The following is a 143,621-nucleotide window of genomic DNA, read 5'->3' as shown; positions in this document are numbered from 1 at the left end:
TAGGTAACAGTATCCTTAGTTTACTCCCTAGAGCTGTCTTTCTTTTAACATAACTGTGTATTTCCTTCCCTTATAGTTACTGTTCTTTTTTAAAAAATATTTTTTTGGTTAGCTTCCGGTACGCGTACCGGGTAGCGCTCCGGGAGCGAACTAAGAGAAATACAGGTTGGCAGAGTTCCAAATATTCTACCAATTTTTTTATAATGGGGAGTTAGTTCTGAAAAGAACTTTTTTTTTTATGTTTTTGTTGTTTTATATTTTTTTTAGTATTTTTTGAACATTTTTTTACTTTTTTTGTATTTTCTGAACGTTTTTAAAAATTTTTTGGTTTTTTTGGGGGGGGGGAAACAAAAACGATCCATTATAAAGGGCTCAACAGGAGCAAAAAAAAAAAAAGAATTTATTTTTTGGTGCGTCTTGTGCAAACATTAATATGATTTTGAATTGCTCGCAAAATCAAAGTGATGCTACTTTCTCTGTAGCAGATGAAAGCGCCACATTCCACGCACACTTGTTTTACGTGCCCAAACAACATTTGGATGTTTGCAATCACCTCCCTCGCCTCTGGTCCCGACACCTCTGGAACCACCGATCTTCTTGCCATTTGGAGGGGATTTTGTTGTTGGTCACGTAGCTGGGCAGCACTATAATTATTTGGGTGCCACCTACTCATATGCCGATGCATAGTATGATTGCCATAACTATATTTTTTATCAGTGCCCCTTGACAATCTGTCACCGCATATGCGGCAAAACACGTAACGAGCATTCACTTTCTTTTGCCCCTCAGGAATTCTGTAGAATTGCCAGATATAATTCTCCTGTCGATTGTACCTCCTGGGCTCCTCTGGCAAAAACTCATGCTCTTCCTCCTCTTCCTCCTCTTCCTGTTCTTCCTCTTCTTGCAGAATTACTTCTGCAGGTGGTCCTCTCTTTCTTGGATTTGGTGGAGGTGGTGGGCTAGCACCAGCTGAAGCTACTAATGAAGCCATCACAAAGTCTCAATAAAGGGTCTTTCTCTCACCAAGATGAAAGTCAGAGTGATGAAAGAAGGAGGGGTTTTCATCATTTGGGAAAAACAAAAGTTCTAAACCAATGAAAAGTGTCCATTTTAGATCACATGACCTTGTATTACATCATTAGGAAACCAAAAGTGAAATGAACCAATGAAAAGTGTTATTATCGAGTCACATGACCTGCTATGTTTACATTACGCGGTCGGCGCCGCGCCGCGGATCGCTTCCGGTTCGCGTACCGCTGCGCTTCCGGGTACGCGAACGTAGCACGTAATATGACGTATTACGCGAGAACGCGAAACGTCATGCTGACGCGAAGCGTCGCGATGTTGTTTTGTAACGCGAGAGGTGCGCTAAAGGAACGTTTACCAGTTCGCGTACCGGGTCGCGCCTCCGGATTGAGCTAACGGGAAGCTAACCGGTACGCGTACTGGGAGCGAAACAAAAAAAATACAAAAAAAATTGTATAAAAAACATGTAAAAAATATTTTTCTTTTTAAAGAATAATACATTGTAAAGGTTTTGATATTAGCTATTAAAAAACCAATGAAATTCACTGAAAAAACCATAGGTTATAGACCATATATAGTTAGGAATTAGCATTTACAAAACCTTAAAAATTCACTGAAAAAACCATAGGTTATAGACCATATATAGTTAGGGATTAGCATTTAAAAAACCTTATTTTACTCACACAAAACCATTGAAATTCCATATATAGTTAGTTGTACTAACTATATATCACGCACCCGCAATCCACTGCTGATGATGTCACATATTACATCATTCATGACATGGTCAGTGACATCACTGATGACATCACTGATGACATCTCAAATGACATCACTGATGACATCACTGATGACATCTCAAATGACATCACTGATGACATCACTGATGACATCTCAAATGACATTACTGATGACATCACTGTTGTGATAATACGATGAACCTCTTCAGACTCTAATATAACCTTAGATACACTCAGTGTAAACACAGACTCACAGATTGTCACTCATCCATGAAGTTACACACACACCTAGACAGTCATGCAAACAATCAATCACACCTCCATTTCCTTAACTATACAGTTAAACACACCTTACTTACTTATTCAAACAAATACTAAAACATATTTACTCACTTATACAATCCTGGATACAAGTTCACAATGATCCATACAGCCACTCACACATTCACTGGCTCTTATGCACAGTTATTTATATATGTCAACTCTCACATGTACTGTATTTTACATATGTACTTAATTTGACATGTAGCACTGAGATATCTATTCACTCACCAATACAGTCATGCACACAGTCAACCGCCCATACAGCTGTTTCCAACATGCACTTTTGAACCCATACATCTATGCACAGAGTCATACACTTCCCAGCCACTCACACACACACTCAGTCTCCCATACAAATGCTTGGGCAACCAATCAATAACCTATATAGTTACTCATATAGCTACTGATCAACACATGCAGCAGTTTACAGAACAACAGACATAATGATGCACAAATTAAGACAGTTTAGTCACTAACCCATGCACTCAGTGAGACACATTTAATCACTCACTCATACAGTCAGTCACGCACCTACTAAATCCTTCATCCAGACACTTCTACATCTACTCATTCTTCAATATGTAAAACATATTTAAACTTTACAGAAACACACAGTCACTGGATGATGTCATCAGTGATGTCATCAGTGATGTCATTTGAGATGTCATCAGTGATGTCATCAGTGATGTCACTGACCATGTCATGAATGATGTAATATGTGACATCATCAGCAGTGGATTGCGGGTGCGCGATATATAGTTAGTGCAACTAACTATATATGGAATTTCAATGGTTTTGTGTGAGTAAAATAAGGTTTTTTAAATGCTAATCCCTAACTATATATGGTCTATAACCTATGGTTTTTTCAGTGAATTTTTAAGGTTTTGTAAATGCTAATTCCTAACTATATATGGTCTATAACCTATGGTTTTTTCTGTGAATATATATATATTCACTGAAAAAACCATAGGTTATAGACCATATATAGTTAGGAATTAGCATTTACAAAACCTTAAAAATTCACTGAAAAAACCATAGGTTATAGACCATATATAGTTAGGGATTAGCATTTAAAAAACCTTATTTTACTCACACAAAACCATTGAAATTCCATATATAGTTAGTTGCACTAACTATATATCGCGCACCCGCAATCCACTGCTGATGATGTCACATATTACATCATTCATGACATGGTCAGTGACATCACTGATGACATCACTGATGACATCTCAAATGACATCACTGATGACATCACTGATGACATCTCATTTGACATTACTGATCACATCACTGATGACATCATTCATGTGATGATACAATGAACCTCTTCAGACTCTAATATAACCTTAGATACACTCAGTGTAAACAGACACTCACAGACTGTCACTCATCCATGGAGTTACTCACACACCTAGTCAGTCTTGCTAAGAATCAATCACACCTCGATTTCCTCAACTATATAGTTATACACACCTTACTTATTGGAACATATAATAACACATATTTACTCTGTTATACAATCCCTGATACAAGTTCACAATAATCCATACAGCCACTCACACATTCACTGGCTCTTATGCACAGTTATTTATATATGTCAACTATCACATGTACTGTGTTTTACATATGTACTTACTTTGACATGTAGCACTGAGATATCCATTCACTCACCAATACACTCATGCACACAGTCAACCGCCCATACAGATGTTTCCACATGCACTTTTGAACCCATACATCTAGTGAATCAACTGCTCACACATCTATGCACAGAGTCATACACCTCCCAGACACCCACACACACACTCAGTCTCCCATACAAATACTTGGGCAACTAATCAATAACCCATATAGTTAGTCATATAGCTAATGATCAACACATGCATCAGATTACAAAACAACAGACACAATGATGCACAATTTAAAACAGTTTAGTCACTAACCCATGCACTCAGTGAGACACATTTAATCACTCACTTATACAGTCAGTCATGCACCTACTAAATCCTTCATCCAGACACTTATACATCCACTCATTCTTCAATATGTAAGACATATTTTAACTTTACAGAAGCATACAGTCACTGGATGTTGTCATCAGTGATGTCATCAGTGATGTCATTTGAGATGTCATCAGTGATGTCATCAGTGATGTCACTGACCATGTCATGAATGATGTAATATGTGACATCATCAGCAGTGGATTGCAGGTGCGCGATATATAGTTAGTGCAACTAACTATATATGGAATTTCAATGGTTTTGTGTGAGTAAAATAAGGTTTTCTAAATGCTAATTCCTAACTATATATGGTCTATAACCTATGGTTTTTTCAGTGAATTTTCAAGGTTTTGTAAATGCTAATTCCTAACTATATATGGTCTATAACCTATGTTTTTTTCTGTGAATTTCATTGGTTTTTTAACAGCTAATATCTGTAGCTGTAAAATGTATTCTTCTTTAAATCCAAAAATATATTTTATATGTTTATGAATAATTTTTTTTTAAAATATTTTTTTTTCTTCGTTCCCGCTTCGCGAATCGGGAAGCTTCCCGTTAGCTGACCTTGATGCCGCGAAATAGACCGCGAGCCGGTAAACGTTTCTTTACCGCAAGTGCCGCGATAGAAAACAACATCGTGACGCCTCCCGTCCGCATGACGTTCCACGTTGTCGCGTGATACGTCATATGACGTGCTACGTTAGCGAACTGGTACGCGAAGCGAGTGCCAAAGCGCAGGTTTCTGGAAGCAAACCGGGAGGCCCTGCAAAGCGCTTAACGTAAACACAGCAAGTCATGTGACTTGGTAATAACACTTTTCATTGGTTCATTTCACTTTTGGTTTCCTAATGATGTAAGACTAGGTCATATAATCTAAAATGAACACTTTTGATTGGTTGAGAACTCTTGTTTTTCCCAAATGATGAAAATCCCTCCTTCTTTCCTCACTCTGACTTTCATCATTGTGAGAGAAAGACCCTTTGTGATCACTGAGCAATGGCTTCTTTAGTAGCTTCAGCTGGTGCTTCCCCACCACCTCCACCACATCCAAGGAAGAGTGGACCACCTGCTCAAGTTGTAATTCAACAAGAAGAAGAAGAAGAGGAACAGGAGGACGAGCACGAAGAGAGGCAGTTTTTGCCTGAGCAGCCCAAGACGTCTCACCGGAAAGAAAACTTCATTTGGCAATTTTTTAAAATTCCCAAAGGTCAGAAAAAAGTAAATGCAAGATACGTAACTTGCCTTATATGTCAAGATAGACTGTCCAGAGGGACCGACAAAAAATACAGTTTCGGAAACTACACAATGCATCGCCATATGACTAGGTGGCATCCTAACAACTACAGTGCTGCACAGTTTCGGAACGACCTAGATAATCTCCCTATTATGGCCAGAAGATCTGTTGTACCGGAAGTAACGGGACCAGAGGGCAGGGAGATGGTGCCAAATATACAAATGAGATTTTGTGAAGTAAAACACACCTGCGTATTTTGCGATGGATTCATTTCCTACGGAGAAAGAAGCATCACTCTGATCAACAGAGCTATTGACTATCATATGCAAGTTTGTCCGAAACGCCCAAAATAATAAATACTTCTTTTTTTTGTTTTGTTGCTCCTGTTGAGCCCTTTACAATGAATCGTTTTCATTGCCCCCTCCAAGAAAAACCCAAAAAAATATAAAACTGTTCCGAAAAATTCAAAAACAGTAAAAAAATGTTCAGAAAAATAAAAAAAAAAGTTCTTTTCAGAACTACCTCCCCGTTATTAAAAAATTGGTACAATATTTGGAACTGTGCCAACCTCTATTTCTCTTAGTTCGCTTCCTAGTTCGCTCGCTGGTACGCGAACTGGAAGCGAACCAAAAACAGTAAGTATAAGGGAAGGAAACACACACTTATGTTAAAAGAAAGACAGCTATAGGGGAGTAAACTAGAGATACTATTACCCATAATCCACTACTGATGATGTCACATATTACATCATTCATGACATGCTCAGTGACATCATCAGCAGAGGATTGCGGGTTTTTTGGCAACATGCCTTATCCACGGTTTAATAACGCTGCCTTTTGCTTTATATAAGTTTTCAAATTGTATGAAATATATACCAATAGGTCTTTATGAACCTTTAGGTAGTGCTTTTGTTCATGAGGTCTGGTCGCTTCCATACACATACAGATGTTTCAAAGATGATCAAGAAGTTTATCTGAATGGAGAGGAATGCACTGAGACGCCAGATCATTCACTAATGTGTAGGCACATACAGTTACACGATTCATGCAACAAACACCGACCAAATATGGCTTGCGTGTTGCAAGGCACGCCAGTTCCTGCTATCATCCCCACGTTCAAGTTGTTGGAAAATGGTAGTTATTTGATGCTCAATAATGAAGATTGTTCTGAGTTAATTAAAAGTATTCCTTTTATCGTAACAGTAAGTGAACGGGTTATTTGCTGCAGAAATGTTCTATTTCCTCCCACACATGAACATAGGGAGTTTTCAATCTGGCCACAAATACCAACCTTGGGACACGTTTCAACGGCATGACAAGAATAAGAGCTCTTTTGTCTCAGAGAGAGGTGGCCTTGAGTTCGGCCCGTGAAACTTTCGTACTTCACATAGCGAACACCCGTACACAGGTTTGCCTTTCAATTTCAGCAACATGTTTCCGACTATCTTTAACGCATCCTCCACAAAATCCCTGGCACACTTTTTTAAAGTTGTTACCAGTGGTCTCGTGACTTCATTTGAGAAAATCTTTGGAGTCATCCCTGCTCCCTTTCATTGTATTTTCTGCACTCTGGTTCGTGGATTGGCATTTTTACTTGCATTACCAGCGGACGCTCTTGTGCTTTTTTACATTTTTAAATATGGATGTCCCTCCTATGCAACCTCCGACCCTGCAGCTGCTGACACTGTTCCGCAATCGCATGCTAGAATATTATGGCACAATGCCGTTGGCGATATTAAGCACGGCATATGGATTATCTTTTCGGTTCTCCTACTTCACCTGTGTCCAGCCTGTATTTCACTGCCTGACCTGTGATTTCGATTGGGCCATTGATTTGTGTCTCTGCGGACCGGTTTCTCCTGACGTCGACTTTAATCAGCTGATGACTCCTATCATTACTCACGAGTTGATTTGTCCTGGCGAAAGGATTATGGCTGTGGCATTGATGCATGGACTACTTGGTCCCTGGAATTTACTGGCGGCAGCACAGTCTTTCTTGGAACACAGCTTTCTTGAAAACCCACCGAGCTGTCCTCTGATGGTGATAGAGGATCCGGTGCTGGGAGAGCACGTATGTTCTTTTCCGCTTTTAAATTGGATGGCTGAACTGTTTTCGGATGAAGACGGTGACTTCCTATTGGAGGCTGTTGCAGCTTATTTTGCATACACAGTTATGTCATAGACCTTTTTCATGTTTGATATGCTGAGTACTAGCATTTCATTGACAATTCATTGACTTATTTGTCAAGTTTTTATTATTTACCTTGCCTATTGGCTTAAGACTCGATAAAGTACTTGGCTGTTTTATTTTTCTTTAGCATTGAATTTTCCTAGTTTTTAATGCTTTACCTTGCGGACCGTCCACATATAAACTTGCAATCTGCTCTCATGAGATGGCACTTCTATTATCTTATTCAGTTCGTTTCCGGATCATGAGGAGGTGTCATCTAGGTCCTGGATATCTTTACACCGTGTTAAGTTAGCATGGGCTCATTACCGGTTTAAACGCCATTTTTCCTTTTTTGCAACTTCTGCACACGACACTTAGTTGTTGCTTTAGCTTTCCACCTAGTAGTTCATCGTGGTTTACATGAGAATAATATGTTATTGGTCTACTATCTGCTTTACTTGTTAAACTATATCTGTACAGCGAGTGCTAAAGTTTCAAGAACAACACGATACAGAATTGTTATGAGGTCTGATCTCCACGACTTCATACTCATAACATAAGTGCAACTTCTGCCAATTCTGGGCATGAGGCGGGTTTTATATTGCTTTGCCGAACACACATACACAACAGTTGATGCGGTTCACATGAAGAGAGAGCTGGTGTATGCTGATGTGATTCCTTCAAATCTAAGACACTAAAGTATGGACACGCCCTAAACCAACACAAAGAGACCTTCTTAGCAAATAATATAATATGTGTATTAGGGAGGGTGAGATATAAGCAGCCGCGGGCCGTGGAGGGAGTTACGATGGGGCAGGGAGGCGGGGAGGGGGAGAAGCAGGGTGGAGCCCTCTCTACCTTGCCCCTCCCCCTCCCCGCCTCCCTGCCCCACCGTAACTCCCTCCACGGCCCGCGGCTGCTTATAAGTGTTGCTAACTCTTATTCATTTACAGCATGTTAACATACTGTCACCATTCGCTTTTTATGTACTAGTAACTATGCTGGTAATTTTGCTACTGATAATATGTGTACTTGTATTCTCCACCCTGCTTCTCCCCCTCCCCGCCTCCCTGCCTCACCGTAACTCCCTCCACGGCCCGCGGCTGCTTATAAGTGTTGCTAACTCTTATTCATTTACAGCATGTTAACATACTATCACCATTCACTTTTTATGTACTAGTAACTATGCTGGTAATTTTGCTACTGATAATATGTGTACTTTTATTATCTAAGGTACTACGCCTGAGAAGACGGCATTAGTAAATAAACATTTCAAATACACATGTGTTCTTCTTAACTCCATGTTCTGGTTTCTAAGAAATATATAACGACCGACTGTTCATGAGTTCCACGTATCCTGAGGTACTATAAGTTCATATTCTGGATTGTCTAAACATTGAGAGTTTGTTATATCCAATGTGACACTGTACCTAGCTTGCTAAATAGTTTTTGATTACTAACGTGAGTTTTGGGACACCCTAATTCGCCGAGGTTCCAATCCTCTGTCCACAGTTCTGTGTGAGAACAGAAACCCTGCGACAGGGGCACCCCCGACCCTTGCTGGAGCTTCATCACACTTGCGATACAACTCCAGCAATGCGCCACCTTTACGGCACAGATACATCACGCATCTGTGCTGTTTTTGCCCCATGATGCGCCGCATTGTAAATGCAGCACACCATAGGTGACGCAACAGCGGCACAGAATGACTAACACATCCCTGGTGATGCGCCAGTCATCATAAATCTATCCCTATGCTTCTTATCTTGTTAGAGATGAACCGCCATATGTATCATCAAAGTTATTTGCATTTCCTAAATAGCGAACTTTAAGGAATAAATAGCGATTCTTTACCATTCCTAGTTTGCGATGAGCTATTTGCTAATTAGCCGAATGTAGCCCAATGAAGCCCAATGTAGCCCAATGTAGCCCAAAGATGGCCGCCAGACACACAAAAAAACAAATGTAGCCCAAATATCAGCCAGATGTAGCCCAACTATAGCCCAGTGACAGAATGACCAATCAGCTTCGCAAACCTCCGTTACGCGAAGCGGAGCGCTGTTACAGATATATATCTTTTTTTGAACGTTAATTTCTCAAAATCCACTGGAGCACATATATTGAGACCTAGCAAAGGCACATCGGGCTACCAGTCCCTAATATTTTGCCAAGTTTCGTGCAAATCCATTCAGCCGTTCAATTATTATTTTTATTATTTTTTTTTGCCCCGCGGGGCCCTTTTAAAACCTCCACATCAAACCTAGGGGGTCAGCGAGGATCTACTATGCCCCCTTATAGTTATTTCCCCCTTTGTTTTGACCTCCTCTTGTCTCTCGATCCTACCGAGAGACAAGATGGCGGCCGCTACGGACTGTTTGGAATGTTGACAGACGCCGGAGAACCAATCAGCTTCGCTTCACAAAGCTCCGTTGCGCGAAAAGTCCGCGAACCAGAGCGCTAACCGGTCCGCTGTTACAGATATATATCTTTTTTTAAACGTTAATTTCTCAAAATCCACTGGAGCACATATATTGAGACCTACAAAAGGCACATCGGGCTACCAGTCCCTACAATTTTGCCAAGTTTCGTGCAAATCCATTCAGCCGTTCGGGCTAAAAGTGAGGCCAACCGCCCTATGGAAAACTCAATGTTAAAAACACGTTTTGGGACCCCCCTTTTTTCTCGGCCCCCACTGGACGAACCCCCCCCAAATTTTCAAGGGCTGCTCAGAAACAAAATGTGCCATTTTCCTGAAAATTTCAGCCAATTCCGTCCACAAACGCCAAAGTTATTAGACATAGAATTTTCAAAAAACCCATAGAGAAAAAATCCTAGCTATATATACCTACTGGCGACCGCCAGTAGGTAATATATAAACATATTATTAAATAAACATATATAACATTTTAGAAAATGTTTAAAATTTATTGTTACAACTATAGTGAGTTCAACATTAGCAAAAGTGTTGGATAGCGTAGAGGTAAAATTTACTACTCCCACTCCAGTGGGTGCAACAGTAGGGAAAGCGCTGGATAGCGTAGAGGTTAAAATTACTATTCCCACTCCAGGGATGTATGACGTTACAACGCATACTTTTACAACGCCTACCATTACAACAAAACTTTTACAACGCAAAAACTTTTACAACGCATACATTTACAATGCAAGATTTTACAACGCATATACCTTTACAACGCATACCATTACAACGTAAGTATTGGTAAGTATATAATAATTTTTTGAATATAAATTAATAAAAAATATTATAATATAATTTAATATAATTTTATTTTATTAAATAAATTTAATTTAAATATAATTTTACTTTATTTTTACAAAGTACCCCTGTACCCCAAAAACCCAAAACTGACCCTGAACCCTAAAAATACCCCTTTACCCATAAACTGAAAACTGACCCTGAACCCTAAAAATACCCCTTTACCCGAAAACTGACCCTGAACCCTAAAAATACCCCTTTACCCCAAAAACTGAAAACTGACCCTGAACCCTAAAAATACCCCTTTACCCAGAAACTGAAAACTGACCCTGAACCCTAAAAATACCCCTTTACCCCAAAAACTGAAAACTGACCCTGAACCCTAAAAATACCCCTTTACCCCAAAAACTGAAAACTGACCCTGAACCCTAAAAATACCCCTTTACCCCAAAAACTGAAAACTGACCCTGAACCCTAAAAATACCCCTTTACCCAAAAACTGAAAACTGACCCTGAACCCTAAAAATACCCCTTTACCCCAAAAACTGAAAACTGACCCTGAACCCTAAAAATACCCCTTTACCCAAAAACTGAAAACTGACCCTGAACCCTAAAAATACCCCTTTACCCAGAAACTGAAAACTGACCCTGAACCCTAAAAATACCCCTTTACCCAAAAACTGAAAACTGACCCTGAACCCTAAAAATACCCCTTTACCTAAAAACTGAAAACTGACCCTGATCCCTAAAAATACCCCTTTACCCCAAAAACTGAAAACTGACCCTGAACCCTAAAAATACCCCTTTACCCAAAAACTGAAAACTGACCCTAAACCCTAAAATTAAAATATTTATCAATTAATCAATTATAATTAATTACCAATTATATTTTAATTAATTACCAATTAATAATTAATTAACAATTAATTCTAAATAAATATCAATAAATAAATTAACATATTTAATTAATTATAATTAAATTACTTCCCACCCTATTCCCCTATAAACCCACAACCCGCTACAGAAAATAAATTACTAAAATTAAAATATTTATCAATTAATCAATTATAATTAATTACCAATTATATTTTAATTAATTACCAATTAATAATTAATTAACAATTAATTCTAAATAAATATCAATAAATAAATTAACATATTTAATTAATTATAATTAAATTACTTCCCACCCTATTCCCCTATAAACCCACAACCCGCTACAGAAAATAAATTACTAAAATTAAAATATTTATCAATTAATCAATTATAATTAATTACCAATTATATTTTAATTAATTACCAATTAATAATTAATTAACAACTAATTCTAAATAAATATCAATAAATAAATTAACATATTTAATTAATTATAATTAAATTACTTCCCACCCTATTCCCCTATAAACCCACAACCCGCTACAGACTTATATTACACAAAAAATAAAAATTATTATTAACTTACCTTAAATTCGATATTTTTGTTGTCTATATTATGTCTAGTCGATATTATGTCCATTCTATATTTTTGATTCGATATTATGTCCATTCTATTCGATATTAATTTTCTCTAGTCGATATTTTTGTTGTCTATATTATGTCTAGTCGATATTATGTCCATTCTATATTTTTTACTCGATATTCTGTCCAGTCGAAATAAAAGACTCGATATTATGACTGTACACCCTCGCCTACATGTCCTGCTGCCCCCTGGACCTGGATGGTGGATGATGCAATAAATAAAAGTAGAGATGAATATTTAAAAGAGTAAGTGAAAGATAGCACCTAGAATCAAAATAGTACTTTGGGGTTGCTTTAGGTCACACTGGACAGGAACAAAGTCAAGAGTTCAGGCCACCGGTAACTGAGTGCAGGCCGGCTACAGTACCCACACAGGGCCCCCTAAGAAAAGTACCTTAATCCTTGTAGAACGAAATGCAGTAATGGCGAGACGTCAGTTCCGTGAAGAAGGGTTGAGTCCAGTCGCAAGGACAATGAGCCACGTTAATCCACCCTGGAGACGATGTGTTGATCTTTTCCACATTCTGGCGGAGATACGTTGATCACTGAAGCGGTGATTGCGTTGATGCTGCAGCGGTGCTGAGTGCGATATTGCTGGTGCAGACATTGCAGCTTCAGTGATGCGTTGATCACATTGTCGCAGCAGGCAATACGTTGGTGTCCAATGTACACAGACATGTTAAAGCTCAGGTTCTGGCAGATGCAGCACTTTAAACACACTTTCATGGTGTCCAGGGCTGGATTGGCACCAATTGGCAGAGCAGGGCTTACGGCAAGTAAATTCCAGGTGCTGGGATAAAGATGAAGCCTTTGATATACCTGAGACTTCAGCAACAGCAGGCAAGCCAACAAGCCCTTGGAGAAACTTCAGTCCTTGAGATGTACAGAGCAGGTCTAGGCCTTCTCACTTTCAGGCAAGAAGCAGCAGGCCAACAGAGCTGACCTGGTAGCAAAGTGGCAGTCGCTCCCACAGCACCGCAATCAGCAGGCAGCAGGGGTTGTATGACATTACCATACGTCCTTTTACCACACACATCTTTTCAACACATATTTAATCACACACACCATTACCATCGCATGTAAATCCATTAACATTAAAAGTACACTTACCAAGCAAACTACAAGCACGCACACTTTCACCACGCATACCATTTCTCTTTATATGCTGTAACAAACGTAAATTAAACTTACTTGTATGCAGCATTCTCTGCTCCGATCGTCCGTCCTGTTCTGGTGCTCTATTTTCTGTAGAAAGACGTTCAAGCCCCAACGTCCTGGAATTTTTGTTGCCATTGAAAAATGACTATTGAAATGACACAATGTATTCCACTCTGGCTTGACAGCATTCAGGACCATTAATGACTTTGCTGATTTCAACATTAGGCGACTGGCTTCGTGAGCGCTTTAATGAGTTACTGCTGCCATTGCAAGTTCTGTCTTTTTTGACCATGTAAATGCATCACATATTCTCCAGGGTAAGCGTATCTTTTGTGATGGTTCATCAGATGGTATTTGGCACAAATGCAATACCTTCTAGTGACACCTGTCCTCAGCACTGCCATCATTAAATATTACCCAGTTTTGTTTGTATTCTTTCAAACAACCCCAAAAATCACCTTGCATCTAGTCATAATCCTTAAAAACTTGCAGCAGAAAGAGAAACACTGCCACCTACTGATCAATTGCAATATCAAGTCTTGAAAGGTAACAGTTTTTCTGATATAAAAATTGTGTGTGAAATGTAATCCAAGGTAAAAACTTAAGAGTTAAGGTTTTTTCCTGCAGCAGGCCAATACAGCAAAGCAGCGAGCAAAGTGACTGTCCCTGCCACAGCACCTCTTCTTCCTGGCAGAATGTCCTTATTTCCAGCAGTGTTCTGTGTTGGTGGGGTCCGAGCCCAGGACGTATACCCATTTTAGCCTTTTAAGTAGGAAGACTTCAAAGAAGGTTCTTTGTAGTGCACAAGACCCTGCCCTTCCCTGGCTCCAGACTCACTTCAAGAGGGTATGCAGTCATTTATGTGGGGACAGAACACTGTCCTTTGAGGTGCAGAGTATCCGCTCCTCCCTCCCCATCTGCCCAGGTAGCCCCATCAACATTCAGATGATTAGGCAGTCACACCTACCCTTCCTTTGTGTGGGACTGTCTAGAGGGAATACAGGAAACCAGCGGTCACCCAGCCCAGATGTGTACTCCTGTAAGACAGAAAGCACCAAATGGTTTAACAGCCTTGTGAAAAAAATAATAACAAGAATTTTCAAACAGGTGCTGAGCCTTCCAAAAACCTAATTCTCCGCTCAAATACGACTTGAGTTTTGTTTCCAAGATCCCCGGGCGGTAGGGGCTGGTTCATCAGGTTGTGTAACAAGTAACTTTCTTCCAGAGAAGAAAGCTTGGAGGCCATTTTGTGGCAGGAAATCTCAGGCGGTCAGCTTGGTAGATCGTACCGGTGTTATTTACAAGAGTCTTTAAAACTCCTGGATGCAGAAGAAATCTGGAGCTCCAATCCATCGCAACAGGCACTTAAAATCTACAGCAAAAGAAATGTCCGCTTCTGGTCTTTCCATTCTGAGTCCAACTGGTACAATGTAAGCACTCCTGGTCAATCGTATCAGGCTTTAAGCCAGGGATTGTGGGGCCTCATGTGTCATGCACCTACTCAGTGATGTGGAAAAAAGATTTTTGGCCCTCAGAATGGGTGAATGGTCATTCCTGTATCACTTGCCTAGTTGGCGCCGCACAAGTACCAACATATAACATGCAGTGGTGTGTGGGAGCAGCAAGGAAACAATTGAGCACATGGTATGTCTTTGCCCTGAACTCCTTAATGATCGAAAGATTTTGCTAAAGGGCGAGTGGAACAAACTTGGCATCCGCACTTGTCGACAAGCTACCCTTGCATCTATGAATCAGGGCAATCCACGGCTTAATATCCGGTTCACCAAGTTTGTCACAAGAGCAGTAAAAAGACTTATAAACTGCGAGAGCCAGCAAGCTAACAACTGTTAATCTATAACGGGGAGAACTAAGCCCGATGTTGTTTTGTCGCTCTACTCACTTCACCTTACTACTTAACAGTAGTGGAATATGACTCTTTGCACATTGTTTACTTGCTGTCTTGTGCGACCTTGGAACTTTTAAATTATTGCATGTAGGGGTTTTACTTTACAAATAGAATTGCACTATTAGCGGTTTAGCTATCAGTTTTTTAAGAATGACTAATATCTTGCCCTGTGGCCTTAGTTGATGCCAAATTAGAACAGAACACCACAGCTCTCAATTGCTTTTTAACTGTTTCTTAAAAAGGCCCAATTGTCTAGATGAAGTTTACATTTTAACATCACGAATAACTAGATTGTTAGGTTTTTTAACTATTTCTTGTTCAATTTCACACATTTTTCTATTTTCTTGCGACGGTATTAATGCATTAAATTGAAACATTTAGGCGGATTTTAAAAAAGCAAGAGGAAATAATCTAAGCAAAAACTCAGGATTTAGTTAACACTTGTTTACTACTTTATGTGTAAATATTTTAGCAATTGTTTGACATACGTCTTTTTTTATCATTGATGCACGCCCACTATTGTAATGATTTTTATTAATCAAACAATACAGTATTCTTCTTCTTTTTCTTGTTTTTTTAAATTGATTGCAGAGGCACTACATTTAGTTTTCCTATCTTTCCCCAATAGGAAACTGAACTTATAAAATGTTATAAATCAGTCCCAATGCTATCCCATGAGAGAGATAGGCCTTGCAGTAGTGAAAAACTAATTTTGGAGTATTTTACTACCAAGACATGTAAAACTTAAAAGCACATTTCCTACCTTTTAAATACAATGCAACCTGCCCACGGACTGTCATGGGCTTACCTTAGCGGTGACCTATATGTAATAAAAAGGAAGGCTTGGCTCTGGCAAGTAGGTCAACTTTATTAATAAACAATATGGGAGAGAAAGGGTCTTTCACCGTCAAGGTAGGGTGGGAACTCCTGGTCCCCTTGTATCAATGATTAACAACAAAATGGAGGAGTGGCCACTAGAGGAAGAATACTGCCTCTTTTTAAATAAACAACGAGGTGCGTTTCTCGCAACCCAAAATAGGACAACCTTTGTCCTTAGATGACCCCTCACTCACCAACCTACAGCACTAGCATATCAATATACTGAGAGGTCTCCAAGAGGAGTTCCTCCTTTTTTTACCGCGATGAGAAACTGGTCCCTTACTCCACTCTTGAAACAGGATTATGAATGTCCCAATCGCGGTTCAAACAGACCACGCATTTAAGGATGCGCGTCTATCATTGACTTGATGACATTGTGAGACTGTGTTTGAGTGTGACTGAGCCTACGAACTATTGCCCTATCAGTTAACCTACACATGTCATAGAAAGTCCCTTCCCTACACAATCGTGCCGATATAAAACACTACTCGTTATGGCCATGATTTTATCTGTATTTACTCAACTCACCTTTTATTTCCTCTACACGCATGCCAGACGGCGCATGCATGTTTACTTTTTAATGTTTTGCAATAACTGTACCGTGGATATTATGCCCAGTTAGTGTTACCGTCTATTTCTTTTATTTTTTTCTTGTCAATACTGTTCAAAATCTTTACTAACTTCACCTTTGATGCATGCCTGGTCTTCGCGCTGCCTTTCGCGAAGGGGCCGAGCTGGTTTCCAAGACTACCAAGCCCGCCCATGACGCGCGATGCGTAACCCCGCCCCAACCCGGAAATGGGCTACTCCTTATTACTGTACTGACTGAGCCCGTGAACCACACCAACGGGGCTCCCGCACGGCGACCAGCATAGGCCAATCTGCCATTTGAATCTCTCCACAAGTAAGGTCTTTTGATGCCCGATCCCGTAGACTCGTGTCACGGACCTTTGATTTTCCTCGTTACCAACAACGTTTTGACGATCCCACTTCTTCACTTAGATTGTGGCAGGGATCAATAACGCAGGTCCAGGGACGCCCATTAAGCCAGTAATCACAGTGCTTCCAGTAAGAGGGGTCTCTTTCCCCAACCCAACGCGTCTTTTTTCATATATATTTATTACTTTTTTTCACTCATTTTCACCATGACCTCTTCCACGAGAGTTAGACACTGATTAACACACTGGTTTCTGGAATGCTATTACCTCCATGTGTGTTGATACAAGAGCGTTTTTGTTTATTACCTAACGCGGAAAAGCGCACAATCCGCTTTCACGCTTTCCCCGACCTCGAGGCCCGGCACCTACCTCTAAAAACTGTATATTGTGACCGCCGCTCGTGAGTTATGGTTATATGTGTGTATATAAGCTCACATCGAGTACAATGTTGAGTGGGTTGCACTAATATTTGAAACAGATGCAGTCTGTTATTCAACAGCACGTGTGTCTGTGGTTTCTATGATTCATAGAGTATGCAGGATATCCTTCCACGAGATGGTACCTACCGATGTCCTGGTTATACACTAGGTGCATTATCCACGATATCATCAATGTGTGTATATGTTTATAAGTACATTTGTTTGTTGTCCAAAACCCTCTCCCCTATTTCTTCCACAGTTTTTTTTCTGGCAAACAAGGAGAAGATTTTATAAATAAATAAATAAGAACACTATTTTGACAACAGATCACAATTTTTGTGATTCCAACTCCATTGCAGACGAGGGCAGGGTGCGCCTTAGTGTGCGTATACCACCCAGTCGGCAACACATTGGTCCTGACGAAAACCTTATATTGACACATAGGTTGAAACATGTAAACCTTTTTTTAGAAACATAACACAACTTGTTTAGACACCAATAGCCCACCTAATTGGGTAAAGGTGTCCCATATTACTTTCAACCATTGTCCAAGACGCTCCAGAATAAACTCTACGAGTGGGTAGTATTGGACATTTTTAAACACACTTTTACTTCTTCCGCACATACAATAATCTAAAACCAGCTCCACTGTAGTCAGGTGTCGCAGCACACCTGGATGGCACTTGGCTGTCCAGGTGGGACCCCGATGATGAAGCATGTCACCAACTAGGTTGGTGAGTGAGGGGTCTTCTAAGGACAATAGATGTCCTATTTTGTTATGTTATGTTATATGGGACTTTTATAGCGCAACGGCTACTCCAAAGGAGTGTCCCGGCGCTTTGTGCTCCAGACCTTGAAAGAGACTGGAAAACATAACAGTGAAAACAGAAACCTAAAAGAGGGAAACACACTAACCAGAGAACAGCCAAGTCTTTAGACCCTTCCTAAAGGCAAGTAAGTTAGATGTAGCCCGCAGAGACAGTGGCAAGGAGTTCCAAAGTTGAGGGGCAAGGAATCTAAAGGACCGACCGCCCAGTCGGGCCCTCTTTATACGTGGCACCACCGTCAGAGCCAATGATTCCGATCTTAAGGATCGTGCAGGCCGGTAAAAATCCAGCCTCTTCTGGAGGTATTTTGCACCATTGGCATGCAGGGCTTTGTGGGCTAGGGTCATAGCCTTAAACATTATCCTCTTCCGTATAGGAAGCCAATGGAGGGATATAAGTAGATTTGAGGCACTAGTACGGCGATGCAGGCCAAAAATCGCTCGTGCTGCAGCGTTCTGGGTCACCTGAATGCGCTGTAAGAGATATTCTGGCAGACACAGATACAGAACATTTGCATAATCCAATCTGGATCCTATCAGTGCCTGTACAGTTATCCTCCGATGTTCCTCGGAGAGTAGGGGAAAAAACTTTCGAAGCATCCTGAGGATCCCGAAACACGTTCCTGTGAGAGTAGCCACCTGGGATTTGAGTGAAAGCTCATTGTCGATTTTAACTCCCAAGTTCTTGGCAAGTTTGGGTTGCGAGAAACTCAAAGTAGGTCAACTTGCCATTCCGGCAAGGCAGTTTGAAACTGCACACACAGGCTCCGCAGTGGTGAGACATATTTAAAGGGTTACTTAGGTGGGTGGCACACGCAGTGCTGCAGGCACACTAGTAGCATTTAATTTACAGGCCCATGGCATATGTAGTGCACTTTACTAGGGACTTATAAGAAAATTAAATATACCAGTTATGGGTAATCCAATGTTACCATGTTTTAATTAAAGAGCACTCGCACTTTAGCACTACTTACAGTGGTGAAAGGCTCAGAGTCATACAAACCAGCAAAAAGGAAGTCAGCAAGCAGTCAAAAACAGGAGGTAAGAAGGCAAAATGTTAGGTGAAACTACGCCAAGTGTGCCAGGTGTAGGAGAGTAGGATCTGCTTCCTATGGTTACCCCCTCTTTTTGCTGATGTTTCACTGTTTTTCGACTTTAGTCTGGCTGGGGCCCTGCTATTCAGGCTGCTTTCTCTCTAAATTGATTGCATGTTCTATAGGTACACTCCAGTTTGGTTACTGGGGTACCCTTGTGAGTCCCTAGTATATGGTACCTTAGGTACCAAGGGCATAGGTAACCCAGAGGCCTACCTGGGGCTGAAGCATGTATTATGCCACCCCTGGGAAGCTTCCCAAAGTGACACCGCAGGACTGCTACTGCAGCCTGGGTAAGGTGGTGCATGCACCCCTTACTAAGATATAGGTTATCTGTATCTACCTTAAATCACTGCACTTAGAAACCTATCAGTCACCTCTATGGCAGGCCTTATCAATCCTGAAGGCAGGGTGTTTGGTTTCGTGTGAGAGGGTGCCCATGCATGAGCAGGGCCCCTCTGCAGCCTTCGGAACCTATTCTCTGGGGCTGTTCTGTGATGCAGCCTGACCATATACTCTTAAGTGCATTATAACCTTGTGGTAAATGCTAAGTTTGGGATGGCTGCTCGGAAACCTGTTGTGTTTGGTGTCAAACACTTTGGAATCCTACCCCCCCGCCAGTTCTGGCGGCGGGGGCAGAATTCCACCCTTCTAGAGAGAGAGAAATGTACACACCGGTCTACCCGATAACAGTTTTAAAGAGCCCTGGCATCAAAAAATGGATGCTGCAGCCACAGACATGAGTCTGGCCCCCTGCTGCTGACTGAAACTCTGGCAGGGAAGGCCTGGACAATAGGTTTCATTTCACAGGGAGGTGTAACCACCTCCCAGACAGGCCTTAGTGTATTGGGACTGGGTGAGTGCACTCCAAGAGTGCTTTGAAGTCTGCGCTGGAGCGAAACTGGACAAAGGAAATGGGTGTAGCCACCCCTCTTTACAAACCCTCCCATAGGTGGGTCCCCAGAGTTAGTCCAACCCCTTTCTGAGGTATAAGTAAGGAACCCCTGGCAACAGGACTTGAAATATCAAATATCCCTGGATGACACTGCAACAGAATCCTGGAACTTCAACACTCTACTCAAGAATAGAGGACTGAAGTAATCTCCCTTGGGGTCAAGGACTGACTCCCCTGCTCGGCAGGCACCAACAAAGCAATTGCCGGTCTGCATCTCCGTAGCTCCTGACGGACTCCGAAGTATACACAGCCCAGGAAGAGGATTTCCAGACTTCTCAAAGGCCGACCCGAGATCCCAGCAAAGCTGAGACCCGCAGCCCTCACGAGTGACGTGGAACCGGAACTCCTGGACACCGTGCACATTTGCAAGTGCATTGACTTTTGGACGTCTATTGAAGTTGTGCTTTGGGTTACTTGTAGCCCAAGCCCCGAGCACCATCTGCACCGGAGATTGAGGGCCTACACTCCACGAGTGTTCCTTGAGCCCGCTTCTTGCATGTCCACTCGAGGCCCCTTCGCGATCCCTGGTTCGTAGACTGGTGGGTCCCTACGAAGGCAACTCTGATTTCCTTGGGCTTCCCTGGTTGCTCCAGACGTGCCCAGACTCCCCACCACATGGTGAATCCCTCGGACCTTGCTGGTCCACACCAAAGCATCTTTCTCCTTTCTGCATGGGTTGCTGTTGCCAAGGCTTGTTGGGTCCAATCCAGGCACCAACACTGCAGCACTCGGCAGACTCTGTGGCACAGCTCGATTCCCGATCCTGGTCATCGTCGACACCTCCTGGTCCTCGTGGCTGAAGAGTCAAGCTTCACCTCCTTCACCTGAAATCACCCTACATTGGTGGGCATTTGACTATCGTGCCCCTGGTCACTGGCAAGTGACCCAGACTCTGTCCTCTCTGCTTTCAGGTTCTTCTCATCTTCGATCCAAGCTTGGATCACACAGGACACTTTTCACTTTGACGGCAGCAGCACTTTGCAGCAGATCGTCATTAAAATAAACGACGTTTCCCGACACTAAAAGACACCGATGAACACGGCTTCCCTGGGTGAGGTAACTCGAGTACTCCGGTGCTCCCGTGGATGTTGACTCTAGAACCCCTTAAGTCTAAAGGGGTTTGCTCAAAGTCCTCTCCAAAGTGTCCCTTTTCTTTAAATTCCCAACTGCGGCTTTCCCCATTGAAATTAACGGCGGTTCGCGGCTGTGTTCAGACAATGCATGCGTCCCCCGTGGGTCCCCTGCGTCACTACCTTGGGTGGTTCCTTGTGGCCCCAGAACTTCTACAGGCTCTAGGCTTGTGTCTAGTCAAGTCGTGGTTCTTATACCATTTTCTTAATATATGGTTTGGTACGCCCCTAGGGCTCAACATATATTGTGCTAATTTTCTGTGTGTTATTAAGTGTAACTTATGTGTTTTGGCCTCTAGCCTCATAACGATACTAGTACAGTGTGTTTAGAATAAATACATATATTTTATATACATACCTGGTGTGGCTCTCCTTTCATTTGGTCATTCACGAGATTATAGACTGGTAAAACAAACTGCTTTACATTCCTTCAAGACTTAGGCTGAAGGCTGCTCCCCATAGCTACTACTAGGATACCTTTCAAATTTGTCTTTAACCTATCACCTCTAAGGGGTTGTTTGGACTCGTTCAAGGTATTTCTACTCACTGTGAAGCCAGCAAATGGGGTGAGGGATAGAATTTCTATACAAACAAAAAGGCCTGGTTCTTAGCGAATATCACAAAAGAGTCCCCATGGTATATGTCCTTGCATAAGTACAGACATCATCAACACCTCCTTCGACACCGCCACCTTCCCGGAGAGCTGGAAGCACGCCGAACTCAGCCCTCTACTAAAGAAACCAACAGCGGACCCCACCGAACTCAAAAATTACCGCCCCATCTCGCTCCTCCCGTTTCCAGCCAAAGTCATCGAGAAGACCGTCAACAAACAGCTGGCCGCCTTCCTCGAGACGAATGGATCCCTCGACCCCTCACAGTCTGGCTTCCGAGCCAACCACAGCACCGAGACCGCCCTCATCGCTGCCACCGATGACATCCGAGCCCTGATGGACAACGGAGAAACAGCGGCCCTCATCCTCCTAGACCTCTCCGCGGCATTCGACACTGTCTGCCACCGCACCCTAGTGCAGCGCCTCAGCAACGTCGGAATTCAGGAGAAGGCACTGGAATGGATCATCTCCTTCCTCGACGGAAGAACACAGAGAGTCCGTCTACCACCGTACAAGTCAGAGGCCACCGAAGTCATCTGCGGCGTCCCTCAAGGATCCTCGCTGAGCCCCACCCTCTTCAACGTCTACATGAGCCCCCTCGCGCCCATCGCACGCCAACACAACCTGAACATCATCTCCTACGCCGATGACACCCAGCTGATCCTCTCCCTGACCAACAACCCCGCCGCTGCCAGAGCCAACCTTCACGAAGGGATGAAAGATGTAGCCGAGTGGATGACGACCAGCCGCCTGAAACTGAACTCAGACAAGACGGAAGTCCTCATCCTGGGCTCCTCGCCCTCCGCCTGGGACGACTCCTGGTGGCCCCCCGCCCTGGGCACCGCACCCACACCGACAGACCACGCACGCAACCTGGGCTTCATCCTGGACTCCTCCCTCTCCATGACCAGACAAGTCAATGCCGTCTCCTCGTCATGCTTCAACATCCTGCGCATGCTACGGAAGATCTTCCGGTGGATCCCCATCGAGACCAGGAAGACGGTCACCCAGGCCCTCGTCACCAGCCGACTGGACTACGGCAACGCCCTCTACGCCGGAACCACCGCCAAGCTCCAGAAGAGACTCCAGCGGATCCAGAACGCCTCAGCCAGACTCATCCTCGACATCCCCCGACGCAGCCACATCTCCGGACATCTGAGAGACCTGCACTGGCTCCCCGTCAACAAAAGGATCACCTTCCGTCTCCTCACCCACGCACACAAAGCCCTACACGATCAAGGCCCGAGCTACCTCAACAACCGCATCAACTTCTACGCTCCCAAACGCCACCTCCGATCAGCCAGCCACGCCCTCGCCGCCGTCCCCCGCATCCGAAGAACGACAACAGGAGAAAGGTCCTTCTCCCACCTGGCCGCCAAGACCTGGAACTCCCTCCCGACCGACCTGCGCCTGACCCAAGACCACCTCTCCTTCAGGGAGAAGCTCAAGACCTGGCTGTTCGAGCAGTAGCAGCCCCCCCCCCCCCCCCAAGCGCCTTGAGACCCTCCGGGTAGGTAGTGCGCTCTATAAATGTCCTTGATTGATTGATTGATTGACTTGCACTTTCATGAATTCCCAAGTATTTATAGAAGTAGGCCAGGAAAAAGTACTCCTAGAAAATGTCTGTAAACTTCATTTTAGCACAGGCACATATGTATGTGTAGATTGGGTCACACTAAAATCTGCTGAGTCTTTACCAGTTCATTTTACCTTCGACCACTTTTTTACCCCCACAGGAATAAGTTTTACTTCTGCCCTTGTCAGGGGTACATTTCCAAACGTTCTCAGTATGGGAAAAGATTGGAGAAGAGTTGGCAAAAGCACTAAAACATGCAAGTTAGTAGGTTTGCACGGACCCAAAAGAGCATTTCAACCCATGAACTATTACTTAGCTCCAGCCCCAGTATGTAGATCTGCGGAAAGGTGGCAAAATAAGGAAATTGCTGGAATTCAAACCTTACTTAGAGTATGGGCTCTGGTATAATCAGAGAGGCTAATCTCAGATCTCTTATTTAATGAGATTTCTACCATGATGTGTCACTGCACTACATGGCAGCAAAGGGACAAATAAGTTTTATTAAAGGACAAGTAGATTTATGAAGCAATCTCTCCCATGGGCGAGCAGATATTTTATTAAATTCCTTGGTCTCTCCACTGTGCGTAAGAGTGAGTGAGGCACGAGCATGGGGAGAATGCCCAGAACATAGGCGAACATCTTGTAGGAAAGTGTGGCTTTTGACATGGTTAGCCCTCAGGTTTTGCCTGATGCATTAAGTGATTTCGAATTGACAGTACGCTGGGTCCCTAACCAGGCTCCCAGTGCCAGATCTCTTTCCTAAAACTGTACCACAAATAGCACAACTTCAGCAAACGGCACCAACCGGCTATTTGGAAAAAGATGTCCGAGGCATGTGGGCTGCTGAATTCATATCTGCATAGATCGCCGCCTAGTGTTGGGTCCGGATGATTGCACCTTGTTGTCCTGGAAGAGTCTTCGAAGTATCACGAGATAGGTGACTCCTCCCCTGGACTACAGTGCGCATGGGAATCTTCTCCATCCTCAGATTGTTTTTTTCCGCCATTGGGTTCGGATGTTATTCCTCTACTCCAACTTCTGAACCGAAACTAAACTACTTTCTAAGGCCAAAAGGCCTTCTACCTCGACGGTATTGTTCTCGTTCGGTACTCCTTGACTCGATCAAACTTTCCATCTTGATCCGGTCGTCGACGCGGGCCGTTGGGCCTTTTCAACGCCACGTGGGACTGCTGTCGATGGAAAGGAGCCCGTTCAAAAGGTGCCCACAATGCCACTCCAAAATACTGACTAACATACAGTATGCAACAGGTGCTTATCACCAGAGCACAACGAACAAAATTGCCCAGCATGTGCCCAATTCCGTTCGAAGAAGACCATCCGGAATCGACGGGCCGCTAGGCAAGAGATGCAGCGGCATGCACCGGAGCCGGAGAACATCTTTGATGATGAACACGACCTCCCTGAAGCAGCTGACTCGGATCTAGAAATCGTCATCGTTGAGGACCAGTCGGACTCCGATGACCAGGTCACGCGGGGGCAAAAAGTGAGTACTCAGCCCCCAAGGCCGCTTATCCCAAAAGACAAGGCTCCGGTCGAAGCATCGAATAAAGGCCTTAGCCAAGATCGACAAGCTCCTTCAGAAGCCCCGCCTTCCGGCTCGGCTCCGAAGCCCAAAACCAAGCCTTCTGATAGACCTGGACCAAGCAGCACTCTCCCCAAAAAGGTTGTCGAACCGAAGGTCGTCGAACCGAGGAAAGTTGTCGAACCAAAGGTCGTCGAACTGAAGAAGGTTCTCGAACCAAAGAAGGTCGGCCAACCCAAAAAGGTTATCGAGCCGGAAGCTATCGAGCCAAAGAAGAGCTCCGAACCAAAGAGAATACTCGACCCAAAGAAAGCCATCGAGCCTAAAAAGAGTGTCGATCAACAAAAACAAGATCGCACTACAAAGCCTGTCGACACGAAAAAAGCCGTAGACTCGATCAGAAATATCGAGCCGAAAAAGGTCGTCGAGCATAAAAAACAACCCCAAACACCCAAACGTATCGAACCAAAGACTCTGGTCGATCCGAAACAGGTCGACGATTCAAAGAAGGTCGCCGAACCAAAAAAGACTGTAAAAGCAACAAAGGACGTCGACAAAGACAAAGACGTCAAACCGAAAAAGGTCTCCGACCCTAAAGCAGCAGTTGAACCGAAAAAAGCTCCCCGACCAAAGGCCCCCGAGCCAAAAAGTCACAGACAAGTCACTAAGCCAAAACTATCAGCGCCAAGGCCAGGGACAGTTGAGGAAGAACTCTTCCATCCTGATCCTGTGAGTGAGGAACAATCTAAACTGTATATAGACCCTGAAACAGGACACATTACAGTTTACCACCGGAAAAAGAGACCATTGAACACAGACACTCCTTCCCCTGTTCCTCCAAAGAGAAAAGCCTTTGGGACATCTCCCTCAAGGCCTTTCACTCCTCCTCCTTTCTTTCCTAGTATGCCTTTTGTGCCTTACTCTCCTACACATTCACATTATGATGAGGAAGATATAACATGGAGGAAGATCCTCAGGGTAATTTTGATGAGCCACAGGATCCTGATGCTCAGATGACCCATGGGATGACCAGAATGATCCATATGATCCACAGCCCATCCCAGGCACCTCCACATACCCTACAAAGCCGTCGCCTACTGACGACACCATTCTTTTTAACCAATTGCTGGATAGGGCAGCAAAATACCACAATGTAGACATGCACACTGACCCAATAGAAGAAGATTTTCTATTTGACACTTTTCCTACTTCTGAGAAAAATGTCAGGACACTTCCTATGTTAAAAGGGGTACTAAAACACGCGCCGGACATATTCAAAGACCCAGCCAGAGTGCGTGTACTCAATCCCAGAATTGAGAAGAAATATAAGGCAGCCCCTTCAGACCCTACCTATATTAAATCCCAGTTGCCTTTAGACTCACTAGTAGTATCAAGCGCTCGAAAGAGAGCCAACTCACAAACAGGAGATGCTCCCCCTCCTGACAAGGAGTCTAAGATATTAGAAGCCTCAGGCAAAAGAGTAGCCTCACAGGCTGCAAATTCATGGAGGATTGCGAACATGTTGGACTTTGGCCCTTAAGGCAGGTTCACCCCTAGACTTTTTGCTTGAAATGGTGACCTGGCAATGGTGATTTTTGGGATTCTGCGCACTTTCACTGTGTCCCAGTGGAAAGTGCGTGCGCACTCTGAGTGCATGTGCTGAGCTAGGCCTGCCCGCCCATAGGAATGCATGGGGAATGTATGTGTCCCTGGTAGTTCCTGATGCGTGGGGTGTACAGGCTTGAGTCTGGTATGTGTGAACTCGTGAGAGTGAATGCTGCGAGATGGTGTATGCAGCATGTATGTGTCTAGTAGGGAAGCGCCATTTCTAGACATGGCTGTACGTGTGCAGTGAGGGTGCTGGAGTGTGATTGGCTGGAGCTGGCTGGCATGCCAGGCTCCAGGAAGTCTGGATGGGTCTGCCCGGTGGTGAGTGGGAGATTAGCATGAGTGATGTGTGGGAGGAGTGTACCTGTGTCCTGGATGGGCTGAGTTTTCCCCACACAATGCTGGCTCCGCCCCCCTGTGGTGTGTCTAATGACCCAAGCCCTGCCAGTGAATAGAGAGGGTGGTTGAGGTAAACAGAGTACTCAAGAACCAGCTGCGACTGGTTCTGCCCCCACCCTGCACCTTCAGACAAAGGAATGTACTGTATAAAAATGGGGCTGTGTCCCCACAGAAGTTGTTCTCTTCCAGGATCCTGAGGGGGCTGTTGCTGCTGTCGCTGGGCCAGAGGACCGCCACTTGGACTGTCTCCCTGCCTGGAGACCCAGTGTGCTGGCTCTGGGCCCAGCCTTGCCCCCCTGCCTGCCTACAAGGACTTTGCTGGATCCTTTCCTGATTTATAGCGCTAGGAGCGCTTGTCTTTTCCCTCCTAGCGCTAAGAGCGCTTTATTTTGCATTTAGCGCAGGGAGCGCTGCATTTTTGCCCTGTAGCGCTTGGGAGCGCTGTGGTCACCCCTCTAGCGCTGGGAGCGCTTTGTCTGCAGAGGCCGGTGCCCACCCGGCATTGTCCGCCCCAAGCGAGTGCCACCTCGCTTATTTTTGGATTAATTTGCCCCCTGGCAGGTGCCCACCCTGCCAGGGACCGTGCCGCTATATTTGTAGTTTACCTCGAGGGAGCCCACTCCTCGGTAAACTCACCCCCCCCCGCCTGGAAGTGCCAAAAACGGGCCGCCGCGCTGCCCGCGACGACCCGGAAGTTCAAGGGCCCGTCGGCCAATCGGAGCGCGGCCCCGACCCACGAACCGGAAGTCCCGCCCTGTTGCTGCAGAGCGAGAGAGAGAGCCGGCGCCTGGTCTTTCCCTCCGGGGCTCCCAAGAGCGAGGGAGAGCCCCGGAGAGAAGGGGAGAAGTGTGGGAAGGGAGCCCCCGAGGAGCAGGAGCTCCCGCGAAGAGCCGCCGGGCAGAGAAGAGCTGCAGCACCAGAGACCGGTGAGTGCCCGCCCCTCCCCTCCAGAAGCGAGTCACTTGTGCTGAGAGGCCCGTGGGGCCTCATGTGATTCCCGAGTCCCCAGGAGGGGGACTCCAACGACGGGCCAGTGTTCTCGAGTCCCCCAGAGGGGGGGACTCCCACCAAAAGCACCACCGTTGTTCAGGAGCCCAGAGAGGCTCAAGGGGGCATTTCTGCTTCACGAGCCCAGAGAGGCTCAAGGGGGCATTTCTGCTTCACGAGCCCAGAGAGGCTCAAGGGGGCATTTATTGATTTCGAGTCCCCAGAGGGGGGACTCCAACGTTGGTGCAAGTCATTTGTCCAGAGCCCCGAGAGGCTCGGTGCCCCATGTGTTGAGGAGCCCTGAGAGGCTCCAGGCGGTGCTGCCTTGGCCACAGGTCCCCACCGATCTCTGGGAGCCCCGAGGGGCCCAAGAAGGCGCCATCTGTATTGAGAGCCCAGAGAGGTTCTTGAGGGCCACATCAATTTGGTTAGAGCCCAGAGAGGCTCACAGCCCCCATTGTTGTGGCAGAGCCCAGCGAGGCTCCAACGTGTGGCCCCATTGTCTGCACCAGTTGCCCAGCACTTCGTGGGCAGCTGCTCCGTTTAGGCCCCTGACATTGGACACAGGGCGTCCTAGCCCCAGAGAGGCCAGTTGGCCTAGGGACAGTCACAGGTGGTGACTTGTGAGTTTGGCGCCATTGTGATTGTTTTACACCGCTGAATGTATTGTTAATGCATCATGTGTTTTCCTCCATACACCTCTGAATGAATGTTATGCATTGCATCATGTGTTATGTGCTTACACCCCTACAGGTATTGTAATACATAGGTGGTTGTTTTCTCCCTAGTACAGGTGGTGCTAGTGAGGTCCTGGTTACCAGTGATTACTGGTTGTGTGATATGTTGTGCTAAAGTCATTTTACATTCTAAGTGCTATTTCTGAAAGTGCTATTTCTGAAAGTGCTACTTCTGATTCCTGACAGTGGTCCAGGTGGCCCTGTCTTGTAAACATCCCCTGTAAATTCTGCCCGTGCCTCTGGCACATTGTAAAAAGTGTGTGTTTTATCTAAGGTGTTTTGGTGTAATACAAAGGCTATTTTTATATAACCTTGTGTGGAGTTTCCTTTGTGGTGGGTCCTGGGTGTTGTTGCTGGGGTGCGTGCGCAAATACTTAACTTACATCGCCTCCAAGTTTAGCCTTGCTGCTCGCGCCACGTTACCTAGAGGGTGAGCAGGGGTTATCTTGGCGTGTAACTCCCTTGCCCTGACTTGGGAGTGGTGGTCTCTGACTGACTTTGGCGAAAGCCCTGGCCAGCCAGGGATCCCATTTCCAACATTGTCGGCAAGCGGTGAGGATAAGGATTTGTGTTTGCCTTGTACCTTAGTAGCAGCTGGCTGCACCACAAAACTCTGCATTTTAGATGACCACATTTTAGGGGATTGTTTTTTTTGAAGTTTCATATTTTCTTCTCCTGAAGGTATCATTGTGCAATTGTGTCCAGTGCATTTGTCCCCCACCCTGCGCCCAGAGTCGGTACCTGTGTCACGTGTGGTCAGGTTGAGGAATCAGGGGTGGTAGAAACTGCCTTACCAGTCCGAGGGGAGGGTTGTGTGTGGGTGAATGGTGTGTGGCACTAGGCAAGTGAGTGTGAGTTCTCTGGGGTAGAGAGCCTGCTGATACCTTGTGAATTGTGTACTCCTGTGTTAGCTCAGACCCCTAGGTTCCCTGTGTGATCTTTTCTCGAGAACGTCCTGCCAAGATGGAGCTTGTCTTTGATTTCAGTAATCTAGCCACATACGGTATGTGGGAGCTGAGAAAGTTCTGTGAAGAGAGAGGCATAGGGGCGGATCAGTCAGGCTGGTATGCACTTAGGAGATGCATGGTCAAATGGCAAGAGGATCAATGGGATCTTGAGCGCAGTGAGGAAAGGGCCCGGGCCACACACCAGGAGGGTGGTGGGTCTGTGGGGAGCCCTGAAGATTCAGAAGAGGAGGAATAAGATGACAGCACCTGGACGCCAGTAGAGAGTAGAGACCCCATAGATAGGGAGTCCCTTGCTGGGTCCAGCGTAGGAGGCAGCGCCTCATCCCTTTCCCTGTCCCCAGAGGAGCTGGAAGATAGGAGGAGAGAAAGGGAGCACCAGCTGGCTTTAGAAAAGCTCAGGTTGGAGCATGCCCAGGCTGTGGCGCAGCTGGAGCTTAGGAAGCAACAGCTAGAGGCCGAGAGGGTCTTAGCACAGGAAAGGATGGAGGAGGCTGAGAGGGCCTCCACCAGAGGCAAAGTAGCTCTAGAGGGTAGACTATCCCCTGCGCGCAGTTTTAATTTTCTGGGCTCCCCAGGGAGGGTTGAGTCCAGTGGTGGCAGCTATTTAAATCTCAGTGTAGAAAGTCCCAGTTCCCCGAGTATGGTTCCTGTTTCCCCAGAGGAGGAGAATAGGTTGAGGTTTAGGAACCTTAGGAAACCGTCTCATCAGTCTTGGGAAGATTTTGTGGATGACTGTTGTGGAGCCCTGTGTGATTGGGTACGGGAGCCCACGAAATGTGATTGGGACATATTGTTCGATATGGTTCTCAGAGAGCAGTTGCTCAGTGTTGTTTATCCAGGATTGCGCCAACACCTAGTAGGGTGTGGATTGTCTGAACCATATGAACTGGCAGAGGAAGCAGACCGCTGGGAAGGTACCAGGGGTTCTGTAGAGTCATTAGGGAGTGACTCCAAAAGTAGTGGTTCAGGTATCTTCCAGCCCAGCGTGGTGGAAGAGGCTCAGTGTAGCCCAGCTAGGTCCCAGGATAGCGAGGAGGGTGTAGGGGCTCACTGCCTGGCTCAGTGGAGCAGGAGTCACGGGGAGACCGAGGTTCCCCAGACGCCCGAAGCCCTGCCTCAGGACTTGGATGGTTTCTGTAGGGAACACCAGGTTGGGGACCTAGGCTGTCCTGTTAGTCCATTTGAGGAGGATCTCATAGTGAGTAGAGGACCTGAAGCGTCTGTAACCAGAGCTCCTGTGGTTCTAGAGGCTGGCAGTACCGCTCCGGTAGGGAGGGTACAGGAGTCCAGCGTGAGGAGTGATTGGGGGATGAGTTTCCCAGTGGATGCACCAGTGGACCAGGGTCTAGCCAGTTGGGCTAGATCTTCTTGGGGGGACCCGGGTGGCGCCACTTCTGGTCTGGGGGATCGTCACGCACTGTCAGGTGGACAGGGGACGGGAGATCTGCGCCAGACAGACAGTCACACAACATATGTCTCATTTGTTAGCCTCAGGGGGATGGAGTGTAAGTCCCCAGAAGTCCTGGAGTGCCAGGCGATTGTTCCACCGAAGGTTTTAGACCAGAGGTTGGAAGGCCAGGTTCAGGATCAGCCTGACCTGAAGGGTAGGATGACTGTAACCAGTGTCCTGACCGGTTCTTCTTCCAGAGGAACTTCTCCAGGTGGGACAGGGCAGACCTCTGGAAGGGGGTGCAGAGGGTGGGAGAGCCCACCTCTGACCCCGGTGCAACCTGAGTGGATAAGCCCTGGGTTGGAATGGCGTTCTAGGTGTACCCCTCGTCGGAGGTGGAGGAACCCTAGAAGAAGAGGTAGGGGGAGGAGAGCCTTCCCCGAGACTCCTGGTCCGCCTGAGGTTGTAGGCCCTAGGCTGGAGAACCAGTGGCAGTCTAGTCCTGTCTTGCAGACAGGAAGAGTGGAGAATGGCTCCTATGTGCCAGGGGTTACTACCCCCCGCTCTGCGAATAGGCATGGACCAGTGGCACCTGGGTGGCCCAGGGCCTGGTCCTGGCTGCAGACAACTTGGGAGTACCAGTGGGGTAGCCCAGTTGGTCCAGACAGTGTGTTTAGAAGGAATCCCATGGGTTCACCGTGGCGTAGAACAGGAGGGTGTCCCTGCAGTTGCGGGTCCGTGTTCTATCGCCCCAAGCAGGGAAGTCCATCACGGTGGTGATTGTTCTACCCTGCGTTTTGGCTGGAAGGGGGTTGTGTTGGACTTTGGCCCTTAGGGCAGGTTCACCCCTAGACTTTTTGCTTGAAATGGTGACCTGGCAATGGTGATTTTTGGGATTCTGCGCACTTTCACTGTGTCCCAGTGGAAAGTGCGTGCGCACTCTGAGTGCATGTGCTGAGCTAGGCCTGCCCGCCCATAGGAATGCACGGGGAATGTATGTGTCCCTGGTAGTTCCTGATGCGTGGGGTGTACAGGCTTGAGTCTGGTATGTGTGAACTCGTGAGAGTGAATGCTGCGAGATGGTGTATGCAGCATGTATGTGTCTAGTAGGGAAGCGCCATTTCTAGACATGGCTGTACGTGTGCAGTGAGGGTGCTGGAGTGTGATTGGCTGGAGCTGGCTGGCATGCCAGGCTCCAGGAAGTCTGGATGGGTCTGCCCGGTGGTGAGTGGGAGATTAGCATGAGTGATGTGTGGGAGGAGTGTACCTGTGTCCTGGATGGGCTGGGTTTTCCCCACACAATGCTGGCTCCGCCCCCCTGTGGTGTGTCTAATGACCCAAGCCCTGCCAGTGAATAGAGAGGGTGGTTGAGGTAAACCCTGCACCTTCAGACAAAGGAATGTACTGTATAAAAATGGGTCTGTGTCCCCACAGAAGTTGTTCTCTTCCAGGATCCTGAGGGGGCTGTTGCTGCTGTCGCTGGGCCAGAGGACCGCCACTTGGACTGTCTCCCTGCCTGGAGACCCATTGTGCTGGCTCTGGGCCCAGCCTTGCCCCCCTGCCTGCCTACAAGGACTTTGCTGGATCCTTTCCTGATTTATAGCGCTAGGAGCGCTTGGCTTTTCCCTCCTAGCGCCAAGAGCGCTTTATTTTGCATTTAGCGCAGGGAGCGCTGCATTTTTGCCCTGTAGCGCTTGGGAGCGCTGTGGTCACCCCTCTAGCGCTGGGAGCGCTTTGTCTGCAGAGGCCGGTGCCCACCCGGCATTGTCCGCCCCAAGCGAGTGCCACCTCGCTTATTTTTGGATTAATTTGCCCCCTGGCAGGTGCCCACCCTGCCAGGGACCGTGCCGCTATATTTGTAGTTTACCTCGAGGGAGCCCACTCCTCGGTAAACTCACCCCCCCGCCTGGAAGTGCCAAAAACGGGCCGCCGCGCTGCCCGCGACGACCCGGAAGTTCAAGGGCCCGTCGGGCAATCGGAGCGCGGCCCGACCCACGAACCGGAAGTCCCGCCCTGCTGCTGCAGAGCGAGAGAGAGAGCCGGCGCCTGGTCTTCCCCTCCGGGGCTCCCAAGAGCGAGGGAGAGCCCCGGAGAGAGGGGGAGAAGTGTGGGAAGGGAGCCCCCGAGGAGCGGGAGCTCCCGTGAAGAGCCGCCGGGCAGAGAAGAGCTGCAGCACCAGAGACCGGTGAGTGCCCGCCCCTCCCCTCCAGAAGCGAGTCACTTGTGCTGAGAGGCCCGTGGGGCCTCAAGTGATTCCCGAGTCCCCAGGAGGGGGACTCCAACGACGGGCCAGTGTTCTCGAGTCCCCCAGAGGGGGGGACTCCCACCAAAAGCACCACCGTTGTTCAGGAGCCCAGAGAGGCTCAAGGGGGCATTTCTGCTTCACGAGCCCAGAGAGGCTCAAGGGGGCATTTATTTATTTCGAGTCCCCAGAGGGGGGACTCCAACGTTGGTGCAAGTCATTCGTCCAGAGCCCCGAGAGGCTCGGTGCCCCATGTGTTGAAGAGCCCTGAGAGGCTCCAGGCGGTGCTGCCTTGGCCACAGGTCCCCACCGATCTCTGGGAGCCCCGAGGGGCCCACGAAGGCGCCATCTGTATTGAGAGCCCAGAGAGGTTCTTGAGGGCCACATCAATTTGGTTAGAGCCCAGAGAGGCTCACAGCCCCCATTGTTGTGGCAGAGCCCAGCGAGGCTCCAACGTGTGGCCTCATTGTCTGCACCAGTTGCCCAGCACTTCGTGGGCAGCTGCTCCGTTTAGGCCCCTGACATTGGACACAGGGCGTCCTAGCCCCAGAGAGGCCAGTTGGCCTAGGGACAGTCACAGGTGGTGACTTGTGAGTTTGGCGCCATTGTGATTGTTTTACACCGCTGAATGTATTGTTAATGCATCATGTGTTTTCCTCCATACACCTCTGAATGAATGTTATGCATTGCATCATGTGTTATGTGCTTACACCCCTACAGGTATTGTAATACATAGGTGGTTGTTTTCTCCCTAATACAGGTGGTGCTAGTGAGGTCCTGGTTACCAGTGATTACTGGTTGTGTGATATTTTGTGCTAAAAGACATTTTACATTCTAAGTGCTATTTCTGAAAGTGCTATTTCTGAAAGTGCTACTTCTGATTCCTGACAGTGGTCCAGGTGGCCCTGTCTTGTAAACATCCCCTGTAAATTCTGCCCGTGCCTCTGGCACATTGTAAAAAGTGTGTGTTTTATCTAAGGTGTTTTGGTGTAATACAAAGGCTATTTTTATATAACCTTGTGTGGAGTTTCCTTTGTGGTGGGTCCTGGGTGTTGTTGCTGGGGTGCGTGCGCAAATACTTAACTTACATCGCCTCCAAGTTTAGCCTTGCTGCTCGCGCCACGTTACCTAGAGGGTGAGCAGGGGTTATCTTGGCGTGTAACTCCCTTGCCCTGACTTGGGAGTGGTGGTCTCTGACTGACTTTGGCGAAAGCCCTGGCCAGCCAGGGATCCCATTTCCAACAGAACACACAAGCTCTATTAGCACGCTACGATAGTGCACATTACGACCAACTTGAAGGTTTGCTGCAACACCTACCAGAACCTTTTAAAGCTAAGGCTAACAACCTCATAAAGGAAGGCAAATTTATAACTAATGCTTCCATTAAATGTGCGCTTGACGCAGCTGATACATCAGCCAGATCCATTAATACTAGCGTATTACTACGCAGGCATGTGTGGCTACGCATCTCTGGTTTTAAGAACGAGGTGCAATCCACAATCCTCAACCAACCAGTTAACCAAGATTTCCTGTTTGGTCATGCAGTAGATACCATCTTAGACAAAATTAAAAAAGATACGGAAACTGCTAAGTTTATGGGCGCACTTCAGTTTCAACGACATAGAGGTTCCTTTCGTCGCTCCTCCTACAGAGGCTCCGCAAGAGGCAACACATCACAGACTTCCTCTACATTCAAAAGTAACACCCAAAGCAATAATAAAGTCAGGGGATGTGGCGGCAATAATACCAGAGCCTCCACTGCCACCAAACAGTGACTTCATCGCACTCTCTCCAGACCGCCCAACACCGGTCGGAGGCAAAATAAAACAATTCCTACCAGTCTGGAACATCATTACCACAGACAGGTGGGTGAGACAAATTATCCAGTATGGTTACTGCCTGGAACTCACTTCTACTCCACCCAACATACCACCCAAACACTGTCCTATTACCAAAGAACACATCACACTATTACAACAAGAGGTCGCGTCCATGCTAGAAAAGGGAGCCATATAGCCAGTCCCTTTTCAACACCAAGGAACAGGAGTATACTCTCTATACTTCAAAATTCCCAAGAAAGATGGATCCCTCAGACCCATACTAGACCTCAGACCGCTAAATCTATACATACTCTCAGAGCATTTCCATATGATTACTCTACAGCTAGTACTCACGTTACTCCAGCAAGGTGACTTCCTTGCTACATTGGACCTCAAAGATGCATACTTTCACATACCTATACATCCAGCTCACAGAAAATACCTCAGGTTCACAATAGAAGGTCAACATTATCAATTAAAAGTTCTCCCCTTCAGTGTAACTACAGCCCCAAGAGTTTTCACAAAATGCCTAGCGGTAGTAGCAGCACACCTCAGAAGGCAACACATCCACGTGTTTCCATACCTCGACGATTGGCTCATAAGGCCAACTCGTATGCGCAGTGTGCAAGCCATACATCTCAGACACTCCAGCTGCTGCACAGTCTGGGTTTTTCCATAAATTACCCAAAATCACATCTACAGCCCTCTCACATACAGCAATATCTGTGAGCTACAATAGATACCTCAGTAGCAAAGGCATATCCAAATCCAGCCAGGATAGCCAACATGCAGACTCTCAATCCAAAATTTAAGGCACAACACTCTTTCCCAGCTCGAGTGTTCATGCAGCTCATAGGCATGATGGCCTCCTGCATATTCATTGTCCCTCATGCCCGACTTCAAATGCATCCTTTGCAAGAATGCCTAGCACGACAGTGGAACCAAGCTCAAGGACAACTAAAAGACCTAGTGTTGGTGGACAGTCGCGCTTACAACTCTCTGAAGTGGGGGAACCCACAAAACCTTTCCAAGGGGCGACTGTTCCAAGAGCCGGTTCCACAAGTAGTACTAACAGCGGACGCATCACTGACAGGTTGTGGAGCCCACCTACTTCAATACTCAGTCCAAGGGCTCTGGACAAGCAAACAAAAGACACTGCACATCAACCACTTAGAGTTGCTAGCAGTATTTCTGGCACTGAAAGCATTCCAGAAATACTTGTACAACATGGCTCTGTTGATCTGGACGGACAACATGACCGCCATGTATTACATACAGAAACAAGGAGGGACACACTCTCCACAGCTGTCTCACCTAGCACAGAGCATATGGAAGTGGGCAATTCCCAAAAACATTTTTCTCCTAGCATAACACCTGCCAGGGAAAGACAATCAAGTAGCAGATATGTTAAGCAGGCACAGCCAACAGCTACACGAATGGGAGATTCACCCTCAGGTGCTCCAACCATTCTTCCAAGAATAGGGGCATCCAGAGATAGACCTGTTTGCCAGAAAAGAAAACTCAAAATGGCAGTACTTTGCCGCCAGGTTCCCACATCCGTTGTCACAGGGCAATGTGATATGGATGAACTGGTCAGGCAGATTTGCGTAAGCTTTTCCATCAGCCCCGCTGATTCCGCTGGTGGCACACAAACTACGCCAGCAGTCACTCACAATGATCCTGGTTGCTCCCACATGGGCAAGACAACCATGGTACACAACGTTCCTAGAACTTTTAGTAGTTCCCCACCAAAGACTGCGCCTCTCGCCACATCTTTTAACTTGGAACCACGGAGAAATCAGGCACCCAGATGCCAATCAGATGAACCTGGCGATCTGGCTCCTGAAGTCTTAGAGTTTGGATACCTTAACTTGCCTCCTGATTGCATGAACATTATCAAGGAGGCAAGGCGCCCAACTACTAGAGCATGCTATGCAGCTAAATGGAAAAGATTTGTAATTTATTGCAAAAATAACCAAATCAATCCATTAGATGCTTCCATCCCAAACATCTGTTACCTCTTGCATCTTCAAAGATGCAATCTAGCATACTCTTCCATAAGGCTACATCTTGCTGCTATGGTAGCATATCTCCAAAACAGACAACACATGTCCTTGTTTAGAGTACTCCCCAATCAAAGCTTTTATGGAAGGACTTAAAAGGATAATCCCTCCAAAGCACCCACCTTCACCAGTCCGGAACTTAAATATAGTACTTACCAGACTTATGGGACCTCCGTTTGAACCACTACATTCATGTGAATTACAATTTCTAACATGGAAGATGGCATTTTTGATTGCCATTACCTCCCCCAGGAGAGTGAGTGAGCTACAGGCATTAACCATTCAAGAGCCTTTCATGCAAATACACAACAATAAGGTAGTGCTTCGTACTAACCCTAAGTTTATGCCAACATTTACATCCACTTTCCATATCAATCAGTCCATAGAATTGCCAGCTTTCTTCCAAAACCCGCAGTCAGTGGCTGAGAGAGCCCTACACACACTAGATGTAAAAAGGGCTCTACTATATTACGTTGACAGAACCAAATCATTCAGGAAAACAAAGCAACTATTTGTTGCTTTCGCTCCACAACATAAGGGAAATCCCATTTCAAAATCAGGAATAGCCAGATGGATAGTTAAATGCATTCAAATATGCTATCAAAAAGCTAAACGCACTCTAACAGTTCCCCCAAAAGCACACTCAACGCGTAAAATGGGGGCATCCATGGCATTCCTAGGAAACATTCCCTTAGAAGACATATGTAAGGCAGCTACATGGTCTACCGTACACACTTTCACTAAACACTACTGTGTAGATGTGCAAGCAAAGCAGCAAGCTGCCGTAGGCCAGGCTGTCCTTAAAACTCTTTTTCAAACTGCTGCAGCTGGTACAGGTGACCACCGCTAGAGGAGATACTGCTATACAGTCTATGCACAGATATGAATTAAGCAGCCCACATGCCTCGAACTGAATATGCTACTTACCAGTATGCATCTGTTCTTGGCATGTAGAGCTGCTGACATTCATATTGCCCACCCTCCTCCCCGGTGCCTGTCACAGCTGCAGTACTTTTCTACATACATTTACATGGTCATCTCTTACTTTTCTGTACTCCATCTTTGCCACAATGGCGAAAAACAATCTGAGGATGGAGAAGATGCCCATGCGCACTGTAGTCCAGGGGAGGAGTCATCGATCTCATGATACTTCAAAGACTCTTCCAGGACAACAAGGTGCAATCATCCGGACCCAACACTAGGCGGCGATCTATGCACAGATATGAATGTCAGCAGCCCTACATGCCAAGAACAGATGCATACTGGTAAGTAGCATATTCCCTCCGCCAAAGTGCCTCTCATCGGGATCCCGTCAGGCATTACAGCGCCGGCCAGACGAGGAGCAGCCCAATGATGAAGCATGACACCCAACTGGGTTTGTGAGGGCATTACATTCCAAAGAAATGGAATCCCATCTCTTTGACTCTGAAGCCTACTGTCCTTTGTATATTGCTAAATTGTAGATCATTCAGGAACAGCACAACTTTAATTTTCATATTGCATTTGGACAACTGTGCTGGACCTCATGTATAAAAGCCCTTTGTTCCTCTATTTGTGAATAACAACTTCAGCAACCCCTGCACGTTTCTAGAAAATGGAACCCCTGGTACCTAGGGCATTGGTATTAAAGAGGGTCCTCTGGGGTTGCAGCACAAATTCTATCACCCCAGAGACCCCTCAACAAGACCAATCACACTTCCATTGTAGGCTCTGTGTCTAGGTGCGGAGAAACCTCAACATGACATACAGCCCTGTGTGCCGTGCCCTCACACACTGCTTGAGATATAGGTAAGTGTGAGAAAGTGCCCTCTTTCTGCATAGTTGCCCCCACTTTTTGCTGCATTGCTGATGTACTTTGACTAGGTGTTCCATGGCCTCCTGCTAATCAGGTAAACAGAGCCTATGTTCTTCCATTAAGCTGCATTAAAGCCCAAACCCAATTGGCATCTCTGGCCACAGGTCAGCCCCTGGTAAATGGTACCACAGGTACCCAGGGCACTGTGACCAGAGAAGGCCCCTAAGGGCTGCAGCACTTATTGTGCCACCCTTAGAGGTCCTGCACCCTTATACTCACTGTTAGACCGGGCACCTTGGCGTGAGTCTCCCTTCCACTCTTTGCTGATATGCCTCATGTGTTTTGCTGGTATTAGCTGCTCAGTGCACTGTGCCACTGCCAATCAGTGCCACAGTGCAAGTGCTCCCTATGAAAAGTGTATACATTGATTGGATTCCATGTTTGGCTTATTTGGTTTGCTGTCAGACTCCAGTAAAGTGCACCAGGAGTGCCAGGGCTTGTAAATACAAATGCTGCTAGTGGACCTGCAGCACTGGTTGTGCCACCCACAGAAGCGGCCTGGTAAAATGTGTCTAAGGTCTGCCATTGCAGAACCTGCGTGCAGTCTGGTACTGTCATGCTGACTGCGCAAGTGCACCCACTTGCCAGTCCCTAAACCTTCCCTTAACTTCATATTAGTCACCCCTATGGTAGGCACAAGGACAGGGTGCATTGTAATTATAAGGTAGGACAAGCCCTGATGTGTGTGGCATGTCCTAATAGTGAATTACAGCCATTTTCATTTTTCACTATTGTAAGTCTACCTGTTCTCATAGGCCAGAATGGGCTGCTGGAACTATTACACTCTATAATCCCAGCAGGCTCAGGGAACATGGTAGAAAGTCAAGTTTAGGAAATGGGGGCTGGAGCACCCTGCTTGTCATCTCAGCGCTGTTTAACCCTGTTGCATCCTGGTAAACGCAGTTAGTTCGCACTTTCAAGTCGCTGTAGTTTTTAACCATTGTTGGTTTTGGCAGTGCAGATATCTCTAGACACTAGTGTTTTAGGGTTTAGTCCATCGTCAGTAGAGAGCATATAGTAATTTTAGAAACATGAAAAAAGTCTTAGGGGGTTGCTGAGAAGGAGCCCAGGTCGTCGCAGGTTACAGTACCCTTCCAAGGCACACAGGTGCTTCACCGGAGAGCTCGTCAGCTCGAGGCCGAAAAAACAGGAAATGGGGGCCGGAGCACACTGCTTGTCATCTCAGCGCTGTTTAACCCTGTTGCATCCTGGTAAACGCAGTTAGTTCGAACTTTCAAGTCGCTGTAGTTTTTAACCATTGTTAGTTCTGGCAGTGCAGATATCTCTAGACACTAGTGTTTCAGGGTTTAGCTCATCGTCAGTAGAGAGCATATAGTAATTTTAGAAACATGAAAAAAGTCTTTGGGGGTTGCTGAGAAGGAGCCCAGGTCGTCGCAGGTTACAGTACCCTTCCAAGGCACACAGGTGCTTCCCCGGAGAGCTCGTCAGCTCGAGGCTGAAAAACAGGAAATGGGGGCAGGAGCACCCTGCTTGTCATCTCAGCACTGTTTAACCCCGTTGCATCCTGGTAAACGCAGTTAGTTCGCACTTTCAAGTCGCTGTAGTTTTTAACCATTGTTGGTTCTGGCAGTGCAGATATCTCTAGACACTAGTGTTTCGGGGTTTAGCCCATCGTCAGTAGAGAGCATATAGTAATTTTAGAAACATGAAAAAAGTCTTTGTGGGTTGCTGAGAAGGAGCCTAGGTCGTCGCAGGTTACAGTACCCTTCCAAGGCACACAGGTGCTTCACCGGAGAGCTCGTCAGCTCGAGGCCGAAAAAACAGGAAATGGGGGCCAGAGCACCCTGCTTGTCATCTCGGCGCTGTTTAACCCCGTTGCATCCTGCTAAACCCAGTTAGTTCGCACTTTCAAGTCGCTGTAGTTTTTAACCATTGTTGGTTCTGGCAGTGCAGATATCTCTAGACACTAGTGTTTCAGGGTTTAGCCCATCGTCAGTAGAGAGCATATAGTAATTTTAGAAACATGAAAAAAGTCTTTGGGGGTTGCTGAGATGGAGCCCAGGTCGTCGCAGGTTACAGTACCGTTCCAAGGCACACAGGTGCTTCACCGGAGAGCTTTTCAGCTCGAGGCCAAAAAAACAGGAAATGGGGGCCGGAGCACCCTGCTTGTCATCTCAGCGCTGTTTAACCCCGTTGCATCCTGGTAAACTCAGTTAGTTCGCACTTTCAAGTCGCAATAGTTTTTAACCATTGTTGGTTCTGGCAGTGCAGATACCTTTAGACACTAGTGTTTCAGGGTTTAGCCCAACGTCAGTAGAGAGCATATAGTAATTTTAGAAACATGAAAAAAGTCTTTGGGGGTTGCTGAGAAGGAGCCCAGGTCGTCGCAGGTTACAGTACCCTTCCAAGGCACACAGGTGCTTCACCGGAGAGCTTGAGGCCGAAAAAACAGGAAATGGGGGCCGGAGCACCCTGCTTGTCATCTCAGTGCTGTTTAACCCCGTTGCATCCTGGTAAACGCAGTTAGTTCGCACTGTCAAGTCGCTGTAGTTTTTAACAATTGTTGGTTCCGGCAGTGCGGATATCTCTAGACACTAGTGTTTCAGGGTTTAGCCCATCGTCAGTAGAGAGCATATAGTAATTTTAGAAACATGAAAAAAGTCTTTGGGGGTTGCTGAGAAGGAGCCCAGGTCGTCGCAGGTTACAGTACCCTTCCAAGGCACACAGGTGCTTCACCGGAGAGCTCGTCAGCTCGTCAGCACGAGGCCGAAAAAACAGGAAATGGGGACCGGAGCACCCAGCTTGTCATCTCAGCGCTGTTTAACCCCGTTGCATCCTGGTAAACGCAGTTAGTTCACACTTTCAAGTCGCTGTAGATTTTAACTGTTGTTGGTTCCGGCAGTGCAGATATCTCTAGACACTAGTGTTTCAGGGTTTAGCCCATCGTCAGTAGAGAGCATATAGTAATTTTAGAACCATGAAAAAAGTCTTTGGGGGTTGCTAAGAAGGAGCCCAGGTCGTCGCAGGTTACATTACCCTTCCAAGGCACACAGGTGCTACACCGGAGATCTCGTCGGCTCGTCAGCTCGAGGCCGAAAAAAACAGGAAATGGGGGCCTGAGCACCCTGCTTGTCATCTCAGCGCTGTTTAACCCCGTTGCATCCTGGTAAACGCAGTTAGTTCGCACTTTCAAGTCGCTGTAGTTTTTAACCATTGTTGGTTCTGGCAGTGCAGATATCTCTAGACACTAGTGTTTCAGGGTTTAGCCCATCGTCAGTAGAGAGCATATAGTAATTTTAGAAACATGAAAAAAGTCTTTCGGGGTTGCTGAGAGGGAGCCCAGGTCGTCCCAGGTTACAGAACCCTTCCAAGGCACACAGGTGCTTCACCGGAGAGCTCGTCAGCTCGTCAGCGCGAGGCCGAAAAAACAAGAAATTGGGGTCGGAGCACCCTGCTTGTCATCTCAGCGCTGTTTAACCCCGTTGCATCCTGGTAAACGCAGTTAGTTCGCGCTTTCAAGTCGCTGTAGTTTTTAACCATTGTTGGTTCTGGCAGTGCAGATATCTCTAGACACTAGTGTTTCAGGGTTTAGCCCATCGTCAGTAGAGAGCATATAGTAATTTTAGAAACATGAAAAATGTCTTTGGGGGTTGCTGAGAAGGAGCCCAGGTCATCGCAGGTTACAGTACCCTTCCAAGGCACACAGGTGCTTCACCAGAGAGCTCGTCAGCTGGTCAGCTCGAGGCCGAAAAAACAGGAAATGGGGGCCGGAGCACCCTGCTTGTAATCTCAGCGCTGTTTAACCCCTTTGCATCCTGGTAAACGCAGTTAGTTCGCACTTTCAAGTCAGTGTAGTTTTTAACCATTGTTGGTTCTGGCAGTGCCGATATCTCTAGACACTAGTGTTTCAGGTTTAGCCCATCGTCAGTAGAGAGCATATAGTAATTTTAGAAACATGAAAAAAGTCTTTGGGGGTTACTGAGAAGGAGCCCAGGTCGTCGCAGGTTACAGTAACCTTCCAAGGCACACAGGTGCTTCACCGGAGAGCTCGTTAGCTCGACAGCTCGAGGCCGAAAAAACAGGAAATGCAGGCCGGAGCACCCTGCTTGTCATCTCAGCGCTGTTTAACCCCGTTGAATCCTGGTAAACGCAGTTAGTTCGCACTTTCAAGTCGCTGTAGTTTTTAACCATTGTTGGTTCTGGAAGTGCAGATATCTCTAGACACTAGTGTTTCAGGGTTTAGCCCATTGTCAGTAGAGAGCATATAGTAATTTTAGAAACATGAAAAAAGTCTTTGGGGGTTGCTGAGAAGGAGCCTAGGTCGTTGCAGGTTACAGTACCCTTCCAAGGCACACAGGTGCTTCACCGGAGAGAGCTCGTCAGCTCGAGGCCAAAAAAACAGGAATTGGGGGCCGGAGCACCCTGCTTGTCATCTCAGCACTGTTTAACCCCGTTGCATCCTGGTAAACGCAGTTAGTTCGCACTTTCAAGTCGCTGTAGTTTTTAACCATTGTTGGTTCTGTCAGTGCAGGTATCTCTAGACACTAGTGTTTCAGGGTTTAGCCCATCGTCAGTAGAGAGCATATAGTAATTTTAGAAAGATGAAAAAAGTCTTTGGGGGTTGCTGAGAAGGAGCCCAGGTCGTCGCAGGTTACAGTACCCTTCCAAGGCACACAGGTGCTTCACCGGAGAGCTTGTCAGCTCATCAGCTGGAGGCCGAAAAATCAGGAATTGGGGGCCGAAGCACCCTGCTTGTCATCTCAGCGCTGTTTAACCCCGTTGCATCCTTGGAAAACGCAGTTAGTTCGCACTTTCAAGTCGCTGTAGTTTTTAACCATTGTTGGTTCTGGCAGTGCAGATATCTCTAGACACTAGTGTTCCAGGGTTTAGCCCATCATCAGTAGAGAGCATATAGTAATTTTAGAAACATGAAAAAAGTCTTTGGGGGTTGCTGAGAAGGAGCCCAGGTCGTCGCGGGTTACAGTACCCTTCCAAGCCACACAGGTGCTTCACCGGAGAGCTCGTCAGCTCGAGGCCGAAAAAACAGGAAATGGGGGCCGGAGCACCCTGCTTGTCATCTCAGCGCTGTTCAACCCTGTTGCATCCTGGTAAAAGCAGTTAGTTCGCACTTTCAAGTCGCTGTCGTTTTTAACCATTGTTGGTTCTGGCAGTGCAGATATCTCTAGACACTAGTGTTTCAGGGTTTAGCCCATCGTCAGTAGAGAGCATATAGTAATTTTAGAAACATGAAAAAAGTCTTTGGGGGTTGCTGAGAAGGAGCCCAGGTCGTCGCAGGTTACAGTACCCTTCCAAGGCACACAGGTGCTTCACCGGAGAGCTCGTCAGCTCGTCAGCACGAGGCCGAAAAAAACAGGAAATGGGGGCCTGAGCACCCTGCTTGTCATCTCAGCGCTGTTTAACCCCGTTGCATCCTGGTAAACGCAGTTAGTTCGCACTTTCAAGTCGCTGTAGTTTTTAACCATTGTTGGTTTTGGCAGTGCAGATATCTCTAGACACTAGTGTTTCATGGTTTAGCCCATCATCAGTAGAGAGCATATAGTAATTTTAGAAACATGAAAAAAGTCTTTGGGGGTTGCTGAGAGGGAGCCCAGGTCGTCCCAGGTTACAGAACCCTTCCAAGGCACACAGGTGCTTCACCGGAGAGCTTGTCAGCTCGTCAGCGCGAGGCCGAAAAAACAAGAAATTGGGACCGGAGCACCCTGCTTGTCATCTCAGCGCTGTTTAACCCCGTTGCATCCTGGTAAACGCAGTTAGTTCGCACTTTCAAGTCGCTGTAGTTTTTAACCATTGTTGGTTCTGGCAGTGCAGATATCTCTAGACACTAGTGTTTCAGGGTTTAGCCCATCGTCAGTAGAGAGCATATAGTAATTTTAGAAACATGAAAAAAGTCTTTGGGGGTTGCTGAGAAGGAGCCCAGGTCATCGCAGGTTACAGTACCCTTCCAAGGCACACAGGTGCTTCACCGGAGAGCTCGTCGGCTGGTCAGCTCGAGGCCGAAAAAACAGGAAATGGGGGCCGGAGCACCCTGCTTGTAATCTCAGCGCTGTTTAACCCCTTTGCATCCTGGTAAACACAGTTAGTTCGCACTTTCAAGTCACTGTAGTTTTTAACCATTGTTGGTTCTGGCAGTGCCGATATCTCTAGACACTAGTGTTTCAGGTTTAGCCCATCGTCAGTAGAGAGCATATAGTAATTTTAGAAACATGAAAAAAGTCTTTCGGGGTTGCTGAGAGGGAGCCCAGGTCGTCCCAGGTTACAGAACCCTTCCAAGGCACACAGGTGCTTCACCGGAGAGCTCGTCAGCTCGTCAGCGCGAGGCCGAAAAAACAAGAAATTGGGGTCGGAGCACCCTGCTTGTCATCTCAGCGCTGTTTAACCCCGTTGCATCCTGGTAAACGCAGTTAGTTCGCGCTTTCAAGTCGCTGTAGTTTTTAACCATTGTTGGTTCTGGCAGTGCAGATATCTCTAGACACTAGTGTTTCAGGGTTTAGCCCATCGTCAGTAGAGAGCATATAGTAATTTTAGAAACATGAAAAAAGTCTTTGGGGGTTGCTGAGATGGAGCCCAGGTCGTCGCAGGTTACAGTACCGTTCCAAGGCACACAGGTGCTTCACCGGAGAGCTTTTCAGCTCGAGGCCAAAAAAACAGGAAATGGGGGCCGGAGCACCCTGCTTGTCATCTCAGCGCTGTTTAACCCCGTTGCATCCTGGTAAACTCAGTTAGTTCGCACTTTCAAGTCGCAATAGTTTTTAACCATTGTTGGTTCTGGCAGTGCAGATACCTTTAGACACTAGTGTTTCAGGGTTTAGCCCAACGTCAGTAGAGAGCATATAGTAATTTTAGAAACATGAAAAAAGTCTTTGGGGGTTGTTGAGAAGGAGCCCAGGTCGTCGCAGGTTACAGTACCCTTCCAAGGCACACAGGTGCTTCACCGGAGAGCTTGAGGCCGAAAAAACAGGAAATGGGGGCCGGAGCACCCTGCTTGTCATCTCAGTGCTGTTTAACCCCGTTGCATCCTGGTAAACGCAGTTAGTTCGCACTGTCAAGTCGCTGTAGTTTTTAACAATTGTTGGTTCCGGCAGTGCGGATATCTCTAGACACTAGTGTTTCAGGGTTTAGCCCATCGTCAGTAGAGAGCATATAGTAATTTTAGAAACATGAAAAAAGTCTTTGGGGGTTGCTGAGAAGGAGCCCAGGTCGTCGCAGGTTACAGTACCCTTCCAAGGCACACAGGTGCTTCACCGGAGAGCTCGTCAGCTCGTCAGCACGAGGCCGAAAAAACAGGAAATGGGGACCGGAGCACCCAGCTTGTCATCTCAGCGCTGTTTAACCCCGTTGCATCCTGGTAAACGCAGTTAGTTCACACTTTCAAGTCGCTGTAGATTTTAACTGTTGTTGGTTCCGGCAGTGCAGATATCTCTAGACACTAGTGTTTCAGGGTTTAGCCCATCGTCAGTAGAGAGCATATAGTAATTTTAGAACCATGAAAAAAGTCTTTGGGGGTTGCTAAGAAGGAGCCCAGGTCGTCGCAGGTTACATTACCCTTCCAAGGCACACAGGTGCTACACCGGAGATCTCGTCGGCTCGTCAGCTCGAGGCCGAAAAAAACAGGAAATGGGGGCCTGAGCACCCTGCTTGTCATCTCAGCGCTGTTTAACCCCGTTGCATCCTGGTAAACGCAGTTAGTTCGCACTTTCAAGTCGCTGTAGTTTTTAACCATTGTTGGTTCTGGCAGTGCAGATATCTCTAGACACTAGTGTTTCAGGGTTTAGCCCATCGTCAGTAGAGAGCATATAGTAATTTTAGAAACATGAAAAAAGTCTTTCGGGGTTGCTGAGAGGGAGCCCAGGTCGTCCCAGGTTACAGAACCCTTCCAAGGCACACAGGTGCTTCACCGGAGAGCTCGTCAGCTCGTCAGCGCGAGGCCGAAAAAACAAGAAATTGGGGTCGGAGCACCCTGCTTGTCATCTCAGCGCTGTTTAACCCCGTTGCATCCTGGTAAACGCAGTTAGTTCGCGCTTTCAAGTCGCTGTAGTTTTTAACCATTGTTGGTTCTGGCAGTGCAGATATCTCTAGACACTAGTGTTTCAGGGTTTAGCCCATCGTCAGTAGAGAGCATATAGTAATTTTAGAAACATGAAAAATGTCTTTGGGGGTTGCTGAGAAGGAGCCCAGGTCATCGCAGGTTACAGTACCCTTCCAAGGCACACAGGTGCTTCACCAGAGAGCTCGTCAGCTGGTCAGCTCGAGGCCGAAAAAACAGGAAATGGGGGCCGGAGCACCCTGCTTGTAATCTCAGCGCTGTTTAACCCCTTTGCATCCTGGTAAACGCAGTTAGTTCGCACTTTCAAGTCAGTGTAGTTTTTAACCATTGTTGGTTCTGGCAGTGCCGATATCTCTAGACACTAGTGTTTCAGGTTTAGCCCATCGTCAGTAGAGAGCATATAGTAATTTTAGAAACATGAAAAAAGTCTTTGGGGGTTACTGAGAAGGAGCCCAGGTCGTCGCAGGTTACAGTAACCTTCCAAGGCACACAGGTGCTTCACCGGAGAGCTCGTTAGCTCGACAGCTCGAGGCCGAAAAAACAGGAAATGCAGGCCGGAGCACCCTGCTTGTCATCTCAGCGCTGTTTAACCCCGTTGAATCCTGGTAAACGCAGTTAGTTCGCACTTTCAAGTCGCTGTAGTTTTTAACCATTGTTGGTTCTGGAAGTGCAGATATCTCTAGACACTAGTGTTTCAGGGTTTAGCCCATTGTCAGTAGAGAGCATATAGTAATTTTAGAAACATGAAAAAAGTCTTTGGGGGTTGCTGAGAAGGAGCCTAGGTCGTTGCAGGTTACAGTACCCTTCCAAGGCACACAGGTGCTTCACCGGAGAGAGCTCGTCAGCTCGAGGCCAAAAAAACAGGAATTGGGGGCCGGAGCACCCTGCTTGTCATCTCAGCACTGTTTAACCCCGTTGCATCCTGGTAAACGCAGTTAGTTCGCACTTTCAAGTCGCTGTAGTTTTTAACCATTGTTGGTTCTGTCAGTGCAGGTATCTCTAGACACTAGTGTTTCAGGGTTTAGCCCATCGTCAGTAGAGAGCATATAGTAATTTTAGAAAGATGAAAAAAGTCTTTGGGGGTTGCTGAGAAGGAGCCCAGGTCGTCGCAGGTTACAGTACCCTTCCAAGGCACACAGGTGCTTCACCGGAGAGCTTGTCAGCTCATCAGCTGGAGGCCGAAAAATCAGGAATTGGGGGCCGAAGCACCCTGCTTGTCATCTCAGCGCTGTTTAACCCCGTTGCATCCTTGGAAAACGCAGTTAGTTCGCACTTTCAAGTCGCTGTAGTTTTTAACCATTGTTGGTTCTGGCAGTGCAGATATCTCTAGACACTAGTGTTCCAGGGTTTAGCCCATCATCAGTAGAGAGCATATAGTAATTTTAGAAACATGAAAAAAGTCTTTGGGGGTTGCTGAGAAGGAGCCCAGGTCGTCGCGGGTTACAGTACCCTTCCAAGCCACACAGGTGCTTCACCGGAGAGCTCGTCAGCTCGAGGCCGAAAAAACAGGAAATGGGGGCCGGAGCACCCTGCTTGTCATCTCAGCGCTGTTCAACCCTGTTGCATCCTGGTAAAAGCAGTTAGTTCGCACTTTCAAGTCGCTGTCGTTTTTAACCATTGTTGGTTCTGGCAGTGCAGATATCTCTAGACACTAGTGTTTCAGGGTTTAGCCCATCGTCAGTAGAGAGCATATAGTAATTTTAGAAACATGAAAAAAGTCTTTGGGGGTTGCTGAGAAGGAGCCCAGGTCGTCGCAGGTTACAGTACCCTTCCAAGGCACACAGGTGCTTCACCGGAGAGCTCGTCAGCTCGTCAGCACGAGGCCGAAAAAAACAGGAAATGGGGGCCTGAGCACCCTGCTTGTCATCTCAGCGCTGTTTAACCCCGTTGCATCCTGGTAAACGCAGTTAGTTCGCACTTTCAAGTCGCTGTAGTTTTTAACCATTGTTGGTTTTGGCAGTGCAGATATCTCTAGACACTAGTGTTTCATGGTTTAGCCCATCATCAGTAGAGAGCATATAGTAATTTTAGAAACATGAAAAAAGTCTTTGGGGGTTGCTGAGAGGGAGCCCAGGTCGTCCCAGGTTACAGAACCCTTCCAAGGCACACAGGTGCTTCACCGGAGAGCTTGTCAGCTCGTCAGCGCGAGGCCGAAAAAACAAGAAATTGGGACCGGAGCACCCTGCTTGTCATCTCAGCGCTGTTTAACCCCGTTGCATCCTGGTAAACGCAGTTAGTTCGCACTTTCAAGTCGCTGTAGTTTTTAACCATTGTTGGTTCTGGCAGTGCAGATATCTCTAGACACTAGTGTTTCAGGGTTTAGCCCATCGTCAGTAGAGAGCATATAGTAATTTTAGAAACATGAAAAAAGTCTTTGGGGGTTGCTGAGAAGGAGCCCAGGTCATCGCAGGTTACAGTACCCTTCCAAGGCACACAGGTGCTTCACCGGAGAGCTCGTCGGCTGGTCAGCTCGAGGCCGAAAAAACAGGAAATGGGGGCCGGAGCACCCTGCTTGTAATCTCAGCGCTGTTTAACCCCTTTGCATCCTGGTAAACACAGTTAGTTCGCACTTTCAAGTCACTGTAGTTTTTAACCATTGTTGGTTCTGGCAGTGCCGATATCTCTAGACACTAGTGTTTCAGGTTTAGCCCATCGTCAGTAGAGAGCATATAGTAATTTTAGAAACATGAAAAAAGTCTTTGGGGGTTACTGAGAAGGAGCCCAGGTCGTCGCAGGTTACAGTAACCTTCCAAGGCACACAGGTGCTTCACCGGAGAGCTCGTCAGCTCGACAGCTCGAGGCCGAAAAAACAGGAAATGCAGGCCGGAGCACCCTGTTTGTCATCTCAGCGCTGTTTACCCCCGTTGAATCCTGGTAAACGCAGTTAGTTCGCACTTTCAAGTCGCTGTAGTTTTTAACCATTGTTGGTTCTGGAAGTGCAGATATCTCTAGACACTAGTGTTTCAGGGTTTAGCCCATTGTCAGTAGAGAGCATATAGTAATTTTAGAAACATGAAAAAAGTCTTTGGGGGTTGCTGAGAAGGAGCCTAGGTCGTCGCAGGTTACAGTACCCTTCCAAGGCACACAGGTGCTTCACCGGAGAGAGCTCGTCAGCTCGAGGCCGAAAAAACAGGAATTGGGGGCCGGAGCACCCTGCTTGTCATCTCAGCACTGTTTAACCCCGTTGCATCCTGGTAAACGCAGTTAGTTCGCACTTTCAAGTCGCTGTAGTTTTTAACCATTGTTGGTTCTGGCAGTGCAGGTATCTAGACACTAGTGTTTCAGGATTTAGCCCATCGTCAGTAGAGAGCATATAGTAATTTTAGAAAGATGAAAAAAGTCTTTGGGGGTTGCTGAGAAGGAGCCCAGGTCGTCGCAGGTTACAGTACCCTTCCAAGGCACACAGGTGCTTCATCGGAGAGCTTGTCAGCTCGTCAGCTGGAGGCCGAAAAATCAGGAATTGGGGGCCGAAGCACCCTGCTTGTCATCTCAGCGCTGTTTAACCCCGTTGCATCCTTGGAAAACGCAGTTAGTTCGCACTTTCAAGTCGCTGTAGTTTTTAACCATTGTTGGTTCTGGCAGTGCAGATATCTCTAGACACTAGTGTTTCAGGGTTTAGCCCATCATCAGTAGAGAGCATATAGTAATTTTAGAAACATGAAAAAAGTCTTTGGGGGTTGCTGAGAAGGAGCCCAGGTCGTCGCGGGTTACAGTACCCTTCCAAGCCACACAGGTGCTTCACCGGAGAGCTCGTCAGCTCGAGGCCGAAAAAACAGGAAATGGGGGCCGGAGCACACTGCTTGTCATCTCAGCGCTGTTTAACCCTGTTGCATCCTGGTAAAAGCAGTTAGTTCGCACTTTCAAGTCGCTGTCGTTTTTAACCATTGTTGGTTCTGGCAGTGCAGATATCTTTAGACACTAGTGTTTCAGGGTTTAGCCCATCGTCAGTAGAGAGCATATAGTAATTTTAGAAACATGAAAAAAGTCTTTGGGGGTTGCTGAGAAGGAGCCCAGGTCGTCGCAGGCTACAGTACCCTTCCAAGGCACACAGGTGCTTCACCGGAGAGCTCGTCAGCTCGAGGCCGAAAAAACAGGAAATGCGGGCCGGAGCACCCTGCTTGTCATCTATGCGCTGTTTAACCCCGTTGCATCCTTGGAAAACGCAGTTAGTTCGCACTTTCAAGTCTCTGTAGTTTTTAACCATTGTTGGTTCTGGCAGTGCAGATATCTCTAGACACTAGTGTTTCAGGGTTTAGCCAATCGTCAGTAGAGAGCATATAGTAATTTTAGAAACATGAAAAAAGTCTTTGGGGGTTGCTGAGAAGGAGCCCAGGTCGTCGCAGGTTACTGTACTCATCCAAGGCACACAGGTGCTTCACCGAAGAGCTCGTCTGCTCGAGGCCGAAAAAACAGGAAATTGGGGCCGGAGCACCCTGCTTGTCATCTCAGCGCTGTTTAACCCCGTTGCATCCTGGTAAACGCAGTAAATTCGCACTTTCAAGTCGCTGTAGGTTTTTAACCATTGTTGGTTCTGGCAGTGCAGATATCTCTAGACACTAGTGTTTCAGGGTTTAGCCCATCGTCAGTAGAGAGCATATAGTAATTTTAGAAACATGAAAAAAGTCTTTGGGGGTTGCTGAGAAGGAGCCCAGGTCGTCGCAGGTTACAGTACCCTTCCAAAGCACACGGGTGCTTCACCGGATAGCTCGTCAGCTCGAGGCCGAAAAAACAGGAAATGGGGGCCGGAGCACCCCGCTTGTCATCTCAGCGCTGTTTAACCCCGTTGCATCCTTGGAAAACGCAGTTAGTTCGCACTTTCAAGTCGCTGTAGTTTTTAACCATTGTTGGTTCTGGCAGTGCAGATATCTCTAGACACTAGTGTTTCAGGGTTTAGCCCATCGTCAGTAGAGAGTATATAGTAATTTTAGAAACATGAAAAAAGTCTTTGGGGGTTGCTGAGAAGGAGCCCAGGTCGTTGCAGGTTACAGTACCCTTCCAAGGCACACAGGTGCTTCACCGGAGAGCTCGTCAGCTTGTTAGCTCGAGGCTGAAAAAACAGGAAATGGGGGCCGGAGCACCCTGCTTGTCATCTCAGAACTGTTTAACCCTGTTGCATCCGGGTAAACGCAGTTAGTTCGCACTTTCAAGTCACTGTCGTTTTTAACCATTGTTGGTTCTGGCAGTGCAGATATCTCTAGACACTAGTGTTTCAGGGTTTAGCCCATCGTCAGTAGAGAGCATATAGTAATTTTAGAAACATGAAAAAAGTCTTTGGGGGTTGCTGAGAAGGAGCCCAGGTCGTCGCAGGTTACAGTACCCTTCCACGGCACAGGTGCTTCACCGGAGAGCTCGTCAGCTCCTCAGCTCGAGGCCCAAAAAACAGGAAATGGGGGCCGGAGCACCTTGCTTGTCCTCTCAGCGCTGTTTAACCCCGTTGCATCCTTGGAAAACGCAGTTAGTTCTCACTTTCAAGTCGCTGTCGTTTTTAACCATTGTTGGTTCTGGCAGTGCGGATATCTCTAGACACTAGTGTTTCAGGGTTTAGCCCATCATCAGTAGAGAGCATATAGTAATTTTAGAAACATGAAAAAAGTCTTTGGGGGTTGCTGAGAAGGAGCCCAGGTCGTCGCAGGTTACAGTACCCTTCCAAGGCACACAGGTGCTTCACCGGAGAGCTCGTCAGCTCGAGGCCGAAAAAACAGGAAATGGGTGCCGGAGCACCCTGCTTCTCATCTCAGCGCTGTTTAACCCTGTTGCATCCTGGTAAACGCAGTTAGTTCGCACTTTCAAATCGCTGTCGTTTTTAACCATTGTTGGTTCTGGCATTGCAGATATCTCTAGACACTAGTGTTTCAGGGTTTAGCCCATCGTCAGTAGAGAGCATATAGTAATTTTAGAAACATGAAAAAAGTCTTTGGAGGTTGCTGAGAAGGAGCCCAGGTCATCGCAGGTTATAGTACCCTTCCAAGGCACACAGGTGCTTCATCAGAGAGCTCGTCAGCTCTTCAGCTCGAGGCCGAAAAAACAGGAAATGGGGGCCGGAGCACCCTGCTTGTCATCTCAGCGCTGTTTAACCCCGTTGCATCCTTGGAAAACGCAGTTAGTTCGCACTTTCAAGTCGGTGTAGTTTTTAACCATTGTTGGTTCTGGCAGTGCAGATATCTCTAGACACTAGTGTTTCAGGGTTTACCCCATCGTCAGTAGAGAGCATATAGTAATTTTAGAAACATAAAAAAAGTCTTTGGGGGTTGCTGAGAAGGAGCCCAGGTCGTCGCTGGTTACAGTACCCTTCCAAAGCACACGGGTGCTTCACCGGATAGCTCGTCAGCTCGAGGCCGAAAAAACAGGAAATGGGGACCGGAGCACCCCGCTTGTCATCTCAGCGCTGTTTAACCCCGTTGCATCCTTGGAAAACGCAGTTAGTTCGCACTTTCAAGTCGCTGTAGTTTTTAACCATTGTTGGTTCTGGCAGTGCAGATATCTCTAGACACTAGTGTTTCAGGGTTTAGCCCATCGTCAGTAGAGAGCATATAGTAATTTTAGAAACATGAAAAAAGTCTTTGGGGGTTGCTGAGAAGGAGCCCAGGTCGTTGCAGGTTACAGTACCCTTCCAAGGCACACAGGTGCTTCACCGGAGAGCTCGTCAGCTCGTCAGCTCGAGGCCGAAAAAACAGGAAATGGGGGCCGGAGCACCTTGCTTGTCCTCTCAGCGCTGTTTAACCCCGTTGCATCCTTGGAAAAAGCAGTTAGTTCTCACTTTCAAGTCGCTGTCGTTTTTAACCATTGTTGGTTCTGGCAGTGCAGATATCTCTAGACACTAGTGTTTCAGGGTTTAGCCCATCATCAGTAGAGAGCATATAGTAATTTTAGAAACATGAAAAAAGTCTTTGGGAGTTGCTGAGAAGGAGCCCAGGTCGTCGCAGGTTACAGTACCCTTCCAAGGCACACAGGTGCTTCACCGGAGAGCTCGTCAGCTCGTCAGCTCGAGGCCGAAAAAACAGGAAATGGGGGCCGGAGCACCTTGCTTGTCCTCTCAGCGCTGTTTAACCCCGTTGCATCCTTGGAAAAAGCAGTTAGTTCTCACTTTCAAGTCGCTGTCGTTTTTAACCATTGTTGGTTCTGGCAGTGCAGATATCTCTAGACACTAGTGTTTCAGGGTTTAGCCCATCATCAGTAGAGAGCATATAGTAATTTTAGAAACATGAAAAAAGTCTTTGGGGGTTGCTGAGAAGGAGCCCAGGTCGTCGCAGGTTACAGTACCCTTCCAAGGCACACAGGTGCTTCACCGGAGAGCTCGTCAGCTCGAGGCCGAAAAAACAGGAAATGGGTGCCGGAGCACCCTGCTTCTCATCTCAGCGCTGTTTAACCCTGTTGCATCCTGGTAAACGCAGTTAGTTCGCACTTTCAAATCGCTGTCGTTTTTAACCATTGTTGGTTCTGGCATTGCAGATATCTCTAGACACTAGTGTTTCAGGGTTTAGCCCATCGTCAGTAGAGAGCATATAGTAATTTTAGCAACATGAAGAAAGTCTTTGGAGGTTGCTGAGAAGGAGCCCAGGTCATCGCAGGTATTAGTACCCTTCCAAGGCACACAGGTGCTTCATCGGAGAGCTCGTCAGCTCTTCAGCTCGAGGCCGAAAAAACAGGAAATGGGGGCCGGAGCACCCTGCTTGTCATCTCAGCGCTGTTTAACCCCGTTGCATCCTTGGAAAACGCAGTTAGTTCGCACTTTCAAGTCGGTGTAGTTTTTAACCATTGTTGGTTCTGGCAGTGCAGATATCTCTAGACACTAGTGTTTCAGGGTTTACCCCATCGTCAGTAGAGAGCATATAGTAATTTTAGAAACATGAAAAAAGTCTTTGGGGGTTGCTGAGAAGGAGCCCAGGTCGTCGCTGGTTACAGTCCCCTTCCAAGGCAAACAGGTGCTTCACCGGAGAGCTCGTCAGCTCGTCAGCTCGAGGCCGAAAAAACAGGAAATTAAGGCCGAAGCACCCTGCTTGTCATCTCAGCGCTGTTTAACCCCGTTGCATCCTGGTAAACGCAGTTAGTTCGCACTTTCAAGTCGCTGTAGTTTTTAACAATTGTTGGTTCTGGCACTGCAGATATCTCTAGACACTAGTGTTTCAGGGTTTAGCCCATCGTCAGTAGAGAGCATATAGTAATTTTAGAAACATGAAAAAAGTCTTTGGGGGTTGCTGAGAAGGAGCCCAGGTCGTCGCAGGTTACAGTACCCTTCCAAGGCACACAGGTGCTTCACCGGAGAGCTCGTCAGCTCGAGGCCGAAAAAACAGGAAATGGGTGCCGGAGCACCCTGCTTCTCATCTCAGCGCTGTTTAACCCTGTTGCATCCTGGTAAACGCAGTTAGTTCGCACTTTCAAATCGCTGTCGTTTTTAACCATTGTTGGTTCCGGCAGTGCAGATATCTCTAAACACTAGTGTTTCAGGGTTTAGCCCATCATCAGTAGAGAGCATATAGTAGTTTTAGAAACATGAAAAAAGTCTTTGGGGTTTGCTGAGAAGGAGCCTAGGTCGTCGCAGGTTACAGTACCCTTCCAAGGCACACAGGTGCTTCACCGGAGAGCTGGTCAGCTCGTCAGCTCGAGGCCGAAAAAACAGGAAATGGGGGCCGGAGCACCCTGCTTCTCATCTCAGCGCTGTTTAACCCCGTTGCATTCTTGGAAAACGCAGCTAGTTCGCACTTTCAAGTCACTGTAGTTTTTAACCATTGTTGGTTCCGGCAGTGCAGATATCTCTAGACACTAGTGTTTCAGGGTTTAGCCCATCATCAGTAGAGAACATATAGTAATTTTAGAACCATGAAAAAAGTCTTTGGGGGTTGCTAAGAAGGAGCGCAGGTCGTCGCAGGTTACAGTACCCTTCCAAGGCACACAGGTGCTACACCGGAGATCTCGTCGGCTCGTCAGCCCGAGGCCGAAAAAACAGGAAATGGGGGCCGGAGCACCCTGCTTGTCATCTCAGCGCTGTTTAACCCCGTTGCATCCTGGTAAATGAAGTTAGTTCGCACTTTCAAGTCGCTGTAGTTTTTAACCATTGTTGGTTCTGGCAGTGCAGATATCTCTAGAAACTAGTGTTTCAGGGTTTAGCCCATCGTCAGTAGAGAGCATATAGTAATTTTAGAAACATGAAAAAAGTCTTTGTGGGTTGCTGAGAAGGAGCCTAGGTCGTCGCAGGTTACAGTACCCTTCCAAGGCACACAGGTGCTTCACCGGAGAGCTCGTCAGCTCGAGGCCGAAAAAACAGGAAATGGGGGCCAGAGCACCCTGCTTGTCATCTCGGCGCTGTTTAACCCCGTTGCATCCTGCTAAACCCAGTTAGTTCGCACTTTCAAGTCGCTGTAGTTTTTAACCATTGTTGGTTCTGGCAGTGCAGATATCTCTAGACACTAGTGTTTCAGGGTTTAGCCCATCGTCAGTAGAGAGCATATAGTAATTTTAGAAACATGAAAAAAGTCTTTGGGGGTTGCTGAGATGGAGCCCAGGTCGTCGCAGGTTACAGTACCGTTCCAAGGCACACAGGTGCTTCACCGGAGAGCTTTTCAGCTCGAGGCCAAAAAAACAGGAAATGGGGGCCGGAGCACCCTGCTTGTCATCTCAGCGCTGTTTAACCCCGTTGCATCCTGGTAAACTCAGTTAGTTCGCACTTTCAAGTCGCAATAGTTTTTAACCATTGTTGGTTCTGGCAGTGCAGATACCTTTAGACACTAGTGTTTCAGGGTTTAGCCCAACGTCAGTAGAGAGCATATAGTAATTTTAGAAACATGAAAAAAGTCTTTGGGGGTTGCTGAGAAGGAGCCCAGGTCGTCGCAGGTTACAGTACCCTTCCAAGGCACACAGGTGCTTCACCGGAGAGCTTGAGGCCGAAAAAACAGGAAATGGGGGCCGGAGCACCCTGCTTGTCATCTCAGTGCTGTTTAACCCCGTTGCATCCTGGTAAACGCAGTTAGTTCGCACTGTCAAGTCGCTGTAGTTTTTAACAATTGTTGGTTCCGGCAGTGCGGATATCTCTAGACACTAGTGTTTCAGGGTTTAGCCCATCGTCAGTAGAGAGCATATAGTAATTTTAGAAACATGAAAAAAGTCTTTGGGGGTTGCTGAGAAGGAGCCCAGGTCGTCGCAGGTTACAGTACCCTTCCAAGGCACACAGGTGCTTCACCGGAGAGCTCGTCAGCTCGTCAGCACGAGGCCGAAAAAACAGGAAATGGGGACCGGAGCACCCAGCTTGTCATCTCAGCGCTGTTTAACCCCGTTGCATCCTGGTAAACGCAGTTAGTTCACACTTTCAAGTCGCTGTAGATTTTAACTGTTGTTGGTTCCGGCAGTGCAGATATCTCTAGACACTAGTGTTTCAGGGTTTAGCCCATCGTCAGTAGAGAGCATATAGTAATTTTAGAACCATGAAAAAAGTCTTTGGGGGTTGCTAAGAAGGAGCCCAGGTCGTCGCAGGTTACATTACCCTTCCAAGGCACACAGGTGCTACACCGGAGATCTCGTCGGCTCGTCAGCTCGAGGCCGAAAAAAACAGGAAATGGGGGCCTGAGCACCCTGCTTGTCATCTCAGCGCTGTTTAACCCCGTTGCATCCTGGTAAACGCAGTTAGTTCGCACTTTCAAGTCGCTGTAGTTTTTAACCATTGTTGGTTCTGGCAGTGCAGATATCTCTAGACACTAGTGTTTCAGGGTTTAGCCCATCGTCAGTAGAGAGCATATAGTAATTTTAGAAACATGAAAAAAGTCTTTCGGGGTTGCTGAGAGGGAGCCCAGGTCGTCCCAGGTTACAGAACCCTTCCAAGGCACACAGGTGCTTCACCGGAGAGCTCGTCAGCTCGTCAGCGCGAGGCCGAAAAAACAAGAAATTGGGGTCGGAGCACCCTGCTTGTCATCTCAGCGCTGTTTAACCCCGTTGCATCCTGGTAAACGCAGTTAGTTCGCGCTTTCAAGTCGCTGTAGTTTTTAACCATTGTTGGTTCTGGCAGTGCAGATATCTCTAGACACTAGTGTTTCAGGGTTTAGCCCATCGTCAGTAGAGAGCATATAGTAATTTTAGAAACATGAAAAATGTCTTTGGGGGTTGCTGAGAAGGAGCCCAGGTCATCGCAGGTTACAGTACCCTTCCAAGGCACACAGGTGCTTCACCAGAGAGCTCGTCAGCTGGTCAGCTCGAGGCCGAAAAAACAGGAAATGGGGGCCGGAGCACCCTGCTTGTAATCTCAGCGCTGTTTAACCCCTTTGCATTCTGGTAAACGCAGTTAGTTCGCACTTTCAAGTCAGTGTAGTTTTTAACCATTGTTGGTTCTGGCAGTGCCGATATCTCTAGACACTAGTGTTTCAGGTTTAGCCCATCGTCAGTAGAGAGCATATAGTAATTTTAGAAACATGAAAAAAGTCTTTGGGGGTTACTGAGAAGGAGCCCAGGTCGTCGCAGGTTACAGTAACCTTCCAAGGCACACAGGTGCTTCACCGGAGAGCTCGTTAGCTCGACAGCTCGAGGCCGAAAAAACAGGAAATGCAGGCCGGAGCACCCTGCTTGTCATCTCAGCGCTGTTTAACCCCGTTGAATCCTGGTAAACGCAGTTAGTTCGCACTTTCAAGTCGCTGTAGTTTTTAACCATTGTTGGTTCTGGAAGTGCAGATATCTCTAGACACTAGTGTTTCAGGGTTTAGCCCATTGTCAGTAGAGAGCATATAGTAATTTTAGAAACATGAAAAAAGTCTTTGGGGGTTGCTGAGAAGGAGCCTAGGTCGTTGCAGGTTACAGTACCCTTCCAAGGCACACAGGTGCTTCACCGGAGAGAGCTCGTCAGCTCGAGGCCAAAAAAACAGGAATTGGGGGCCGGAGCACCCTGCTTGTCATCTCAGCACTGTTTAACCCCGTTGCATCCTGGTAAACGCAGTTAGTTCGCACTTTCAAGTCGCTGTAGTTTTTAACCATTGTTGGTTCTGTCAGTGCAGGTATCTCTAGACACTAGTGTTTCAGGGTTTAGCCCATCGTCAGTAGAGAGCATATAGTAATTTTAGAAAGATGAAAAAAGTCTTTGGGGGTTGCTGAGAAGGAGCCCAGGTCGTCGCAGGTTACAGTACCCTTCCAAGGCACACAGGTGCTTCACCGGAGAGCTTGTCAGCTCATCAGCTGGAGGCCGAAAAATCAGGAATTGGGGGCCGAAGCACCCTGCTTGTCATCTCAGCGCTGTTTAACCCCGTTGCATCCTTGGAAAACGCAGTTAGTTCGCACTTTCAAGTCGCTGTAGTTTTTAACCATTGTTGGTTCTGGCAGTGCAGATATCTCTAGACACTAGTGTTCCAGGGTTTAGCCCATCATCAGTAGAGAGCATATAGTAATTTTAGAAACATGAAAAAAGTCTTTGGGGGTTGCTGAGAAGGAGCCCAGGTCGTCGCGGGTTACAGTACCCTTCCAAGCCACACAGGTGCTTCACCGGAGAGCTCGTCAGCTCGAGGCCGAAAAAACAGGAAATGGGGGCCGGAGCACCCTGCTTGTCATCTCAGCGCTGTTCAACCCTGTTGCATCCTGGTAAAAGCAGTTAGTTCGCACTTTCAAGTCGCTGTCGTTTTTAACCATTGTTGGTTCTGGCAGTGCAGATATCTCTAGACACTAGTGTTTCAGGGTTTAGCCCATCGTCAGTAGAGAGCATATAGTAATTTTAGAAACATGAAAAAAGTCTTTGGGGGTTGCTGAGAAGGAGCCCAGGTCGTCGCAGGTTACAGTACCCTTCCAAGGCACACAGGTGCTTCACCGGAGAGCTCGTCAGCTCGTCAGCACGAGGCCGAAAAAAACAGGAAATGGGGGCCTGAGCACCCTGCTTGTCATCTCAGCGCTGTTTAACCCCGTTGCATCCTGGTAAACGCAGTTAGTTCGCACTTTCAAGTCGCTGTAGTTTTTAACCATTGTTGGTTTTGGCAGTGCAGATATCTCTAGACACTAGTGTTTCATGGTTTAGCCCATCATCAGTAGAGAGCATATAGTAATTTTAGAAACATGAAAAAAGTCTTTGGGGGTTGCTGAGAGGGAGCCCAGGTCGTCCCAGGTTACAGAACCCTTCCAAGGCACACAGGTGCTTCACCGGAGAGCTTGTCAGCTCGTCAGCGCGAGGCCGAAAAAACAAGAAATTGGGACCGGAGCACCCTGCTTGTCATCTCAGCGCTGTTTAACCCCGTTGCATCCTGGTAAACGCAGTTAGTTCGCACTTTCAAGTCGCTGTAGTTTTTAACCATTGTTGGTTCTGGCAGTGCAGATATCTCTAGACACTAGTGTTTCAGGGTTTAGCCCATCGTCAGTAGAGAGCATATAGTAATTTTAGAAACATGAAAAAAGTCTTTGGGGGTTGCTGAGAAGGAGCCCAGGTCATCGCAGGTTACAGTACCCTTCCAAGGCACACAGGTGCTTCACCGGAGAGCTCGTCGGCTGGTCAGCTCGAGGCCGAAAAAACAGGAAATGGGGGCCGGAGCACCCTGCTTGTAATCTCAGCGCTGTTTAACCCCTTTGCATCCTGGTAAACACAGTTAGTTCGCACTTTCAAGTCACTGTAGTTTTTAACCATTGTTGGTTCTGGCAGTGCCGATATCTCTAGACACTAGTGTTTCAGGTTTAGCCCATCGTCAGTAGAGAGCATATAGTAATTTTAGAAACATGAAAAAAGTCTTTCGGGGTTGCTGAGAGGGAGCCCAGGTCGTCCCAGGTTACAGAACCCTTCCAAGGCACACAGGTGCTTCACCGGAGAGCTCGTCAGCTCGTCAGCGCGAGGCCGAAAAAACAAGAAATTGGGGTCGGAGCACCCTGCTTGTCATCTCAGCGCTGTTTAACCCCGTTGCATCCTGGTAAACGCAGTTAGTTCGCGCTTTCAAGTCGCTGTAGTTTTTAACCATTGTTGGTTCTGGCAGTGCAGATATCTCTAGACACTAGTGTTTCAGGGTTTAGCCCATCGTCAGTAGAGAGCATATAGTAATTTTAGAAACATGAAAAAAGTCTTTGGGGGTTGCTGAGATGGAGCCCAGGTCGTCGCAGGTTACAGTACCGTTCCAAGGCACACAGGTGCTTCACCGGAGAGCTTTTCAGCTCGAGGCCAAAAAAACAGGAAATGGGGGCCGGAGCACCCTGCTTGTCATCTCAGCGCTGTTTAACCCCGTTGCATCCTGGTAAACTCAGTTAGTTCGCACTTTCAAGTCGCAATAGTTTTTAACCATTGTTGGTTCTGGCAGTGCAGATACCTTTAGACACTAGTGTTTCAGGGTTTAGCCCAACGTCAGTAGAGAGCATATAGTAATTTTAGAAACATGAAAAAAGTCTTTGGGGGTTGCTGAGAAGGAGCCCAGGTCGTCGCAGGTTACAGTACCCTTCCAAGGCACACAGGTGCTTCACCGGAGAGCTTGAGGCCGAAAAAACAGGAAATGGGGGCCGGAGCACCCTGCTTGTCATCTCAGTGCTGTTTAACCCCGTTGCATCCTGGTAAACGCAGTTAGTTCGCACTGTCAAGTCGCTGTAGTTTTTAACAATTGTTGGTTCCGGCAGTGCGGATATCTCTAGACACTAGTGTTTCAGGGTTTAGCCCATCGTCAGTAGAGAGCATATAGTAATTTTAGAAACATGAAAAAAGTCTTTGGGGGTTGCTGAGAAGGAGCCCAGGTCGTCGCAGGTTACAGTACCCTTCCAAGGCACACAGGTGCTTCACCGGAGAGCTCGTCAGCTCGTCAGCACGAGGCCGAAAAAACAGGAAATGGGGACCGGAGCACCCAGCTTGTCATCTCAGCGCTGTTTAACCCCGTTGCATCCTGGTAAACGCAGTTAGTTCACACTTTCAAGTCGCTGTAGATTTTAACTGTTGTTGGTTCCGGCAGTGCAGATATCTCTAGACACTAGTGTTTCAGGGTTTAGCCCATCGTCAGTAGAGAGCATATAGTAATTTTAGAACCATGAAAAAAGTCTTTGGGGGTTGCTAAGAAGGAGCCCAGGTCGTCGCAGGTTACATTACCCTTCCAAGGCACACAGGTGCTACACCGGAGATCTCGTCGGCTCGTCAGCTCGAGGCCGAAAAAAACAGGAAATGGGGGCCTGAGCACCCTGCTTGTCATCTCAGCGCTGTTTAACCCCGTTGCATCCTGGTAAACGCAGTTAGTTCGCACTTTCAAGTCGCTGTAGTTTTTAACCATTGTTGGTTCTGGCAGTGCAGATATCTCTAGACACTAGTGTTTCAGGGTTTAGCCCATCGTCAGTAGAGAGCATATAGTAATTTTAGAAACATGAAAAAAGTCTTTCGGGGTTGCTGAGAGGGAGCCCAGGTCGTCCCAGGTTACAGAACCCTTCCAAGGCACACAGGTGCTTCACCGGAGAGCTCGTCAGCTCGTCAGCGCGAGGCCGAAAAAACAAGAAATTGGGGTCGGAGCACCCTGCTTGTCATCTCAGCGCTGTTTAACCCCGTTGCATCCTGGTAAACGCAGTTAGTTCGCGCTTTCAAGTCGCTGTAGTTTTTAACCATTGTTGGTTCTGGCAGTGCAGATATCTCTAGACACTAGTGTTTCAGGGTTTAGCCCATCGTCAGTAGAGAGCATATAGTAATTTTAGAAACATGAAAAATGTCTTTGGGGGTTGCTGAGAAGGAGCCCAGGTCATCGCAGGTTACAGTACCCTTCCAAGGCACACAGGTGCTTCACCAGAGAGCTCGTCAGCTGGTCAGCTCGAGGCCGAAAAAACAGGAAATGGGGGCCGGAGCACCCTGCTTGTAATCTCAGCGCTGTTTAACCCCTTTGCATCCTGGTAAACGCAGTTAGTTCGCACTTTCAAGTCAGTGTAGTTTTTAACCATTGTTGGTTCTGGCAGTGCCGATATCTCTAGACACTAGTGTTTCAGGTTTAGCCCATCGTCAGTAGAGAGCATATAGTAATTTTAGAAACATGAAAAAAGTCTTTGGGGGTTACTGAGAAGGAGCCCAGGTCGTCGCAGGTTACAGTAACCTTCCAAGGCACACAGGTGCTTCACCGGAGAGCTCGTTAGCTCGACAGCTCGAGGCCGAAAAAACAGGAAATGCAGGCCGGAGCACCCTGCTTGTCATCTCAGCGCTGTTTAACCCCGTTGAATCCTGGTAAACGCAGTTAGTTCGCACTTTCAAGTCGCTGTAGTTTTTAACCATTGTTGGTTCTGGAAGTGCAGATATCTCTAGACACTAGTGTTTCAGGGTTTAGCCCATTGTCAGTAGAGAGCATATAGTAATTTTAGAAACATGAAAAAAGTCTTTGGGGGTTGCTGAGAAGGAGCCTAGGTCGTTGCAGGTTACAGTACCCTTCCAAGGCACACAGGTGCTTCACCGGAGAGAGCTCGTCAGCTCGAGGCCAAAAAAACAGGAATTGGGGGCCGGAGCACCCTGCTTGTCATCTCAGCACTGTTTAACCCCGTTGCATCCTGGTAAACGCAGTTAGTTCGCACTTTCAAGTCGCTGTAGTTTTTAACCATTGTTGGTTCTGTCAGTGCAGGTATCTCTAGACACTAGTGTTTCAGGGTTTAGCCCATCGTCAGTAGAGAGCATATAGTAATTTTAGAAAGATGAAAAAAGTCTTTGGGGGTTGCTGAGAAGGAGCCCAGGTCGTCGCAGGTTACAGTACCCTTCCAAGGCACACAGGTGCTTCACCGGAGAGCTTGTCAGCTCATCAGCTGGAGGCCGAAAAATCAGGAATTGGGGGCCGAAGCACCCTGCTTGTCATCTCAGCGCTGTTTAACCCCGTTGCATCCTTGGAAAACGCAGTTAGTTCGCACTTTCAAGTCGCTGTAGTTTTTAACCATTGTTGGTTCTGGCAGTGCAGATATCTCTAGACACTAGTGTTCCAGGGTTTAGCCCATCATCAGTAGAGAGCATATAGTAATTTTAGAAACATGAAAAAAGTCTTTGGGGGTTGCTGAGAAGGAGCCCAGGTCGTCGCGGGTTACAGTACCCTTCCAAGCCACACAGGTGCTTCACCGGAGAGCTCGTCAGCTCGAGGCCGAAAAAACAGGAAATGGGGGCCGGAGCACCCTGCTTGTCATCTCAGCGCTGTTCAACCCTGTTGCATCCTGGTAAAAGCAGTTAGTTCGCACTTTCAAGTCGCTGTCGTTTTTAACCATTGTTGGTTCTGGCAGTGCAGATATCTCTAGACACTAGTGTTTCAGGGTTTAGCCCATCGTCAGTAGAGAGCATATAGTAATTTTAGAAACATGAAAAAAGTCTTTGGGGGTTGCTGAGAAGGAGCCCAGGTCGTCGCAGGTTACAGTACCCTTCCAAGGCACACAGGTGCTTCACCGGAGAGCTCGTCAGCTCGTCAGCACGAGGCCGAAAAAAACAGGAAATGGGGGCCTGAGCACCCTGCTTGTCATCTCAGCGCTGTTTAACCCCGTTGCATCCTGGTAAACGCAGTTAGTTCGCACTTTCAAGTCGCTGTAGTTTTTAACCATTGTTGGTTTTGGCAGTGCAGATATCTCTAGACACTAGTGTTTCATGGTTTAGCCCATCATCAGTAGAGAGCATATAGTAATTTTAGAAACATGAAAAAAGTCTTTGGGGGTTGCTGAGAGGGAGCCCAGGTCGTCCCAGGTTACAGAACCCTTCCAAGGCACACAGGTGCTTCACCGGAGAGCTTGTCAGCTCGTCAGCGCGAGGCCGAAAAAACAAGAAATTGGGACCGGAGCACCCTGCTTGTCATCTCAGCGCTGTTTAACCCCGTTGCATCCTGGTAAACGCAGTTAGTTCGCACTTTCAAGTCGCTGTAGTTTTTAACCATTGTTGGTTCTGGCAGTGCAGATATCTCTAGACACTAGTGTTTCAGGGTTTAGCCCATCGTCAGTAGAGAGCATATAGTAATTTTAGAAACATGAAAAAAGTCTTTGGGGGTTGCTGAGAAGGAGCCCAGGTCATCGCAGGTTACAGTACCCTTCCAAGGCACACAGGTGCTTCACCGGAGAGCTCGTCGGCTGGTCAGCTCGAGGCCGAAAAAACAGGAAATGGGGGCCGGAGCACCCTGCTTGTAATCTCAGCGCTGTTTAACCCCTTTGCATCCTGGTAAACACAGTTAGTTCGCACTTTCAAGTCACTGTAGTTTTTAACCATTGTTGGTTCTGGCAGTGCCGATATCTCTAGACACTAGTGTTTCAGGTTTAGCCCATCGTCAGTAGAGAGCATATAGTAATTTTAGAAACATGAAAAAAGTCTTTGGGGGTTACTGAGAAGGAGCCCAGGTCGTCGCAGGTTACAGTAACCTTCCAAGGCACACAGGTGCTTCACCGGAGAGCTCGTCAGCTCGACAGCTCGAGGCCGAAAAAACAGGAAATGCAGGCCGGAGCACCCTGTTTGTCATCTCAGCGCTGTTTACCCCCGTTGAATCCTGGTAAACGCAGTTAGTTCGCACTTTCAAGTCGCTGTAGTTTTTAACCATTGTTGGTTCTGGAAGTGCAGATATCTCTAGACACTAGTGTTTCAGGGTTTAGCCCATTGTCAGTAGAGAGCATATAGTAATTTTAGAAACATGAAAAAAGTCTTTGGGGGTTGCTGAGAAGGAGCCTAGGTCGTCGCAGGTTACAGTACCCTTCCAAGGCACACAGGTGCTTCACCGGAGAGAGCTCGTCAGCTCGAGGCCGAAAAAACAGGAATTGGGGGCCGGAGCACCCTGCTTGTCATCTCAGCACTGTTTAACCCCGTTGCATCCTGGTAAACGCAGTTAGTTCGCACTTTCAAGTCGCTGTAGTTTTTAACCATTGTTGGTTCTGGCAGTGCAGGTATCTAGACACTAGTGTTTCAGGATTTAGCCCATCGTCAGTAGAGAGCATATAGTAATTTTAGAAAGATGAAAAAAGTCTTTGGGGGTTGCTGAGAAGGAGCCCAGGTCGTCGCAGGTTACAGTACCCTTCCAAGGCACACAGGTGCTTCATCGGAGAGCTTGTCAGCTCGTCAGCTGGAGGCCGAAAAATCAGGAATTGGGGGCCGAAGCACCCTGCTTGTCATCTCAGCGCTGTTTAACCCCGTTGCATCCTTGGAAAACGCAGTTAGTTCGCACTTTCAAGTCGCTGTAGTTTTTAACCATTGTTGGTTCTGGCAGTGCAGATATCTCTAGACACTAGTGTTTCAGGGTTTAGCCCATCATCAGTAGAGAGCATATAGTAATTTTAGAAACATGAAAAAAGTCTTTGGGGGTTGCTGAGAAGGAGCCCAGGTCGTCGCGGGTTACAGTACCCTTCCAAGCCACACAGGTGCTTCACCGGAGAGCTCGTCAGCTCGAGGCCGAAAAAACAGGAAATGGGGGCCGGAGCACACTGCTTGTCATCTCAGCGCTGTTTAACCCTGTTGCATCCTGGTAAAAGCAGTTAGTTCGCACTTTCAAGTCGCTGTCGTTTTTAACCATTGTTGGTTCTGGCAGTGCAGATATCTTTAGACACTAGTGTTTCAGGGTTTAGCCCATCGTCAGTAGAGAGCATATAGTAATTTTAGAAACATGAAAAAAGTCTTTGGGGGTTGCTGAGAAGGAGCCCAGGTCGTCGCAGGCTACAGTACCCTTCCAAGGCACACAGGTGCTTCACCGGAGAGCTCGTCAGCTCGAGGCCGAAAAAACAGGAAATGGGGGCCGGAGCACCCTGCTTGTCATCTATGCGCTGTTTAACCCCGTTGCATCCTTGGAAAACGCAGTTAGTTCGCACTTTCAAGTCTCTGTAGTTTTTAACCATTGTTGGTTCTGGCAGTGCAGATATCTCTAGACACTAGTGTTTCAGGGTTTAGCCAATCGTCAGTAGAGAGCATATAGTAATTTTAGAAACATGAAAAAAGTCTTTGGGGGTTGCTGAGAAGGAGCCCAGGTCGTCGCAGGTTACTGTACTCATCCAAGGCACACAGGTGCTTCACCGAAGAGCTCGTCTGCTCGAGGCCGAAAAAACAGGAAATTGGGGCCGGAGCACCCTGCTTGTCATCTCAGCGCTGTTTAACCCCGTTGCATCCTGGTAAACGCAGTAAATTCGCACTTTCAAGTCGCTGTAGGTTTTTAACCATTGTTGGTTCTGGCAGTGCAGATATCTCTAGACACTAGTGTTTCAGGGTTTAGCCCATCGTCAGTAGAGAGCATATAGTAATTTTAGAAACATGAAAAAAGTCTTTGGGGGTTGCTGAGAAGGAGCCCAGGTCGTCGCAGGTTACAGTACCCTTCCAAAGCACACGGGTGCTTCACCGGATAGCTCGTCAGCTCGAGGCCGAAAAAACAGGAAATGGGGGCCGGAGCACCCCGCTTGTCATCTCAGCGCTGTTTAACCCCGTTGCATCCTTGGAAAACGCAGTTAGTTCGCACTTTCAAGTCGCTGTAGTTTTTAACCATTGTTGGTTCTGGCAGTGCAGATATCTCTAGACACTAGTGTTTCAGGGTTTAGCCCATCGTCAGTAGAGAGTATATAGTAATTTTAGAAACATGAAAAAAGTCTTTGGGGGTTGCTGAGAAGGAGCCCAGGTCGTTGCAGGTTACAGTACCCTTCCAAGGCACACAGGTGCTTCACCGGAGAGCTCGTCAGCTTGTTAGCTCGAGGCTGAAAAAACAGGAAATGGGGGCCGGAGCACCCTGCTTGTCATCTCAGAACTGTTTAACCCTGTTGCATCCGGGTAAACGCAGTTAGTTCGCACTTTCAAGTCACTGTCGTTTTTAACCATTGTTGGTTCTGGCAGTGCAGATATCTCTAGACACTAGTGTTTCAGGGTTTAGCCCATCGTCAGTAGAGAGCATATAGTAATTTTAGAAACATGAAAAAAGTCTTTGGGGGTTGCTGAGAAGGAGCCCAGGTCGTCGCAGGTTACAGTACCCTTCCACGGCACAGGTGCTTCACCGGAGAGCTCGTCAGCTCCTCAGCTCGAGGCCCAAAAAACAGGAAATGGGGGCCGGAGCACCTTGCTTGTCCTCTCAGCGCTGTTTAACCCCGTTGCATCCTTGGAAAACGCAGTTAGTTCTCACTTTCAAGTCGCTGTCGTTTTTAACCATTGTTGGTTCTGGCAGTGCGGATATCTCTAGACACTAGTGTTTCAGGGTTTAGCCCATCATCAGTAGAGAGCATATAGTAATTTTAGAAACATGAAAAAAGTCTTTGGGGGTTGCTGAGAAGGAGCCCAGGTCGTCGCAGGTTACAGTACCCTTCCAAGGCACACAGGTGCTTCACCGGAGAGCTCGTCAGCTCGAGGCCGAAAAAACAGGAAATGGGTGCCGGAGCACCCTGCTTCTCATCTCAGCGCTGTTTAACCCTGTTGCATCCTGGTAAACGCAGTTAGTTCGCACTTTCAAATCGCTGTCGTTTTTAACCATTGTTGGTTCTGGCATTGCAGATATCTCTAGACACTAGTGTTTCAGGGTTTAGCCCATCGTCAGTAGAGAGCATATAGTAATTTTAGAAACATGAAAAAAGTCTTTGGAGGTTGCTGAGAAGGAGCCCAGGTCATCGCAGGTTATAGTACCCTTCCAAGGCACACAGGTGCTTCATCAGAGAGCTCGTCAGCTCTTCAGCTCGAGGCCGAAAAAACAGGAAATGGGGGCCGGAGCACCCTGCTTGTCATCTCAGCGCTGTTTAACCCCGTTGCATCCTTGGAAAACGCAGTTAGTTCGCACTTTCAAGTCGGTGTCGTTTTTAACCATTGTTGGTTCTGGCAGTGCAGATATCTCTAGACACTAGTGTTTCAGGGTTTACCCCATCGTCAGTAGAGAGCATATAGTAATTTTAGAAACATAAAAAAAGTCTTTGGGGGTTGCTGAGAAGGAGCCCAGGTCGTCGCTGGTTACAGTACCCTTCCAAAGCACACGGGTGCTTCACCGGATAGCTCGTCAGCTCGAGGCCGAAAAAACAGGAAATGGGGACCGGAGCACCCCGCTTGTCATCTCAGCGCTGTTTAACCCCGTTGCATCCTTGGAAAACGCAGTTAGTTCGCACTTTCAAGTCGCTGTAGTTTTTAACCATTGTTGGTTCTGGCAGTGCAGATATCTCTAGACACTAGTGTTTCAGGGTTTAGCCCATCGTCAGTAGAGAGCATATAGTAATTTTAGAAACATGAAAAAAGTCTTTGGGGGTTGCTGAGAAGGAGCCCAGGTCGTTGCAGGTTACAGTACCCTTCCAAGGCACACAGGTGCTTCACCGGAGAGCTCGTCAGCTCGTCAGCTCGAGGCCGAAAAAACAGGAAATGGGGGCCGGAGCACCTTGCTTGTCCTCTCAGCGCTGTTTAACCCCGTTGCATCCTTGGAAAAAGCAGTTAGTTCTCACTTTCAAGTCGCTGTCGTTTTTAACCATTGTTGGTTCTGGCAGTGCAGATATCTCTAGACACTAGTGTTTCAGGGTTTAGCCCATCATCAGTAGAGAGCATATAGTAATTTTAGAAACATGAAAAAAGTCTTTGGGAGTTGCTGAGAAGGAGCCCAGGTCGTCGCAGGTTACAGTACCCTTCCAAGGCACACAGGTGCTTCACCGGAGAGCTCGTCAGCTCGTCAGCTCGAGGCCGAAAAAACAGGAAATGGGGGCCGGAGCACCTTGCTTGTCCTCTCAGCGCTGTTTAACCCCGTTGCATCCTTGGAAAAAGCAGTTAGTTCTCACTTTCAAGTCGCTGTCGTTTTTAACCATTGTTGGTTCTGGCAGTGCAGATATCTCTAGACACTAGTGTTTCAGGGTTTAGCCCATCATCAGTAGAGAGCATATAGTAATTTTAGAAACATGAAAAAAGTCTTTGGGGGTTGCTGAGAAGGAGCCCAGGTCGTCGCAGGTTACAGTACCCTTCCAAGGCACACAGGTGCTTCACCGGAGAGCTCGTCAGCTCGAGGCCGAAAAAACAGGAAATGGGTGCCGGAGCACCCTGCTTCTCATCTCAGCGCTGTTTAACCCTGTTGCATCCTGGTAAACGCAGTTAGTTCGCACTTTCAAATCGCTGTCGTTTTTAACCATTGTTGGTTCTGGCATTGCAGATATCTCTAGACACTAGTGTTTCAGGGTTTAGCCCATCGTCAGTAGAGAGCATATAGTAATTTTAGCAACATGAAGAAAGTCTTTGGAGGTTGCTGAGAAGGAGCCCAGGTCATCGCAGGTATTAGTACCCTTCCAAGGCACACAGGTGCTTCATCGGAGAGCTCGTCAGCTCTTCAGCTCGAGGCCGAAAAAACAGGAAATGGGGGCCGGAGCACCCTGCTTGTCATCTCAGCGCTGTTTAACCCCGTTGCATCCTTGGAAAACGCAGTTAGTTCGCACTTTCAAGTCGGTGTAGTTTTTAACCATTGTTGGTTCTGGCAGTGCAGATATCTCTAGACACTAGTGTTTCAGGGTTTACCCCATCGTCAGTAGAGAGCATATAGTAATTTTAGAAACATGAAAAAAGTCTTTGGGGGTTGCTGAGAAGGAGCCCAGGTCGTCGCTGGTTACAGTCCCCTTCCAAGGCAAACAGGTGCTTCACCGGAGAGCTCGTCAGCTCGTCAGCTCGAGGCCGAAAAAACAGGAAATTAAGGCCGAAGCACCCTGCTTGTCATCTCAGCGCTGTTTAACCCCGTTGCATCCTGGTAAACGCAGTTAGTTCGCACTTTCAAGTCGCTGTAGTTTTTAACAATTGTTGGTTCTGGCACTGCAGATATCTCTAGACACTAGTGTTTCAGGGTTTAGCCCATCGTCAGTAGAGAGCATATAGTAATTTTAGAAACATGAAAAAAGTCTTTGGGGGTTGCTGAGAAGGAGCCCAGGTCGTCGCAGGTTACAGTACCCTTCCAAGGCACACAGGTGCTTCACCGGAGAGCTCGTCAGCTCGAGGCCGAAAAAACAGGAAATGGGTGCCGGAGCACCCTGCTTCTCATCTCAGCGCTGTTTAACCCTGTTGCATCCTGGTAAACGCAGTTAGTTCGCACTTTCAAATCGCTGTCGTTTTTAACCATTGTTGGTTCCGGCAGTGCAGATATCTCTAAACACTAGTGTTTCAGGGTTTAGCCCATCATCAGTAGAGAGCATATAGTAGTTTTAGAAACATGAAAAAAGTCTTTGGGGTTTGCTGAGAAGGAGCCTAGGTCGTCGCAGGTTACAGTACCCTTCCAAGGCACACAGGTGCTTCACCGGAGAGCTGGTCAGCTCGTCAGCTCGAGGCCGAAAAAACAGGAAATGGGGGCCGGAGCACCCTGCTTCTCATCTCAGCGCTGTTTAACCCCGTTGCATTCTTGGAAAACGCAGCTAGTTCGCACTTTCAAGTCACTGTAGTTTTTAACCATTGTTGGTTCCGGCAGTGCAGATATCTCTAGACACTAGTGTTTCAGGGTTTAGCCCATCATCAGTAGAGAACATATAGTAATTTTAGAACCATGAAAAAAGTCTTTGGGGGTTGCTAAGAAGGAGCGCAGGTCGTCGCAGGTTACAGTACCCTTCCAAGGCACACAGGTGCTACACCGGAGATCTCGTCGGCTCGTCAGCCCGAGGCCGAAAAAACAGGAAATGGGGGCCGAAGCACCCTGCTTGTCATCTCAGCGCTGTTTAACCCCGTTGCATCCTGGTAAATGAAGTTAGTTCGCACTTTCAAGTCGCTGTAGTTTTTAACCATTGTTGGTTCTGGCAGTGCAGATATCTCTAGAAACTAGTGTTTCAGGGTTTAGCCCATCGTCAGTAGAGAGCATACAGTAATTTTAGAAACATGAAAAAAGTCTTTGGGGGTTGCTGAGAAGGAGCACAGGTCGTCCCAGGCTACAGAACCCTTCCAAGGCACACAGGTGCTTCACAGGAGAGCTCGTCAGCTCGTCAGCGCGAGGCCGAAAAAACAGGAAATTGGGGCCGGAGCACCCTGCTTGTCATCTCAGCGCTGTTTAACCCCGTTGCATCCTGGTAAACGCAGTTAGTTCGCACTTTCAAGTCGCTGTAGTTTTTAACCATTGTTGGTTCTGGCAGAGCAGATATCTCTAGACACTAGTGTTTCAGGGTTTAGCCCATCGTCAGTAGAGAGCATATAGTAATTTTAGAAACATGAAAAAAGTCTTTGGGGGTTGCTGAGAAGGAGCCCAGGTCGTCGCAGGTTACAGTACCCTTCCAAGGCACACAGGTGCTTCACCGGAGAGCTCGTCAGCTCGTCAGCTCGAAGCCGAAAAAACAGGAAATGGGGGCCGGAGCACCCTGCTTGTCCTCTCAGCGCTGTTTAACCCCATTGCATCCTTGGAAAACGCAGTTAGTTCTCACTTTCAAGTCGCTGTAGTTTTTAACCATTGTTGGTTGTGGCAGTGCAGATATCTCTAGACAATAGTGTTTCAGGGTTTAGCCCATCATCAGTAGAGAGCATATAGTAATTTTAGAAACATAAAAAAAGTCTTTGGGGGTTGCTGAGAAGGAGCCCAGGTCGTCCCAGGTTACAGTACCCTTCCAAGGCACACAGGTGCTTCACCGGAGAGCTCGTCAGCTCGTCAGCTCGAGGCCGAAAAAACAGGAAATGGGGGCCGGAGCACCCTGCTTGTCATCTCAGCGCTGTTTAACCCCGTTGCATCGTTGGAAAACGCAGTTAGTTCGCACTTTCAAGTTGCTGTCGTTTTCAACCATTGTTGGTTCTGGCAGTGCAGATATCTCTAGACACTAGTGTTTCAGGGTTTAGCCCATCGTCAGTAGAGAGCATATAGGAATTTTAGAAACATGAAAAAAGTCTTTGGGGGTTGCTGAGAAGGAGCCCAGGTTGTCGCAGGTTACAGTACCCTTCCAAGGCACACAGGTGCTTCACCGGAGAGCTCATCAGCTCGAACCAAAAAAACAGGAAATGGGGTCCGGAGCACCCTGCTTCTCATCTCAACGCTGTGTAACCCTGTTGCATCCTGTTAAACGCAGTTAGTTCGCACTTTCAAGTCGCTGTAGTTTTTAACCATTGTTGGTTCTGGCAGTGCAGATATCTCTAGACACTAGTGTTTCAGGGTTTAGCCCATCGTCAGTAGAGAGCATATAGTAATTTTAGAAACATGAAAAAAGTCTTTGGGGGTTGCTGAGAAGGAGCCCAGGTCGTCGCTGGTTACAGTACCCTTCCAAGGCACACAGGTGCTTCACCGCAGAGCTCGTCAGCTCGAGGCCGAAAAAACTGGAAATTGGGGCCGAAGCACCCTGCTTGTCATCTCAGCGCTGTTTAACCCCGTTGCATCCTGGTAAACGCAGTTAGTTCGCACTTTCAGTTTTAACCATTGTTGGTTCTGGCACTGCAGATATCTCTAGACACTAGTGTTTCAAGGTTTAGCCCATCGTCAGTAGAGAGCATATAGTAATTTTAGAAACATGAAAAAAGTCTTTGGGGGTTGCTGAGAAGGAGCCCAGGTCGTCGCAGGTTACAGTACCCTTCCAAGACACACAGGTGCTTCACCGGAAAGCTCGTCAGCTCGAGGCCGAAAAAACAGGAAATGGGGGCCGGAGCACCCTGCTTGTCATCTCAGCGCTGTTTAACACCATTGCATCCTGGTAAACGCAGTTAGTTTGCACTGTCAAGTCGCTATAGTTTTTAACCATTGTTGGTTCCGGCAGTGCAGATATCTCTAGACACTAGTGTTTCAGGGTTTAGCCCATCGTCAGTAGAGAGCATATAGTAATTTTAGAAACATGAAAAAAGTCTTTGGGGGTTGCTGAGAAGGAGACCAGGTCGTCGCAGGTGACAGTACCCTTCCAAGGCACACAGGTGCTTCACTGGAGAGCTCGTCAGCTCGTCATCACGAGGCCGAAAAAACAGGAAATGGGGGCCGGAGCACCCTGCTTGTCATCTCAGCGCTGTTTAACCCCGTTGCATCCTGGTAAACGCAGTTAGTTCGAACTTTCAAGTCGCTGTAGTTTTTAACTATTGTTGGTTCCGGCAGTGCAGATATCTCTAGACACTAGTGTTTCAGGGTTTAGCCCATCGTCAGTAGAGAGCATACAGTAATTTTAGAAACATGAAAAAAGTCTTTGGGGGTTGCTAAGAAGGAGCGCAGGTTGTTGCAGGTTACAGTACCCTTCCAAGGCACACAGGTGCTACACCGGAGATCTCGTCGGCTCGTCAGCTCGAGGCCGAAAAAACAGGAAATGGGGGCCGGAGCACCCTGCTTGTAATCTCCGCGCTGTTTAACCCCGTTGCATCCTGGTAAATGAAGTTAGTTCGCACTTTCAAGTCGCTGTAGTTTTTAACCATTGTTGGTTCTGGCAGTGCAGATATCTCTAGACACTAGTGTTTCAGGGTTTAGCCCATCGTCAGTAGAGAGCATACAGTAATTTTAGAAACATGAAAAAAGTCTTTGGGGGTTGCTGAGAAGGAGCCCAGGTCGTCCCAGGTTACAGAACCCTTCCAAGGCACACAGGTGCTTCACAGGAGAGCTCGTCAGCTCGTCAGCTCGTGGCCGAAAAAACAGGAAATGGGGGCCGGAGTACCCTGCTTGTCATCTCAGCGCTGTTTAACCCCTCTGCATCCTGGTAAACGCAGTTAGTTCGCACTTTCAAGTCGCTGTAGTTTTTAACCATTGTTGGTTCTGGCAGTGCAGCTATCTCTAGACACTAGTGTTTCAGGGTTTAGCCCATCGTCAGTAGAGAGCATATAGTAATTTTAGAAACATGAAAAAAGTCTTTGGGGGTTGCTGAGAAGGAGCCCAGGTCGTCGCAGGTTACAGTAACCTTCCAAGGCACACAGTTGCTTCACCGGAGAGCTCGTCAGCTCGACAGCTTGGGGCCGAAAAAACAGGAAATGGAGGCCGGAGCACCCTGCTTGTCATCTCAGCGCTGTTTAACCCCGTTGCATCCTGGTAAACGCAGTTAGTTCGCACTTTCAAGTCGCTGTAGTTTTTAACCATTGTTGGTTCTGGCAGTGCAGATATCTCTAGACACTGGTGTTTCAGGGTTTAGCCCATCGTCAGTAGAGAGCATATAGTAATTTTAGAAAGATGAAAAAAGTATTTGGGGGTTGCTGAGAAGGAGCCCAGGTCGTCGCGGGTTACAGTACCCTTCCAAGGCACACAGGTGCTTCACCGGAGAGCTCGTCAGCTCGAGGCCGAAAAAACAGGAAATGGGGGCCGGAGCACCCTGCTTGTCATCTCAGCGCTGTTTAACCCTGTTGCATCCTGGTAAACGCAGTTAGTTCGCACTTTCAAGTCGCTGTAGTTTTTAACCATTGTTGGTTCTGGCAGTGCAGATATCTCTAGACACTAGTGTTTCAGGGTTTAGCCCATCGTCAGTAGAGAGCATATAGTAATTTTAGAAACATGAGAAAAGTCTTTGGGGGTTGCTGAGAAGGAGCCCAGGTCGTCGCAGGCTACAGTACCCTTCCAAGGCACACAGGTGCTTCACCGGAGAGCTCGTCAGCTCAAGGCCGAAAAAACAGGAAATGGGGGCCGGAGCACCCTGCTTGTCATCTCAGCGATGTTTAACCCCGTTGCATCCTTGGAAAACGCAGTTAGTTCGCACTTTCAAGTCGCTGTAGTTTTTAACCATTGTTGGTTCTGGCAGTGCAGATATCTCTAGACACTAGTGTTTCAGGGTTTAGCCCATAGTCAGTAGAGAGCATATAGTAATTTTAGAAACATGAGAAAAGTCTTTGGGGGTTGCTGAGAAGGAGCCCAGGTCGTCGCAGGTTACAGTACCCTTCCAAGGCACACAGGTGCTTCACCGGAGAGCTCGTCAGCTCGTCAGCTCGTCAGCTCGAGGCCGAAAAAACAGGAAATGGGGGCCGGAGCACCCTGCTTGTCATCGCAGCGCTGTTTAACCCCGTCGCATCCTTGGAAAACGCAGTTAGTTCGCACTTTCAAGTCGCTGTAGTTTTTAACCATTGTTGGTTCTGGCAGTGCAGATATCTCTATACACTAGTGTTTCAGGGTTTAGCCCATCGTCAGTAGAGAGCATATAGTAATTTTAGAAACATGAAAAAAGTATTTGGGGGTTGCTGAGAAGGAGCCCAGGTCGTTGCAGGTTACAGTACCCTTCCAAGGCATACATGTGCTACACCGGAGATCTCGTCGGCTCGTCAGCCCGAGGCCGAAAAAACAGGAAATGGGGGCCGGAGCACCCTGCTTGTCATCTCAGCGCTGTTTAACCCCGTTGCATCCTGGTAAATGAAGTTAGTTTGCACTTTCAAGTCGCTGTAGTTTTTAACCATTGTTGGTTCTGGCAGTGCAGATATCTCTAGAAACTAGTGTTTCAGGGTTTAGCCCATCGTCAGTAGAGAGCATACAGTAATTTTAGAAACATGAAAAAAGTCTTTGGGGGTTGCTGAGAAGGAGCCCAGGTCGTGCCAGGTTACAGAACCCTTCCAAGGCACACAGGTGCTTCACAGGAGAGCTCGTCAGCTCGTCAGCGCGAGGCCGAAAAAACAGGAAATTGGGGCCGGAGCACCCTGCTTGTCATCCCAGCGCTGTTTAACCCCGTTACATCCTGGTAAACGCAGTTAGTTCGCACTTTCAAGTCGCTGTAGTTTTTAACCATTGTTGGTTCTGGCAGTGCAGATATCTCTAGACACTAGTGTTTCAGGGTTTAGCCCATCGTCAGTAGAGAGCATATAGTAATTTTAGAAACATGAAAAAAGTCTTTGGGGGTTGCTGAGAAGGAGCCCAGGTCGTCCCAGGTTACAGTACCCTTCCAAGGCACACAGGTGCTTCACCGGAGAGCTCGTCAGCTCGTCAGCTCGAGGCCGAAAAAACAGGAAATGGGGGCCGGAGCACCCTGCTTGTCATCTCAGCGCTGTTTAACCCCGTTGCATCCTTGGAAAACGCAGTTAGTTCGCACTTTCAAGTTGTTGTCGTTTTCAACCATTGTTGGTTCTGGCAGTGCAGATATCTCTAGACACTAGTGTTTCAGGGTTTAGCCCATCGTCAGTAGAGAGCATATAGGAATTTTAGAAACATGAAAAAAGTCTTTGGGGGTTGCTGAGAAGGAGCCCAGGTTGTCGCAGGTTACAGTACCCTTCCAAGGCACACAGGTGCTTCACCGGAGAGCTCATCAGCTCGAACCAAAAAAACAGGAAATGGGGTCCGGAGCACCCTGCTTCTCATCTCAGCGCTGTGTAACCCTGTTGCATCCTGTTAAACGCAGTTAGTTCGCACTTTCAAGTCGCTGTAGTTTTTAACCATTGTTGGTTCTGGCAGTGCAGATATCTCTAGACACTAGTGTTTCAGGGTTTAGCCCATCGTCAGTAGAGAGCATATAGTAATTTTAGAAACATGAAAAAAGTCTTTGGGGGTTGCTGAGAAGGAGCCCAGGTCGTCGCTGGTTACAGTACCCTTCCAAGGCACACAGGTGCTTCACCGGAGAGCTCGTCAGCTCGAGGCCGAAAAAACTGGAAATTGGGGCCGAAGCACCCTGCTTGTCATCTCAGCGCTGTTTAACCCCGTTGCATCCTGGTAAACGCAGTTAGTTCGCACTTTCAAGTCGCTGTAGTTTTTAACCATTGTTGGTTCTGGCACTGCAGATATCTCTAGACACTAGTGTTTCAGGGTTTAGCCCATCGTCAGTAGAGAGCATATAGTAATTTTAGAAACATGAAAAAAGTCTTTGGGGGTTGCTGAGAAGGAGCCCAGGTCGTCGCAGGTTACAGTACCCTTCCAAGACACACAGGTGCTTCACCGTAAAGCTCGTCAGCTCGTCAGCTCGAGGCCGAAAAAACAGGAAAGGGGGGCCGGAGCACCCTGCTTGTCATCTCAGCGCTGTTTAACACCGTTGCATCCTGGTAAACGCAGTTAGTTTGCACTGTCAAGTCGCTATAGTTTTTAACCATTGTTCGTTCCGGCAGTGCAGATATCTCTAGACACTAGTGTTTCAGGGTTTAGCCCCTCGTCAGTAGAGAGCATATAGTAATTTTAGAAACATGAAAAAAGTCTTTGGGGGTTGCTGAGAAGGAGACCAGGTCGTCGCAGGTTACAGTACCCTTCCAAGGCACACAGGTGCTTCACTGGAGAGCTCGTCAGCTCGTCAGCACGAGGCCGAAAAAACAGGAAATGGTAACATGAAAAAAGTCGTCAGTAGAGAGCATATAGTAATTTTAGAAACATGAAAAAAGTCTTTGGGGGTTGCTGAAAAGGAGCCCAGGTCGTCGCAGGTTACAGTACCCTTCCAAGGCACACAGGTGCTTCACCGGTGATCTCGTCAGCTCGTCAGCTCGTCAGCTCGAGGCCGAAAAAACAGAAAATGGGGGCCGGAGCACCCTGCTTGTCATCTCAGTGCTGTTTAACTCCGTTGCATCCTTGGAAAACACAGTTAGTTAGCACTTTCAAGTTGCTGTAGTTTTTAACCATTGTTGGTTCTGGCAGTGCAGATATCTCTAGACACTAGTGTTTCAGGGTTTAGCCCATCGTCAGTAGAGAGCATATAGTAATTTTAGAAACATGAAAAAAGTATTTGGGGGTTGCTGAGAAGGAGCCCAGGTCGTTGCAGGTTACAGTACCCTTCCAAGGCACACAGGTGCTTCACCGGAGAGCTCGTCAGCTCGTCAGCTCGAGGCTGCAAAACAGGAAATGGGGGCCGGAGCACCCTGCTTGTCATCTCAGCGCTGTTTAACCCTGTTGCATCCTGGTAAACGCAGTTAGTTTGCACTTTCAAGTCGCTGTCGTTTTTAACCATTGTTGGTTCTGGCAGTGCAGATATCTCTAGACACTAGTGTTTCAGGATTTAGCCCATCGTCAGTAGAGAGCATATAGTAATTTTAGAAACATGAAAAAAGTCTTTGGGGGTTGCTGAAAAGGAGCCCAGGTCGTCGCAGGTTACAGTACCCTTCCAAGGCACACAGGTGCTTCACCGGAGAGCTCGTCAGCTCGTCAGCTCGAGGCCGAAAAAACAGGAAATGGGGGCCGGAGCACCCTGCTTGTCATCCCAGTGCTGTTTAACCCCGTTGCATCCTTGGAAAACGCAGTTAGTTAGCACTTTCAAGTTGCTGTAGTTTTTAACCATTGTTGGTTCTGGCAGTGCAGATATCTCTAGACACTAGTGTTTCAGGGTTTAGCCCATCGTCAGTAGAGAGCATATAGTAATTTTAGAAACATGAAAAAAGTATTTGGGGGTTGCTGAGAAGGAGCCCAGGTCGTTGCAGGTTACAGTACCCTTCCAAGGCACACAGGTGCTTCACCGGAGAGCTCGTCAGCTCGTCAGCTCGAGGCTGCAAAACAGGAAATGGGGGCCGGAGCACCCTGCTTGTCATCTCAGCGCTGTTTAACCCTGTTGCATCCTGGTAAACGCAGTTAGTTCGCACTTTCAAGTCGCTGTAGTTTTTAACCATTGTTGGTTCTGGCAGTGCAGATATCTCTAGACACTAGTGTTTCAGGGTTTAGCCCATAGTCAGTAGAGAGCATATAGTAATTTTAGAAACATGAAAAAAGTCTTTGGGGGTTGCTGAGAAGGAGCCCAGGTCGTCGCAGGTTACAGTACCCTTCCAAGGCACACAGGTGCTTCACCGGAGAGCTCGTCAGCTCGTCATCTCGAGGCCGAAAAAACAGGAAATGGGGGCCGGAGCACCCTGCTTGTCATCGCAGCGCTGTTTAACCCCGTCGCATCCTTGGAAAACGCAGTTAGTTCGCACTTTCAAGTCGCTGTAGTTTTTAACCATTGTTGGTTCTGGCAGTGCAGATATCTCTATACACTAGTGTTTCAGGGTTTAGCCCATCGTCAGTAGAGAGCATATAGTAATTTTAGAAACATGAAAAAAGTATTTGGGGGTTGCTGAGAAGGAGCCCAGGTCGTTGCAGGTTACAGTACCCTTCCAAGGCATACATGTGCTACACCGGAGATCTCGTCGGCTCGTCAGCCCGAGGCCGAAAAAACAGGAAATGGGGGCCGGAGCACCCTGCTTGTCATCTCAGCGCTGTTTAACCCCGTTGCATCCTGGTAAATGAAGTTAGTTTGCACTTTCAAGTCGCTGTAGTTTTTAACCATTGTTGGTTCTGGCAGTGCAGATATCTCTAGAAACTAGTGTTTCAGGGTTTAGCCCATCGTCAGTAGAGAGCATACAGTAATTTTAGAAACATGAAAAAAGTCTTTGGGGGTTGCTGAGAAGGAGCCCAGGTCGTGCCAGGTTACAGAACCCTTCCAAGGCACACAGGTGCTTCACAGGAGAGCTCGTCAGCTCGTCAGCGCGAGGCCGAAAAAACAGGAAATTGGGGCCGGAGCACCCTGCTTGTCATCCCAGCGCTGTTTAACCCCGTTACATCCTGGTAAACGCAGTTAGTTCGCACTTTCAAGTCGCTGTAGTTTTTAACCATTGTTGGTTCTGGCAGTGCAGATATCTCTAGACACTAGTGTTTCAGGGTTTAGCCCATCGTCAGTAGAGAGCATATAGTAATTTTAGAAACATGAAAAAAGTCTTTGGGGGTTGCTGAGAAGGAGCCCAGGTCGTCCCAGGTTACAGTACCCTTCCAAGGCACACAGGTGCTTCACCGGAGAGCTCGTCAGCTCGTCAGCTCGAGGCCGAAAAAACAGGAAATGGGGGCCGGAGCACCCTGCTTGTCATCTCAGCGCTGTTTAACCCCGTTGCATCCTTGGAAAACGCAGTTAGTTCGCACTTTCAAGTTGTTGTCGTTTTCAACCATTGTTGGTTCTGGCAGTGCAGATATCTCTAGACACTAGTGTTTCAGGGTTTAGCCCATCGTCAGTAGAGAGCATATAGGAATTTTAGAAACATGAAAAAAGTCTTTGGGGGTTGCTGAGAAGGAGCCCAGGTTGTCGCAGGTTACAGTACCCTTCCAAGGCACACAGGTGCTTCACCGGAGAGCTCATCAGCTCGAACCAAAAAAACAGGAAATGGGGTCCGGAGCACCCTGCTTCTCATCTCAGCGCTGTGTAACCCTGTTGCATCCTGTTAAACGCAGTTAGTTCGCACTTTCAAGTCGCTGTAGTTTTTAACCATTGTTGGTTCTGGCAGTGCAGATATCTCTAGACACTAGTGTTTCAGGGTTTAGCCCATCGTCAGTAGAGAGCATATAGTAATTTTAGAAACATGAAAAAAGTCTTTGGGGGTTGCTGAGAAGGAGCCCAGGTCGTCGCTGGTTACAGTACCCTTCCAAGGCACACAGGTGCTTCACCGGAGAGCTCGTCAGCTCGAGGCCGAAAAAACTGGAAATTGGGGCCGAAGCACCCTGCTTGTCATCTCAGCGCTGTTTAACCCCGTTGCATCCTGGTAAACGCAGTTAGTTCGCACTTTCAAGTCGCTGTAGTTTTTAACCATTGTTGGTTCTGGCACTGCAGATATCTCTAGACACTAGTGTTTCAGGGTTTAGCCCATCGTCAGTAGAGAGCATATAGTAATTTTAGAAACATGAAAAAAGTCTTTGGGGGTTGCTGAGAAGGAGCCCAGGTCGTCGCAGGTTACAGTACCCTTCCAAGACACACAGGTGCTTCACCGTAAAGCTCGTCAGCTCGTCAGCTCGAGGCCGAAAAAACAGGAAAGGGGGGCCGGAGCACCCTGCTTGTCATCTCAGCGCTGTTTAACACCGTTGCATCCTGGTAAACGCAGTTAGTTTGCACTGTCAAGTCGCTATAGTTTTTAACCATTGTTCGTTCCGGCAGTGCAGATATCTCTAGACACTAGTGTTTCAGGGTTTAGCCCCTCGTCAGTAGAGAGCATATAGTAATTTTAGAAACATGAAAAAAGTCTTTGGGGGTTGCTGAGAAGGAGACCAGGTCGTCGCAGGTTACAGTACCCTTCCAAGGCACACAGGTGCTTCACTGGAGAGCTCGTCAGCTCGTCAGCACGAGGCCGAAAAAACAGGAAATGGTAACATGAAAAAAGTCGTCAGTAGAGAGCATATAGTAATTTTAGAAACATGAAAAAAGTCTTTGGGGGTTGCTGAAAAGGAGCCCAGGTCGTCGCAGGTTACAGTACCCTTCCAAGGCACACAGGTGCTTCACCGGTGATCTCGTCAGCTCGTCAGCTCGAGGCCGAAAAAACAGAAAATGGGGGCCGGAGCACCCTGCTTGTCATCTCAGTGCTGTTTAACTCCGTTGCATCCTTGGAAAACACAGTTAGTTAGCACTTTCAAGTTGCTGTAGTTTTTAACCATTGTTGGTTCTGGCAGTGCAGATATCTCTAGACACTAGTGTTTCAGGGTTTAGCCCATCGTCAGTAGAGAGCATATAGTAATTTTAGAAACATGAAAAAAGTATTTGGGGGTTGCTGAGAAGGAGCCCAGGTCGTTGCAGGTTACAGTACCCTTCCAAGGCACACAGGTGCTTCACCGGAGAGCTCGTCAGCTCGTCAGCTCGAGGCTGCAAAACAGGAAATGGGGGCCGGAGCACCCTGCTTGTCATCTCAGCGCTGTTTAACCCTGTTGCATCCTGGTAAACGCAGTTAGTTTGCACTTTCAAGTCGCTGTCGTTTTTAACCATTGTTGGTTCTGGCAGTGCAGATATCTCTAGACACTAGTGTTTCAGGATTTAGCCCATCGTCAGTAGAGAGCATATAGTAATTTTAGAAACATGAAAAAAGTCTTTGGGGGTTGCTGAGAAGGAGCCCAGGTCGTTGCAGGTTACAGTACCCTTCCAAGGCACACAGGTGCTTCACCGGAGAGCTCGTCAGCTCGTCAGCTCGAGGCTGCAAAACAGGAAATGGGGGCCGGAGCACCCTGCTTGTCATCTCAGCGCTGTTTAACCCTGTTGCATCCTGGTAAACGCAGTTAGTTTGCACTTTCAAGTCGCTGTCGTTTTTAACCATTGTTGGTTCTGGCAGTGCAGATATCTCTAGACACTAGTGTTTCAGGGTTTAGCCCATCGTCAGTAGAGAGCATATAGTAATTTTAGAAACATGAAAAAAGTCTTTGGGGGTTGCTGAAAAGGAGCCCAGGTCGTCGCAGGTTACAGTACCCTTCCAAGGCACACAGGTGCTTCACCGGAGAGCTCGTCAGCTCGTCAGCTCGAGGCCGAAAAAACAGGAAATGGGGGCCGGAGCACCCTGCTTGTCATCCCAGTGCTGTTTAACCCCGTTGCATCCTTGGAAAACGCAGTTAGTTAGCACTTTCAAGTTGCTGTAGTTTTTAACCATTGTTGGTTCTGGCAGTGCAGATATCTCTAGACACTAGTGTTTCAGGGTTTAGCCCATCGTCAGTAGAGAGCATATAGTAATTTTAGAAACATGAAAAAAGTATTTGGGGGTTGCTGAGAAGGAGCCCAGGTCGTTGCAGGTTACAGTACCCTTCCAAGGCACACAGGTGCTTCACCGGAGAGCTCGTCAGCTCGTCAGCTCGAGGCTGCAAAACAGGAAATGGGGGCCGGAGCACCCTGCTTGTCATCTCAGCGCTGTTTAACCCTGTTGCATCCTGGTAAACGCAGTTAGTTCGCACTTTCAAGTCGCTGTTGTTTTTAACCATTGTTGGTTCTGGCAGTGCAGATATCTCTAGACACTAGTGTTTCAGGATTTAGCCCATCGTCAGTAGAGAGCATATAGTAATTTTAGAAACATGAAAAAAGTCTTTGGGGGTTGCTGAGAAGGAGCTCAGGTCGTCGCAGGTTACATTACCCTTCCAAGGCACACAGGTGCTTCACCGGAGAGCTCGTCAGCTCGTCAGCTCGAGGCCGAAAAAACAGGAAATGGGGGCCGGAGCACGCTGCTTGTCCTCTCAGCGCTGTTTAACCCCGTTGCATCCTTGGAAAACGCAGTTAGTTCTCACTTTCAAGTCGCTGTAGTTTTTAACCATTGTTGGTTCTGGCAGTGCAGATATCTCTAGACACTAGTGTTTCAGGGTTTAGCCCATCATCAGTAGAGAGCATATAGTAATTTTAGAAGCATGAAAAAAGTCTTTGGGGGTTGCTGAGAAGGAGCCCAGGTCGTCGCAGGTTACAGTACCCTTCCAAGGCACACAGGTGCTTCACCGGAGAGCTCGTCAGCTCGTCAGCTCGATGCCGAAAAAACAGGAAATAGGGGCCGGAGCACCCTGCTTGTCATCTCAGCGCTGTTTAACCCCGTTGCATCCTTGGAAAACGCAGTTAGTTCGCACTTTCAAGTTGCTGTCGTTTTCAACCATTGTTGGTTCTGGCAGTGCAGATATCTCTAGACACTAGTGTTTCAGGGTTTAGCCCATTGTCAGTAGAGAGCATATAGTAATTTTAGAAACATGAAAAAAGTCTTTGGGGGTTGCTGAGAAGGAGCCCAGGTCGTCGCAGGTTACAGTACCCTTCCAAGGCTCACAGGTGCTTCATCGGAGTGTGGTTCTGAAAAATCTGGATTCATATAATAGTACTGGACTCGAGAATAAAAACTTAGTCGAAATAGGACGAATTTGGTATTAAAAGACCGAGAATGACGAGTACATCAAGTACATGTATTTTCGGCGTATTCGAGTGACGATTTCACCTTGAAATCGTCATTTACATTCTAAACCCTTAGCTACATGTTGCCCTTTACATAGGCCTTAATCCAGTTGAATTTGATTCCACAAGGACACATACTCCTTAATCGACTTCTCCCTGACCCCAGTACAAGTTAGAACCATTGCCCCAGGCCGAACTCTTTATGTCAGTTCCCTCCCAGTGGCCGAGCAAGATAGCATCTAGGCTCAACCAGCCATAAAACCATTTCAGCGCGCACACCTGCCATATCTTGCTCACATCTTTTCTCCACTCCTTTTCTTCACTTGCTTTATGATGGGGAGGTGACCGTTTTTATTAGGGGTCCAGCGATATCTGATGAAATGTTGGGCCTTGCCGGATGATTTGTTATGGGCAGCACGACGTGAAATATGTACATGTCATCATGACTCTGCTTTTCTTTTGTAATCAGTAACTATAAATGAAATACCACGAATCCAAGGAATGTTTTGCCCAAGGCTGAAAATTATGTATAAGAAGAGAAGCCTGACTTCGTGAAAGTGTGCAGTCTCCTGAGAATATACCCGTGTTGTACTTCTAGGACCCTGTTACCTTGGTTGCAGCCAATAAACTAATCTTTGACTTCACCTAGAAGACTCTGAGTTTCTGTAGGTCTGACTCAGGAGAACCCGAGGTCTCTGGGTGTTGATCCCCTGGCACCGCTGGGTTACCGGTTCTGTGCCGGTTCTTAAAAACCCAGTACCCCAATTGGCGCCCAGCGTTTGGGGCGATTCCAGTGGTACCAGTCAGCCTGAAGATCGTGAGGAGCTTCGTGTGGAAATTCCGAAGGAGGGCCCACCACCTCATCGACCCCTGCATGTCGACGTGGTCCGAAGGTCTTTGCTGCGAGGTTCCCCGCTTCCCGACGGCTACAAGGACTGCTGCCCTCGCTATCGCCCTGATGTTGGACCCTTGAAGTTTTCGGTAGAGCGAAACGCTGAGACGAGTCTTCTGGTGTCGCCATCGATATTTTCAGTTAAGTATAAGTGGAGCCTCTCCCAGTCCTTAGTTGGACTTTCTTTGTGGTATCTTGGAGATACAAAAGGTTTTTATTGGTTCTTGCAAGCACCATAACCGAAGGACTCGTGTATTCACGAGAAATATCGTAATCGATAAATCCTTTGAAGTTTTGGAACTAGACTAGAGAGCGAGGATGCCTAGTCTTAGACTTGGGAATTGGTTTTGTCTTGGTAGTAATAATAGGGACTCCCGATTGGAGGACTCATGTCCGGTTCCTCCAGTTGGAACTCCGACTTACGAGCTATACGTTAAACATGGGGTAGGCCCCATCGTTTACAACGAGGTATGGATTAAATACACTAGGAAAGATGGTGTTTTAAAATGGCCCCAATATGGTAGCTTTGATTCTGAAATCTTAGACAACCTTGAAGTTAAACTCTTCAAAAAGAAAGCCCGGCCGGCGATGTTTGACTCTTTCCGCTTATGGCGCAAAGAAGCCAAACAAAAAGAAATTAAATTAGCTAAGAAAAATAAGAGAGAAGGGGGACTTTCAGTAATGCAAGCTGCCGTGCAGTTTAAAGATAATGAGGAAGAGCAGATAAATGAGCAGTTGCACAGGCAACGTAAAATGGCAATAGATAAGTGTTATCCAGTTTTGCCGTCTCTTCAGCAAGGGACAGCAAAAGAGCGTGAAAAAGACCCATTAATGTCGCAATTATTAACTTCACCACCCCCCTATGCGCAGAATGCCACAGCACCCCCGCAACCTTTAGTTGCACAAGCTGCGCCTCCGGCTCTTCCACAGCACCCACCAGCTGTTCTTCAGCTGGCTCCTACTTCTTCGGTGCAGCCTCCTCCAGGGCCACCGACCACTTCTGTTTTACCTGTGTTTTCTACGATTTTGCCTACTGTACTTTCTACATCTCCTAATGCCCCCTCTATGATTTTGCCTAGTACCACATCTATTATTCCTGATACCTCTTCTGCCATCTCTACCCCCGCCTTATCTCACCCCGTTTTTTCATCTGTTTGTCCTTCAGTCTCACCTTCCATTCGGCAGAAAATGGCCAGCACTGTTACTAATCTTCTTTTACCTCTTTTCGGGTCGCCTGCTACGACCCCTAACATAGGAAGAAGACAGTTGCGAAGTCAACTGCCTGATTATCAAGAGAGAGATTCCCTGAATAGTTTAGCTCGGAAATGGGTCATGGACACTGCAAAATATGATGTACAGTCTGTCATGGAAGTCTTCCATCAATGGGAAGCAGCGACACAGAGATATGTGTTCGAACAGATGTGTGTCTTTCTTGGCGAGGATTTAGAAGACAATGATCAAGAATGCATCCCGCGAGAGATGTGTCGTGTACGATTTAAGTTTGGAGAGGGTATGATTGTAGGTCCCGATGTGGAAAAGGCAGTTGAAATGCTATTATCATATCGAAGTAAGGGAAGCAGTTCTGGGTCACCATCGGAATCTAGTGCATCTAGTAGGAAAAAGGCACGACAATACCCTATGAGAGAAGTTCCCCCACAGTGGAGAGAGGGTGACGCGACAGCTGTCCCACCTGTCCTGCCCCACTTTCACCGCGTATGGGTACATGTCCCATGGAAGCGAGCTGAAGTTTTAGCACTCAAACAAACACTACCAGATCTGCGTAAAAATCCTGCAGGTTCTATAAAGAATTGTCGCAAACTGCTGGGTCATGTATAATGAATTTGGCCGATATCGATATGTTATTCGGGAACGTTGTTCCACAGCCTTTATGGGGAAAAATTCGTCATGTAGATCATGACCAGGAATTAGGTGACACGTGGGCTAATATTACTGCTGCAGATGCACGACAAGTTGGTGGTGCCAAGCCTGAGCCTCTGATAGCGGAACTACCTGGTAGAATAGTAGATTACATGAAAACGATAATGCCTGCAATACACGTAAATTGGGATAAGTTATCTGCATGCAAGCAAAAGAAAGAAGAAACTGTTTCAGATTTCTTCACCAGATTTGAAGAAACATTCATTGACCACAGCGGTCAAGATATGACCACAGAAGGTGGTCAGAGATTGTTTGTCGATAAATTTGTGCACAATCTGCTTCCAGATTTGTGTAGGAAATTAAAAGATTCGGAAAGTTCTTGGGCAGTCTCATCTTCAGCCCAGATATTAGCTACCGCACAGTACTACGAGAATAGAGACAAAGATGAGAAAGATAAAGTAGAAAAGAAAACTAGAGAACTCAAAACGAAGGTTTTTCTACAGCAAGCCTATCCGCCACGTGGTGGTGGTAATCAAAATAATAATGGTCAGAATCACTACCAGAACACTTTTCAGCAGCCTCAACAATATCAGAGAAACTTGCAAAGATTCGATTACACTCAACACCGCGTAGGTCCCAACCAGTGTTTATATTGCAAACAAGAGGGTCATTACAAATATAACTGTCCTGCCCTACCACAACGTGCAAATGGAATTTCTGGCGTAAGAGGTCGTGGAAGTCAGCAAGCGCCTAGAGGTAGAGGGCGTGGAAACGCCCCTCAGGACGCACGTCCCCTTCCACCACAAAACTCTATGAACAGGTTTGACCAGCAAAATAACGTATCTGACAGGACAGCTCAATACTACGTTGATGAGTATTACACAGAAAATGAGCAGTGGGAGAATAATGATTGCTAGGACAGCCTTAGACAAGGAGAGGGAGTTGTTTCAGTTCCAGTAGATCAGAGTGGACCTTACGTTGAGGTGATTACATCGGGTGTCTCAGAACCTTTTCAGTTGGATACTGGTGCTACAAAGAGTTCTATTATGCACTCCAAACTCCCTGGCGCACCTTTGTCTGGCGAAATGAACGTTTCCGTAGGTTTTTCTGGCGCCCCGGTTAGAAATCCGATTTCTGACCCTTTATCTCTTTCTGTTGGTCCTTGTGAATTCGAAGCACCCCTTATTTTGACAACAGGTTGTGGTGAAAATTTGCTAGGATTAGATTTGCTAAAACGATTGTATGCAACTTTGTACTGTTCTCCCTCAGGAGTACAACTTACTTTAGGTAAGAAAGTGGTTTCTCCCATGTATTTGTCGAGAAATGCACTTCCAGCAGAATTGGCACTTCTCCCAGATATTCTTTGGGCTACTGGTCCGAATGATGTAGGTCTTTTAGAAATTCCACCATATGTTGTAACATTGAAGTCGAATGTCAAAATGCCACGAATTCCCCAATACAGAATATCCAATGAGGGCGAAAAAGCTTTGCTAGCGATTGTTTACGAGTTGATTGAAAAAGACGTAATTGAAGAAACACGAGGCAATGTTTGCAATAGTCCTGTTCTGCCTGTTTTAAAACGAACTGACCCTTCTCAGCCACCTGTGTATAGATTCGTGATTGATCTTAGAGAAGTAAATAAGATAGTGGTGCCACAATTCCTAGTTGTCCCCGACATTACAACGTTATTGACTATGATTCCAGCCTCTGCCTCCTGGTTTTCGGTGATTGACCTGAAGAATGCTTTCTTCAGTATCCCGATTTGCTGAGGAAAGCAGGGATATTTTTTCCTTTAGTTTAGGAGGTCGCAGCTTCCGCTTTAAACGCGCTCCTCAAGGCTACTGTGAAAGCCCCTCAATATACAGTCAAGCTCTGAAAAGTCAGCTTGACACAATGGTTTTGCCCAAAGGTGCCACTCTCGTACAGTACGTGGACGATTTGCTCATCGCTGCGGATACTGAGAAAATCTGTAAAATGGCTACGTTGACATTACTGCGTCATCTATGTGATCTGCATCACAAGGTGTCACTTTCCAAGCTTCAATATTGCCGACAAGAAGTGACCTACTTAGGTCATCTCTTATCGAAGGAGGGAAGGAAACTGACCCCAGAAAGAATTCAGCCAATAGCAAAATTGAATGTGCCAAGAACGCAGAGAGAAGTACGCGCTTTCTTGGGCATTACATCGTACTGTAGACAGTGGATTCCAAATTTTTCGTTATTAGCCAAACCCTTATTGGCACTAACGTGTAAAAATACACCCAATCCCATTCCTTGGTCTGATGAGTGTCAGAAAAGTTTTCTCGAATTACGCACAGCATTATGTTCGGCCCCTGTGTTAGGTAACCCCAACTACAGTAAGCCTTTCACATTATATGTCCACGAGAAGGAGGGCTGTGCATTGTCTGTGCTGACTCAGTTATACGGAGATAGACAGCGGCCATGCGCCTATTTTTCGTCAACTTTGGATCCGGTAGCACGAGCATTGCCAAGTTGTTTAAGGGCCACAGCAGCAGCAGCTGTTTCTATTCGACAGTCTGCAGGTCTAGTAATGAATAATAGACTAATCGTGATGGTCCCGCATGCAGTAGACACATTGTTAAATAGGACCAAGACGCAGCACTTAACTAGTGCTCGACTGTCCAGTTATGAATTGACGCTACTAGCGAGCCATGTGCACATAAAAAGGTGCAGTACCTTGAACATAGCCACATTGTTACCAATTGCAGAGGAATCGGATGCTTCAGAACAGCACAATTGTTTCCTTAGAACAGAGGAAGAGACGAAAGGGAGAGTTGATTTGTTCGACACTCCTCTTGCTGAATGTGATGGTACATTATGGGTGGATGGTTCATGCTTTAAACTCCCAAATGGTAACGTGACTACAGCATATGCTGTCACAACTTTGCACACAGTCATTGAAACTGCGCGAATACCACATGGTTCAGCTCAAGCCGCTGAACTTGTGGCACTAACGAGAGCATGTGTGTTATCTAAAGGAATGAAAGTGACTGTCTATACCGACAGCCAGTATGCTTTTGGAGTGGCTCACAGTTTTGGACGATTGTGGAGAGAACGTGGGTTCCTGACTTCGCATGGAGCTAAGATTCAGCATGGTCAGTTGGTGAATGAGCTTCTTGAATCACTGACGTTGCCCCTGAAAGTAGCGATCGTGAAATGTAGTGCTCACAAGAAAGTGACTGATGATGTTGGCCGTGGAAATGCATTTGCTGATGAAACTGCTAAGGAAACTGCAAAGAATATGATGAACCGAATGTATGTTGCGAGCCCAGAAAGATGGACTGGTGATGTTGGAATATGTGAAGACACGATAGAAAGTGTGAAGTCCATCCAAGCTGAGGCCACGGAGAAAGAGTTAAGCATGTGGAGAGAAAGTACAGGGAGAATGGATGCAAATGGTTGTTGGATTGAATCGACAAAGCAACAGAGATGGTTGTTACCCGATGCATATGTGCCTGCAGTGGTTACAATGGCTCATGGGATGGCCCATATCAGCGCGAAAGGGATTTGCGAGTTGTTGGCCCCAGTGTGGAAGAATTCAGGGATTCCCAAGTGTGCAGAGAATGTTGTCAAGAATTGCATGGTATGTCTGAAGCACAATCCTGGTAGGGGAACCCCAACTCCAGCTGGTCATTTTGCACCTCCTACGTATCCGTTCGAGGTTTTGCAGCTAGATTTCATACACATGGAGAGGTGCAACAACTTAAAATACGTGCTCGTGGTTGTTTGTGCCTTCTCAAGATGGGTAGAAGCCTACCCCCTAAGGGACAATACTGCCTTGTCCACAGCGAAAGCCCTTGTGAAAGAGTTCTTCCCCAGGTTCGGAATGCCTAGAATGGTCTGGTCTGACAACGGAAGTGAATTTGTGGGTTGTGTGATGAAAAGAGTGTGTGAAGGGCTAGGCATTAGGCAGAAGTTCCACGCTGCAAATCACCCCCAATCAGCTGGATTAGTGGAATGTTACAATGGCACGCTTAAACTTAAATTGGCCAAAATCCAAGCGAGCACAGGTCTTAAATGGCCTGACGCTCTACCCTTAGCACTCCTATCCACCAGAATGACTGTGCATTCGCGAGTGAAACTCAGCCCCTATGAAATAATCTTTGGTCGGCCAGCCAACATATGGGGAGTGCCTAGGCCCACGAAGTTTAGCGAGCTGCAACACCCCATTTTGCTTGACTATTTGTATGAATTGACGGCTAAATTGTGTGTTTTATATCAACAGGTCCACAACACCTTGCCTCCGGTCTCTGAGACACCGGGTCACTCCATTGACCCCGGTTCCTGGATACTTGTCCGCAACTTTCAAAGAACAAGAAACGACCAGCCCAGATGGACCGGGCCTCACCTCGTCCTCCTGTCTACAAGGTCGGCTGTTAGGGTGGAGGGGAAGGCCAATTGGGTCCACGGGATCCATTGTAAGAAGATACCCTTCCCTCTGCCACATGACCAATGGGTCCGGAAAGGAGGCACTGACTCAGAGCGCACAACTTATGAACGTGTAAAAGAAGCTAATCCTGATTGTGAAAGTGAGAACATTTTTCAAGAAACTGTGCCACCACCAGAACAATTGAACTCTTTGGAACCTGAACTACTATTTCTGGACCAGACAGTACCCGGGAAAAGACGCTACAATTTACGTCCAAGAAAAACAGACTAAAAGTAAAAGTGATTTTTTATGATCCGAGAGAAAAGCCTGTGGACTAATAAAAAAAAATGTGTGCTTCCCCAAATCCTATTTTTGAAAGTGCAGATTCTCCCATCTAGGTAACTTGCTTATTTATTTTTTTTTTTTCGAACGGCCATCCGGGTTCCGCTGCTAGGGTCGCGGTTGATTAAAGACTTTTGGGTGCAGCTGACGACGTTAGGTCGCTGGTTCCGGTTGGTCCAAGGGAGCTGCCCTAGACTGACGGAAGCATCCTTTAGCAGAGACAACCTACCACCGCGGGCAGCACCTTAGAGAGGATGGAGTTTCCTGATGTGGAGAGGCCTGCCAAACAAATGAACTTTAAGCAGAGACTTTTTAAAACAATGACGAAGAAAATTTTTATAATAATGTGTATTTTTATGCTATTCAGCGTAATGGTCTTTTTGATAAGCTATGTTTTATTCTCTTTTCATGTGACATTTGCGCCCACTACATCACCCATACCTCCTCCTACTGTTTCCTCTCATTCTTTCCACCCTCTGCCTGACCACGAATCAAATAGGAGATTAGAGTTCATTAATAATTCCTTCATTCAGTTATTACACCAACACCAACTTGTAATGAACACAACTAACTGTTGGGTGTGTGGTCTCATGCCCCACACCATGGATAGAGGTATCCCCTATTTGGTCCTGCCATTTAGTCACAATGGGTCAGCATGGGCATATAGGACAATGTTCATATATGCACGAGAAATCCAACCCCTACGTTCTGTAAAAGACAACCTCAAGACTAGCGCCCTAGTCAAAGGTATAGTTGACATGATCAAGGAAGTAACTTCTTACGAAGATACCCCGGATGATGAGATACTTGCATATGTAGGTTGGAATGTGACCGGATATGGCACTACATTAAGTGAGAAACAGCAAGCCAAAAGATCGTCCCCTATCTGGATCGTACCCCATCAAGGTCACCTGTGTCTGCAAGGTATTGGCAGGAATCCCAGAGCTCAGCTAGGGAAGAGTGTCTGTACAGAAACTTATGTTTTTGGATCTCAGACTTCCCCTGCCTTTTTAGCCGCTAAGGGTACTTATTTCATCTGCCATGATAGAGCCTATACATGGTTGCCCCCTGACTTCTCGGGCTCATGTTTTGTTTCATTCCTGTTACCTCCCACCTACACAGCAGCGGCGGATTACCATCGGACAAGGGTAGTTAGAGGTGTTTTGAGTAAAGAAGACACTGCAGGTCAAGAATTTGGTGACTTTGCAATGGGTTTTCTGCCGTTCTGGGGAGCCATGGCTAACAGCAGAAACATAAGGCAATTGACAAGGGTAGTTGAATCCACCGTGATTGAAACTGCTGGTGCCCTTAGTAACCTGACTGCTGAGCTCCAGTCGGATCGACTTATGACCCTTCAGAACCGGGTCGCTTTGGATGTAATACTTGCGGACCGAGGTGGAGTATGCACATTGATCCAGTCCAGTTGTTGCATTTTTATTCCAGATAATGCTCCGACAGTGTACAGGGCCATCTCCAAACTACATAAGATTTCCGAATCTATTCATGTGGACAAAGGAGATTGGTCGTTAATGGGATGGTTCTGGGAACTGATATCTGCCTGGGGATGGAAAATTCTGATGGTCATTGGGATGGTCTTAGCCATTCTTTTCCTGTTCTGTCTATGCATCCAGTGTGCTCCTGCAATATGTGGCCTCTGTGCTACATCATGTGTAAGGAAGCCTGTATCAAGACATGAGCTCAGCACTAGAATGATGTTGCAGCAACATCTCAATGACTTTAGGAATATAGATCTGGACTCAGATTAACATGAGGATAGATTAATTGCCTATGTAAGGGCAAAAGGAGGGTCTGTGGTTCTGAAAAATCTGGATTCATATAATAGTACTGGACTCGAGAATAAAAACTTCGTCGAAATAGGACGAATTTGGTATTAAAAGACCGAGAATGACGAGTACATCAAGTACATGTATTTTCGGCGTATTCGAGTGAAGATTTCACCTTGAAATCGTCATTTACATTCTAAACCCTTAGCTACATGTTGCCCTTTACATAGGCCTTAATCCAGTTGAATTTGATTCCACAAGGACACATACTCCTTAATCGACTTCTCCCTGACCCCAGTACAAGTTAGAACCATTGCCCCAGGCCGAACTCTTACGGTCAGTTCCCTCCCAGTGGCCGAGCAAGATAGCATCTTGGCTCAACCAGCCATAAAACCATTTCAGCGCGCACACCTGCCATATCTCGCTCACATCTTTTCTCCACTCCTTTTCTTCACTTGCTTTATGATGGGGAGGTGACCGTTTTTATTAGGGGTCCAGCGATATCTGATGAAATGTTGGGCCTTGCCGGATGATTTGTTATGGGCAGCACGACGTGAAATATGTACATGTCATCATGACTCTGCTTTTCTTTTGTAATCAGTAACTATAAATGAAATACCACGAATCCAAGGAATGTTTTGCCCAAGGCTGAAAATTATGTATAAGAAGAGAATCCTGACTTCGTGAAAGTGTGCAGTCTCCTGAGAATATACCCGTGTTGTACTTCTAGGACCCTGTTACCTTGGTTGCAGCCAATAAACTAATCTTTGACTTCACCTAGAAGACTCTGAGTTTCTGTAGGTCTGACTCAGGAGAACCCGAGGTCTCTGGGTGTTGATCCCCTGGCACCGCTGGGTTACCGGTTCTGTGCCGGTTCTTAAAAACCCAGTACCCCAGGAGAGCTCGTCAGCTCTTCAGCTCGAGGCCGAAAAAACAGGAAATGGAGGCCAGAGCACCCTGCTTGTCATCTCAGCGCTGTTTAACCCTGTTGCATCCTTGGAAAACGCAGTTATTTCGCACTTTCAAGTCGCTGTAGTTTTTAACCATTGTTGGTTCTGGCAGTGCAGATATCTCTAGACACTAGTGTTTCAGGGTTTAGCCAATCGTCAGTAGAGAGCATATAGTAATTTTAGAAACATGAAAAACGTCTTTGGGGGTTGCTGAGAAGGAGCCCAGGTCATCGCAGGTTACAGTACCCATCCAAGGCACACAGGTGCTTCACCGGAGAGCTTGTCAGCTCGAGGCCGAAAAAACAGGAAATTGGGGCCGGAGCACCCTGCTTGTCATCTCAGCGCTGTTTAACCCCGTTGCATCCTGGTAAACGCAGTTAGTTCGCACTTTCAAGTCGCTGTAGTTTTTAACCATTGTTGGTTCTGGCAGTGCAGATATCTCTAGACACTAGTGTTTCAGGGTTTAGCCCATCGTCAGTAGAGAGCATATAGTAATTTTAGAAACATGAAAAAAGTCTTTGGGGTTGCTGAGAAGGAGCCCAGGTCGTCGCAGGTTACAGTACCCTTCCAAGGCACACAGGTGCTTCACCGGAGTGCTCGTCAGCTCGAGGCCGAAAAAACAGGAAATGGGGGCCGGAGCACCCTGCTTGTCATCTCAGCACTGTTTAACCCCGTTGCTTCCTTGGAAAACACAGTTAGTTCGCACTTTCAAGTCGCTGTAGTTTTTAACCATTGTTGGTTCTGGCAGTGCAGATATCTCTAGACACTAGTGTTTCAGGGTTTACCCCATCGTCAGTAGAGAGCATATAGTAATTTTAGAAACATGAAAAAAGTCTTTGGGGGTTGCTGAAAAGGAGCCCAGGTCGTCGCAGGTTACAGTACCCTTCCAAGGCACACAGGTGCTTCACCGGAGAGCTCGTCAGCTCGAGGCCGAAAGAACAGGAAACGGGGGCCGGAGCACCCTGCTTGTCATCTCAGCGCTGTTTAACCCCGTTGCATCCTTGGAAAACGCAGTTAGTTAGCACTTTCAAGTTGCTGTAGTTTTTAACCATTGTTGGTTCTGGCAGTGCAGATATCTCTAGACACTAGTGTTTCAGGGTTTAGCCCATCGTCAGTAGAGAGCATATAGTAATTTTAGAAACATGAAAAAAGTATTTGGGGGTTGCTGAGAAGGAGCCCAGGTCGTCGCAGGTTACAGTACCCTTCCAAGGCACACAGGTGCTTCACCGGAGAGCTCGTCAGCTCGTCAGCTCGAGGCCGAAAAAACAGGAAATGGGGGGCCGGAGCACCCTGCTTGTCCTCTCAGCGCTGTTTAACCCCGTTGCATCCTTGGAAAACGCAGTTAGTTCTCACTTTCAAGTCGCTGTAGTTTTTAACCATTGTTGGTTCTGGCAGTGCAGATATCTCTAGACACTAGTGTTTCAGGGTATAGCCCATCATCAGTAGAGAGCATATAGTAATTTTAGAAGCATAAAAAAAGTCTTTGGGGGTTGCTGAGAAGGAGCCCAGGTCGTTGCAGGTTACAGTACCCTTCCAAGGCACACAGGTGCTTCACCGGAGAGCTCGTCAGCTCGAGGCCGAAAAAACAGGAAATGGGGGCCGGAGCACCCTGCTTGTCATCTCAGCGCTGTTTAACCCCGTTGCATCCTTGGAAAACGCAGTTAGTTCGCACTTTCAAGTTGCTGTCGTTTTCAACCATTGTTGGTTCTGGCAGTGCAGATATCTCTAGACACTAGTGTTTCAGGGTTTAGCCCATCGTCAGTAGAGAGCATATAGTAATTTTAGAAACATGAAAAAAGTCTTTGGGGGTTGCTGAGAAGGAGCCCAGGTCGTCCCAGGTTACAGTACCCTTCCAAGGCACACAGGTGCTTCACCGGAGAGCTCGTCAGCTCATCAGCTCGAGGCCAAAAAAACAGGAAATGGGGGCCGGAGCACCCTGCTTCTCATCTCAGCGCTGTTTAACCCTGTTGCATCCTGGTTAACGCAGTTAGTTCGCACTTTCAAGTCGCTGTAGTTTTTAACCATTGTTGGTTCTGGCAGTGCAGATATCTCTAGACTCTTATGCCGACGACACTCAGCTAGCGGTTACGATCAGCGAGGATGCGGACCAGGATGCCCCCAGGTTTCAGAGCGGACTTAGGGCGGTGGCGAGCTGGATGAAGAACAACTGTCTCCAGCTCAACGCAAAGAAAACGGAGATCATGATCGTCGGTAGGAGGTCGGAACTGTGGGGAGACAGATGGTGGCCAGCGGAACTGGGACCTGTCCCCATTCCGGTCACTGAGCTGAAGAACCTCGGAGTTTTGATGGATCCCTCCCTCCGCTTCGTGGGCCATACGAAGAGAACTGCGGTCTGTTGCTTTGGTATACTACGGTCGTTGCGTCCCGTCTTGAAGTTTTTTGACCACCGCACCAGGCAGCTGAGAGTCCAGTCTACAGTGTTATCTCGCCTGGACTATGCCAGCTCGCTTCTGGTAGGGGCTAATGTGGCGGAGGTTACCCGCCTCCAACGTGTCCAGAATGCCGCGGCGAGAGCCATTGTTGGCCTACCTCGAACATGTTCCGTTTCCGGCACCTTGAGATCTCTGCATTGGCTGCCTATCAGGTCAAGAATCCAGTTTAAAGTACTGTGTCTGGCCTTCAAGATTTTGAGGGGTGGGAGCCCTCAAATTCTTATGAATCTTCTGTCCTGGTATGTGCCCGCCCGGTCTCTAAGATCTTTGGGTCAAGCTCTTACAGTGATCCCCCGTTACAAGTTGTGCCGGGTAGGTGGCCGTTCTTTCCGGGTCAGAGCGGCTGAGCTTTGGAACTCTCTCCCTGTTGATATGCGACTGCTTTCTGATCTTTTAACTTTTCGTAAAGCTCTAAAAACTCTTCTGTTTGAATAAATTGCCTTGTTTTTTCTGTTATGTTCCCTGTAGATGTTGCTTATTACTTGCCATGCGCCAGGACGCCCCTTAGCTGGGGCAGCTGTGCGCAGTACAAAAGTCCGTAACATAACAACATAACATAGTGTTTCAGGGTTTAGCCCATCGTCAGTAGAGAGCATATAGTAATTTTAGAAACATGAAAAAAGTCTTTGGGGGTTGCTGATTAGGAGCCCAGGTCGGCGCAGGTTAAAGTACCCTTCCAAGGCACACAGGTGCTTCACCGGAGAGCTCGTCAGCTCGAGGCCGAAAAAACAGGAAATGGGGGCCGGAGCACCCTGCTTGTCATCTCAGCGCTGTTTAACCCCGTTGCATCCTTGGAAAACGCAGTTAGTTCGCACTTTCAAGTCACTGTAGTTTTTAACCATTGTTGGTTGTGGCAGTGCAGATATCTCTAGACACAAGTGTTTCAGGGTTTAGCCCATCGTCAGTAGAGAGCATATAGTAATTTTAGAAACATGATAAAAGTCTTTGGGGGTTGCTGATTAGGAGCCCAGGTCGTCGCAGGTTACAGTACCCTTCCAAGGCACACAGGTGCTTCACCGGAGAGCTCGTCAGCTCGAGGCCGAAAAAACAGGAAATGGGGCGGGAGCACCCTGCTTGTCATCTCAGCGCTGTTTACCCCGTTGCATCCTTGGAAAACGCAGTTAGTTCGCACTTTCAAGTCGCTGTAGTTTTTAACCATTGTTGGTTCTGGCAGTGCAGATATCTCTAGACACTAGTGTTTCAGGGTTTAGCCCATCGTCAGTAGATAGCATATTGTAATTTTAGAAACATGAAAAAAGTCTTTGGGGGTTGCTGAGAAGGAGCCCAGGTCGTCGCAGGTTACAGTACCCTTCCAAGGCACACAGGTGCTTCACCGGAGAGCTCGTCAGCTCGAGGCCGAAAAAACAGGAAATGGGGGCCGGAGCACCCTGCTTGTCATCTCAGTGCTGTTTAACCCCGTTGCATCCTTGGAAAACGCAGTTAGTTAGCACTTTCAAGTTGCTGTAGTTTTTAACCATTGTTGGTTCTGGCAGTGCAGATATCTCTAGACATTAGTGTTTCAGGGGCCCATCGTCAGTAGAGAGCATATAGTAATTTTAGAAACATGAAAAAAGTCTTTGGGGGTTGCTGAGAAGGAGCCCAGGTCGTCGCAGGTTACAGTACCCTTCCAAGGCACACAGGTGCTTCACCGGAGAGCTCGTCAGCTCGAGGCCGAAAAAACAGGAAATGGGGGCCGGAGCACCCTGCTTGTCATCTCAGTGCTGTTTAACCCCGTTGCATCCTTGGAAAACGCAGTTAGTTAGCACTTTCAAGTTGCTGTAGTTTTTAACCATTGTTGGTTCTGGCAGTGCAGATATCTCTAGACACTAGTGTTTCAGGGTTTAGCCCATCGTCAGTAGAGAGCATATAGTAATTTTAGAAACATGAAAAAAGTCTTTGGGGGTTGCTGAGAAGGAGCCCAGGTCGTTGCAGGTTACAGTTCCCTTCCAAGGCACACAGGTGCTTCACCGGAGAGCTTGTCAGCTCGTCAGCTCGAGGCCGAAAAAACAGGAAATGGGGGCCGGAGCACCCTGCTTGTCATCTCAGCGCTGTTTAACCCCGTTGCATCCTTGGAAAACGCAGTTAGTTCGCACTTTCAAGTCGCTGTAGTTTTTAACCATTGTTGGTTCTGGCAGTGCAGATATCTCTAGACACTAGTGTTTCAGGGTTTAGCCCATCGTCAGTAGAGAGCATATAGTAATTTTAGAAACATGAAAAAAGTCTTTGGGGGTCTCTGAGAAGGAGCCCAGGTCGTCGCAGGTTACAGTACCCTTCCAAGGCACACAGGTGCTTCACCGGAGAGCTCTTCAGCTCGAGGCCGAAAAAACAGGAAATGGGGGCCGGAGCACCCTGCTTGTCATCTCAGTGCTCTTTAACCCCGTTGCATCCTTGGAAAACGCAGTTAGTTAGCACTTTCAAGTTGCTGTAGTTTTTAACCATTGTTGGTTCTGGCAGTGCAGATATCTCTAGACACTAGTGTTTCAGGGTTTAGCCCATCGTCAGTGGAGAGCATATAGTAATTTTAGAAACATGAAAAAAGTCTTTGGGGGTTGCTGAGAAGGAGCCCAGGTCGTCGCAGGTTACAGTACCCTTACAAGGCACACAGGTGCTTCACCGGAGAGCTTGTCAGCTCGTCAGCTCGAGGCCAAAAAAACAGGAAATGGGGGCCAGAGCACCCTGCTTGTCATCTCAGCGCTGTTTAACCCCGTTGCATCCTTGGAAAACGCAGTTAGTTCGCACTTTCAAGTCGCTGTAGTTTTTAACCATTGTTGGTTCTGGCAGTGCAGATATCTCTAGACACTAGTGTTTCAGGGTTTAGCCCATTGTCAGTAGAGAGCATATAGTAATTTTAGAAACATGAAAAAAGTCTTTGGGGGTTGCTGAGAAGGAGCCCAGGTCGTCGCAGGTTACAGTACCCTTCCAAGGCACACAGGTGCTTCACCGGAGAGCTCGTCAGCTCGAGGCCGAAAAAACAGGAAATGGGGGCCGGAGCACCCTGCTTGTCATCTCAGTGCTGTTTAACCCCGTTGCATCCTTGGAAAACGCAGTTACTTAGCACTTTCAAGTTGCTGTAGTTTTTAACCATTGTTGGTTCTGGCAGTGCAGATATCTCTAGACACTTGTGTTTCAGGGTTTAGCCCATCGTCAGTAGAGAGCACATAGTAATTTTAGAAACATGAAAAAAGTCTTTGGGGGTTGCTGAGAAGGAGCCCAGGTCGTCGCAGGTTACAGTACCCTTCCAAGGCACACAGGTGCTTCACCGGAGAGCTCGTCAGCTCGAGGCCGAAAAAACAGGAAATTGGGGCCGGAGCACCCTGCTTGTCATCTCAGCGCTGTTTAACCCCGTTGCATCCTTGGAAAACGCAGTTAGTTCGCACTTTCAAGTCGCTGTAGTTTTTAACCATTGTTGGTTCTGGCAGTGCAGATATCTCTAGACACTAGTGTTTCAGGGTTTAGCCCATCGTCAGTAGAGAGCATATAGTAATTTTAGAAACATGAAAAAAGTATTTGGGGGTTGCTGAGAAGGAGCCCAGGTCGTCGCTGGTTACAGTACCCTTCCAAGGCACACAGGTGCTTCACCGGAGAGCTCGTCAGCTCGTCAGCTCGAGGCCGAAAAAACAGGAAATTGGGGCCGGAGCACCCTGCTTGTCATCTCAGCGCTGTTTAACCCCGTTGCATTCTGGTAAACGCAGTTAGTTCGCACTTTCAAGTCGCTGTAGTTTTTAACCATTGTTGGTTCTGGCACTGTAGATATCTCTAGGCACTAGTGTTTCAGGGTTTAGCCCATCGTCAGTAGAGAGCATATAGTAATTTTAGAAACATGAAAAAAGTCTTTGGGGGTTGCTGAGAAGGAGCCCAGGTCGTCGCAGGTTACAGTACCCTTCCAAGGCACACAGGTGCTTCACCGGAGAGCTCGTCAGCTCGTCAACTCGAGGCCGAAAAAACAGGAAATTGGGGCCGGAGCACCCTGCTTGTCATCTCAGCGCTGTTTAACCCCGTTGCATCCTGGTAAACGCAGTTAGTTCGCACTTTCAAGTCGCTGTAGTTTTTAACCATTGTTGGTTCTCGCAGTGCAGATATCTCTAGACACTAGTGTTTCAGGGTTTAGCCCATTGTCAGTAGAGAGCATATAGTAATTTTAGAAACATGAAAAAAGTCTTTGGGGGTTGCTGAGAAGGAGCCCAGGTTGTCGCAGGTTACAGTACCCTTCCAAGGCACACAGGTGCTTCACCGGAGAGCTCGTCAGCTCGAGGCCGAAAAAACAGGAAATGGGGGCCGGAGCACCCTGCTTGTCATCTCAGTGCTGTTTAACCCCGTTGCATCCTTGGAAAACGCAGTTAGTTAGCACTTTCAAGTTGCTGTAGTTTTTAACCATTGTTGGTTCTGGCAGTGCAGATATCTCTAGACACTAGTGTTTCAGGGTTTAGCCCATCGTCAGTAGAGAGCATATAGTAATTTTAGAAATATGAAAAAAGTCTTTGGGGGTTGCTGAGAAGGAGCCCAGGTCGTTGCAGGTTACAGTACCCTTCCAAGGCACACAGGTGCTTCACCGTGGAGCTCGTCAGCTCGAGGCCGAAAAAACAGGAAATGGGGGCCGGAGCACCCTGCTTGTCATCTCAGCGCTGTTTAACCCCGTTGCATCCTTGGAAAACGCAGTTAGTTCGCACTTTCAAGTCGCTGTAGTTTTTAACCATTGTTGGTTCTGGCAGTGCAGATATCTCTAGACACTAGTGTTTCAGGGTTTAGCCCATCGTCAGTAGAGAGCATATAGTAATTTTAGAAACATGTAAAAAGTATTTGGGGGTTGCTGAGAAGGAGCCCATTTCGTCGCTGGTTACAGTACCCTTCCAAGGCACACAGGTGCTTCACCGGAGAGCTCGTCAGCTCGAGGCCGAAAAAACAGGAAATTGGGGCCGGAGCACCCTGCTTGTCATCTCAGCGCTGTTTAACCCCGTTGCATCCTGGTGAAAAACGCAGTTAGTTCGCACTTTCAAAACGCTGTAGTTTTTAACCATTGTTGGTTCTGGCACTGTAGATATCTCTAGGCACTAGTGTTTCAGGGTTTAGCCCATCGTCAGTAGAGAGCATATAGTAATTTTAGAAACATGAAAAAAGTCTTTGGGGGTTGCTGAGAAGGAGCCCAGGTCGTCGCATGTTACAGTACCCTTCCAAGGCACACAGGTGCTTCACCGGAGAGCTCGTCAGCTCGTCAGCTCGAGGCCGAAAAAACAGGAAATTGGGGCCGGAGCACCCTGCTTGTCCTCTCAGCGCTGTTTAACCCCGTTGCATCCTTGGAAAACGCAGTTAGTTCTCACTTTCAAGTCGCTGTAGTTTTTAACCATTGTTGGTTCTGGCAGTGCAGATATCTCTAGACACTAGTGTTTCAGGGTATAGCCCATCATCAGTAGAGAGCATATAGTAATTTTAGAAGCATGAAAAAAGTCTTTGGGGGTTGCTGAGAAGGAGCCCAGGTCGTCGCAGGTTACAGTACCCTTCCAAGGCACACAGGTGCTTCACCGGAGAGCTCGTCAGCTCGAGGCCGAAAAAACAGGAAATGGGGGCCGGAGCACCCTGCTTGTCATCTCAGCGCTGTTTAACCCCGTTGCATCCTTGGAAAACGCAGTTAGTTCGCACTTTCAAGTTGCTGTCGTTTTCAACCATTGTTGGTTCTGGCAGTGCAGATATCTCTAGACACTAGTGTTTCAGGGTTTAGCCCATCGTCAGTAGAGAGCATATAGTAATTTTAGAAACATGAAAAAAGTCTTTGGGGGTTGCTGAGAAGGAGCCCAGGTCGTCCCAGGTTACAGTACCCTTCCAAGGCACACAGGTGCTTCACCGGAGAGCTCGTCAGCTCATCAGCTCGAGGCCAAAAAAACAGGAAATGGGGGCCGGAGCACCCTGCTTCTCATCTCAGCGCTGTTTAACCCTGTTGCATCCTGGTTAACGCAGTTAGTTCGCACTTTCAAGTCGCTGTAGTTTTTAACCATTGTTGGTTCTGGCAGTGCAGATATCTCTAGACTCTTATGCCGACGACACTCAGCTAGCGGTTACGATCAGCGAGGATGCGGACCAGGATGCCCCCAGGTTTCAGAGCGGACTTAGGGCGGTGGCGAGCTGGATGAAGAACAACTGTCTCCAGCTCAACGCAAAGAAAACGGAGATCATGATCGTCGGTAGGAGGTCGGAACTGTGGGGAGACAGATGGTGGCAGCGGAACTGGGACCTGTCCCCATTCCGGTCACTGAGCTGAAGAACCTCGGAGTTTTGATGGATCCCTCCCTCCGCTTCGTGGGCCATACGAAGAGAACTGCGGTCTGTTGCTTTGGTATACTACGGTCGTTGCGTCCCGTCTTGAAGTTTTTTGACCACCGCACCAGGCAGCTGAGAGTCCAGTCTACAGTGTTATCTCGCCTGGACTATGCCAGCTCGCTTCTGGTAGGGGCTAATGTGGCGGAGGTTACCCGCCTCCAACGTGTCCAGAATGCCGCGGCGAGAGCCATTGTTGGCCTACCTCGAACATGTTCCGTTTCCGGCACCTTGAGATCTCTGCATTGGCTGCCTATCAGGTCAAGAATCCAGTTTAAAGTACTGTGTCTGGCCTTCAAGATTTTGAGGGGTGGGAGCCCTCAAATTCTTATGAATCTTCTGTCCTGGTATGTGCCCGCCCGGTCTCTAAGATCTTTGGGTCAAGCTCTTACAGTGATCCCCCGTTACAAGTTGTGCCGGGTAGGTGGCCGTTCTTTCCGGGTCAGAGCGGCTGAGCTTTGGAACTCTCTCCCTGTTGATATGCGACTGCTTTCTGATCTTTTAACTTTTCGTAAAGCTCTAAAAACTCTTCTGTTTGAATAAATTGCCTTGTTTTCTCTGTTATGTTCCCTGTAGATGTTGCTTATTACTTGCCATGCGCCAGGACGCCCCTTAGCTGGGGCAGCTGTGTGCAGTACAAAAGTCCGTAACATAACAACATAACATAGTGTTTCAGGGTTTAGCCCATCGTCAGTAGAGAGCATATAGTAATTTTAGAAACATGAAAAAAGTCTTTGGGGGTTGCTGATTAGGAGCCCAGGTCGGCGCAGGTTAAAGTACCCTTCCAAGGCACACAGGTGCTTCACCGGAGAGCTCGTCAGCTCGAGGCCGAAAAAACAGGAAATGGGGGCCGGAGCACCCTGCTTGTCATCTCAGCGCTGTTTAACCCCGTTGCATCCTTGGAAAACGCAGTTAGTTCGCACTTTCAAGTCACTGTAGTTTTTAACCATTGTTGGTTGTGGCAGTGCAGATATCTCTAGACACAAGTGTTTCAGGGTTTAGCCCATCGTCAGTAGAGAGCATATAGTAATTTTAGAAACATGATAAAAGTCTTTGGGGGTTGCTGATTAGGAGCCCAGGTCGTCGCAGGTTACAGTACCCTTCCAAGGCACACAGGTGCTTCACCGGAGAGCTCGTCAGCTCGAGGCCGAAAAAACAGGAAATGGGGCGGGAGCACCCTGCTTGTCATCTCAGCGCTGTTTACCCCGTTGCATCCTTGGAAAACGCAGTTAGTTCGCACTTTCAAGTCGCTGTAGTTTTTAACCATTGTTGGTTCTGGCAGTGCAGATATCTCTAGACACTAGTGTTTCAGGGTTTAGCCCATCGTCAGTAGATAGCATATTGTAATTTTAGAAACATGAAAAAAGTCTTTGGGGGTTGCTGAGAAGGAGCCCAGGTCGTCGCAGGTTACAGTACCCTTCCAAGGCACACAGGTGCTTCACCGGAGAGCTCGTCAGCTCGAGGCCGAAAAAACAGGAAATGGGGGCCGGAGCACCCTGCTTGTCATCTCAGTGCTGTTTAACCCCGTTGCATCCTTGGAAAACGCAGTTAGTTAGCACTTTCAAGTTGCTGTAGTTTTTAACCATTGTTGGTTCTGGCAGTGCAGATATCTCTAGACATTAGTGTTTCAGGGGCCCATCGTCAGTAGAGAGCATATAGTAATTTTAGAAACATGAAAAAAGTCTTTGGGGGTTGCTGAGAAGGAGCCCAGGTCGTCGCAGGTTACAGTACCCTTCCAAGGCACACAGGTGCTTCACCGGAGAGCTCGTCAGCTCGAGGCCGAAAAAACAGGAAATGGGGGCCGGAGCACCCTGCTTGTCATCTCAGTGCTGTTTAACCCCGTTGCATCCTTGGAAAACGCAGTTAGTTAGCACTTTCAAGTTGCTGTAGTTTTTAACCATTGTTGGTTCTGGCAGTGCAGATATCTCTAGACACTAGTGTTTCAGGGTTTAGCCCATCGTCAGTAGAGAGCATATAGTAATTTTAGAAACATGAAAAAAGTCTTTGGGGGTTGCTGAGAAGGAGCCCAGGTCGTCGCAGGTTACAGTACCCTTCCAAGGCACACAGGTGCTTCACCGGAGAGCTTGTCAGCTCGTCAGCTCGAGGCCAAAAAAACAGGAAATGGGGGCCAGAGCACCCTGCTTGTCATCTCAGCGCTGTATAACCCCGTTGCATCCTTGGAAAACGCAGTTAGTTCGCACTTTCAAGTCGCTGTAGTTTTTAACCATTGTTGGTTCTGGCAGTGCAGATATCTCTAGACACTAGTGTTTCAGGGTTTAGCCCATTGTCAGTAGAGAGCATATAGTAATTTTAGAAACATGAAAAAAGTCTTTGGGGGTTGCTGAGAAGGAGCCCAGGTCGTCGCAGGTTACAGTACCCTTCCAAGGCACACAGGTGCTTCACCGGAGAGCTCGTCAGCTCGAGGCCGAAAAAACAGGAAATGGGGGCCGGAGCACCCTGCTTGTCATCTCAGTGCTGTTTAACCCCGTTGCATCCTTGGAAAACGCAGTTACTTAGCACTTTCAAGTTGCTGTAGTTTTTAACCATTGTTGGTTCTGGCAGTGCAGATATCTCTAGACACTAGTGTTTCAGGGTTTAGCCCATCGTCAGTAGAGAGCATATAGTAATTTTAGAAACATGAAAAAAGTTTTTGGGGGTTGCTGAGAAGGAGCCCAGGTCGTCGCAGGTTACAGTACCCTTCCAAGGCACACAGGTGCTTCACCGGAGAGCTCGTCAGCTCGAGGCCGAAAAAACAGGAAATTGGGGCCGGAGCACCCTGCTTGTCATCTCAGCGCTGTTTAACCCCGTTGCATCCTTGGAAAACGCAGTTAGTTCGCACTTTCAAGTCGCTGTAGTTTTTAACCATTGTTGGTTCTGGCAGTGCAGATATCTCTAGACACTAGTGTTTCAGGGTTTAGCCCATCGTCAGTAGAGAGCATATAGTAATTTTAGAAACATGAAAAAAGTATTTGGGGGTTGCTGAGAAGGAGCCCAGGTCGTCGCTGGTTACAGTACCCTTCCAAGGCACACAGGTGCTTCACCGGAGAGCTCGTCAGCTCGTCAGCTCGAGGCCGAAAAAACAGGAAATTGGGGCCGGAGCACCCTGCTTGTCATCTCAGCGCTGTTTAACCCCGTTGCATTCTGGTAAACGCAGTTAGTTCGCACTTTCAAGTCGCTGTAGTTTTTAACCATTGTTGGTTCTGGCACTGTAGATATCTCTAGGCACTAGTGTTTCAGGGTTTAGCCCATCGTCAGTAGAGAGCATATAGTAATTTTAGAAACATGAAAAAAGTCTTTGGGGGTTGCTGAGAAGGAGCCCAGGTCGTCGCAGGTTACAGTACCCTTCCAAGGCACACAGGTGCTTCACCGGAGAGCTCGTCAGCTCGTCAACTCGAGGCCGAAAAAACAGGAAATTGGGGCCGGAGCACCCTGCTTGTCATCTCAGCGCTGTTTAACCCCGTTGCATCCTGGTAAACGCAGTTAGTTCGCACTTTCAAGTCGCTGTAGTTTTTAACCATTGTTGGTTCTGGCAGTGCAGATATCTCTAGACACTAGTGTTTCAGGGTTTAGCCCATTGTCAGTAGAGAGCATATAGTAATTTTAGAAACATGAAAAATGTCTTTGGGGGTTGCTGAGAAGGAGCCCAGGTTGTCGCAGGTTACAGTACCCTTCCAAGGCACACAGGTGCTTCACCGGAGAGCTCGTCAGCTCGAGGCCGAAAAAACAGGAAATGGGGGCCGGAGCACCCTGCTTGTCATCTCAGTGCTGTTTAACCCTGTTGCATCCTTGGAAAACGCAGTTAGTTAGCACTTTCAAGTTGCTGTAGTTTTTAACCATTGTTGGTTCTGGCAGTGCAGATATCTCTGGACACTAGTGTTTCAGGGTTTAGCCCATCGTCAGTAGAGAGCATATAGTAATTTTAGAAATATGAAAAAAGTCTTTGGGGGTTGCTGAGAAGGAGCCCAGGTCGTTGCAGGTTACAGTACCCTTCCAAGGCACACAGGTGCTTCACCGTGGAGCTCGTCAGCTCGAGGCCGAAAAAACAGGAAATGGGGGCCGGAGCACCCTGCTTGTCATCTCAGCGCTGTTTAACCCCGTTGCATCCTTGGAAAACGCAGTTAGTTCGCACTTTCAAGTCGCTGTAGTTTTTAACCATTGTTGGTTCTGGCAGTGCAGATATCTCTAGACACTAGTGTTTCAGGGTTTAGCCCATCGTCAGTAGAGAGCATATAGTAATTTTAGAAACATGTAAAAAGTATTTGGGGGTTGCTGAGAAGGAGCCCAGGTCGTCGCTGGTTACAGTACCCTTCCAAGGCACACAGGTGCTTCACCGGAGAGCTCGTCAGCTCGAGGCCGAAAAAACAGGAAATTGGGGCCGGAGCACCCTGCTTGTCATCTCAGCGCTGTTTAACCCCGTTGCATCCTGGTGAAAAACGCAGTTAGTTCGCACTTTCAAAACGCTGTAGTTTTTAACCATTGTTGGTTCTGGCACTGTAGATATCTCTAGGCACTAGTGTTTCAGGGTTTAGCCCATCGTCAGTAGAGAGCATATAGTAATTTTAGAAACATGAAAAAAGTCTTTGGGGGTTGCTGAGAAGGAGCCCAGGTCGTCGCATGTTACAGTACCCTTCCAAGGCACACAGGTGCTTCACCGGAGAGCTCGTCAGCTCGTCAGCTCGAGGCCGAAAAAACAGGAAATTGGGGCCAGAGCACCCTGCTTGTCATCTCAGCGCTGTTTAACCCCGTTGCATCCTGGTAAACGCAGTTAGTTCCCACTTTCAAGTCGCTGTAGTTTTTAACCATTGTTGGTTCTGGCAGTGCAGATATCTCTAGACACAAGTGTTTCAGGGTTTAGCCCATCGTCAGTAGAGAGCATATAGTAATTTTAGAAACATGATAAAAGTCTTTGGGGGTTGCTGATTAGGAGCCCAGGTCGTCGCAGGTTACAGTACCCTTCCAAGGCACACAGGTGCTTCACCGGAGAGCTCGTCAGATCGAGGCCGAAAAAACAGGAAATGGGCGCCGGAGCACCCTGCTTGTCATCTCAGCGCTGTTTAACCCTGTTGCATCCTGGTAAGCGCAGTTAGTTTGCACTTTCAAGTCGCTGTCGTTTTTAACCATTGTTGGTTCTGGCAGTGCAGATATCTCTAGACACTAGTGTTTCAGGGTTTAGCCCATCGTCAGTAGAGAGCATATAGTAATTTTAGAAACATGAAAAAAGTCTTTGGAGGTTGCTGAGAAGGAGCCCAGGTCGTCGCAGGTTACAGTATCCTTCCGAGGCACACAGGTGCTTCACCGGAGAGCTCGTCAGCTCTTCAGTTCGAGGCCGAAAAAACAGGAAATGGGGGCCAGGGCACCCTGCTTGTCATCTCAGCGCTGTTTAACCCCGTTGCATCCTGGTAAACGCAGTTAGTTCGCACTTTCAAGTCGCTGTAGTTTTTAACCATTGTTGGTTCTGGCACTGTAGATATCTCTAGGCACTAGTGTTTCAGGGTTTAGCCCATCGTCAGTAGAGAGCATATAGTAATTTTAGAAACATGAAAAAAGTCTTTGGGGGTTGCTGAGAAGGAGCCCAGTTCGTCGCAGGTTACAGTACCCTTCCAAGGCACACAGGTGCTTCACCGGAGAGCTCGTCAGCTCGTCAGCTCGAGGCCGAAAAAACAGGAAATTGGGGCCGGAGCACCCTGCTTGTCATCTCAGTGCTGTTTAACCCCGTTGCATCCTGGTAAACGCAGTTAGTTCGCACTTTCAAGTCGCTGTAGTTTTTAACCATTGTTGGTTCTGGCAGTGCAGATATCTCTAGACACTAGTGTTTCAGGGTTTAGCCCATCGTCAGTAGAGAGCATATAGTAATTTTAGAAACATGATAAAAGTCTTTGGGGGTTGCTGATTAGGAGCCTAGGTCGTCGCAGGTTACAGTACCCTTCCAAGGCACACAGGTGCTTCACCGGAGAGCTCGTCAGCTCGAGGCCGAAAAAACAGGAAATGGGCGCCGGAGCACCCTGCTTGTCATCTCAGCGCTGTTTAACCCTGTTGCATCCTGGTAAGCGCAGTTAGCTTGCACTTTCAAGTCGCTGTCGTTTTTAACCATTGTTGGTTCTGGCAGTGCAGATATCTCTTGTGAGAAGTTGGCCTGATGTGCAGTGTTCACTATTCTAGTGATCACTATATATCAGTCCAAACAACCCTTATTGATGATTGGTTGTAAGTCAACCTTATAGACCAGCTATCCTAGTAGCATGGATACGAGCAGTCTAAGGCTAAGACTCTAGAGGGCGTGTTAAGCCAGCTGTTTTACCATCACATTACCCCTTGAACACCCAGTGAAAGGACACCACACAAGTGTTATGAAAATAAACAGTGTATTTATTAGAATCACAACAACCCTGTACTCTTTATGAGGACAGGGTGCTAGGCACACAACAAAACTCTTACGAAAATACTTAAGTTAGCACGTTATACACAAATGCCCGAGGGGCACGAAAAACCATATACTTTAAAAGTGGAATGCGAATTACTAGCAGGTAAGTAACAGTTCTAATAGGCTTTGGAATCGGCAGGACTTGACTAGGGAATCGTTAGATTACTACTAGGAGGCCCAGGGGACTCGGGTGCAGAGTGTGCACTCTCACGCGGGATGCGGGACAAAGTCTATGGAAGCTAGAATTCACAAAGTTAGTGTTCACGGGCGAACCCGACCTGGTAGGGAGAAAACGACAGTGGATCCTGACCCTTGGATAGTGAGGCTATGCTGGGACACCGAAGTGCCGAAGTTACCTAGCCCAGGGGCTGCAGCTGCATAGGTCTGAAAAGACGTCGGGGATCTCGTTGCCGGACCAGGAGCCTGGAAGGAAGAAGTTGCTGGCAGGCGACCAGTGAAGAAAAGTTCGATGGATCCAAGCCTGGATCAAGGAAGAAGAAAACCTGAAAGCAGAGGGGACCAAGTTCTTGAATCACTAGCCAGTGATTAAGTGGGCACCAGGATGGCACCGGGCGAAGTCACCTCGACTAGGTGAGTGGGCGACGCTGGCTCTGCAGATCTCACGGACCAGGAGGCGTTGTCGGCGACCAGGATGGAGAGGCGAGCTGTCCCACGATGGATGAAGCTGTCGGCGTCGAAGTTACCCAGGATTGGGCAACAAGCCTTGGCTAATTCAAGCCCACGCGGTGGACTCAAAATGGCGTCTTGAGTGGACCAGGAGGGTCCGGGGTGCTCCTCTGATGGAGGGAAGCAAGGGCCAGTCTGGAGCAACCAGACCAGCAGCAGAAATGTCGTCGGGCGTCGTCGGGAAGGCCACAAGCCAGCGGGCTAGTAGCCAAACAACGCGGTGAGCAGCCAAAAGCAGAAGGGCCCCACGCAGATCGTGGAGATGCTGGGGGGCTGCACTTCGGTGCTGGAGCTGCTCAGGGTCGGGGCTTCTCGGACCCCAAAGCACTCACCAGGAATTCACTCGGCGGGCTTGCTGGAAAGAAGTCGTGCAGGCTTGAAGATGGCCGGTCCCTCGAGGTCTCGTCACACCCACGAATCTCAGCGTGACTGATGATGCAGGTAGAGGTCAGAGGTGCCAGGGAAGCCGGTTCTCGTCGAGCTGGGCAGTCTTGATCCGGAGGAGAGACTTGCAGCAGACCGCAGTGTTCTTAAGATGGTGCCTGCGGATGCAGGGTGACTACTCCTTAGTCACAAGGGAGAAATCTTAGGAAGAAGTCTTGAGTTCCTTTCGTGGAAAGTAGTTTCAGGATTCAAAGATGATCTGATTTGGAAGGGGGCCAGTCTCTACCTTTATCTGGGAAAAGGGGGCTGGCACGCGACTAGGTCCTGCCCTATGGGTGGGACCAGGAGGGGGGTGGTTACACCCACTTCCTTGGCGGGCTTTCCCCAGGCCAGGGGCTGGAGTGCCCCTGGAACTGGTTTCAGCCGGCCTATGCACAGTGAGCACCGGGGTGCCACTGGCAGTCACCTTCCTCTAAAGCCCTGCCTACCTACAATACACAAAACCCTGTCTGGGACGGTGCTGGCACCGCCCCTGGCAGGAAACCCTTTGTCCTTATCTCCTGCTCTGGGAGGACTCCCAGCAGCAGGAGGGCAGACTTGTGTCTCGGTGGCAGCATCCATTTTGTGGATGCTAAGGCTCTGTCTGACTTTTAACCGGGTTATAGGTTACATGCATGTCGTGTCCCTCTAGAAGGGTGGAATGCTAACCCCGTCGCCAGAATTGGCGAGGGGTTAGTATTCCAATTCGTATGACACCTTACTCGACATGTTTTGATAAAGCGATACCAGAGTTGGCATATAACCGCGAGGATTATAATGCACTTAAGAGTATATGGTATGCGATATCATGGAAACGGCTAAGGGATGGGTCCCGAAAGCCGCAGACAGGCTCAGCTCATGCCAGAGCACCATCTCACACGATTCCAAGCACTCTGCCTTCAGGATTGTTAAGGCCTGCCATAGGAGTGACTGATAGGAGATCTGTGTGTCCATTTTAGGGTTAGATATAGGTATACTATATCTAAAGCAAAGGGTGAGTACACCACCTTGCCCCAGCTGTCGTGCAGCCAGTTGTGTCAGTTTAGTTAGTCAGCCCAGGGGTGGCATAATACATGCTTCAGCCCCTGGGAGACTTCTGGGTGCACCTCAGCCCTGGGTACAGGGACTTGGAGAGGGCCCAGTGCCAATTCAGTACCTAAGTACAATTTGGATAGAGAGAACAGCTAGGCTGGGGGTCTGATTAGCAGGCCCACAGCCAGGGAAAGTCGTAAACCAGTGCAGCAAAAAGCAAAAAATCTGGGTGATCATAGGATTGCAGACCCTACTCTCCTACATGACCCCCCCCCAAACTTTGGGACAATAAACTAACCTTGACCAGGTGAGTCTTCTTGCTCTAAGTGGAAATACCCGGAGAGCCCATCAGCATTGCTGTGATCAGTCCCAGGTCTATGCTCCACTGTAAAATCCATCCCCTGTAGGGAAATGGACCACCTAAGCAGTTTGGGGTTTTCACCCTTCATCTGATTTAGCCACAAGAGGGGCTTATGGTCTGTCTGAATGGTGAAGTGAGTGCCAAACAAGTAGGCCCTCAGCTTCTTCAGGGCCCAGACCACAGCAAAGGCCTCCCTCTCAATAGCTGACCAATTTTTCTCTCTGGGTGTCAACCTTCTACTAATGAAAGCAATAGGCTGATCATTACCATCAAAATTCAGTTGAGACAGAACAGCTCCCACACCCAACTCAGAAGCATCTGTTTGGACAATGAATGGCTTGGAGTAATCTGGACTCTTGAGGATAGGTGCTGTGCACATGGCCTGCTTTAGGTCATTGAACGCTTTCTGACAGCTTGCTGTCCACTGAACTTTCTTTGGCATCTTTTTGCTTGTCAGGTCATTAAAGGGGGTCACTATGGACCCATAATTTCTGACAAACTTCCTATAGTACCCAGTCAGGCCCAAGAAAGCTCGAACCTGAGTCTGGGTGATTGGAGGAGCCCAGTCCTTGATGGCCTGTATCTTACTCTCCAGTGGCTGAACCTGGCCTCCACCTACAAGGTGGCCCAGGTATACAACCTGTGTCTGCCCTATCTGGCACTTTGTGGCCTTGATAGTGAGGCCTGCCTTTTGCAGGGCCTCTAACACTTTCCTCAGGTGGACCAGGTGATCCTCCCAGGTGGAGCTAAAGACAGCAATATCGTCCAGATATGCTGCACAGAAGTCATCCAGCCCAGTGAGGACTTGATTCACCAACCTTTGGAAGGTGGCAGGTGCATTTTTCAGTCCAAAGGGCATTACCACAAATTGATAATGCCCTCCAGGGGTAGAAAATGCTGTCTTGGGTTTGGCTTCCTCAGCTAACCTGATTTGCCAATACCCAGCTGTCAAATCAAATGTGCTTAAGAAGTTGGCAGAAGCCAATCTATCTATAAGCTCATCTGCTCTTGGTATTGGGTGGGCATCAGTCTTAGTGACTGCATTGAGGCCTCTGTAGTCTACGCAAAACCTCATCTCTCTCTTACCACCCTGGGTGTGAGGCTTTGGCACTAGAACTACTGGGCTAGCCCAAGGGCTATCTGAGGGCTCAATGACTCCCAGTTCCAACATTTTCTGCACTTCAGTTTTGATGCAGTCTCTGACATGATCAGGCTGGCTGTAGATTTTACTCTTGACAGGCAGACTGTCTCCAGTGTCAACATCATGGGTGCACCAATCAGTTTGGCTGGGTGTCAGAGAGAACATATGTCTGAAGGATTGCAGAAGTTGCCTGCAATCCTGTTGCTGATGTTCAGTGAGGCTGCCACAAAAGACAACACCATCAACTGACCCATCATCAGGATTCTGAGTGAGCAGGTCTGGGAGAGGGTCACTCTCTTCCTCCTGTCCCTCATCTGTGGCCATGAGCAAGCTCATGTCCTTCCTGTCAACATATGCCTTGAGCCTGTTAACATGGAGCACTCTGAGAGGGCTCCTGGGAGTTCCAAGGTCCACCAAGTAGGTAACCTCTCCCTTTTGCTCAATGATGGTGTGGGGCCCAGACCATTTGTCTTTCAGAGCTGCTGGGGCCACTGGCTCCAGCACCCACACCTTCTGTCCTGGCTGGTACACAGTCAGAACAGCCTTTTGGTCATGCCAAGCTTTTTGAAGTTCTTGGCTGGCCTCAAGGTTTTTAGATGCCTTTTCCATGTACTCAGCCATCCTGGAGCGGAGACCAAGTACATAGTCCACTATGTTGGTTGCAGGCTTTTTGAGAGGTCTCTCCCATCCTTCCTTCACCAAACACAGGGGTCCTCTCACAGGATGCCCATACAGAAGCTCAAAAGGGCTGTAGCCAACCCCCTTCTGTGGGACCTCTCTGTAAGCAAACAAGAGGCAGGGGATCAGGACATCCCATCTTCTCCTAAGAGGTTCAGGTAGTCCATGAATCATCCCTTTGAGGGTCCTGTTGAATCTCTCAACAAGCCCATTGCATTGTGGATGATAGGGTGTGGTGAACTTGTAGTTCACACCACACTCTTTCCACATGGCAGTCAGATATCCTGACATGAAGTTTGTACCTCTGTCAGAGACGACCTCCTTTGGAAAACCCACTCTGGAGAACACTCCAACTAGGGCTCTTGCCACCACAGGGGCTGTGGTGGTCCTCAGGGGAATAGCTTCAGGATACCTGGTGGCATGGTCCACCACCACCAGTATAAACTTGTGCCCTGATGCTGTCTGGGGTTCCATTGGACCAACAATGTCAATCCCCACTCTTTCAAAGGGGACCCCCACCACAGGTAGTGGTATGAGGGGGGCCTTTGTTGTGCCACCTGACTTACCACTGGCTTGGCAAGTGACACAGGAGCGACAAAACTCCTTGGTATTCTCATTCATATGGGGCCAGTGAAAGTGTGAGACAAGCCTGTCCCAAGTCTTTGTCTGACCTAAATGACCTGCAAGGGGAATCTCATGGGCCAAGGTGATAAGGAAACCTCTCAGAGACAAGGGGATGACCAGCCTCCTGGTTGCACCAGGCTTGGGGTCTCTTGACTCAGAGTACAGGAGTCCATCTTCCCAGTATACCCTGTGGGCACCTGTGGCATTCCCTGCAGCCTCAGCAGCAGCCTGCTGTCTGAGGGGTTCAAGGGAAGGGCAGCTCAACTGTTCCTTCCCCAGGTCTGCTCTGGAGGGTCCCCCTGAGCCCAGAAACTCAACTTGATCAAGTTCAAGCTCTTTAGGCTCAGTTTCCCTCAGTTCTTCTAGATCAGCCTCCTCAGAGACTTGATCCTCAACCTGGGGCAAGGGGGAAGGCAAAGCCTTACCCTTACTGCTCTTCTTCTTGGAAGGTGTCTGGTCCATAATTTCAGGATCCAGCACCTGTTCAGTGGGGCATTTTCTGGCCTGTGACCTAGTCACAGCAAGCACATGTGCTGGCAAGCCTAACATCTCCATGTGAGTCCTCTGCTCCACTTCTGACCATTGTGATGACTCCAAATCATTGCCCAACAAACAATCAACTGGGAGGTCTGAACTGACTACAACTTTCTTTTGTCCCTTCACTCCACCCCAGGAGAAAGCCACAATTGCCACACTATGACTAGTAGTGACATTGCTGGCATTGGTCACCAGGAAATCAGTACCTGGCATGATCTGTCCAGGGTCCACAAAGTTAGGTGTCACCATGGTGACACTGGCACAAGTGTCCCTATAGGCCTGAGCCATTTTGCCATTTATCAAAGGTGTCTGCCTGTATTTGCCCAAAGTATTGGGACTTATTTCAGGGGACATATCCATATCCCCTGTACAGACAAGGACAGCCTGAGTGAGTGTGCCAACTAAGTTGTCAGACCCCTCAGTACCCAAGGTTAACCCAACTAATGCCTTGGGAGGTACACTACCACTACTGACTGTACTAGGGGGTGCAGTTGCTTTAGGAGCTGTAGTGGCAGGAGTTTGTCCTCCTCTTTTGGTGCACTCACTAAACCAGTGAGATTTACTTTTGCAGTACTGGCACCACCTTTTTGACTGGCCTTCTTGAGTCTTCTTCTTCTGGGAAGCCTGACCCCCACCCTCTTTGGTTTGTTGGGGACCTGGTGAAGACTTCTGGTCATTTTGCTCATTCTTAACATTACCCTTCTGGTCTGCTTTCTTCTGACCACCCTGGTTCTGGTTCTGGTTCTGCTTGATCCTTGTCCTGACCCATTTGTCTGCCTTCTTTCCCAATTCTTGGGGAGAGGTCAGATCTGAATCAACAAGGTGCTGGTGCAGCAACTGGTTCTGACAATTGTTTAAAATTTGTTCTCTCATCATTAGATTATACAATCCTGTGTAATCTGTAACCTTGCTACCCAGCAACCAGCCCTCCAAAGCCTTAGTGGCACAATCCACAAAATCAGACCAGTCCTGAGACTGAGTTTTCTGGGTGTCTCTGAACAGCAACCTGTACTGCTCAGTGGTTAAACCAAACCCATCAACCAGTGTATTCTTCAGGACCTGGTAATTGTTAGCATCCTCCACTCTTGTAGTGAGGAGCTTATCTCTACCTTTACCATCAAAGGAGAGCCACAGTATAGCTGCCCACTGACTCTGGGGAATGCCCTGCACAGTGCAGGCCCTCTCCAGAGCAGCCATCCATTTCTGGATATCATCCCCTTGCTTAAAGGGGGGCACTATTTTAGTCAGGTGTTTAGTATCTAAACCCTTCTCTCTATCTCTTGGGAGATTGCTGCCACCAGTGGGAGCTAACCCACTCATCTGCTGCTCTCTTGCCAGGGCAAGCTTCTCTTTGGCCAGGGCAATTTCTTCCCTTTCAATCCTCAGTTCAGCTTGTCTCATCCTAGCTTCATGCTCCCTTCTCTGAGGGGAAGTAAATCTCCTCTGTGGAGGATTCCTTCTCCCCTGAGAAGAGGCATTAGAGTGCAGAGATCTATTGGAGTCCCTAGAAAGAGATCTATCTCTCCTAACTCCAAGGTTAGGCCCACTTCGGGTTAGTACTGGGGGTCCCCCAGATCCTAGCCCAAGTAAGTCTAAGTTGGTCCTGGTTAGCCTTCTGACTACCTCAAGACCTTTGTCTACCTCATCCCCAGAGAGTTCCTCCTGATCCTCCTCCTCCTCAACTGCATTGGCAATGTTGGGGAGGTCTGGATCCCCAGAGGTTCCCTCTAAGGCTGGCATGTTCTCATGTAACTGAGAAAGCTTTCTGGCATCATATGTCTCCAAGAGACCTATCAGAAAGGGAATGGTGGGGTTAGACCCCTGCTTCAGTTTTCTGGAGACACAGATTTGTCTCATCTCCTGGAAACTGAGAGCTGCATATCTTGAAGTGACCTGTGGAGGGTCAACACTGACCAGGGGAGTCTCAGTAGAATCTCCCTGGGTAGACATGCTTTTCTAGTGAGGTGTAAGTGGTGCACTTACCTACACTATATGTTTGCCTACTGATCCCTTGCTAGAGTTGTAGTTTAGGGTGTGCTAGGCCCTAGGAGCTACAACAGCTGGTCCAGTAGAACTCAGAGTATTCTAAGCTAAGTTATATGTACCTTTAGTACTTATGTGATCTTTCACAAGATATTCTTAGGATATGTGTGGTAAAACAACAGCAAGCTCAAATCCCACCGCTGCCACCAATGTGAGAAGTTGGCCTGATGTGCAGTGTTCACTATTCTAGTGATCACTATATATCAGTCCAAACAACCCTTATTGATGATTGGTTGTAAGTCAACCTTATAGACCAGCTATCCTAGTAGCATGGATACGAGCAGTCTAAGGCTAAGACTCTAGAGGGCGTGTTAAGCCAGCTGTTTTACCATCACATTACCCCTTGAACACCCAGTGAAAGGACACCACACAAGTGTTATGAAAATAAACAGTGTATTTATTAGAATCACAACAACCCTGTACTCTTTATGAGGACAGGGTGCTAGGCACACAACAAAACTCTTACGAAAATACTTAAGTTAGCACGTTATACACAAATGCCCGAGGGGCACGAAAAACCATATACTTTAAAAGTGGAATGCGAATTACTAGCAGGTAAGTAACAGTTCTAATAGGCTTTGGAATCGCTAGGACTTGACTAGGGAATCGTTAGATTACTACTAGGAGGCCCAGGGGACTCGGGTGCAGAGTGTGCACTCTCACGCGGGATGCGGGACAAAGTCTATGGAAGCTAGAATTCACAAAGTTAGTGTTCACGGGCGAACCCGACCTGGTAGGGAGAAAACGACAGTGGATCCTGACCCTTGGATAGTGAGGCTATGCTGGGACACCGAAGTGCCGAAGTTACCTAGCCCAGGGGCTGCAGCTGCATAGGTCTGAAAAGACGTCGGGGATCTCGTTGCCGGACCAGGAGCCTGGAAGGAAGAAGTTGCTGGCAGGCGACCAGTGAAGAAAAGTTCGATGGATCCAAGCCTGGATCAAGGAAGAAGAAAACCTGAAAGCAGAGGGGACCAAGTTCTTGAATCACTAGCCAGTGATTAAGTGGGCACCAGGATGGCACCGGGCGAAGTCACCTCGACTAGGTGAGTGGGCGACGCTGGCTCTGCAGATCTCACGGACCAGGAGGCGTTGTCGGCGACCAGGATGGAGAGGCGAGCTGTCCCACGATGGATGAAGCTGTCGGCGTCGAAGTTACCCAGGATTGGGCAACAAGCCTTGGCTAATTCAAGCCCACGCGGTGGACTCAAAATGGCGTCTTGAGTGGACCAGGAGGGTCCGGGGTGCTCCTCTGATGGAGGGAAGCAAGGGCCAGTCTGGAGCAACCAGACCAGCAGCAGAAATGTCGTCGGGCGTCGTCGGGAAGGCCACAAGCCAGCGGGCTAGTAGCCAAACAACGCGGTGAGCAGCCAAAAGCAGAAGGGCCCCACGCAGATCGTGGAGATGCTGGGGGGCTGCACTTCGGTGCTGGAGCTGCTCAGGGTCGGGGCTTCTCGGACCCCAAAGCACTCACCAGGAATTCACTCGGCGGGCTTGCTCGAAAGAAGTCGTGCAGTCTTGAAGATGGCCGGTCCCTCGAGGTCTCGTCACACCCACGAATCTCAGCGTGACTGATGATGCAGGTAGAGGTCAGAGGTGCCAGGGAAGCCGGTTCTCGTCGAGCTGGGCAGTCTTGATCCGGAGGAGAGACTTGCAGCAGACCGCAGTGTTCTTAAGATGGTGCCTGCGGATGCAGGGTGACTACTCCTTAGTCACAAGGGAGAAATCTTAGGAAGAAGTCTTGAGTTCCTTTCGTGGAAAGTAGTTTCAGGATTCAAAGATGATCTGATTTGGAAGGGGGCCAGTCTCTACCTTTATCTGGGAAAAGGGGGCTGGCACGCGACTAGGTCCTGCCCTATGGGTGGGACCAGGAGGGGGGTGGTTACACCCACTTCCTTGGCGGGCTTTCCCCAGGCCAGGGGCTGGAGTGCCCCTGGAACTGGTTTCAGCCGGCCTATGCACAGTGAGCACCGGGGTGCCACTGGCAGTCACCTTCCTCTAAAGCCCTGCCTGCCTACAATACACAAAACCCTGTCTGGGACGGTGCTGGCACCGCCCCTGGCAGGAAACCCTTTGTCCTTATCTCCTGCTCTGGGAGGACTCCCAGCAGCAGGAGGGCAGACTTGTGTCTCGGTGGCAGCATCCATTTTGTGGATGCTAAGGCTCTGTCTGACTTTTAACCGGGTTATAGGTTACATGCATGTCGTGTCCCTCTAGAAGGGTGGAATGCTAACCCCGTCGCCAGAATTGGCGAGGGGTTAGTATTCCAATTCGTATGACACCTTACTCGACATGTTTTGATAAAGCGATACCAGAGTTGGCATATAACCGCGAGGATTATAATGCACTTAAGAGTATATGGTATGCGATATCATGGAAACGGCTAAGGGATGGGTCCCGAAAGCCGCAGACAGGCTCAGCTCATGCCAGAGCACCATCTCACACGATTCCAAGCACTCTGCCTTCAGGATTGTTAAGGCCTGCCATAGGAGTGACTGATAGGAGATCTGTGTGTCCATTTTAGGGTTAGATATAGGTATACTATATCTAAAGCAAAGGGTGAGTACACCACCTTGCCCCAGCTGTCGTGCAGCCAGTTGTGTCAGTTTAGTTAGTCAGCCCAGGGGTGGCATAATACATGCTTCAGCCCCTGGGAGACTTCTGGGTGCACCTCAGCCCTGGGTACAGGGACTTGGAGAGGGCCCAGTGCCAATTCAGTACCTAAGTACAATTTGGATAGAGAGAACAGCTAGGCTGGGGGTCTGATTAGCAGGCCCACAGCCAGGGAAAGTCGTAAACCAGTGCAGCAAAAAGCAAAAAATCTGGGTGATCATAGGATTGCAGACCCTACTCTCCTACATCTCTAGACCCTAGTTTTTCAGGGTTTAGCCCATCGTCAGTAGAGAGCATATAGTAATTCTAGAAACATGAAAAAAGTCTTTGAGGGTTGCTGAGAAGGAGCCCAGGTTGTTGCAGGTTACAGTACCCTTCCAAGGCACACAGGTGCTTCAACGAGGGGCTCGTCAGCTCGGGCCGAAAAAACAGGAAATTGGGGCCGGAGCACCCTGCTTGTCATCTCAGCGCTGTTTAACCCCGTTGCATCCTGGTAAACGCAGTTAGTTCGCACTTTCAAGTCGCTGTAGTTTTTAACCATTGTTGGTTCTGGCAGTGCAGATATCTCTAGACACTAGTGTTTCAGGGTTTAGCCCATCGTCAGTAGAGAGCATATAGTAATTTTAGAAACATGAAAAAAGTCTTTGTGGGTTGCTGAGAAGGAGCCCAGGTCGTCGCAGGTTACAGTACCCTTCCGAGGCACACAGGTGCTTCACCGGAGAGGTCGTCAGCTCTTCAGCTCGAGGCCAAAAAAACAGGAAATGGGGGCCAGGGCACCCTGCTTGTCATCTCAGCGCTGTTTAACCCCGTTGCATCCTTGGAAAACGCAGTTAGTTCGCACTTTCAAGTCGCTGTAGTTTTTAACCATTGTTGTTTCTGGCAGTGCAGATATCTCTAGACACTAGTGTTTCAGGGTTTAGCCCATCGTCAGTAGAGAGCATATAGTAATTTTAGAAACATGAAAAAAGTCTTTGTGGGTTGCTGAGAAGTAGCCCAGGTCGTCGCAGGTTACAGTACCCTACCAAGGCACACAGGTGCTTCACCGGAAAGCTCGTCAGCTCGTCAGCTCGTCAGCTCGTCAGCTCGAGGCCGAAAAAACAGAAAATGGGGGCCGGAGCACCCTGCTTGTCATCTCAGCGCTGTTTAACCCTGTTGCATCCTGGTAAACACAGTTAGTTCGCACTTTCAAGTAGCTGTAGTTTTTAACCATTGTTGGTTCTGGCAGTGCAGATATCTCTAGACACTAGTGTTTCAGGGTTTAGCCCATCGTCAGTAGAGAGCATATAGTAATTTTAGAAACATGAAAAATGTCTTTGGGGGTTGCTGAGAAGGAGCCCAGGTCGTCTCAGGTTACAGTACCCTTCCAAGGCACACAGGTGCTTCACCGGAGTGCTCGTCAGCTCGTCAGCTCGAGGCCAAAAAATCAGGAAATGGGGGCCGGAGCACCCTGCTTGTCATCTCAGCGCTGTTTAACCCCGTTGTATCCTTGGAAAACGCAGTTAGTTCGCACTTTCAAGTCGCTGTAGTTTTTAACCATTGTTGGTTCCGGCAGTGCAGATTTCTCTAGACACTAGTGTTTCAGGGTTTAGCCGATCGTCAGTAGAGAGCATATAGTAATTTTAGCAACATGAAAAAAGTCTTTGGGGGTTGCTGAAAAGGAGCCCAGGTCATCGCAGGTTACAGAACCCTTCCAAGGCACACAGGTGGTTCACCGGAGAGCTCGTCAGCTCGAGGCCGAAAAAACAATAAATTGGGGCCGGAGTACTCTGCTTGTCATCTCAGCGCTGTTTAACCCCGTTGCATCCTGGTAAACGCAGTTAGTTCGCACTTTCAAGTCGCTGTAGTTTTTAACCATTGTTGGTTCTGGCAGTGCAGATATCTCGTGACACTAGTGTTTCAGGGTTTAGCTCATCGTCAGTAGAGAGCACATAGTAATTTTAGAAGCATGAAAAAAGTCTTTGGGGGTTGCTGAGGAGCCCAGGTCGTCGCAGGTTACAGTACCCTTTCAAGGCACACAGGTGCTTCTCCAGAGAGCTTGTCAGCTCGAGGCCGAAAAAACAGGAAATGAGGGCCTGAGCACCCTGCTTGTCATCTCAGCGCTATTTAACCCCGTTGCATCCTGGTAAACGCAGTTAGTTCGCACTTTCAAGTCGCTGTCGTTTTTAACCATTGTTGGTTCTGGCAGTGCAGATATCTCTAGACACTAGTGTTTCAGGGTTTAGCCCATCGTCAGTAGAGAGCATATAGTAATTTTAGAAACATGAAAAAAGTCTTTGAGGGTTGCTGAGAAGGGGCCCAGGTCGTCGCAGGTTACAGTACCCTTCCAAGGCACACAGGTGCTTCACCGGAGAGCTCGTCAGCTCGTCATTTCGAGGCCGAAAAAATAGACAATGGGGGCCGGAGCACTCTGCTTGTCATCTCGGCGCTGTTTAACCCCGTTGCATACTGGTAAACGCAGTTAGTTCGCACTTTCAAGTCGCTGTAGTTTTTAACCATTGTTGGTTCTGGCAGTGCAGATATCTCTAGACACTATTGTTTCAGGGTTTAGCCCATCGTCAGTGGAGAGCATATAGTAATTTTAGAACCATGAAAAAAGTCTTTGGGGGTTGCTCAGAAAGCGCCCAGGTCGTCGCAGGTTATTTTACCCTTCCAAGGCACACAGGTGCTTCACCGGAGAGCTCGTCAGCTCGTCAGCTCGAGGCCGAAAAAACAGAAAATGGGTGCCGGAGCACCCTGCTTGTCATCTCAGCGCTGCTTACCCCCGTTGCATCCTGGTAAACGCAGTAAGTTCGCACTTTCAAGTCGCTGTAGTTTATGCCCATTGTTGGTTCCGGCACTGCAGATATCTCTAGACACTAGTGTTTCAGGCTTTAGCCCATCGTCAGTAGAGAGCATATAGTAATTTTAGAAGCATGAAAAAAGTCTTTGGGGGTTGCTGAGAAAGAGCCCAGGTCGTCGCAGGTTACAGTACCCTGCCAAGGCACACAGGTGCTTCACCGGAGAGCTCGTCAGCTCGAGGCCGAAAAAACAGGAAATGGGGGCCGGAGCACCCTGCTTATCATCTCAGCGCTGTTTAACCCTGTTGCATCCTGGTAAACGCAGTTAGTTCGCACTTTCAAGTCGCTGTCGTTTTTAACCATTGTGCGTTCTGGCAGTGCAGATATCTATAGACCCTAGTTTTTCAGGGTTTAGGCCATCATCAGTAGAGAGCATATAGTAATTTTAGAAACATGAAGAAAGTCTTTGGGGGTTGCTGAGAAGGAGCCCAGGTCGTCGCAGGTTACAGTACCCTGCCAAGGCACACAGGTGCTTCACCGGAGAGCTCGTCAGCTCGAGGCCGAAAAAACAGGAAATGGGGGCCGGAGCACCCTGCTTATCATCTCAGCGCTGTTTAACCCTGTTGCATCCTGGTAAACGCAGTTAGTTCGCACTTTCAAGTCGCTGTAGTTGTTAACCATTGTTGGTTCTGGCAGTGCAGATATCTCTAGACACTAGTGTTTCAGGGTTTAGCCCATCGTCAGTAGCGAGCATATAGAAATTTTAGAAACATGAAAAAAGTCTTTGGGGGTTGCTGAGAAGGAGCCCAGGTCGTCGCAGGCTACAGTACCCTTCCAAGGCACACAGGTGCTTCACCGGAGAGCTCGTCAGCTCGAGGCCGAAAAAACAGGAAATGGGGGCCGGAGCACCCTGCTTGTCATCTCAGCGCTGTTTAACCCTGTTGCATCCTTGGAAAACGCAGTTAGTTTGCACTTTCAAGTCACTGTAGTTTTTAACCATTGTTGGTTCTGGCAGTGCAGATATCTCTAGACACTAGTGTTTCAGGGTTTAGCCCATCGTCAGTAGAGAGCATATAGTAATTTTAGAAACATGAAAAAAGTCTTTGGGGGTTGCTGAGAAGGAGGCCAGGTCGTCGCAGGTTACAGTACCCTTCCAGGGCACGCAGGTGCTTCACCGGAGAGCTTGTCAGCTCGTCAGCTCGAGGCTGAAAAAACAGGAAATGGGGGCCGGAGCACCCTGCTTGTCTCCTCAGCGCTGTTTAACCCTGTTGCATCCTGGTAAACGCAGTTAGTTCGCACTTTCAAGTCGCTGTCGTTTTTAACCATTGTTGGTTCTGGCAGTGCAGATATCTCTAGACACTAGTGTTTCAGGGTCTAGCCCATCGTCAGTAAAGAGCATATAGTAATTTTAGAAACATGAAAAAAGTCTTTGGAGGTTGATGAGAAGGAGCCCAGGTCGTCGCAGGTTACAGTACCCTTCCAAGGGACACAGGTGCTTCACCGGAGAGCTCGTCAGCTCGAGGCCGAAAAAACAGGAAATTGGGGCCGGAGCACCCTGCTTGTCATCTCAGCGCTGTTTAACCCCATTGCATCCTGGTAAACGCAGTTAGTTCGCACTTTCAAGTCGCTGTAGTTTTTAACCATTGTTGGTTCTGGCAGTGCAGATATCTCTAGACACTAGTGTTTCAGGGTTTAGCCCATCGTCAGTAGAGAGCATATAGTAATTTTAGAAATATGAAAAAAGTCTTTGGGGGTTGCTGAGAAGGAGCCCAGGTCGTTGCAGGTTACAGTACCCTTCCAAGGCATACAGGTGCTTCACCGTGGAGCTCGTCAGCTCGAGGCCGAAAAAACAGGAAATGGGGGCCGGAGCACCCTGCTTGTCATCTCAGCGCTGTTTAACCCCGTTGCATCCTTGGAAAACGCAGTTAGTTCGCACTTTCAAGTCGCTGTAGTTTTTAACCATTGTTGGTTCTGGCAGTGCAGATATCTCTAGACACTAGTGTTTCAGGGTTTAGCCCATCGTCAGTAGAGAGCATATAGTAATTTTATAAACATGAAAAAAGTCTTTGGGGGTTGCTGAGAAGGAGCCCAGGTCGTCACAGGTTACTGTACCCTTCCAAGGCACACAGGTGCTTCACCGGAGAGCTCGTCAGCTCATCAGCTCGAGGCCGAAAAAACAGGAAATGGGGGTCGGAGCACCCCGCTTGTCATCTCAGCGCTGTTTAACCTCGTTGCATCCTTGGAAAACGCAGTTAGTTAGCACTTTCAAGTTGCTGTAGTTTTTAACCATTGTTGGTTCTGGCAGTGCAGATATCTCTAGACACTAGTGTTTCAGGGTTTTGCCCATCGTCAGTAGAGAGCATATAGTAATTTTAGAAACATGAAAAAAGTCTTCGGGGGTTGCTGAGAAGGAGCCCAGGTCGTCGCAGGTTACAGTACCCTTCCAAGGCACACAGGTGCTTCACCGGAGAGCTCGTCAGCTCGAGGCCGAAAAAACAGGAAATGGGGGCCAGAGCACCCTGCTTGTCCTCTCAGCGCTGTTTAACCCTGTTGCATCCTTGGAAAACGCAGTTAGTTCGCACTTTCAAGTCGCTGTAGTTTTTAACCATTGTTGGTTCTGGCAGTGCAGATATCTCTAGACACTAGTGTTTCAGGGTTTAGACCATCGTCAGTAGAGAGCATATAGTAATTTTAGAAACATGAAAAAAGTCTTTGGAGGTTGCTGAGAAGGAGCCCAGGTCGTCGCAGGTTACAGTACCCTTCCAAGGCACACAGGTGCTTCACCGGAGAGCTCGTCAGCTCGGCGCCGAAAAAACAGAAAATGGGGGCCGGAGCACCCTGCTTGTCATCTCCACGCTGCCTAACCCCGTTGCATCCTGGTAAACGCAGTTAGTTCGCACTTTCAAGTCGCTGTAGTTTTTAACCATTGTTGGTTCTGGCAGTGCAGATATCTCTAGACACTAGTGTTTCAGGGTTTAGCCCATCGTCAGTAGAGAGCATATAGTAATTTTAGAAACATGAAAAATGTCTTTGGGGGTTGCTGAGAAGGAGCCCAGGTCGTCTCAGGTTACAGTACTGTCACGGTTAGTAGCGGTGAGAAAACCCAAGTAAAGAACACTCTTGCCACTAACCTTAGGAATCTAGCCAGCGGGGACCACGGCTTGACGATAGACCCCCCAGTTACCAATAGCACTATCCCTCCCTTGGAATATACACACCAGGGAGAGGTAGTACACCTGGGAAAAGGGGAGGGAACAGGGAACCGGAACGTGGTTGAGAAGACACCCCTCTTAGTCTGGTCTACAGGTCTTGGAGTTCTTCTAAGGCACAACAAGTCTACAAAACATAAGAGGAACAGGTTACCACGCACGTACAGGATACCAACACAGTGATAATTACAGAAGCGGAGCCACCTCTTACATTTAGTCCACTCTTGGTACACCTGAACGTGGGTCCTGTTTCTATTCGTGGGAAAGATGGGGTCTTGGTTGAGTCAGAGCTGTTCCATCACAGCCCTGTGTAACGGTACAGAAGAGCGTTCAAATACCCCCAGGTAGTTACACTCACTCCTGGTGGGTAAGGCGCGGTACGCAGAACACGTTAAAGCAAACAGAAATGTATCAGGTCGAGAGGCAGGCTGTCTAACTAGCACGGCCGTGCTATCTCTAGATCCTACCTTTACCTCTAGGAAACGGAGGAAGCGGCACCAAGACTACGGCGTCCCTGCGTCCTCTCAAACTGCCTCGCGGCGTCCTCAGCGGGAAAGAAAGCGTCCGCGCAAACCTCCTCGCGGCGTCCTCAGCGGGAAAGAAAGCGTCCGCGCAAACCTCCTCGCGGCGTCCTCAGCGGGAAAGAAAGCGTCCGCGCAAACCTCCTCGCGGCGTCCTCAGCGGGAAGGCAAGCGTCCGCGCAACCCTCAGGCTATGTCTCACTCCGGGAAGGATTGACAAGCACCCGGCTTCGTCAGGCACGCCCTTTTATGCCGTCCCGAAAGTGACTTCCGTTTTGCCATGTCCCATGGTTTTCTGGGATTTGTAGTGCAGGTGTTGTTCCGTCTTTTCTGCTCCCTACCTAGGTTTCTGCCTGCGATTGCTACAGAACCCCCTCTCAAGGACCGCCGGCCCGGCGGTCGACCAGGCTTGCCAGGGTGTTCCCGATGGAACCGGGCCACCAAGTCAGGGCAATGGAGATTCCGCTCAGGTTCCCAGGACCTCTCCTCCACCCCAAAGCCCTTCCAACTCACCAGGTACTGAACCCCACCCCGGTACAGCCTGGAATCCAGCAGCTCATCAACTTCATACTCCTCCAAGCCCTCCACCAGAACAGGAGGGGGATGAGCTGGCAGTCTGGTGTCCCCATGACAGGGAAGGAGCAGTGAGACGTGGAAGACGGGGTGTAAGCGCCAGGATATGGGAATAGCCAACCTCAGGGCAACCGGGTTGATGACCCTCTCGACACTATAGGGACCTATGTACTTAGGTTTCAGTTTGTTGATACCCCTGAGGTGAATGTGTTTAGTGGAGAGCCATACCTTGTCCCCCACCTGGTAGCTTGGTTCGGGACTACGCTTCTTATCAGCGTATCGTTTCTGAGCGTTCTGAGCATCCGACAAATGTTGCTTCGCATCGATACGGACAGCACGGAGGTGCTCGTGGTGTTCCTGAATGCTGGGCAATGTCGATGCCACCGGCCAGTCAAAGGGGAGGATACTCGGATGATATCCTAGAAGGCAAAAGAACGGGGAGCAACCCAAGGTGGAATGGTCGGAGTTGTTGTACGTGAATTCAGCCAACCATAGGAGGGTGACCCAGTCCGTCGAGTTCTGTAAGGTAAAGCACCTCAGGTATTGTTCGATGGTCTGATTAAGCCGTTCCGTCTTCCCATCCGTTTGAGGATGGTAACTCGTCGAAAGTCTAGCGTCGATGGAAAGAGTCTTGCAAAGGGCCTTCCAGAAGCGTGATGTAAATTGCGATCCCCTGTCGGAAATAAAGACACTCGGGAGTCCATGAGCCCTGACGAGGTGCTGGAGCATCACCATGGCCAATTCCGCGGAGGTGGGTAATCCTTCCAACAAAATGGCCCATTTTTGTCAAGTGGTCTATGAGAACCAGGATTACTGTTTTTCCTTGGCAGACGGGCATTTCGACGATAAAGTCCATCGAGACCGTGTGCCAAGGTTTAGGGGGAATGGGTATTTGTCGGAGTAGCCCCGTTGGTCTTGAATGGCTGGCTTTGCACTGGGTGCACACCGAACAATTCCTGACGTATTTCTTGACGTCATTCCGTAAGGTAGGCCACCAAAATGAACGTTCTATCGTGGCTATAGTCTTGTACACCCCCCAGTGACCCCCCAATACGGCGTCATGAGCCCAATTGAGCACCTGCATCTGTAAGCCTGGATCTGGAACATACATGGCATGGTAGTGATACAAGAGCTCGTCTGTCTGTGTCCTCCCTTGGGGTTCCTCCTCCAGCCATGCCTGGGTATCGACCTCCGTCGACGCAACCTTGAGGTCCTCGATGAAATCCGTGGACGTGAGCAAGGCGACTGTGCCTACAGGGAAGGACCGTTCTGGTAATATGGAAGGTGGTTCCTCTGTCATGGTGTGTTGAGGGTCCTGGGAATCCTGATTTCGGGAGAGAGCATCGGCCTTTCCGTGTTGTGGCCCTGGTCGGTATTTGATGATGAAATCGTACTCCGAGAAAAAGAGGGTCCATCTGAGTTGCCGAGGAGTGAGGGCCTTTGCTGTTTTCAGGAATAATAAGTTCCGATGGTCGGTGTAAATTTCGATGGTGTTCCGGGCTCCCAGCAAGTAGTGTCTCCATTCCTCACAGCCTCTTTTGATGGCAAGCAACTCTTTGTCAGTGATGGAATAATTGATTTCGCTAGGACTGAGTTTTTTGGAATAGAAGGCGACTGGGTGTATTTGTCCCGTTGTGGGGTGACGTTGTGAAAGCACCCCTCCAAGTGCATACTGGGACGCATCGGTTTCCAAGATGAAGGGAAGTTGGGTATCAGGATGCCGCAGGATGGGGGCCTGGGTGAAGCGTTCCTTGAGTGTCCTGAAGGATTGGTCAGCTTCATCACCCCATATAAAAGGAGCGTTTTTCTTCAGTAGTCTGGAAATGGGGTGGATGATCTTGGAGAAATCCTTTATGAAGCGCCTATAGTAGTTCGCAAAGCCTAGGAAGCTTTGCACCGATTTGACGCACTGCGGAGTTTTCCAGTTCGTAATGGCTTCTACCTTTCCGTTCTCCATCCGGAAGCCGTTGGCGTTGATCACGTACCCGAGAAAAGACACTTCGGTTGTATGAAAAAGGCACTTTTCCAACTTGGCGCACAAGTCGTGTTGTTGTAACCGACTCAGGACTTCCTTCACGTGTATTTCGTGTTCTTGGAGGGTACTCGAGTAGACGAGAATGTCGTCAATATAGACCATACATATGGTGTCCAATAGGCCCCTGAGTACTTCGTCCATAAAGTATTGGAAAGCAGCAGGGGCATTGCAGAGTCCAAACGGCATCACCCTGTACTCGTATAGGCCAAATTTGGTTCGGAATGCTGTCTTCCACTCATCTCCCCGTTTGACCCTGACTAAATGATAGGCTCCACGGAGGTCTAGCTTGGTAAAGTATCGGGCTCCTTTTATCTGATCCATCAGCACCGGGATCAATGGAAGGGGATAACGATTCTTGACCGTGATGTTATTCAAGGCCCTGTAATCGATGCATGGTCTCAACTCGTCGCAGTCCTTCTTTGGTATAAAAAACATGGGCGACGAAGCGGGGGAAGTGGAATGACTGATAAAACCCGAAGCCAGGTTCTCCTTGATGTAGTTCTGTAAGTATTGGTTTTCTTTTTCTGTGAGGGCATACACTCGGCTACAAGGAACAGCCGCCCCTGGAACGAGGTCGATGCAACAGTCATAAATCCGATGCGGAGGTAACCGGGTAGCCTTTTGTTTATCAAAAAGGGAGCTGAACTCTGCATAGGCCTCAGGCAGGCTGGTGGCGCTGCACGACCGTTCCGCATGACATGCTACGGCTAGGTGGTGCGCGCCGAGCGTCCCTTCATCTTCTTTGACCATGGGGGAAGGGCTGTAGCAATGTTCCTGGCAGTAGGTCGAATTCAAGGTTATCGTTCTTGCTGACCAGCTCACATCAGGGTCATGCAGCGTGAGCCATGGCATACCTAATATAAGGCGGAACTGAGGGGCCGCGATTAAATCAAATTGGATATACTCCGAGTGTCCCTCGTGTTGCATGCGAAGCGGCAGCGTATGCATCGTTACCGGTCCGGATGTTAAGGCGGATCCATCCACTGCCTTCACGCTTTCGGGCTCTTCCTTCTTCTCCAAAGCAATCCCTAGGGAAGCGGCGTATTCGATGTCCATGTAGTTGCCAGTAGCTCCGGAGTCCAACAGCGCATCCATCCGTGAGGCCTTATCGTCGGAGGTCCACAAGGACACAGGCATATTGATATGGGCCACGGCGGGCATCATCGTATTTGCGAGGAACGAGGAGATCGCTGCTTGCCGACCGTCCATCCCAGTGATCTCCGTCTGGTTTGGACGTGTTAGTTTTCCGACGACTCTCTGGTTCCCATGACTACAGGCTTCCTTGGTGTAGGACTCTTTTCTGGTTGTTGGGCCCTCGCCTTGCATTCCCTAATGAAGTGGCCTCCTTTGCCGCAATAAAGGCATAGTTTCATTCTGCGTCGCCTGTCTCGTTCTTCCGTGGTCAGGGGCCCTCGGATTCCACCGATTTGCATCGGTTCGGTCCCATCGGCACCCTTGATACTGTCCTCCGTCGGGGGTTTTGGTTTGAGGTACCATCCTTTACCTTCGTTCCTGTTCCGATCCCCCCTTCTTTCTACCAGTCGATGGTCTAGTTGGACGGTAAGATCTATCAGTTCCTCGCAGGTCGCCGGCATCTGGACCACCTGCGATAGGACGTCCTTTAACTCACCCCTTAGTCCTTGGTAAAACAAAGAAGTCCGTTTTTCTTGTGGCCAATCGGTTTCTGCCACGAGTCTGTTAAAGGCCGTGATATAGGACAAGAGATCTTGTGATCCCTGGCGCAATGTAAGAAGTTCCTTGTCCAAGGACAACATATGCGTTTTACGATCAAACAGTTTTCGAAGGGCCGTACAGAATTCCGGGAACTGATGTAGAACCGGATCGTTTCGTTCCATTAAGGGGATCGTCCAGCTAGCAGCGTTCCCACCCATGTAGGACATCATAAACGCTGTCCTGGCCGCGTCATCCTGGAATACTGTAGGCTTGCACAGGAAGTGGAGACGGCACTGGTTCAGGAAGGTCTCGAACTTTTTGGGGTCCCCATAGAACCTCTCGGGAGGGGCCAAAGGAATGCCAGTGTTTTGTATCACGTGCACAGTAGGGGAATGGTCGGTGGAGGACGAAGGCAAGGCAGTAGGGGTAAAGAACCCACCCCCATGAGCCATCGGGGGAGGAGGCGAGGAGACTGTATGACCTGGAGGGGGGAGAGTAGCCTCCCTGATGTAGGACCCTGCCCCATGGCCTTTGCGAGTCATACCAGCGACCTCCCTGCGCATGGTATTCATATCCTTTCTAAGCTCCTGATTCTCTAAGCGAGAAGCATGTACTTCTTGCTGTAATGCGCCGAAGCTCTCAAGCAGAGAGGCTAAAGCCGCACTCGTATCCATGGCCCAGGCCGGTCTTCTTTTCTTGGGCTTGTCAATCTGTCACGGTTAGTAGCGGTGAGAAAACCCAAGTAAAGAACACTCTTGCCACTAACCTTAGGAATCTAGCCAGCGGGGACCACGGCTTGACGATAGACCCCCCAGTTACCAATAGCACTATCCCTCCCTTGGAATATACACACCAGGGAGAGGTAGTACACCTGGGAAAAGGGGAGGGAACAGGGAACCGGAACGTTGTTGAGAAGACACCCCTCTTAGTCTGGTCTACAGGTCTTGGAGTTCTTCTAAGGCACAACAAGTCTACAAAACATAAGAGGAACAGGTTACCACGCACGTACAGGATACCAACACAGTGATAATTACAGAAGCGGAGCCACCTCTTACATTTAGTCCACTCTTGGTACACCTGAACGTGGGTCCTGTTTCTATTCGTGGGAAAGATGGGGTCTTGGTTGAGTCAGAGCTGTTCCATCACAGCCCTGTGTAACGGTACAGAAGAGCGTTCAAATACCCCCAGGTAGTTACACTCACTCCTGGTGGGTAAGGCGCGGTACGCAGAACACGTTAAAGCAAACAGAAATGTATCAGGTCGAGAGGCAGGCTGTCTAACTAGCACGGCCGTGCTATCTCTAGATCCTACCTTTACCTCTAGGAAACGGAGGAAGCGGCACCAAGACTACGGCGTCCCTGCGTCCTCTCAAACTGCCTCGCGGCGTCCTCAGCGGGAAAGAAAGCGTCCGCGCAAACCTCCTCGCGGCGTCCTCAGCGGGAAAGAAAGCGTCCGCGCAAACCTCCTCGCGGCGTCCTCAGCGGGAAGGCAAGCGTCCGCGCAACCCTCAGGCTATGTCTCACTCCGGGAAGGATTGACAAGCACCCGGCTTCGTCAGGCACGCCCTTTTATGCCGTCCCGAAAGTGACTTCCGTTTTGCCATGTCCCAGGGTTTTCTGGGATTTGTAGTGCAGGTGTTGTTCCGTCTTTTCTGCTCCCTACCTAGGTTTCTGCCTGCGATTGCTACAAGTACCCTTCCAAGGCACACAGGTGCTTCACCGGAGTGCTCGTCAGCTCGTCAGCTCGAGGCCAAAAAATCAGGAAATGGGGGCCGGAGCACCCTGCTTGTCATCTCAGCGCTGTTTAACCCCGTTGCATCCTTGGAAAACGCAGTTAGTTCGCACTTTCAAGTCGCTGTAGTTTTTAACCATTGTTGGTTCCGGCAGTGCAGATTTCTCTAGACACTAGTGTTTCAGGGTTTAGCCCATCGTCAGTAGAGAGCATATAGTAATTTTAGAAACATGAAAAAAGTCTTTGGGGGTTGCTGAGAAGGAGCCCAGGTCGTCGCAGGTTACAGTACCCTTCCAAGGCACACAGGTGCTTCACCGGAGAGCTCGTCGGCTCTTCAGCTCGAGGCCGAAAAAACAGGAAATGGGGGCCGGAGCACCCTGCTTGTCATCTCAGCGCCGTTTAACCCCGTTGCATCCTGGTAAACGCAGTTAGTTCGCACTGTCATGTCCCTGTAGTTATTAACCATTGTTGGTTCTGGCAGTGCAGATATCTCTAGACACTAGTGTTTCAGGGTTTAGCCCATCGTCAGTAGAGAGCACATAGTAATTTTAGAAACATGAAAAAAGTCTTTGGGGGTTGCTGAGAAGGAGCCCAGGTCGTCGCAGGTTACAGTACCCTTCCAAGGCACACAGGTGCTTCACCGGAGAGCTCGTCAGCTCGAGGCCGAAAAAACAGGAAATCGGGGCCGGAGCACCCTGCTTGTCATCTCAGCGCTGTTTAACCCCGTTGCATCCTTGGAAAACGCAGTTAGTTCGCACTTTCAAGTCGCTGTAGTTTTTAACCATTGTTGGTTCTGGCAGTGCAGATATCTCTAGACACTAGTGTTTCAGGGTTTAGCCCATCGTCAGTAGAGAGCATATAGTAATTTTAGAAACATGAAAAAAGTCTTTGGGGGTTGCTGAGAAGGAGCCCAGGTCGTCACAGGTTACTGTACCCTTCCAAGGCACACAGGTGCTTCACCGGAGAGCTCGTCAGCTCATCAGCTCGAGGCCGAAAAAACAGGAAATGGGGGCCGGAGCACCCCGCTTGTCATCTCAGCGCTGTTTAACCTCGTTGCATCCTTGGAAAACGCAGTTAGTTAGCACTTTCAAGTTGCTGTAGTTTTTAACCATTGTTGGTTCTGGCAGTGCAGATATCTCTAGACACTAGTGTTTCAGGGTTTTGCCCATCGTCAGTAGAGAGCATATAGTAATTTTAGAAACATGAAAAAAGTCTTCAGGGGTTGCTGAGAAGGAGCCCAGGTCGTCGCAGGTTACAGTACCCGCCCAATGCACACAGGTGCTTCACCGGAGAGCTCGTCAGCTCGAGGCTGAAAAAACAGGAAATGGGGGCCGGAGCACCCTGCTTGTCTCCTCAGCGCTGTTTAACCCTGTTGCATCCTGGTAAACGCAGTTAGTTCGCACTTTCAAGTCGCTGTCGTTTTTAACCATTGTTGGTTCTGGCAGTGCAGATATCTCTAGACACTATTGTTTCAGGGTTTAGCCCATCGTCAGTAAAGAGCATATAGTAATTGTAGAAACATGAAAAAAGTCTTTGGAGGTTGCTGAGAAGGAGCCCAGTTTGTCGCAGGTTACAGTACCCTTCCAAGGGACACAGGTGCTTCACCGGAGAGCTCGTCAGCTCGAGGCCGAAAAAACAGGAAATTGGGGCCGGAGCACCCTGCTTGTCATCTCAGCGCTGTTTAACCCCGTTGCATCCTGGTAAACGCAGTTAGTTCGCACTTTCAAGTCGCTGTAGTTTTTAACCATTGTTGGTTCTGGCAGTGCAGATATCTCTAGACACTAGTGTTTCAGGGTTTAGCCCATCGTCCATAGAGAGCATATAGTAATTTTAGAAACATGAAAAAAGTCTTTGGGGGTTGCCGAGAAGGAGCCCAGGTCGTCGCAGGTTACAGTACCCTTCCAAGGCACACAGGTGCTTCACCGGAGAGCTCGTCAGCTCGAGGCCGAAAACACAGGACATGGGGGCCGGAGCACCCTGCTTGTCCTCTCAGCGCTGTTTAACCCCGTTGCATCCTTGGAAAACGCAGTTAGTTCGCACTTTCAAGTCGCTGTAGTTTTTAACCATTGTTGGTTCTGGCAGTGCAGATATCTCTAGACACTAGCGTTTCAGGGTTCAGACCATCGTCAGTAGAGAGCATATAGTAATTTTAGAAACATGAAAAAAGTCTTTGGAGGTTGCTGAGAAGGAGCCCAGGTCGTCGCAGGTTACAGTACCCTTCCAAGGCACACAGGTGCTTCACCGGAGAGCTCGTCAGCTCGGGGCCGAAAAAACAGAAAATGGGGGCCGGAGCACCCTGCTTGTCATCTCAGCGCTGCTTAACCCCGTTGCATCCTGGTAAACGCAGTTAGTTCGCACTTTCAAGTCGCTGCAGTTTTTAACCATTGTTGGTTCTGGTAGTGCAGATATCTCTAGACACTAGTGTTTCAGGGTTTAGCCCATCGTCAGTAGAGAGCATATAGTAATTTTAGAAACATGAAAAAAGTCTTTGGGGGTTGCTGAGAAGGAGCCCAGGTCGTCGCAGGTTACAGTACCCTTCCAGGGCACACAGGTGCTTCACCGGAGAGCTCGTCAGCTCGTCAGTTCGAGGCCGGAAAAAAAGGAAATGGGGGCCGGAGCAGCCTGCTTGTCATCTCAGCGCTGTTTAACCCCGTTGCATCCTTGGAAAACGCAGTTAGTTCGCACTTTCAAGTCGCTGTAGTTTTTAACCATTGTTGGTTCCGGCAGTGCAGATATCTCTAGACACTAGTGTTTCAGGGTTTAGCCCATCGTCAGTAGAGACCATATAGTAATTTTAGAAACATGAAAAAAGTCTTTGGGGGTTGCTGAGAAGGAGCCCAGGTCGTCGCAGGTTACAGTACCCTTCCAAGGCACACAGGTGCTTCACCGGAGAGCTCGTCGGCTCGTCCGCTCGAGGCCGAAAAAACAGGTAATGGGGGCCGGAGCATCCTGCTTGTCATCTCAGCGCTGTATAACCCTGTTGCATCCTGGTAAACGCAGTTAGTTCGCACTTTCAAGTCGCTGTCGTTTTTTACCATTGTTGGTTCTGGCAGTGCAGATATCTCCTTCCCTAGTTTTTCAGGGTTTAGCCCATCGTCAGTAGAGAGCATATAGTAATTTTAGAAACATGAAAAAAGTCTTTGGGGGTTGCTGAGAAGGAGCCCAGGTCGTTGCAGGTTACAGTACCCTTCGAAAGGCACACAGGTGCTTCACTGGAGAGCTCGTCAGCTCGAGGCCTAAAAAACAGGAAATGGGGGCCGGAGCACCCTGCTTGTCATCTCAGCGCTGTTTAACCATGTTGCATCCTGGTAAACGCAGTTAGTTCGCACTTTCAGGTCGCTGTGGTTTTTAACCATTGTTGGTTCTGGCAGTGCAGATATCTCTAGACAATAGTGTTTCAGGGTTTAGCCCATCGTCAGTAGAGAGCATATAGTAATTTTAGAAACATGAAAAAAGTCTTTGGGGGTTGCTGAGAAGGAGCCCAGGTCGTCGCAGGCTACAGTACCCTTCCAAGGCACACAGGTGCTTCACCGGAGAGCTCGTCAGCTCGAGGCCGAAAAAACAGGAAATGGGGGCCGGAGCACCCTGCTTGTCCTCTCAGCGCTGTTTAACCCCATTGCATCCTCGGAAAACGCAGTTAGTTCGCACTTTCAAGTCGCGGTAGTTTTTAACCATTGTTGGTTCTGGCAGTGCAGATATCTCTAGACACTAGCGTTTCAGGGTTTAGACCATCGTCAGTAGAGAGCATATAGTAATTTTAGAAACATGAAAAAAGTCTTTGGAGGTTGCTGAGAAGGAGCCCAGGTCGTCGCAGGTTACAGTACCCTTCCAAGGCACACAGGTGCTTCACCGGAGAGCTTGTCAGCTCGTCAGCTCGGGGCCGAAAAAAAAAGAAAATGGGGGCCGGAGCACCCTGCTTGTCATCTCAGCGCTGCTTAACCCCGTTGCATCCTGGTAAACGCAGTTAGTTCGCACATTCAAGTCGCTGCAGTTTTTAACCATTGTTGGTTCTGGTAGTGCAGATATCTCTAGACACTAGTGTTTCAGGGTGTAGCCCATCGTCAGTAGAGAGCATATAGTAATTTTAGAAACATGAAAAAAGTCTTTGGAGGTTGCTGAGAAGGAGCCCAGGTCGTCGCAGGTTACAGTACCCTTCCAAGGCACACAGGTGCTTCACCGGAGAGCTTGTCAGCTCGTCAGCTCGGGGCCGAAAAAAAAGAAAATGGGGGCCGGAGCACCCTGCTTGTCATCTCAGCGCTGCTTAACCCCGTTGCATCCTGGTAAACGCAGTTAGTTCGCACATTCAAGTCGCTGCAGTTTTTAACCATTGTTGGTTCTGGTAGTGCAGATATCTCTAGACACTAGTGTTTCAGGGTTTAGCCCATCGTCAGTAGAGAGCATATAGTAATTTTAGAAACATGAAAAAAGTCTTTGGGGGTTGCTGAGAAGGAGCCCAGGTCGTCGCAGGTTACAGTACCCTTCCAGGGCACACAGGTGCTTCACCGGAGAGCTCGTCAGCTCGCCAGTTCGAGGCCGGAAAAAAAGAAAATGGGGGCCGGAGCACCCTGCTTGTCATCTCAGCGCTGTTTAACCCCGTTGCATCCTTGGAAAACGCAGTTAGTTTGCACTTTCAAGTCGCTGTAGTTTTTAACCATTGTTGCTTCCGGCAGTGCAGATATCTCTAGACACTAGTGTTTCAGGGTTTAGCCCATCGTCAGTAGAGAGCATATAGTAATTTTAGAAACATGAAAAAAGTCTTTGGGGGTTGCTGAGAAGGAGCCCAGGTCGTCGCAGGTTACAGTACCCTTCCAAGGCACACAGGTGCTTCACCGGAGAGCTCGTCGGCTCGTCCGCTCGAGGCCGAAAAAACAGGTAATGGGGGCCGGAGCACCCAGCTTGTCATCTCAGCGCTGTTTAACCCTGTTGCATCCTGGTAAACGCAGTTAGTTCGCACTTTCAAGTCGCTGTCGTTTTTTACCATTGTTGGTTCTGGCAGTGCAGATATCTCTAGACCCTAGTTTTTCAGGGTTTAGCCCATCGTCAGTAGAGAGCATATAGTAATTTTAGAAACATCAAAAAAGTCTTTGGGGGTTGCTGAGAAGGAGCCCAGGTCGTTGCAGGTTACAGTACCCTTCGAAAGGCACACAGGTGCTTCACCGGAGAGCTCGTCAGCTCGAGGCCGAAAAAACAGGAAATGGGGGCCGGAGCAGCCTGTTTGTCATCTCAGCGCTGTTTAACCCTGTTGCATCCTGGTAAACGCAGTTAGTTTGCACTTTCAGGTCGCTGTGGTTTTTAACCATTGTTGGTTCTGGCAGTGCAGATATCTCTAGACACTAGTGTTTCAGGGTTTAGCCCATCGTCAGTAGAGAGCATATAGTAATTTTAGAAACATGAAAAAAGACTTTGGGGGTTGCTGAGAAGGAGCCCAGGTCGTCGCAGGCTACAGTACCCTTCCAAGGCACACAGGTGCTTCACCGGAGAGCTCGTCAGCTCGAGGCCAAAAAAACAGGAAATGGGGGCCGGAGCACCCTGCTTGTCATCTCAGCGCTGTTTAACCCCGTTGCATCCTGGTAAACGCAGTTAGTTCGCACTGTCAAGTCGCTGTAGTTTTTAACCATTGTTGGTTCCGGCAGTGCAGATATCTCTAGACAATAGTGTTTCAGGGTTTAGCCCGTCGTCAGTAGAGAGCATATAGTAATTTTAGAAACACGAGAAAAGTATTTGGGGGTTGCTGAGAAGGAGCCCAGGTCGTCGCAGGTTACAGTACCCTTCCAAGGCACACAGGTGCTTCACCGGAGTGCTCGTCAGCTCGAGGCCGAAAAAACAGGAAATGGGGGCCGGAGCACGCTGCTTGTCATCTCAGTGATGTTTAACCCCGTTGCATCCTGGTAAACGCAGTTAGTTCGCACTTTCAAGTCGCTGTAGTTTTTAACCATTGTTGGTTCTGGCAGTGCAGATATCTCTAGACACTAGTGTTTCAGGGTTTAGCACATCGTCAGTAGAGAGCATATAGTAATTTTAGAAACATGAAAAATGTCTTAGGGGGTTGCTGAGAAGGAGCCCAGGTCGTCGCAGGTTACAGTACCCTTCCGAGGCACACAGGTGCTTCACCGGAGAGCTCGTCAGCTCGAGGCCGAAAAAACAGAAAATGGGGGCCGGAGCACCCTGCTTGTCATCTCAGCGCTGTTTAACCCTGTTGCATCCTGGTAAACGCAGTTAGTTCGCACTTTCAAGTCGCTGTAGTTTTTAACCATTGTTGGTTCTGGCAGTGCAGATATCTCTAGACACTAGTGTTTCAGGGTTTAGCACATCGTCAGTAGAGAGCATATAGTAATTTTAGAAACATGAAAAATGTCTTAGGGGGTTGCTGAGAAGGAGCCCAGGTCGTCGCAGGTTACAGTACACTTCCAAGGCACACAGCTGCTTCACCGGAGAGCTCGTCAGCTCGAGGCCGAAAAAACAGGAAATGGGGGCCGGAGCACCCTGCTTGTCATCTCAGCGCTGTTTAACCCCGTTGCATCCTGGTAAACGCAGTTAGTTCGCACTTTCAAGTCGCTGTCGTTTTTAACCATTGTTGGTTCTGGCAGTGCAGATATCTCTAGACACTAGTGTTTCAGGGTTTAGCCCATCGTCAGTAGAGAGCATATAGTAATTTTAGAAACATGAAAAAGTATTTGGAGGTTGCTGAGAAGGAGCCCAGGTCGTCGCAGGTTACAGTACCCTTCCGAGGCACACAGGTGCTTCACCGGAGAGCTCGTCAGCTCGAGGCCGAAAAAACAGAAAATGGGGGCCGGAGCACCCTGCTTGTCATCTCAGCGCTGTTTAACCCTGTTGCATCCTGGTAAACGCAGTTAGTTCGCACTTTCAAGTCGCTGTAGTTTTTAACTATTTTTGGTTCTGGCAGTGCAGATATCTCTAGACACTAGTGTTTCAGGGTTTAGCCCTTCGTCAGTAGAGAGCATATAGTAATGTTAGAAACGTGAAAAAAGTCTTTGGGGGTTGCAGAGATGGAGCCCAAGTCGTCGCAGGTTACAGTACCCTTCCAAGGCACACAGGTGCTTCACTGGAGAGATCGTCAGATTGTCAGCTCGAGGCCGAAAAAACAGCAAATGGGGGCCGGAGCACCCTGCTTGTCATCTCAGCGCTGTTTAACCCCGTTGCATCCTGGTAAACGCAGTTAGTCCGCACTTTCAAGTCGCTTTAGTTTTTAACCATTGTTGGTTCCGGCAGTGCAGATATCTCTAGACACTAGTGTTTCAGGGTTTAGCCCATCGTCAATAGAGAGCATATAGTAATTTTGGAAACATGAAAAAAGTCTTCGGGGGTTGCTGAGAAGGAGCCCAGGTCGTCGCAGGTTACAGTACCCTTCCAAGGCACACAGGTGCTTCACCGGAGAGCTCGTCAGCTCAAGGCCAAAAAAACAGGAAATGGGGGCCGGAGCACCCTGCTTGTCATCTCAGCGCTGTTTAACCCCGTTGCATCCTTGGAAAACGCAGTTAGTTCGCACTTTCAAGTCGCTGTAGTTTTTAACCATTGTTGGTTCCGGCAGTGCAGATTTCTCTAGACACTAGTGTTTCAGGGTTTAGCCCATCATCAGTACAGAGCATATAGTAATTTTAGAAACATGAAAAAAGTCTTTGGGGGTTGCTGAGAAGGAGCCCAGGTCGTCGCAGGTTACAGTACCCTTCCAAGGGACACAGGTGCTTCACCCGAGAGCTCGTCGGCTCGTCAGCTCGAGGCCGAAAAAACAGGAAATTGGGGCCGGAGCACCCTGCTTGTCATCTCAGCGCTGTTTAACCCCGTTGCATCCTGGTAAACGCAGTTAGTTCGCACTTTCAAGTCGCTGTAGTTTTTAACCATTGTTGGTTCTGGCAGTGCAGATATCTCTAGACACTAGTGTTTCAGGGTTTAGCCCATCGTCAGTAGAGAGCACATAGTAATTTTAGAAACATGAAAAAAGTCTTTGGGGGTTGCTGAGAAGGAGCCCAGGTCGTCGCAGGTTACAGTACCCTTCCAAGGCACACAGGTGCTTCACCGGAGAGCTCGTCAGCTCGAGGCCGAAAAAACAGGAAATGGGGGCCGGAGCACCCTGCTTGTCATCTCAGCGCTGTTTAACCCCGTTGCATCCTGGTAAACGTAGGTAGTTCGCACTTTCAAGTCGCTGTAGTTTTTAACCATTGTTGGTTCTGGCAGTGCAGATATCTCTAGACACTAGTGTTTCAGGGTTTAGCCCATCGTCAGTAGAGAGCATGTAGTAAATTTAGAAACATGATAAAAGTCTTTGGGGGTGACTGAGAAGGAGCCCAGGTCGTCGCAGGTTACAGTACCCTTTCAAGGCACACAGGTGCTTCTCCAGAGAGCTTGTCAGCTCGTCAGCTCGAGGCCGAAAAAACAGGAAATGAGGGCCGGAAGACCCTGCTTGTCATCTCAGCGCTGTTTAACCCCGTTGCATCCTGGTAAACGCAGTTAGTTCGCACTTTCAAGTCGCTGTCGTTTTTAACCATTGTTGGTTCTGGCAGTGCAGATATCTCTAGACACTAGTGTTTCAGGGTTTAGCCCATTGTCAGTAGAGAGCATATAGTAATTTTAGAAACATGAAAAAAGTCTTTGAGGGTTGCTGAGAAGGAGCCCAGGTCGTCGCAGGTTACAGTACCCTTCCAAGGCACACAGGTGCTTCACCGGAGAGCTCCTCAGCTCGTCAGTTCGGGGCCGAAAAAACAGACAATGGGGGCCAGAGCACCCTGCTTGTCATCTCAGCGCTGTTTAACCCCGTTGCATACTGGTAAACGCAGTTAGTTCGCACTTTCAAGTCGCTGTAGTTTTTAACCATTGTTGGTTCTGGCAGTGCAGATATCTCTAGACACTAGTGTTTCAGGGTTTAGCCCATCGTCAGTAGAGAGCATATAGTAATTTTAGAAACATGAAAAAAGTCTTTGGGGGTTGCTGAGAAGGAGCCCAGGTCGTCGCAGGTTACGGTACCCTTCCAAGGCACACAGGTGCTTCACCGCAGAGCTCGTCAGCTTGTCAGCTCGAGGCCAAAAAAACAGAAAATGGGTGCCGGAGCACCCTGCTTGTCATCTCAGCGCTGCTTAACCCCGTTGCATCCTGGTAAACGCAGTTAGTTCGCACTTTCAAGTCGCTGTAGTTTTTAACCATTGTTGGTTCTGGTAGTGCAGATATCTCTAGACACTAGTGTTTCAGGGTTTAGCCCATCGTCAGTAGAGAGCATATAGTAATTTTAGAAACATGAAAAAAGTCTTTGGGGGTTGCTGAGAAGGAGCCCAGGTCGTCGCAGGTTACAGTACCCTTCCAAGGCACACAGATGCTTCACCGGAGAGCTCGTCAGCTCTTCAGTTCGAGGCCGAAAAAACAGGAAATGGGGGCCGGAGCACCCTGCTTGTCATCTCAGCGCTGTTTAACCCCGTTGCATCCTTGGAAAACGCAATTCGTTCGCACTTTCAAGTCGCTGTAGTTTTTAACCATTGTTGGTTCCGGCAGTGCAGATATCTCTACACACTAGTGTTTCAGGGTGTAGCCCATCAACAGTAGGGAGCATATAGTAATTTTAGAAACATGAAAAAAGTCTTTGGAGGTTGCTGGGAAGGAGCCCAGGTCGTCGCAGGTTACAGTACCCTTCCAAGGCACACAGGTGCTTCACCGGAGAGCTCGTCAGCTCGAGGCCTAAAAAACAGGAAATGGGGGCCGGAGCACCCTGCTTGTCATCTCAGCGCTGTTTAACCATGTTGCATCCTGGTAAACGCAGTTAGTTCGCACTTTCAGGTCGCTGTGGTTTTTAACCATTGTTGGTTCTGGCAGTGCAGATATCTCTAGACAATAGTGTTTCAGGGTTTAGCCCATCGTCAGTAGAGAGCATATAGTAATTTTTGAAACATGAAAAAAGTATTTGGGGGTTGCTGAGAAGGAGCCCAGGTCGTCGCAGGTTACAGTACCCTTCCAAGGCACACAGGTGCTTCACCGGAGTGCTCGTCAGCTCATCAGCTCGAGGCCGAAAAAACAGGAAATGGGGGCCAGAACACCCTGCTTGTCATCTCAGCGCTGTTTAACCCCGTTGCATCCTGGTAAACGCAGTTAGTTCGCACTTTCAAGTCGCTTTAGTTTTTAACCATTGTTGGTTCCGGCAGTGCAGATATCTCTAGACACTAGTGTTTCAGGGTTTAGCCCATCGTCAGTAGAGAGCATATAGTAATTTTAGAAACATGAAAAAAGTCTTTGGGGGTTGCTGAGAAGGAGCCCAGGTCGTCGCAGGTTACAGTACCCTTCCAAGGGACACAGGTGCTTCACCGGAGAGCTCGTCAGCTCGAGGCCGAAAAAACAGGAAATTGGGGCCGGAGCATCCTGCTTGTCATCTCAGCGCTGTTTAACCCCGTTGCATCCTGGTAAACGCAGTTAGTTCGCACTTTCAAGTCGCTGTAGTTTTTAACCATTGTTGGTTCTGGCAGTGCAGATATCTCTAGACACTAGTGTTTCAGGGTTTAGCCCATCGTCAGTAGAGAGGATATAGTAATTTTAGAAACATGAAAAAAGTCTTTGGGGGTTGCCGAGAAGGAGCCCAGGTCGTCGCAGGTTACAGTACCCTTCCAAGGCACACAGGTGCTTCACCGGAGAGCTCGTCAGCTCGAGGCCGAAAAAACAGGAAATGGGGGCCGGAGCACCCTGCTTGTCCTCTCAGCGCTGTTTAACCCCATTGCATCCTCGGAAAATGCAGTTAGTTCGCACTTTCAAGTCGCTGTAGTTTTTAACCATTGTTGGTTCTGGCAGTGCAGATATCTCTAGACACTAGCGTTTCAGGGTTTAGACCATCGTCAGTAGAGAGCATATAGTAATTTTAGAAACATGAAAAAAGTCTTTGGAGGTTGCTGAGAAGGAGCCCAGGTCGTCGCAGGTTACAGTACCCTTCCAAGGCACACAGGTGCTTCACCGGAGAGCTTGTCAGCTCGTCAGCTCGGGGCCGAAAAAAAAGA

This window comes from Lissotriton helveticus, chromosome 3_1 (assembly GCF_964261635.1).
Source record: "Lissotriton helveticus chromosome 3_1, aLisHel1.1, whole genome shotgun sequence".
Taxonomy (NCBI): Eukaryota; Metazoa; Chordata; class Amphibia; order Caudata; family Salamandridae; genus Lissotriton; species Lissotriton helveticus.
This window is presented reverse-complemented; position numbering follows the sequence as displayed.